General features: G+C 44.1%; 3 protein-coding genes and 1 long non-coding RNA gene across 6 annotated transcripts; 2 read left to right on the top strand and 2 right to left on the bottom strand.

The window, feature by feature from the left end:
* The first annotated feature begins 11,458 nt into the window (after positions 1–11,458).
* Positions 11,459–41,149, top strand: alpi.2 (alkaline phosphatase, intestinal, tandem duplicate 2). 2 transcript variants are annotated; one of them, XR_010453019.1, is made up of 13 exons: positions 11,459–11,598; positions 16,570–16,686; positions 23,596–23,711; positions 24,193–24,367; positions 28,374–28,546; positions 32,680–32,805; positions 33,076–33,145; positions 34,662–34,796; positions 35,428–35,619; positions 39,525–39,641; positions 40,139–40,440; positions 40,503–40,543; positions 40,581–41,149. XR_010453019.1 is itself a non-coding variant. In XM_064952606.1 (12 exons), exons 1-11 carry the CDS (start codon positions 11,526–11,528, stop codon positions 40,426–40,428), a joined length of 1,584 nt encoding a protein of 527 aa, XP_064808678.1. In that variant the 5' UTR covers positions 11,459–11,525; the 3' UTR covers positions 40,429–40,440; positions 40,581–41,149. The 2 variants fall into 2 exon arrangements, 1 of the variants encoding a protein (XP_064808678.1); XM_064952606.1 differs by lacking the exon at positions 40,503–40,543.
* Positions 41,150–44,251: 3,102 nt separating this feature from the next.
* ankle1 (ankyrin repeat and LEM domain containing 1) lies at positions 44,252–59,698 on the top strand. The gene is given in 10 exon segments (XM_064952605.1): positions 44,252–46,281; positions 46,672–46,824; positions 47,144–47,249; positions 48,398–48,521; positions 48,759–51,329; positions 55,474–55,648; positions 55,843–56,005; positions 56,493–56,535; positions 56,538–56,624; positions 57,901–59,698. Coding segments are annotated over 10 exon segments (3,663 nt in total). The 5' UTR covers positions 44,252–46,213; the 3' UTR covers positions 58,074–59,698.
* Positions 59,699–65,769: 6,071 nt separating this feature from the next.
* On the bottom strand, positions 65,770–66,558 carry LOC135525076 (uncharacterized). The gene has a single exon (XM_064952833.1). It carries the CDS (start codon positions 66,556–66,558, stop codon positions 65,770–65,772), a length of 789 nt encoding a protein of 262 aa, XP_064808905.1.
* A 231-nt stretch (positions 66,559–66,789) lies between these two features.
* LOC135525351 (uncharacterized) lies at positions 66,790–111,025 on the bottom strand. Of its 2 annotated transcripts, none has more exons than XR_010453127.1 (4): positions 110,856–111,025; positions 92,519–92,651; positions 70,971–71,033; positions 66,790–67,072 (listed from the first exon to the last, which is right to left on the bottom strand). It is a non-coding gene; the product is annotated as an uncharacterized LOC135525351 (long non-coding RNA). The 2 variants fall into 2 exon arrangements; XR_010453128.1 differs by having other exon boundaries at positions 70,971–71,030.
* Between the last annotated feature and the right edge of the window lie 6,740 nt (positions 111,026–117,765).

The raw sequence follows: 117,765 nt of genomic DNA, 5'->3' as shown, positions 1-117,765 counted from the left end.
AAAGCCAACAACATCTCTTCTGTTTTAACATCGATACTGCTTGGCAAACTCAGTTAAGCATGATGTATCTAGGAAGTGTTTTGAGTTGGGGCTGCATGCCTGTATGCCTTTGAGCGGACCTGTATCGACAGTCAAGAATCGCTGGTCAAGCTCACAAACCATCCTGTCCAAGCAAGGGAGCAACAACTCTGTTTTCAATGTTTGGGAACATGACAATTCTGTGCATAAACCCAAGGAGGTCTCCACCACAAAATCTCCCATTTTCCTTTGTTTGCACTTGCTGCATCGACCTCCTGGAATATTATGAATTTCACAGAGTGCTTTGGTTCTGTGGCGAATGCATGTCACATACAGCTTGTTTGCCAGGTCTACTGTCTCGTTCTGGAGGAACTTGTGTGGTCCCTCAGTTACAGAAAGAAGAGACTGAAACATCAGTAGTAAATACACAGTGGAGAACTGATGAAGCTTTGCTCTCAGACAAACAGCCATGGGGGAGACAATCAAACAATAGCAGTTAAAGTGTCCAGGACTGTACTTATTTTAGTTTACCTTTCTTTAACTAGGCAAGTCAGTTAAGAACAAATTCTTATTTTCAATGACGGCCTAGGAACAGTGGGTTAACTGCCTGTTCAGGGGCAGAACGACAGATTTGTACCTTGTCAGCTTGGGGGTTTGAACTTGCAACCTTTCGGTTACTAGTCCAATGCTCTGACCACTAGGCTACCCTGCCGCCCCAGCTGCTGGCATGCCCAACTCGCGTTTTAGAGCTGTACAAGTACAGCTGATGCTAATTCCAAGTTTGGACTGAGCTTCTTTGAACTTGTGGTGGTTAATGGATGGGATGTAGTGGAAAAAAGGAATACACGTTCTCCAAGAAACTGAAAAACTCAGCAGCCGCCCTGCAAGTTTGACACAACACCAAATGAAGCTCATAGCAATGTACATATATTGCCTCCGGATGCAGCACTCTGAAATGTGCTTGTACACCTCCTTTGGATCCACTCATGACAGCTGCACCATCATGGGTCTGTGCAATGCACTTTAGGCCTGCTACCCCTCTCATTTGGAGTTGCTGTTGCAACTCATCTGCTATCGATTTGGCATCAAATGACTTGATTTCTGCTAGCGCTAGTAAACGCTCCTTAACTGTCCTGTCTGTCACATATCTAACACACAGAGCCATCTGTTCAGACTGCCCATCTCTGGTCTCATGCTCCATAATGGTATACATTCCAGATTTTGACATCTCAGAGACCATGGTGTCCATAGTCTTTTGAGCACAGCATTCGATCGTGTCATTCTGAGATTCTGAAGAGACATACATCGCATTTGATGGAGTATTGTACCTTTACAGGAAAGGATCAAACTCCTTCAAAAGCTCCATACATTCAAGAAAGTTCCCTCTATTTGTGCTTTCACTAGATTCATCATTGGCACGGAAAGAGAGTCCCTGTCTTCCTAACATTGAGGTGACCGCAACAATTCTCCTCAGATACTCCCTTCTCTCTGCAATATCACTAGCATGGGCAGATGTTCAAATCTGAGCAATGTTCCCATGAGTGCTCGTTGCCTGGTAGCTTTCCAATGCCACAACACTGTCTCTGTGTGTTTGTGCTATTTCATGTTTACCGAAGATAAACAAAGCTTTTTTCCAATTTTTGCAGCCATTACTGACAAAAGAATCAAATTGAATGTTTTTGCTAAAAACTCTAGATGGAAAGCAGAAAGCTGTGTTTTTGTGGACAGAGGACTATACACAATTGTATTTCTCAAACCCCTTTTCTGAGTATCAAAACGTTTGTGTTGGTAGCTATCCAGCTTCACTTGTCTGGGCCCAGTGTCTTTGTCAATTAAATCGCTCTCACTTCTGGAAGGAGTTGCTGCAGCGGCTTGACTACTTTCTTTCTCTGGATCTGTTTGTTGTCCCTCTCTCTCTGGATCTGTTTGTTCTCCCTCTCTCTCTGGATCTGTTTGTTCTCCTCTCTCTCTCTCTGGATCTGTTTGTTCTCCCTCCTCTCTGTTTGTTCTCCCTCTCTCTGGATCTGTTTGTTCTCCCTCTCTCTCTGGATCTGTTTGTTCTCCCTCTCTGTTTGTTCTCTCTCTCTGGATCTGTTTGTTCTCCCTCTCTCTGGATCTGTTTGTTCTCCCTCTCTCTCTGGATCTGTTTGTTCTCCTCTCTCTCTGGATCTGTTTGTTCTCCCTCTCTCTCTGGATCTGTTTGTTGTCCCTCTCTCTCTGGATCTGTTTGTTGTCCCTCTCTCTCTGGATCTGTTTGTTCTCCCTCTCTCTCTGGATCTGTTTGTTCTCCCTCTCTCTCTGGATCTGTTTGTTCTCCCTCTCTCTGGATCTGTTTGTTCTCCCTCTCTCTCTGGATCTGTTTGTTCTCCCTCTCTCTGGATCTGTTTGTTCTCCCTCTCTCTGGATCTGTTTGTTCTCCCTCTCTCTCTGGATCTGTTTGTTCTCCTCTCTCTCTGGATCTGTTTGTTCTCCCTCTCTCTCTGGATCTGTTTGTTCTCCCTCTCTCTGGATCTGTTTGTTCTCCCTCTGGATCTGTTTGTTCTCTGGATCTGTTTGTTCTCCCTCTCTCTCTGGATCTGTTTGTTCTCCCTCTCTCTGGATCTGTTTGTTCTCTCTCTGGATCTGTTGTCCCTCTCTCTCTGGATCTGTTTGTTCTCCCTCTCTCTCTGGATCTGTTTGTTCTCCCTCTCTCTGGATCTGTTTGTTCTCCCTCTCTCTGGATCTGTTTGTTCTCCCTCTCTCTGGATCTGTTTGTTCTCCCTCTCTCTCTGGATCTGTTTGTTCTGGATCTGTTTGTTCTCCCTCTCTCTCTGGATCTGTTTGTTCTCCCTCTCTCTCTGGATCTGTTTGTTCTCCCTCTCTCTCTGGATCTGTTTGTTCTCCCTCTCTCTCTGGATCTGTTTGTTGTCCCTCTCTCTCTGGATTGGTTTGTTCTCCCTCTCTCTCTGGATCTGTTTGTTCTCCCTCTCTCTCTGTTTGTTGTCCCTCTCTCTGGATCTGTTTGTTCTCCCTCTCTCTGGATCTGTTTGTTCTCCCTCTCTCTCTGGATCTGTTTGTTCTCCCTCTCTCTCTGGATCTGTTTGTTCTCCCTCTCTCTCTGGATCTGTTTGTTCTCTCTCTCTCTCTCTCTCTGGATCTGTTTGTTCTCTCTCTCTCTCTGGATCTGTTTGTTCTCTCTCTCTCTCTCTGGATCTGTTTGTTGTCCCTCTCTCTGGATCTGTTTGTTCTCCCTCTCTCTGGATCTGTTTGTTCTCCCTCTCTCTCTCTCTCTGGATCGGTTTGTTCTCTCTCTCTCTGGATCTGTTTGTTCTCTCTCTCTCTCTCTGGATCTGTTTGTTCCTCCTCTCTCTCTGGATCTGTTTGTTCTCCCTCTCTCTCTCTGGATCTGTTTGTTGTCCCTCTCTCTCTGGATCTGTTTGTTACTGTCCCTCTCTCTCTGGATCGGTTTGTTCTCCCTCTCTCTGGATCTGTTTGTTCTCCCTCTCTCTCTGGATCTGTTTGTTCTCCTCTCTCTGGATCTGTTTGTTCTCCCTCTCTCTGGATCTGTTTGTTTCCCTCTCTCTGGATCTGTTTGTTCTCCCTCTCTCTCTGGTCTGTTTGTTCTCCCTCTCTCTCTGGATCTGTTTGTTCTCCCTCTCTCTCTGGATCTGTTTGTTCCCCTCTCTCTCTGGATCTGTTTGTTCTCCCTCTCTCTCTGGATCTGTTTGTTCTCCCTCTCTCTCTGGATCTGTTTGTTCTCCCTCTCTCTCTGGATCTGTTTGTTCTCCCTCTCTCTGGATCTGTTTGTTCTCCTCTCTCTGGATCTGTTTGTTCTCCCTCTCTCTCTGGATCTGTTTGTTCTCCCTCTCTCTCTGGATCTGTTTGTTCTCCTCTCTGGATCTGTTTGTTCTCCTGGATCTGTTTGTTCTCCCTCTCTCTCTGGATCTGTTTGTTCTCTCCTGTCTCTCTGGATCTGTTTGTTGTCCCTCTCTCTGGATCTGTTTGTTCTCCCTCTCTCTCTGGATCTGTTTGTTCTCCCTCTCTCTCTCTCTCTGGATCTGTTTGTTCTCCCTCTCTCTCTGGATCTGTTTGTTCTCCTCTCTCTCTGGATCTGTTTGTTCCTCTCTCTCTGGATCTGTTTGTTCTCCCTCTCTCTCTGGATCTGTTTGTTCTCCCTCTCTCTCTGGATCTGTTTGTTCTCCCTCTCTCTCTGGATCTGTTTGTTCTCCCTCTCTCTCTGGATCTCTCTCTCTGGATCTCCCTCTCTCTCTCTGTTTTGTTCTCCCTCTCTCTGGATCTGTTTGTTCTCCCTCTCTCTCTGGATCTGTTTGTTCTCCCTCTCTCTCTGATCTGTTTGTTCTCCTCTCTCTGGATCTGTTTGTTCTCCCTCTCTCTCTGGATCTGTTTGTTCTCCCTCTCTCTGGATCTGGATCTGTTTGTTCTCCCTCTCTCTGGATCTGTTTTGTTCTCCCTCTCTCTCTGGATCTGTTTGTTCTCCCTCTCTCTGGATCTTGTTCTCCCTCTCTCTGATCTGTTTGTTCTCCCTCTCTCTGGATCTGTTTGTTCTGGATTTTGTTCTCCCTCTCTCTGGATCTTTGTTCTCCCTCTCTCTCTGTTTTGTTCTCCTCTCTCTCTGGATCTGTTTGTTCTCCCTCTCTCTCTGGATCTGTTTGTTCTCCTCTCTCTGGATCTTTGTTCTCCTCTCTCTCTGGATCTGTTTGTTCTCCTCTCTCTCTGGATCTGTTTGTTCTCCCTCTCTCTCTGGATCTGTTTGTTCTCCCTCTCTCTCTGGATCTGTTTGTTCTCCCTCTGGATCTCTCTGGATCTGTTTGTTCTCCCTCTCTCTCTGGGATCTGTTTGTTCTCCTCTCTGGATCTGTTTGTTCTGGATCTGTTTGTTCTCCCTCTCTCTGGATCTCTCTCTCTGGATCGGATCTGTTTGTTCTCCCTCTCTCTCTGGATCTGTTTGTTCTCCTCTCTCTTTGTTCTCTGGATCTGTTTGTTCTCCTCTCTGGATCTTTGTTCTCCCTCTCTCTGGATCTGTTTGTTCTCCCTCTCTCTCTGGATCTGTTTGTTCTCCTGGATCTGTTTGTTCTCTCTCTGGATCTGTTTGTTCTCCCTCTTCTCTGGATCCTCCTCTCTCTGGATCTGTTTGTTCTCCCTCTCTCTCTGGATCTGTTTGTTCTCCCTCTCTCTCTGGATCGGTTTGTTCTCCCTCTCTCTCTGGATCGGTTTGTTCTCCCTCTCTCTCTGGATCGGTTTGTTCTCCCTCTCTCTCTGGATCGGTTTGTTCTCCCTCTCTGGATCGGTTTGTTCTCCCTCTCTCTGGATCGGTTTGTTCTCCCTCTCTCTCTGGATCGGTTTGTTCTCCTTCTCTCTCTCTGGATCGGTTTGTTCTCCCTCTCTAACGGGAACCCTTAGTTCTCCCTCTCTCTCTGGATCGGTTTGTTCTCCCTCTCTCTCTGGATCGGTTTGTTCTCCCTCTCTCTCTGGATCGGTTTGTTCTCCTCTCTCTCTGGATCGGTTTGTTCTCCCTCTCTCTCTGGATCGGTTTGTTCTCCTCTCTCTCTGGATCGGTTTGTTCTCCCTCTCTCTCTGGATCGGTTTGTTCTCCCTCTCTCTCTGGATCTGTTTCCCTCTCTCTGGATTCTCCCTCTCTCTCTGGATCTGTTTGTTCTCCCTCTCTCTCTGGATCTGTTTGTTCTCCCTCTCTCTCTGGATCGGTTTGTTCTCCCTCTCTCTCTGTTCTCTCTGATCGGTTTGTTCTCCCTCTCTCTCTGATCGGTTTGTTCTCCTGGATCTCTCTCTCTGGATCTGTTTGTTCTCCCTCTCTGTTTGTTCTCTGGATCGGTTTGTTCTCCCTCTCTCTCTGGATCGGTTTGTTCTCCCTCTCTCTCTGGATCTGTTTGTTCTCCCTCTCTCTCTGGATCGGTTTGTTCTCCTCTCTCTGGATCTTTGTTCTCTGGATCGGTTTGTTCTCCCTCTCTCTCTGGATCGGTTTGTTCTCCCTCTCTCTCTGGATCTGTTTGTTCTCCTCTCTCTCTGGATCTGTTTGTTCTCCCTCTCTCTCTGGATCTGTTTGTTCTCCCTCTCTCTCTGGATCGGTTTGTTCTCCTTCTCTCTCTCTGGATCTCTCTGGGATCGGTTTGTTCTCCCTCTCTCTGGATCGGTTTGTTCTCCCTCTCTCTCTGGATCGGTTTGTTCTCCCTCTCTCTGGATCTGTTTGTTCTCCCTCTCTCTCTGGATCGGTTTGTTCTCCCTCGGTTTGTTCTCCTTCTCTGGATCGGTTTGTTCTCCCTCTCTGGATCGGTTTGTTCTCCCTCTCTCTCTGGATCGGTTTGTTCTCCTCTCTCTCTGGATCGGTTTGGATCGGTTTGTTCTCCCTCTCTCTCTGGATCGGTTTGTTCTCCCTCTCTCTCTGGATCGGTTTGTTCTCCCTCTCGCTCTGGATCGGTTTGTTCTCCCTCCCTCTCTGGATCGGTTTGTTCTCCCTCTCTGGATCGGTTTGTTCTCCCTCTCGCTCTGGATCGGTTTGTTCTCCCTCCCTCTCTGGATTCTCCCTCTCTGGATCGGATTGTTCTCCCTCTCTCTCTGGATCTGTTTCTTGTCCCTCTTTCTCTGGGCATGCTTGTCCTCTTTCACTTATACAGCTCACATGTTGATCTCCGCCTTGCACAGAAACCTCTCTTTCTGCATGACCCTTTAAGATATCATGAACATAATTTATTTATGCCTAACAAAGGTAAGCACTTATGCTGTACAAATTTAACTGAAAGCTTAAACATCTACATGCTTTTTTTCTAATCACTAACCCTCAGACATGCTCCCTCAGCCCTGACAGCCTCCAGCTTCTTTCCCGCATTCTTGTCTGCTGTGTTTTGACATGTATTGTTATTAAACTCACATAGACAATAACTCAAGGCTTAATAGGTGATTAATCAGTTTAAGTTTTAATTTGTTTGTTTGAACTGGTAAAATCTTCATTTCTCACCGGATTGGCCTTCGTCAGAGCTGTTGGCACTGCCTCTCTTGAAGAATGTCCGTATATCCATTTAACGTTAGTCGTTAGCTCGCCTACAGTAGAAAACTGAGGATAATTCAATGACATCGTGATCCACACTATGTCACCTTGTCTACACATGACCTTATAATTGTTTTACAATGGCCTACTGAATGAGTATGAAAAGATATGTGCATGATGTTACGTCATCTGTCTCATTTATAGCCTGGCACAGATGGCAAAACTACATTAAATACACCGTTAACTAGATATCATCGCCACATAACTTATGTCGCGTTCAAAAGACACCGTTACCGTTAGCTAGCTCGTAACGTCTGTTACACTGTAAGTTACAGGCAGCCTCACTTAAACACATATTGGTTAACAAAGCTTTGATTATGACCAAAGTCTACAATAGTGAATACTCTCTCTCTCTCTGTTCTAACTTACCACAAATTCACATCGTAGCCTATCTGCATGAATCCATCCTGTCAGAGCCTTTTCCTCAGTTTCCTGTTAGCTAGCTGTCTCATGCCACAGCAGTAACGTTAACCAAAATGTTAGATACAAGTAGACCTAACTGTCACTAACGTGTCCAGCAGCCTCCCCCAGGTCCGAGTGCCTGCCCGGTAAGCAGTTTAAGATGCGATGGAACGGTTGACAAAAAAAAAAGAAATCACAGAGAGAATATATTGGCTGATATATTGATTTATTTAGGGGGGAGGGCTAACGACGTCCCTGGGTACCAGAAATAACATGTAGTGTCGTTTTGTTAGATAAAATCCTTCTTTATATCCCAAAAAGTCTTTGGTTGGCGCCATTGATTTTAGTAATCGACTTGTTCAACTTGCAAAGAAAGGAATCTGAAAAATCTACCCTTAAACTTTGTTTCAACAAGTCAAAATATGTTTCTAATTTTTTCCTCAGATACCCTTAAATGTAATCAAACTGTAATATTTCTTACGGAAAGAGGTAATAGGAAAGTTGTGTCTTGCCTTCTTGGTCGTGCGCAAACACGGATTTCCAAGACTGTGTCCCTGTACTAAAACTGTTATTTCTTACTAGTTTTTCAAGTTACAAGCCTGAACCCTTGAACATAGACTACTGACACCGAGTAGAAGCCGTAGAAATTGGGAGCTTGAATTGAGTATGCCCTTATACTGGCCATTGGAAGAGCATGGTCTCTCAAAAAAACTACATTTCCGGGTGGTTTTTCATTGGATTTTCTCCTACCATATCTATTATGTTATACTTGCCTACATTATTGTAACATTTATACGAACTCCCAAGTGTTTTCTTTCCAATGGTACCAATTATATGCATATCCTGGCTTCAGGGCCTGAGTAACAGGCAGTTTACTTTGGGCACGTCATTCAGACAGGAAGTGGAGAACAAAGGAGCCTTTTGAAGTTAAGCCTAGTCCGGACTAAAAAGCATGTTCAATATGCTTCTTAGACAAGTGCTTAATACGTGTCTGGGGAATGGAAAATACAGCATTCTAATTTCATCAGTCTTTTTACCCTGTTATTGCTTAGATCCCTTGGCTTGGCCAATGGTCAAAGGAAGTCAAAGGTTGTTCTGTTGTTGTTCTGAGAACATTTAGGATGAAATGCTCCCACTGAACTGTATTATGGACACAGTTTAGAAGTAAACAGGAAGTTAACTGCCATTTAGCAAAGGTTTAAATGGTGTATTTTGACCTTTTTGTTACCAGATCAATTGTCTTCCTCAGATTGTACCTCATATTAGCATTATAATCTTGTTTTTGTTGTTGATTTTGAAAATGAATGTTTTGTTTTTGTATGAAGACGTTGTATTTTTATACATTTGTAGAAATTTGTTTTGAATATCTCCAAAAATAAAAACTCAATTTGTTGATTTGCTCTCCTTCCTCCTTGAATCCAATTCACCATACAATGGAAAGGTCAGTTATACTACTGTACCAAGGTATGTATGATATATGAAACCTTCAAAAATGCTTTCTGAAATTAACTTTAATAAAATATTCTCACGTTTGTTTCACTCAGCCAGGGCTGATATATTTGGCCAATTTCCACAACTTATTTCCTTCTGTGTTTCATTAACCACTTTCCTTAAGTTTTCAAAGTACCTGAGTGAGTTGACTGTGTTTCCGTTCCACTCTACGAATAGTTTTGCCACACAAACTGTTGCGATATATGACAGACTTGCCCAATCTGTTTTTCACGGATGCACTGTAGACAACAGTTTGCTGATGAAGTGGACACAGGACAGGTTATATGATCAAATGATTAACTTTAACTTTCGGGGCGGCAGGTAGCCTAGTGGTTAGAGCGTTGGACCAGTAACTGAAAGGTTGCTGGTTTGAGCTGACAAGGTAAACAATCTGTTGTTCTGCTCCTGAACAAGGTAGTTGTTCAGGGTAAGAACTTTTCCCGGGTAGGCTATTATTGTAAATAAGAATTTGTTCTTAACTGACTTGCCTAGTTGAATTTTAAAAATTAAGAGTAAGATCATTTTAATTTGTAAATTGGCAGCTAAGCACACTGGCGTAGCACACTCCCCTGGATATAGATAGGGTTACGTAGTGGATCTATAGAGGGTTACGTAGTGGATATATATAGGGTGGTGTAGAGAATATATATAGGGTTATGTAGTGGATATATATATATATATATATATACACACACACACACACACACACACAGTGGGGCAAAAAAGTATTTAGTCAGCCACCAATTGTGCAAGTTCTCCCACTTAAAGAGATGAGAGGCCTGTAATTTTCATCATAGGTACACTTTAACTATGACAGACAAAATGAAATAAATTCCAGAAAATCACATTGTAGGATTTCTAATGAATTTATTTGCAAATTATGGTGGAAAATAAGTATTTGGTCACCTACAAAAAAGCAAGATTTCTGGCTCTCACAGACCTGTAACTTCTTATTTAAGAGGCTCCTCTGTCCTCCACTCGTTACCTGTATTAATGGCACCTGTTTGAACTTGTTATCAGTATAAAAGACACCTGTCCACAACCTCAAACAGTCACACTCCAAACTCCACTATGGCCAAGACCAAAGATCTGTCAAAGGACACCAGAAACAAAATTGTAGACCTGCACCAGGCTGGGAAGACTGTATCTGCAATAGGTAAGCAGCTTGGTTTGAAGAAATCAACTGTGGGAGCAATTATTTGGAAATGGAAGACATACAAGACCACTGATAATCTCCCTCGATCTGGGGCTCCACGCAAGATCTCACCCCGTGGGGTCAAAATGATCACAAGAACGGTGAGCAAAATCCTAAAACCACACGGGGGACCTAGTGAATGACCTGCAGAGAGCTGGGATCAAAGTAACAAAGCCTACCATCAGTAACACACTATGCCGCCAGTTGGTGACTGACCAATTACTTTTTTCCCCCACTAACTGGAAACGGCAGATTTTTTTATGTAATGTCTACAAAGGTGTATAGAGGCCCATTATCAGCAACCATCACTCCTGTGTTCCAATGGCGCGTTGTGTTAGCTAATCCAAGTCTATAATTTTAAAAGGCAAATTGATCATTAGAAAACCTGTTTGCAATTATGTTAGTTGTTTAAAGAAGCAATAAAACTGGCCTTCTTTAGACTAGTTGAGTATCTGGAGCATCAGCATTGGTGGGTTTGATTAGAGGCTCAAAATGGACAGAAACAAATGAATTTCTTCTGAAACTCATCAGTCTATTCTTGTTCTGAGAAATGAAGGCTATTTCATGCGAATAATTGCCAAGAAACTGAAGATCTCGTACAACACTGTGTGCTACTCCCTTCACAGAACACTGCAAACTGGCCCTAATCAGAATAGAAAGAGGAGTGGGAGGCCCCAGGGCATAACTGAGAAAGAGGACAAGTACATTAGAGTGTCTAGTTTTGAGAAACAGATGCCTCACAAGTCCTCAACTGGCAGCTTCATTAAATAGTACCCACAAAACACCAGTCTCAACGTCAACAGTCAAGATTCGACTCCGGGATGCTGGCCTTCTAGGCAGAGTTCCTCTGTCCAATGTCTGTGTTCTTTCGCCCATCTTAATCTTTTCTTTTTATTGGCCAGTTTGATATATGGCTTTTCCTTTGCAACTCTGCATGTGTGTGTGTGTGTGTGTGAGTGTATATGTGTGTGTGAGTGTATATGTGTGTGTGTGTGTGTGAGTGTATATGTGTGTGTGTGTGTGTGTGAGTGTATATGTGTGTGTGTGTGTGTGTGAGTGTATATGTGTGTGTGTGAGTGTATATGTGTGTGTGTGTGTGTGTGTGAGTGTATATGTGTGTGTGTGTGTGTATATGTGTGTGTGTGTGTGTGTGTGTGTGTGTGTGTGTGTATGTGTGTGTGTGTGTGTGTGTGTGTGTGTGAGTGTATATGTGTGTGTGTCCTCTCACATGTCGAGGATTACACATTTGCCCTTTGAACCCACCACATTCAGGTCATAAATGGGACCACTAACACTAGCTTCAACCTTCCTAACTTTGTTCAGATGTCCTAATGTCATTACAAAGCACATAGTACACATCATGGCGAGTCAACATACCCTCATTGGATTAATCCTATTTCTATCGGTGGATTGGACTTCATCTGTCATTCCAGGTAAACAACTGTTTTATTTGAAATATATGTATATGTTTACCAATTAAGCATTTATTTATTACGTTTATTTATTATCTGAAATGAATTTGTTATCGACGACTATTCATACATGTTGAACAATAATGAATTGAAAATATTTTTAACAAGAGAAACATAACAAAGATAATGGACAGACTTTTCTTTTTTTATTATTTTAGTAATGTATTTTTGTGTGACACAAAGTGTGACAAAATATGATAGGGACTAACGTAAATAAATGTAATGCAATATGACATGTATCACACATCACATGTGCAGTTGAAGTCAAAAGTTTACATACTCTTTAGCCAAATACATTTAAACTCAGTTTTTCACAATTCTTGACATTTAATCCAAGTAGAATATACTTGTTTAAGGTCAGTTAGGATCACCACTTTATTTTAAGGAGGTGAAATGTCAGAATAATAGTAGAGATAATGATTTATTTCAGTTTTTATTTCTTTCATCACATTCCCAGTGGGTCAGAAGTTTACATGCTACCAAATACTAATTGAGTGTATTGCCTTTCAATTGTTTAACTTGGGTCAAACGTTTTGGGTAGCCTTCCACAAGTTCCCCACAATAAGTTGGGTGAATTTTGGCCCATTCCTCCTGACAGAGATGGCGTAACTGAATCAGGTTTGTAGGCCTCCATGCTCACACACGCTTCTTCAGTTCCTCCCACACATTTTCTATGGGATTGAGGTCAGGGTTTTGTAATGGCCACTCCAATAACTTGATTTTGTTGTCCCTAAGCCATTTTGCCACAACCTTGAAAATATGCTTGGGGTCATTGTTCATTTGGAAGACCCATTTTCTACCAAGCTTTAACTTCCTGACCGATGCCATGATATGTTGCTTCAATATACCCACATAATTTTCCTCCTCATGATGCCATCTATTTTGTGAAGTGCACCAGACCCTCCTGCAGCAAAGCACCACCACAACATGATGCTACCACCTCTGTGCTTCACGGTTTAGATGGTGTTCTTCGACTTGCAAGACAAATGTCCTCCAAACATAATGATGGTCATCATGGCCAAACAATTCTATTTTTGTTTCATCAGACCAGAGGACATTTCTCCAAAAAGTTTGATATTTGTCACCATGTGCAGGTGCAAACCATAGTGTGGCTTTTTTATGGCGGTTTTGGAGCAGTGGCTTCTTCCTTGCTGAGTGGCCTTTCAGGTTATGTCGATATAGGACTCATTTCAATGTGGATATACAGTGCCTTGCGAAAGTATTCGGCCCCCTTGAACTTTGCGACCTTTTGCCACATTTCAGGCTTCAAACATAAAGATATAAAACTGTATTTTTTTGTGAAGAATCAGCAACAAGTGGGACACAATCATGAAGTGGAACGACATTCATTGGATATTTCAAACTTTTTTAACAAATCAAAAACTGAAAAATTGGGCGTGCAAAATTATTCAGCCTCTTTACTTTCAGAACAGCAAACTCTCTCCAGAAGTTCAGTGAGGATCTCTGAATGATCCAATGTTGACCTAAATGACTAATGATGATAAATACAATCCACCTGTGTGTAATCAAGTCTCTGTATAAATGCACCTGCACTGTGATAGTCTCAGAGGTCCGTTAAAAGCGCAGAGAGCATCATGAAGAACAAGGAACACACCAGGCAGGTCCGAGATACTGTTGTGGAGAAGTTTAAAGCCGGATTTGGATACAAAAAGATTTCCCAAGCTTTAAACATCCCAAGGAGCACTGTGCAAGCGATAATATTGAAATGGAAGGAGTATCAGACCACTGCAAATCTACCAAGACCTGGCCGTCCCTCTAAACTTTCAGCTCATACAAGGAGAAGACTGATCAGAGATGCAGCCAAGAGGCCCATGATCACTCTGGATGAACTGCAGAGATCTACAGCTGAGGTGGGAGACTCTGTCCATAGGACAACAATCAGTCGTATATTGCACAAATCTGGCCTTTATGGAAGAGTGGCAAGAAGAAAGCCATTTCTTAAAGATATCCATAAAAAGTGTTGTTTAAAGTTTGCCACAAGCCACCTGGGAGACACACCAAACATGTGGAAGAAGGTGCTCTCGTCAGAGGAATCCAAAATTGAACTTTTTGGCAACAATGCAAAACGTTATGTTTGGCGTAAAAGCAACACAGCTCATCAGCCTGAACACACCTTCTCCACTGTCAAACATGGTGGTGGCAGCATCATGGTTTGGGCCTGCTTTTCTTCAGCAGGGACAGGGAAGATGGTTAAAATTGATGGGAAGATGGATGGAGCCAAATAGAGGACCATTCTGGAAGAAAACCTGATGGAGTCTGCAAAAGACCTGAGACTGGGACGGAGATTTGTCTTCCAACAAGACAATGATCCAAAACATAAAGCAAAATCTACAATGGAATGGTTCAAAAATAAACATATCCAGGTGTTAGAATGGCCAAGTCAAAGTCCAGACATGAATCCAATCGTGAATCTGTGGAAAGAACTGAAAACTGCTGTTCACAAATGCTCTCCATACAAACTAAAGTTTGTAAACAAGAAATTTGTGGAGTGTTTGAAAAACTAGTTTTACTGACTCCAACCTAAGTTTATGTAAACTTCCGACTTCAACTGTAACTATTTAAGAGAGATATGTCATCTCGCAGTTTTGCCGAAGTACAGTGCATATAGTATGACAGTACTTCTTTGAAGAGCGCAAAACATTTCTACTCTTTCTGTATTAATTGTATGTTAAAGTGGTGTCTGAATTAGCAATTATATTATATTATAATAATTATATGGAGAGATGCTTTAATGCAAAGCAGCAGAAAGGCTAGTGAGAGGTAGCCTACCGTTAAGGGAGGCGAGCCGGAAACCGGTGGGTTGCTGGTTTCAAATCCTAGATGCCATTGCCTGCTGTTGTGACCTTGAGCAAGGCACTTAACCCCCCACAACAATAGCCTGCCGCACCTCTCCAAAAACCTGTTTATCTATGTACCCGTCAAAAGTTGACATACCTACTCACCCACTCAGGGTTTTTCTTTATTTTTACTATTTTCTACATTGTAGAATAATAGTGAAGACATCAACACTATGAAATAACACATATGGAATCATTTAGTAACCAAAAAGGTGTTAAACAAATAAAAATATGTTTTATATTTGAGATGCTTCAAATAGCCACCCTTTGTCTTGATGACAGCTTTGAAGACTCTTGGCATTCTCTCAACCATCTTCACCTCCAATGCTTTTCAAACAGTCTTGAAGGAGTTCCCACATATGCTGAGCACTTGTTGGCTGCTTTTCCTTCACTCTGCGATCTGGGTTGAAGTCGGGTGATTGTGGAGGCCAGATCATCTGATGCAGCACTCCATCACTCTCCTTTGTGATCGAATAGCCCTTATACAGCTGGGAGGTGAGTTAGGTCATTGTCCTGTTGAAAAACAAATGATATCCCCACTAAGCGCAAACCAGATGGGATGGTATATCACTGCAGAATGCTGTGGTAGCCATGCTGGTTAAGTGTTCCTTGAATTCTCAATAAATCGCTGACAAATGTCAGCACCAAAGCACGCCCACACCATCACACCTCCTCCACCATGCTTCACGGTGGGAACCAGACATGTGGATATCAACTCTGCCTCTCACAAAGACACGGCAGTTGGAATCAAAAATCTAAAAATTGGATTCATCAGACAAAAAGGACAGATTTCCACCTGTCTAATGTCCATTGCTCGTGTTTCTTGGCCCAAGCAAGTCTCTTCTTCTTATTGGTGTCCTTTAGTAGTGGTTTCTTTACAGCAATTTGACCATGAAAGCCTGATTCACGCAGTCCCTCTGAACAGTTAATGTTGAGATGTGTCTGTTACTTAAACTCTGTAAAGTATTTATTTGGGCTGCAATTTCTGAGGCTGTTAACTTTAATGAACTTATCCTCTGCAGCAGAGGTCAACTCTGGATCTTCCTTTCCTGTGGCGGTCCTCATGACAGCCAGTTTCATCATAGCACTTGATGGTTTTTGCTACCGCACTTGAAGAAACTTTCAAAGTTCTTGAAATTGACTGACCTTCACGTCTTAATGTAATTATTGACTGTCGTTTCTCTTTTCTTATTTGAGCTGTCATTGCCATAGTATGGACTTGGTCATTTAACAAATAGAGCTATCTTCTGTATACCACCCCCACCTTGTCACAACACAACTGATTGGCTCAACGCATTAAGCTAAGAGATTCCACAAATTAACATTTACGAAGACACACCTGTTAATTGAAATGCATCCTTGTGAAGCTGGTTGAGAGAATGCCAAGAATGTGCAAAGCTGTCATCAAGGCAAACGTTGGTAATTCTTTGAAGAATCTCAAATGTTAAATATATTTAGATTTTTATTTTTATTTTTGGTTACTACATGATTCCAGATTTGCTATTTCATAGTTTTGATGTCTTCACTATTATTCTACAATGTAGAAAATAGAAAAAAAATGTAAAAACCCTGGAATGATTCGGTGTGTCCAAACTTTTGACTGGTAGTGTACCTGGATCACCTATTGAGATGTTCCTTTTGTTAAGGAAATCAGGTGTTCAATTAGATGAAAAATGAGACTGGAGTTGGACTTTAAAAGGAACTCTTGGCACAGGTGAAGGCCCCTCTAGAAAAGGTGTATCTGACACCCAGACTGATCCCCTGCTCCAACGTGTCCTTCATCAGAGGCCTCAACCACTTTTGTTATTTCATAGTTTTGATGTCTTCACTAATATATGTAGGTGTCTTTTTGGAGGGGTTGGGTTAAAGTAAACCTTTTGGTTGGACCTTGTAGGCAAATTGACCAATAAAGTGATCTTAAACACCAATTAATATCTGACCTAAGCAGGAATCACAACCATTGTAAACCTCCAACCCTGATATTTCTAGAACCAAAGTCTCGGAGCTATTGGAACTACGTGGACTATATCATGAATAAAAACAAATGTAACAAAATGTTGATGCTCTTCCTTAGAGAATGAGAAGCATCCCAGCTACTGGAACAACAAGGGGAAGCAGGCCCTCCACAAAGCTCTGGATATGAAGCCAAACATCCGTCGGGCTAAGAACTCTATTCTGTTCCTGGGAGATGGTGAGTGAGATGGGACTAAGTGTTGGCATGATTTCCCACTATGGACAGGATGAAGGGAGGGGGGGACATGTCCCCCCCCACACTTAAAAATGTGTCTATTTATGTGGTTTAATGGCAAAACATTCAGACAAACCCGTTATGTTTTCCCACCCCATATGCAATCAGTGACCCTTGGGGCCAGGGATGGGTTATTGAATGGGCAAAATGCTTGGAGGGGAATACGCGTCGCTGAATGCTGTATGCATGTGTCAAAACACAGGTTCTACCGATACCAGGCCACCACAGACAGTTTTAAAAGGCAATTTGCTTGTAAGCCTTGGGAAGGTTACAAACATTCAAAAACACAAGACAACTCAGTCCCAAGATGAAGTTCAAGCTGCTGGTGAGGTGAACAGTATAGCCGCCACTACCAGTAGGTTGTTCATCCAGCAAGGGTCAGGGGGGAGAACAGAGCAGAGGGAGAACAGAGCAGGGGTCAGGGGGAAAAGAGCAGAGTAGGGGTCAGGGGGAAGAACAGAGCAGAGGTCAAACACAGCAGGGTGTCAGGGGGAAGACCAGCGCAGGGGTCGGGGGGGGAAAAGACCAGCGCGGGGTCGGGGGGGGGAAAAGACCAGAGCGGGGGTCGGGGGGGGGGAAAACCAGAGCGGGGGTCGGGGGGAAAAGACCAGAGCGGGGGTCGGGGGGGGGGGGAAAGACCAGAGCGGGGGTCGGGGGGGGAAAGACCAGAGCGGGGGGTCGGGGGGGGAAAGACCAGAGCGGGGGTCGGGGGGGGAAAGACCAGAGCGGGGGTCGGGGGGGGGAAAGACCAGAGCGGGGGTCGGGGGGGGAAAGACCAGAGCGGGGGTCGGGGGGAAAGACCAGAGCGGGGGTCGGGGGGGGGAAAGACCAGAGCGGGGGTCGGGGGGAAAGACCAGAGCGGGGGTCGGGGGGAAAGACCAGAGCGGGGGTCGGGGGGAAAGACCAGAGCGGGGGTCGGGGGGAAAGACCAGAGCGGGGGTCAGGGGGGAAAGACCAGAGCGGGGGTCAGGGGGGAAAGACCAGAGCGGGGGTCAGGGGGGGGAAAGACCAGAGCGGGGGTCGGGGGGAAAGACCAGAGCGGGGGTCGGGGGGAAAGACCAGAGCGGGGGTCGGGGGGAAAGACCAGAGCGGGGGTCGGGGGGAAAGACCAGAGCGGGGGTCGGGGGGAAAGACCAGAGCAGGGGTCGGGGGGAAAGACCAGAGCAGGGGTCGGGGGGAAAGACCAGAGCAGGGGTCGGGGGGGCGGACCAGAGTAGGGGTCGGGGTGAAAGAACAGAGTAGGGGTCAGGGTGAAAGAACAGAGTAGGGGTCAGGGGGAAAGAACAGAGTAGGGGTCAGGGGGAAAGAACAGAGTAGGGGTCAGGGGGAAAGAACAGAGCAAGGGGTCTGGCTGGAGAAACACTGAGTCAGTCCAGGAAATGTACCATCCCTTATCTGGTCCATAGGAGGCGTTGCGCATTGTAGCACTCATTGTTCGGCAGCAGCATGGCTCGGTTGCAGTTGTTGGACTCTGTCCTCCAGGCAGCAGCATGGCTCAGTTGCAGATATTTAGTGATATTACCTATGAGCTACGAGGCTTTTTATAGACATGTTTTGTCATTTAGCAGATGCTCTTATCGTCAGAGACTTACAGGAGAATTAAGGTTAAGTGCTGTATGCTTGGCTGTTAGTCACCAGGCCTACCTGCCACCAACTATCAATATAATACAGGGGTGTCAAAATCATTACATGCAGATTTTTGGTTTTTCTTTTAATAAAGACCTAGACAACCATGTGAGGGAGACCTTAATACATCTATCCAGGGTGGAGTTAAAACCCGTAGACACTTGACACATGATATAATAAGGCACGAGGGGGTGTGGTATATGGCCAATATACCATGGCCAAGGGCTGTTCTCAGAGCAGTAAAAATACATGGTTTTGTCATGCCCGTGGTATACAGTCTGATATAACACAACTGTCAGCCAATCAGCATTCAGGGCTGGAACCACCCAGTTTATAATGCATTGTGAAGCACTCATTAAAACATATATTACAAGCAGGATGAGGATGGAAAGGATGCTATTCTCTCTGTGTACAAACAATAGACTGAAACGATTCAAGTGTAAAACATAGTCAGAATTTATAATGACCCTTTATTATAAATAAACAATTTAACAAAATATATCAGCTTTCAACTCGTTAAAAAAACTGACTTAACGCAGTTGGTTGGATTGAGAGTTCAGCTATTTCATGATGGTGATCTTATCAGTAATATTGTTGGATAACTTTACATCACCTGCTCATGAATGGCATGTTCATGACATATAGGGCAGATGAGCAACAGGTATGATCAAGAAGGCCAGCAGCCTTACCTTTATTTAACCAGGTAGGCCAGTTGAGAACAAGTTCTCAACTATTAATTCTAGTCAGTCTATCATTTAAAAAAAAAATGTTTTATGATATCCAATTTGATATCCTGTCTTTCATTTGATGAATCTAAGGAGTAGCTGGCTGGCACATATGAATAATTTAGCAGACAATCTACAGAGTAGGGATTAGAGCAATTTAGAGAAGCGAGTGCATACTGTACTGGTCGCCTGGTGGGATCCAAACCCACGACCCAGGCGATGAAAGTACCATGCTCTACCAAGTGAGCCACACACACACACAACCTCGCATTTGGCCTCACTTGAACAATGTTCACTTTAAGGTGATGGAGATATCCAATAGCAGAATAGCATCCCATTTCACCAGACATGCTCAATCAAGTGCCGGTAAAGTATTTGATAGAAAACTAACCCAGATCTGAAAACCAATAGATTCCCATTTGGTATCCATGTAGTTTCAATCAAAGTAATGAAAAAACCTATAGCTCTCTCTCTCAAATCACAAGGTTGATATTTTATCAAGTTAAACTCATTGAAAAGATAATTAATTTAGGGTTGGGACAGGCTTCACCAGCATGCTAGCTGTTCCTTGAATCCATAACTTCATTTGACTCTGAATAAGTAGAATAAGGGCTTAGTTACCAACATTTCACACTATCCCTTTAACAGATAACAGGCAGCATGAAACCACAATATATTGGATTCAGCACCTACATCACCCACGTTCAATCTTACAGCTAATATTCTGTAGCCACCTGTTACGAATCCTTTTTGGCCCGACAGTCTAGGGGGGGGGGGATGGTAATGAGACCCATAACATAACTCATGCAAATCAAAAGTGACAAAGTAAAAGTGTGAACTAAATAACCAGGACAACTGAAATCTACCGTCAAACTTAAGGTTTATTTGAAGACACACGGTAATGGGGGGGCTGAGCTGGACCCAAGGAAGGGAACAATAAGTATTCAAAAACACCCCTAAACTAGACTAGCCTACTTTAACAACAGCTAACTATCTAACCAAAAATACAGTGGGTGGTCCGCCCAGTTCTAACTAGTGTATTTAACAAAGTCTACCTACGGGTAGTGTATGCCCATGGGCGACTTGTCTTGGTTTCCCCTTTTCCCACCAGCAATCAAACACCACAACCAAAACAATACTCACAGGTGATGACAAAGTGCTATGGAGGTGCTCAAACAAAAGAGAAGTTAATACACAAAGAGAAAGTGAACCACAGAAACCTACAGACATGGCATTTACAGAGAGATTGAGCTGAAAAGCAAACAACTGACAGGGTTTTTAAACCAAGGGAAAGGAACTGTGATTGGGTAGGAAAACAGGAGGAGGCGTGTCTTCTGATTGGTGACTGATTGATGACTGATTGGGGAGTGATGATTTTCACCTGTGAGGGGAGAAGGAGAGCAAACACAGGATACATACACACACACACACAGGATACCTGTATCCGTAACATCACCCATCAATTTTAGAGTTGATAATCTGTTGTCACACATCAATGTTAGAGCTGATAATCTGTAGTCACACATCAATGTTAGAGCTGGTAATCTGTAGTCACACATCAATGTTAGAGCTGATAATCTGTTGTCACCCATCAATGTTAGAGATGATAATCTGTAGTCACACATTAATTTTAGAGTTGATCATCTGTAGTCACACATCAATTTTAGAGTTGATAATCTGTAGTCACCCATCAATGTTAGAGCTGATAATCTGTAGTCACACATCAATGTTAGAGCTGATAATCTGTAGTCACCCATCAATTTTAGAGTTGATAATCTGTAGTCACACATCAATGTTAGAGCTGATAATCTGTTGTCACCCATCAATTTTAGAGTTGATAATCTGTAGTCACACATCAATGTTAGAGCTGATAATCTGTAGTCACCCATCAATTTTAGAGTTGATAATCTGTAGTCAAACATCAATGTTAGAGCTGATAATCTGTAGTCACACATCAATGTTAGAGCTGATAATCTGTAGTCACACATCAATGTTAGAGTTGATAATCTGTAGTCACACATCAATGTTAGAGCTGATAATCTGTAGTCACACATCAATGTTAGAGTTGATAATCTGTAGTCACACATCAATGTTAGAGCTGATAATCTGTAGTCACACATCAATGTTAGAGCTGATAATCTGTAGTCACACATCAATGTTAGAGCTGATAATCTGTAGTCACACATCAATGTTAGAGTTGATAATCTGTAGTCACCCATCAATTTTAGAGCTGATAATCTGTAGTCACACATCAATGTTAGAGCTGATAATCTGTAGTCACACATCAATGTTAGAGCTGATAATCTGTAGTCACCCATCCATTTTAGAGATGATAATCTGTTGTCACCAATCAATTTTAGAGTTGATAATCTGTAGCTCAATGAACCATGCAATCATTATCAGGTCTTGCGGCAAGGCAGTGGTTGGACTGAAAGTTGTAAATTGTATTAGTCATACACGACCAGTCTAAAGTTTTAGAACACCTACTCATTCCAGGGTTTTTCTTTATTTTGACCTTTTTATACATTGTAGAAAAATAGTGAAGACATCAAAACTATGAAATAACACATATGGAATCATATAGTAACCCAAAAGGTGTTAAACAAGTAAAAATATATTTTATATTCGAGATGCTTCAAATAGCCACCCTTTGTCTTGATGACAGCTTTGCACACTCTTAGCATTCTCTCAACTAGCTTCACCTGCAATGCTTTTCAAACAGTCTTGAAGGACTTCCCACATATGCTGAGCACTTGTTGGCTGCTTTTCCTTCACTCTGCGGTCTGACTCATCCCAAACCATCTCAATTTAGTTAAAGTCGGGGGATTGTGGAGGCCAGGTCTCCTGTGACAGCCTGGGCAGCACCATTGAGGTGCTGATTTCTCCATTCTAAAATTATAAATTTCTTCTTCTACCTCTTTAAGTGTATTGGCAGTTCATAAATAATGTGATAAGATGCGTAGTAGGTATAAAGCCAATGTTGGTGATTTACTGTCACCTGGAGTTATGGAATGTTTGTTGCTCAGGAGTTTAATTAATTCCTTGGCTACACCTGTTGACTAAGTACCAGTACCCCTTGTTTCTAGCCTTGTTATTGTTATTTTATAGTGTTACTTTTTTATTTAAAACATTTACATTGTAAGTATTTTCTTAACTCTATTTCTTGAACTGCATTGTTGGTTAAGGGCTTGTAAGTAAACATTTCACGGTAAGGTCTACCTAAACCTGTTGTATACAGCATTTCACAGCATTTCACAGTAAGGTATTCAGTACATTTGATTTATCTTCCACCCAGCACAAGGCATGTTTTATTGAACCTTGATTTAAAAAGTGAAGTCAGTTTAAGAACAAATTATTATTTACAATGACGGCCTACCGGGGAACAGTGCCTTGTTCAGGGGCAGAACTACAGATTTTTTTCCTTGTCAGCTCAGGGGAATCAATCAGAAACCTTTTGGTTACTGGCCAAAAGCTCTAACCACTAGACTACCTGCTGCCCCAGGAGAAGCTGTAAAAACGTTATCTGTCAATTCAGGAGAAGTTGTCAAAAGGTTGTGTGTCTTTCAGGAGAAGCTGTAAAAAAATGTTATCTGTCAATTCAGGAGAAGTTGTCAAAAGGTTGTGTGTCTTTCAGGAGAAGCTGTAAAAACGTTATCTGTCAATTCAGGAGAAGTTGTCAAAAGGTTGTGTGTCTTTCAGGAGAAGCTGTAAAAACGTTATCTGTCAATTCAGGAGAAGTTGTCAAAAGGTTGTGTGTCTTTCAGGAGAAGCTGTAAAAAAATGTTATCTGTCAATTCAGGAGAAGTTGTCAAAAGGTTGTGTGTCTTTCAGGAGAAGCTGTAAAAAAATGTTATCTGTCAATTCAGGAGAAGTTGTCAAAAGGTTGTGTGTCTTTCAGGAGAAGCTGTAAAAACGTTATCTGTCAATTCAGGAGAAGTTGTCAAAAGGTTGTGTGTCTTTCAGGAGAAGCTGTAAAAACGTTATCTGTCAATTCAGGAGAAGTTGTCAAAAGGTTGTGTGTCTTTCAGGAGAAGCTGTAAAAATGTTATCTGTCAATTCAGGAGAAGTTGTCAAAAGGTTGTGTGTCTTTCAGGAGAAGCTGTAAAAATGTTATCTGTCAATTCAGGAGAAGTTGTCAAAAGGTTGTGTGTCTTTCAGGAGAAGCTGTAAAAATGTTATCTGTCAATTCAGGAGAAGTTGTCAAACGGTTGTGTGTCTTTCAGGAGAAGCTGTAAAAACGTTATCTGTCAATTCAGGAGAAGTTGTCAAAAGGTTGTGTGTCTTTCAGGAGAAGCTGTAAAAAAATGTTATCTGTCAATTCAGGAGAAGTTGTCAAAAGGTTGTGTGTCTTTCAGGAGAAGCTGTAAAAAAATGTTATCTGTCAATTCAGGAGAAGTTGTCAAAAGGTTGTGTGTCTTTCAGGAGAAGCTGTAAAAAAATGTTATCTGTCAATTCAGGAGAAGTTGTCAAAAGGTTGTGTGCTCCGCCAATGTCCATGCAGGTATGGGCATCCCCACAGTGACTGCAGCGAGGATCCTCAAAGGACAGATGAATGGAGGGAACGGAGAGGAGTTTAGTCTGGCAATGGACACCTTCCCACACTTAGCCCTGTCTAAGGTCTGTCCAATCTCCTCTCATGAAGACAATATCATTTGAACCTCATCAATGTTTTCATTTTGATGTCAGATATTTCAAATATGTATTATGCTCACTACTTTGAACAGGCCTACTGCTGTAAAGATGTGAAGTTAACCCACCTTATGACTTCAGGATACTAGTAATATCATTATACTACCATTATACTGATAGTGTTTATACCAGGGGATGGTACCATTCTACTGTAAAAGAATCCATTCAGGGAAATACATTTTTTTTTAAAAGTAGTTATATATTTATCCAATTAATTTAATGTAGAACTGAACTCAACCCTGGTATAACGTAGACATGTAAATTAAGATGTTTCACTGGTTTACAACAAATCTATCTGTGTGTGTGTGTGTGTGTGTGTGTGTGTGTGTGTGTGTGTGTGTGTGTGTGTGTGTGTGTGTGTGTGTGTGTGTGTGTGTGTGTGTGTGTGTGTGTGTATTTGACCCTTCAGACGTACAACGTGGACCAGCAGATGCCTGACAGTGCCGGCACAGCCACTGCCTACCTGTGTGGTGTGAAGGCCAACTATGGAACCCTGGGTCTCAGTGCCTCAGCTCTGCGCTACAACTGCAACAGCACCTTCGGAAACGAGGTGGAATCTGTCCTTCACCGCGCCAAGATGGCGGGTAGGGGGTTTAAATAGGGTCCTTGTCTGAAGGGTCTACAGCAGGCTTATCCTAACTCAGTCCTGAGGCCCCCCCCTGGGTGCACATTTAGTTTTTTGCCCTAGCACTACACACAGGGTTGGGAAGTTTATTTTCTAAATGTAATCCATTACAGTTACTAGTTACTTGTCCACAATTGTAATCAGTAACATACTTTTTGGATTACCCCAAACGCGTAATAACGTAATCTGATTACGTTCAGTTACTTTTTGTTACAGGAATTAAATTGCTCTATGTTTTAATACCCAATTAAAATTAAACACTCTGTCAATTCATAAGGATTTGTATGACCCTTATTCTATAATAATGGACAGAGCCCAGTCTTAAAGTCAATCAGCAGAGTTTATTCACGAGAGTACTGAACACGATACAGGTTACCACAGGTTATAAACTGAAAATGGCGTCATTAGTTCCAGTACCAACCCGTCTCTTCTCCCACCCTGGTACAAAGGCAGTATCTCAAGCCTTCCCACATCGTCTCCCTACCAATTTAATATAATTTATGGTCGAGCCAAGGTCTTCTTGTGTAGATAAGCATTCTAGCCAGTCTGAAGATATAGTTCATTGATTTCTACCAAGGAACAGACAGTCATTGTTCTAATTCTTGATTATATTTACACACATTATATTCAGTACTAGGATTAACCTCTCTGGCCCACCCGGGACGCAACCGCACCCCCTGCCAACAATAAATGCAAATGCGCTACGCCAAATGCTAATAGGACTCGTTAAAACTCAAACGTTCATTAAAACTCACATGCAGGGTACTCAATTCAAGCTATACTCGTTGTGAATCTAGCCAACGAGTCAGATTTGTAAAATGCTTTTCGGCGAAAGCATGAGAAGCTATTTTCTGATAGCAGGCAACACCCCGAAATACCAGAAGGGGACGTAAACAAAGGAATTAGCGTAGCCGGCGCTACACAAAACGCAGAAATAAAATATAAAACATTCATTACCTTTGACGAGATTCTTTGTTGGCACTCCTATATGTCCCATAAACATCACAATTCGGTCTTTTTTTACCGATTAAATCGGTCATTGTATACCCAAAATGTCCATTTATGAAGACCGTCAGATCCAGGAAAAACAGTTTTTAAACGCAATGTTATTTTTTAAATTAAAAAAGTTGCCTATAAACTTTGACAAAACACTTCAAACGACTTCTGTAATCCAACTTTAGGCATTACTAAACGTTAATAAACGATCAAATTGATCACGGAGCGATCTGTATTCAATAGGCACAAGTTTGGAAAACGTAGCCAACTTTACCGGTTCCATTTTTCACAGCTGTGGACCTGACAACTGGATGTGGCTATTACTCAGATGACCAAGGATTTAGTTTAATCGAAATCACAACACTGGCGACATCGTGTGGAAGCTATAGGAACTGTAATCTCACCCTTAAGTATTTTTCCTTCCAATGGACAATTCATGGACTGGCGGATTGATTTTTTCTCCGTCGATTTAGTGACCAGGTTTTCTGGCAATTTTGACCACGGAACTCGTTCTGTGATAGTCACAGACACCATTGAACCAGTTCTAGAAACTTCAGAGTGTTTTCTATGCACACATACTAATCATATGCATATACTATATTCCTGGCATGAGTAGCAGGACGTTGAAATGTTGCGCGATTTTTAACAGAATGTTGAAAAAAGTAGCCCGATCTCTAAGAGGTTTTAAGAAAGAAAATTCATACATATACAGTAACATAATAGTATTCTGATTAGTACATATACAGTACCATAATAGTATTCTGATTAGTACATATACAGTACCATAATAGTATTCTGATTAGTCAGTCCTGATTGAAATGTATACATAATTAGTCATTATTGATAAAAAATTCCCTTAACACTTTTACATTACTTTCCCCTTAAGAGGCATTAGAAGAAGACAAAAAAATGTATGTTACCAATTGAATGACATCTATTGCAGGTCAATGTTAAAGTTTACTCAAATTTTACTTAATGGGTTGGTTATGTAGGCTTCTTCTAACCCATCACTTTCTACTACGTACATATAATAATACGATTACATCAGCAAACAATGGATTTAGTCTATCAAAGGTGTGCGAGTTTGAGCACGTGTCCATTAGGCCTTTGGATATTTATTTTTTATCATCATGAATTAGATTGAGCAATAAAAGCCCCACTTTTATTCCATAGGCTGGGATCCACACTATGCAGCTGTTGTTCCATAGGCTGGGATCTACACTATGCAGCTGTTTTTCCATAGGCTGGGATCCACACTATGCAGCTGTTATTCTATAGGCTGGGATCCACACTATGCAGCTGTTATTCTATAGGCTGGGATCCTCACTCACTATGCAGCTGTTATTCTATAGGCTGGGATCTACACTATGCAGCTGTTATTCCATAGGCTGGGATCTACACTATGCAGCTGTTGTTCCATAGGCTGGGATCTACACTATGCAGCTGTTATTCCATAGGCTGGGATCTACACTATGCAGCTGTTGTTCCATAGGCTGGGATCTACACTATGCAGCTGTTATTCCATAGGCTGGGATCTGCACTATGCAGCTGTTGTTCCATAGGCTGGGATCTGCACTATGCAGCTGTTATTCCATAGGCTGGGATCTACACTATGCAGCTGTTGTTCCATAGGCTGGGATCTACACTATGCAGCTGTTGTTCCATAGGCTGGGATCTACACTATGCAGCTGTTATTCTATAGGCTGGGATCTGCACTATGCAGCTGTTGCAAAAGCGCATTTTTCACTGACTGTCCACTGGTTTCAAAAACAATGATTGATAGGCATCTTTAAACTTCTTGAATTCCACCATTATTGGGTTCAAATACACATTTAGATTTGTGAACAGCCATCCACACCAACCACAATCCGCAAGGTGCAAATACCTAAATGAGAGAGCAACAGTGTTATTCACATCAATGCTCTATGTCAATATAACAGTGGGTTAACTGCCTGTTCAGGGGCAGAACGACAGATTTGTAACTTGTCAGCTCGGGGGTTTGAACTTAAACTGGAGATTGTATTTCAGTGTTCAATTTGATTAAACATTATGGACACTTACCACGCTGCGCATTGGTCCTCCGATCCTTCTCGCTACTCCTCCTCAGAAGAGGAGTACGAGAATCCTTACAGAAACACCCACCTCCAATGGACCAAGCAGCGCTTTGGTCCGATCCTTGCGACTCCTCGTCAGAAGAAGAGGACTAGCGTTACATCTACGGGATCGTTGCCCCCTACGGGAGCTAACGTGTGCGAATGTGATTAGGATACACGTTTCTTATATGGGCAGAAAACTTAAATTATTGTTTATCTAACTGCACTGTCCAATTTAAAGTAGCGGTGAAATAATACCATGCTATTGTTTGAGGAGAGTGCACAGTTATGAACTTGAAAATGTATCAATAAACCAGTTAGGCACATTTGTGCAGACTTGAGAAAACATTTTGAACAGATATACAATGGTTCATTGGATCAGTCTAAAACTTTGCACATTGCTCCCATCTAGAGGCCAAAATCTAAATTGCGCCTAAACTGCAATATTACATTATGGGCTTTCTCTTGCATTTCAATGATGATATAAAAAACTAAAAACGTTTATCTTTTACCAGATCTAATGTGTTATATGACATTAATTTCCAATTTCCACAAACTTCAAAGTGATTCCTTTCAAATGGTATCAATAATATGCATATCCTTGCTTCAGGTCCTGAGCTACAGGCAGTTAGATTTGGGTCTGTCATTTTAGATGATTTTTTTTTTTAAAGGGTCCGATATCACATTTGGTATTTTCAGAGTTAGAGTAGTTAGCTCGATATTGAGATGGTTTAGAGACCATAGAAAAACATCAGGAGGTTAGAAAATATAAATGAGTGTTTCTTATTGAACAAGTTGTACTTTCCCTCAGTTTCACTCAGTTTCTCTCCCGTAGGTGCCTTATGAACATGAGCCTGTGGTTTTGATGCGTTTCAGGGAAGTCGGTGGGCATCGTCTCCACCGCCCGTGTGCAGCATGCCTCTCCTGGAGCCGCCTACTCCCACACAGCCAACCGAGGCTGGTATGCCGACTCTGACATGAACATCGCAGACATCACAGCAGGATGCCGTGACATCGCCTACCAGCTGGTCCACAACACTGACATCAATGTAAGACCCCAGAGGTGGTCATCTTAGATAATAGACAAGATGGCTGACTTTCAAGGATATTGAGCACCATAATGGGTATTATCTTATTTGAATGAAACATTTTTGAATGTGTATTGTTTACATCGCAAGACATATCAGTTGAGTCAGTTAACTCATCCATCAAGATAATTCAAAAATAGCATACAACATTACATTTAAAAAAGTAATTCCACACTTTCCAAGCTTTTTTGGAATGTAGCATTTTGAAACATTAAGTTAGCCTGCTCCCAAAACGTTTTCCTCGTGGAACCAGCCCAGTCGCTGCATCCCCCATTCTATTATGGTGGAACCAGCCCAGTCGCTGCATCCCCCATTCTATTATGGTGGAACCAGCCCAGTTGCTGCATCCCCCATTCTGTTATGGTGGAACCAGCCCAGTCGCTGCATCCCCCATTCTGTTATGGTGGAACCAGCCCAGTCGCTGCATCCCCCATTCTGTTATGGTGGAACCAGCCCAGTCGCTGCATCCCCCTATTATGGTGGAACCAGCCCAGTCGTTCCCCCATGGTGGAACATCAGTTATGAACCAGCCCAGTCGCTGCATCCCCCATTCTATTATGGTGGAACCAGCCCAGTCGCTGCATCCCCCATTCTTATGGTGGAACCAGCCCAGTCGCTATCCACCATTCTGTTATGGTGGAACCAGCCCAGTCGCTGCATCCCCCCATTCTATTATGGTGGAACCAGCCCAGTCGCTGCATCCCCCATTCTATTATGGTGGAACCAGCCCAGTCGCTGCATCCCCCATTCTATTATGGTGGAACCAGCCCAGTCGCTGCATCCCCCATTCTGTTATGGTGGAACCAGCCCAGTCGCTGCATCCCCCATTCTGTTATGGTGGAACCAGCCCAGTCGCTGCATCCCCCATTCTATTATGGTGGAACCAGCCCATCCCCCATTCTATTATGGTGGAACCAGCCCAGCTGCATCCCCCATTCTATTATGGTGGAACCAGCCCAGTCGCTGCATCCCCCATTCTATTATGGTGGAACCCCAGTCGCTGCATCCCCCATTCTATTATGGTGGAACCAGCCCAGTCGCTGCATCCCCCATTCTATTATGGTGGAACCAGCCCAGTCGCTGCATCCCCCATTCTATTATGGTGGAACCAGCCCGCTGCAGTGGAACCAGCCCAGCTGCATCCCCATTCTGTTATGGTGGAACCAGCCCAGTCGCTGCATCCCCCATTCTGCATCCCCCATTCTATGGTGGAACCAGCCCAGTCGCTGCATCCCCCATTCTATTATGGTGGAACCAGCCCAGTCGCTGCATCCCCCATTCTATTATGGTGGAACCAGCCCAGTCGCTGCATCCCCCATTCTATTATGGTGGAACCAGCCCAGTCGCTGCATCCTCCATTCTATTATGGTGGAACCAGCCCAGTCGCTGGATCCCCCATTCTATTATGGTGGAACCCGCCCAGTCGCTGGATCCCCCATTCTATTATGGTGGAACCCGCCCAGTCGCTGCATCCCCCATTCTATTATGGTGGAACCAGCCCAGTCGCTGCATCCCCCATTCTGTTATGGTGGAACCAGCCCAGTCGCTGCATCCCCCATTCTGTTATGGTGGAACCAGCCCAGTCGCTGCATCCCCCATTCTGTTATGGTGGAACCAGCCCAGTCGCTGCATCCCCCATTCTATTATGGTGGAACCAGCCCAGTCGCTGCATCCCCCATTCTATTATGGTGGAACCAGCCCAGTCGCTGCATCCCCCATTCTATTATGGTGGAACCAGCCCAGTCGCTGCATCCCCCATTCTATTATGGTGGAACCAGCCCAGTCGCTGCATCCCCCATTCTATTATGGTGGAACCAGCCCAGTCGCTGCATCCCCCATTCTATTATGGTGGAACCAGCCCAGTCGCTGCATCCCCCATTCTATTATGGTGGAACCAGCCCAGTCGCTGCATCCCCCATTCTATTATGGTGGAACCAGCCCAGTCGCTGCATCCCCCATTCTATTATGGTGGAACCAGCCCAGTCGCTGCATCCCCCATTCTATTATGGTGGAACCAGCCCAGTCGCTGCATCCCCCATTCTATTATGGTGGAACCAGCCCAGTCGCTGCATCCCCCATTCTATTATGGTGGAACCAGCCCAGTCGCTGCATCCCCCATTCTATTTCACTTTACTTATCAGTCTGGGCTTATGCCGCATTCACGTGCAAGTCGGAACTATTAAAGTCAAATTAATTATAAACACTGAGAGGATTGAATAATTGGGGTTCCCGGTGGGAGGAGATTTGTTTTTCTCCGGTGGGAGGAGTTTGGGGTTACACCGGTGGAAGGATTCTGCAGTGCCCCTGTGGGAGGATTCTGGTGTTTCCCCAGTGGGAGGAGTTTGGGTTTACCCCGGTGGAAGGATTCTGTGGTGCCCCGGTGGGAGGAGTTTGTGGTTACCCAGTTGGGAGGATTCTGCGATGCCCCGGTGAGAGGAGTTTGGTGTTTCCCTGATGGGAGGAGTTTGGGGTTGCCCTGATGGGAGGAGTTTGGGGTTGCCCTGATGGGAGGAGTTTGGAGTTGCCCTGGTGGGAGGAGTTTGGTGTTGCCCTAATGGGAGGAGTTTGGTGTTGCCCTAATGGAAGGAGTTTGGGGTTGCCCTGATGGGAGGAGTTTGGTGTTGCCCTGATGGGAGGAGTTTGGTGTTGCCCTGGTGGGAGGAGTTTGGTGTTGCCCTGATGGGAGGAGTTTGGTGTTGCCCTGGTGGGAGGAGTTTGGTGTTGTCCTGATGGGAGCAGTTTGGTGTTGCCCTGATGGGAGGAGTTTGGGGTTGCCCGTGTGGGAGCAGTTTGGTGTTGCCCTGATGGGAGGAGTTTGGGGTTGCCCTGGTGGAAGGAGTTTGGTGTTGCCCTGGTGGAAGGAGTTTGGTGTTGCCCTGATGGGAGGAGATTGGTGTTGCCCTGATGGGAGGAGTTTGGTGTTGCCCTGGTGGAAGGAGTTTGGTGTTGCCCTAATGGAAGGAGTTTGGGGTTGCCCTGATGGGAGGAGTTTGGTGTTGCCCTAATGGGAGGAGTTTGGTGTTGCCCTAATGGGAGGAGTTTGGTGTTGCCCTAATGGAAGGAGTTTGGGGTTGCCCTGATGGGAGGAGTTTGGTGTTGCCCTGATGGGAGGAGTTTGGTGTTGCCCTGGTGGGAGGAGTTTGGTGTTGCCCTGATGGGAGGAGTTTGGTGTTGCCCTGGCGGGAGGAGTTTGGTGTTGTCCTGATGGGAGCAGTTTGGTGTTGCCCTGATGGGAGGAGTTTGGGGTTGCCCTGGTGGGAGGAGTTTGGTGTTGCCCTGATGGGAGGAGTTTGGGGTTGCCCTGGTGGAAGGAGTTTGGTGTTGCCCTAATGGGAGGAGTTTGGGGTTGCCCTGATGGAAGAAGTTTGGTGTTGCCCTGATGGGAGGAGTTTGGTGTTGTCCTGATGGGAGGAGTTTGGTGTTGCCCTGATGGGAGGAGTTTGGTGTTGCCCTGATGGGAGGAGTTTGGTGTTGCCCTGATGGGAGGAGTTTGGTGTTGCCCTGGTGGAAGGAGTTTGCACCGGAATTCATTTTGGAACTAGGCTGCCTCCCGGGTGTGAGCCAGGTGCCCTGCTCTGGCCATAGGATAAACACATGGAGTAATGAGTAGGATTCTGTGTTCACATGCTAAAGAGATGGCTTTGGATAAACAAGCTTTATCTGCCTTCGTTTAACTTCCCAGTAACAACTAGTTTGAAAATTCAAACGTTTGTTTTATGGAAAATAGATTTCTTAATGATGCATCATGCTGCCTTGTTGACAACATGACCAAGCGACGTGGTTTTACTGGTCCATTCGAACAGGGTGCTCCTCCCTCACCACTTTGGTCTGTTCACGTCACGGGCCATAGACCGGTGCACCACGTTTCATCTTTATCAAAGTCCCTCACTGTGTGTTGAATTAAGCATTCCACTGATTGGTTGAAAGTAACCCAATTGCTGACATGTTGATTGTCAGTGAAGTTAAATAGAATGGTTAGCGAGCAAACTGCTTCCACCAGGCTACCAAAATGTATCCCACAGCATGAACATTGATCCATACATGGAAACCAACCAGCATCTACTGTCCATTAACCTCCATGTGTCCTGTGACAGGTCATTCTTGGTGGAGGACGAAAATATATGTTTTCCAAGGAAACACCGGACCCAGAGTATCCATCACACAAAGGAGTCCGTAACGACAAGTTTGACCTCACCGCAGTGTGGCTCAATAACAAACAGGTAAAACATGGCTGCAGACACTAAACCTTCACCATAATTGTATCAATGACTCATTCACAGCATTGTGGTAATGCTGGACTGAAGATGTTATACCAGCTTAGACAACCTTGGCAATTTGTGACCCTTGTGTTATTGGTATCTGTAGGCTGAACAAAAAGTCTGAATCTGGACAATAAGTTACATTGAGATCAGACAACTTCCACTTTCCTGCTTCTTCACCATTTCTCAACCCTTTGTCTATAAACCCTTACCCGTACCTCTGCTTTATAGAATGCAAAGTATGTGTGGAACAAAGATGAATTTGACAAAGTGAATCCGGAAAAAACAGACTACCTGATGGGTAAGAATATACGTACATCTTGCTCTGCTAGAAAGGAACACTTGAGCTTTTAGAACTCAATAATTATTATTTGAAATATATATATTTATAATATATCTTTTTTTAAATTTAGGTGGTAGATCAGCTTATATTAGATTGTAGCTTCCATCAATGTCTGCATCACTTTGCAAAAATATACATTTGAAGTCGGAAGTTTACATACACCTTAGCCAAATACATTGATACTCAGTTTTTCACAATTCCTGACATTTAATCCAAGTAAAAATTCCCTATGTTAGGTCAGTTAGGATCACCACTTTATTTTAAGAATGTGAAATGTCCGAATAATAGTAGAGAATGTTTATTTCAGATTTAATTTCTTTCATCATATTCCCAGTGGGTCAGAAGTTTACTCAATTAGTATTTGGTAGCATTGCATTTCAATTGTTTAACTTGGATCAAATGTTTTAGGTAGCCTTCCACAAGCTTCCCACAAAAAGTTGGGTGAATTTTGGCCCTTTCAAATCAATTCCAGAACAATAGCAAAGGACCTTGTGAAGTTGTCGGAGGAAACAGGTACAAAAGTATATATTTCCAGAGTAAAATAAGTCCTATATCGACATAACCTGAAAGGCCGCTCAGCAAGGAAGAAGCCACTGCTCCAAAACCGCCATAAAAAGTCAGACTACGGTTTGCAACTGCAGATGGAGACAAAGATCGTACTTCTTGGAGAAATGTCCTCTGGTTGGATGAAAGAAAAATAGAACTGTTTGGCTGTAAAGCCGAAGAACACCATCCCAATCGTGAAGCATGGAGGTGGCAGCATCATGTTGTGGTGGTGCTTTGCTGCAGGAAAGACTGGTGCACTTCACAAAATAGATGGCATCATGTGGAAAGAAAATTATGTGGATATATTGAAGCAACATTTCAAGACATCAGTCAGGAAGTTAAAGCTTGGTCGCAAATAGGTCTTCCAAATGGACAATGACCTCAAGGCTACTTCCAAAGTTGTGGCAAAATGGCTTAAGCACAACAAAATCAAGGTATTGGAGTGGCCATCAAAAAGCCTCAATCCCATAGAAAATTTCCGGGAAGAACTGAAAACCCATGTGCGAGCAAGGAAGCCTACAAACCTGATTCAGTTACACCAGCTCTGTCAGAAGGAAGGCTACCCAAAACGTTTGACCTAAGTTAAACAATTTAAAGGCAATGCTACCAAATACTAATTGAGTGTATGTAAACTTCTGACCCACTGGGAATGTGATATTATTCTGACATTTCACATTCTTAAAATAAATTGGTGATCCTAACTGACCATAGACAGGGACTTTTTACTGGGATTAAATGTCAGGAATTGTGAAAAAATGTGTTTAAATGTATTTGGCTACGGTATATGTAAACTTCCGACTTCAACTGTTAAGACGTTTTATAGTCAATATTACTGAATGCTTCTTTTCTGCATTCTATTCACCCACATCTTGTAACAGTGGATTGGCCATTTTACCTGGGGATTTCTCTCTGTGTTTTTCTAATCCAGGTCTGTTTGAGCCAAGTGACTGCCGCTATGAGCTAGAGCGTGACCATACCTTGGACCCTTCCCTCACTGAAATGGTGGACAAAGCCATCAAGATCCTCCGCAGGAACCCCAAAGGATACTACCTCTTTGTGGAAGATGAGTATTAATACCTTGGGTAACAGCATCCCACAAATGATGTCCTGTGTAAGAGAACCTAGGCCGGGATAATCAAATCAGGAGGACGAGAGCTTTTCAGTGTAAACTAATGCAGTTGACAGTAGTTGGGGAGTGTATTGTATGGGAGTAATTGTGGAGTAATTGTGGAGTAATTGTGGACGAAATCATGCCTATATAGGGTACTTAACAAAAGCCCTATGAATCAATGACCGTCAAGTATGTCATTCCATTTTAGTTCTTACATTTTGTTGACAATTGGTACATGGTGTTCCTTCTTACAGTGACATCATCTCTCCAAAATGGAGTACAGTTTTGACAGTGACATCATCTCTCCAAAATGGAGTATGGGTTAGACAGTGACATCATCTCTCCAAAATGGAGTGCAGTTTTGACAGTGACATCATCTCTCCTAGATGGAGTACAGTTTTGACAGTGACATCATCTCTCCTAGATGGAGTACAGTTTTGACAGTGACATCATCTCTCCTAGATGGAGTACATTTTAACAGCCTATTACATCTATTTAAAGCTTCTGCGAGTGAGACTAATAAATATAGTTCATAAAGATCAGTTTGTATTGACAATTGCTGGGGGGGGGGTTTTCACTTCAAGGGGGAGAATTGATCACGGTCACCATGGCAGCGGGGCCAAATTTGCCCTGACGGAGGCGGTGGAGTTTGACAATGCCATCGAGCGGGCGGCAGAACTGACCAGTGAGCTGGACACTCTGTCTGTGGTCACTGCTGACCACTCCCACGTCTTCTCCTTTGGAGGGCACTCCAACAGAGGGAACCCGGTCTTAGGTAGGCTACATGGAGACTTTTATCTCCCTCACCAACTTCAAACATCTGCTATCTGAGCAGCTAACCGATCGCTGCAGCTGTACATAGTCTTATCAGTAAATAGCCCACCCAATTATACCTACCTCATCTCCATAATGTTTTTATTTATTTACTTTCTGCTCTTTTGCACATCAATATCTCTACCTGTACATGACCATCTGATCATTTATCACTCCCGTGTTAATCTGCAAAGTTGTAATTATTCGCTTACCTCCTCATGCCTTTTGCACACAATGTATATAGACTCCCCTTTTTTTCTACTGTGTTATTGACTTGTTTATTGTTTACTCCATGTGTAACTCTGTGTTGACTGTTCACACTGCTATGCTTTATCTTGGCCAGGTCGCAGTTGCAAATGAGAACTTGTTCTCAACTAGCCTACCTGGTTAAATAAAGGTGAAATAAAAAATGAATAAAATAAAAAACATCATGAAGTCCATAGTTAGGCCTAGCGTTACAAAGCTACCGGTAACTTGCCAAAGAAAACATATTAAACATCAATGGTATTCACTAAGTTGATGGTTTATATTTAGGACATTGTTTTACAGCCTTGTCATAATTTATTTTATTTTAAAAAGGTCTTATTTGATTTATTTGTCATTGGAAAGTATTCAAACCCCTTGACGTTTTTCCACATTTTGTTACATTAGACACATTTTTTAAATTGATTAATTGAAAAAATGTCCTCAGAAATCTCCACACAATACCCTATAATGACAAAAAGAAAACAAGTTTTAAAGAAATGTTTGCAAATGTATTAAAAAATTTAAAAAATTCAACTTTATTGACATAAATATTCAGACCCTTTGCTATGAGACTCGAAAATTGAGCTCAGCTGCATCCTGTTTCCATTGATCATCCTTGAGATGTTTCTACAACTTGATTGGAGTCCCCCTGTGGTAAATGAAATTGATTGGACATGATTTGGAAAGGCACACACGCCTATATCGGGTCCCATAGTTGACAGCGCATGTCAGAGCAAAAACCAAGCCATGAGGTCGACGGAATTGTCCGATCTAGGAAAGCAAAAACAAAATGTCTGCAGCCTTGAAGGTCCTCAAGAACACAGTTGAACACAGTTTGGAACCACCAAGGCCCTTCCTAGAGCTGGCCGCCTGGCCAAACTGAGCAATCGGGGGAGAAGGGCTTTGGTCAAGGAGATGACCAAGAACCCGATGGTCACTGACAGAGCTCAAAAGTTCCTCTGTGGAGATGGGAGAACCTTACAGATGGACACCAATTTCTGCAGCACTCCACCAATCAGGCCTTTATGGTAGAGTGGCCAGACGGAAGCCTTCAGTAACAGGCACATGACATCCCACTTGGAGTTTACCAAAGGCACCTACAGACTCTCAGGCCATGAGAAACAAGATTCTTTGGTCTGATGAAACCAAGATTGAACTCTTTGGCCTGAATGCTAAGCGTCACGTCTGAACGAAACCTGGCACCATGCCTACAGTGAAGCATGGCGGTGGCAGCATCATGCTGTGCCTAGAGTGTGCAAAGCTTATCCAAGGCAAAGGGTGGCTACTTTGAAGAATTTCAAATATAAAAAATATGTTTATTTGTTTAAAACTTTTTTTTTTGGTTACTACATGATTCCAAATGTGTAATTTCATAGTTTTGATGTCTTCACTATTATTCTACAATGTAGAACATTGTCCAAATAAATAAAAACCCTGGAATTAGGTGTGTCCAAAACTTTGACTGGTACTGTATATAAATGTAATATTATTATTATTGTTATATTTAATTTTTTTTTTACATTTGCCAAAATTTCTAAACTCATTTTTGCTTTGTCATCATGGGGTTTTGTGTGTAGATTGACGAAGGGGAAAAATTAATTTAATACATTTTCAAATAATTCTGTAATGTAACAAAATGTGGAAAAAGTCAAAGGGCCTGAATACTTTCTGAATACACTGTACATTACATGTGATGAGGCCACGCGGGGGCTCCCGAGGGGCACAGCGGTCAAAGGCACTGCATCTCAGGGCTAGAGGCGCCACTACTACAGACACATTTTGGTCATCTGAATAAAGGTTCATCTAAAATCAAGTTGAAATAAACATGAAAACGGGGTGGAACTTAAATTATTTTCCAATCGTTTCGGTCTGGACAGAGCCGACCCCCCCCCCCCCCCCTTCATACTGCAAAATAAAGTTCTGAACCGGTTCGAACCCCCCCAATATAGTCTACAAAACATTAGGAAAACCTGCTTTTTACATGACATAGACTGATCAGGTGAAAGCTATGATCCCTTATTGACGTCACTTGTTAAATCCACTTCAATCAGTGAAGATGAAGGGGAGGAGACAGTTTATTAATTAAAATAAGGATTTTCAAGCCTTGAGACAATTGAGACATGGATTGTGTGCCATTCATAGGGGTAATGTGCTAAACAAAAGATTTAAGTGCCTTTGAATGGGTTGTGGTAGTAGGTGTCAGGCACACCGGTTTGAGTGTGAAAAGAACTACAACGCTGCTGGGTTTCACTGTTTCCTACGTGTATCAAGAATGGTCCACCACCCAAAGGACATCCAGCCAACTTGACACAACTGTGGGAAGCATAGGAGTCAACACGGGCCAGCATCCCTGTGGAACGCTTTCGACATCTTGCCCTGGTCGAGTCCATGCCCTGATGAATTGAAGCTGTTCTGAGGGCAACTCAATATTAGGAAGGTGTCCTTAATGTTTTGTACACTCAGTGGATAGTTCCTTTCTGTTCCGTTTTAAACCTCTTGAAATGAACTTATTTTAAATTACTTCACCAAACAGTGCTGATAGAGCAGCTTGTTATGGAAAGTGCAAGCTATAGTTGTTTACATGTGTGATGGACAGACAGGTGGCGAGAGATGCGATTGAAATTTTGCTGGTCAGAAGAGAGGGAGAGGCTTGAAGCGCTGGGCATCTTGTTATGACATGCATTATCTGAATTAGAAGAGTGTGTGGCTTCTATGGAGGAACTTTGAATGTCTTTGAACTTCCTAGAGTTTTCTTAACGTTGGACCAGAGCGAGCTAGATAACAAGCTTGTGTGTCCAGAGTGGCACAAGAATAAAAACACGTCTTACCTTTTTGTGGCTAATAAATCCAATGTGAAACGTAATAACTATAGCATAATGTAATCCAAAATATTTCCCTGATTTCTGAATCACGCTTGTAACGTCAGTATGCTACAGTTACAGTACCTAGGCTTCAGAGGGGGAGGGGCTACAGTAACCTAGGCTTCAGAAGGGGAGGGGCTACAGTAACCTAGGCTTCAGAGGGGGTAGCAGGTAGCCTACACAATTACACACACTGGCAAAGATTTTCAGCTGGAAGGCAGACACTGGAATAAGTTTCTGAGTGACAGCGTAAGTGGTTTGCATAGGCGCTTTGTTGTGTTTTTTTTTGTGTGTGGGGCTGGAAAGAAATGTCTAGAAAGTCAAATAAATGTATCAACCGGTTCCCATTACCTTTTAAAATAACAGTTATTTTCTGGAACAGTAGAGATCACTTTCGTTCCAGGTTCTGATTTCGCTCTTTTACTGTTTTCGGTTTTGTTCCCTGAACCGGTTCCAACCCCTGCTTGAAAGCTCCTAAGATGTTGGTAGTTTACAGGTAAACTTAGAAAGTTTCCAGTAATATACGCACTCTTTGCATCCCTAGGTAGAACACATCATACATGGTCCATCAAATATGGCCATAAAACGCAGTGTATAGATCAGGCCCGCTATTTCATTTTGCTTTAATGGTATTTTTGGGGGGCTAAACATAGGGGTTTATATAATTATGTGGTCAAGGGGGCTGTTATGTGTATTTGAGCAAGCTTAGCGTTAGACTGACAAAATCTAATGGCATGCTGGTATGCGTTGTGTCTTGAAGGTCTGTCCCGTAACCTGGCTGATGATAAAAAGAGCTTCACCACCACACTCTATGGAAACGGACCAGGATACAAGTTAGTCAATGGGTCTCGTCCAGATGTCAACACGACGGAAGCAGGTACATTTTGCTTTAAAGCGATGCATCATATTGAGGAACTCTAAATTTGACAGAATGTGTAGAGGAAAATGACAGCAAAATAAGAAAATATTGTCTAATCAAATGGAAAAATGGTGTTGGCAAAATAATTAGGGGCAGGGCAGTACATGAAGGAAGTAATTTGCATTAAAAAAAAGTCAACTTTTGAAAAAAAAATCTTATACTTTCAGTTTATTGAGAAGTTATTTAAAATATAATTAAAATGTTAGTTTATTTCCTGAATTGACAGTCTTCAGTTCAAATTGACCCCAACCCTGATATCAGTTATTGAAGATTAAAATAGTTTCAATGCGTTTATCATGCAGATAATAGTAGGAAATGAACATCAACATGAAAGCCAATGATTGTATATGTTTATTAATTATCCTCCCCTCTTTTCAAAACTCCTTAAAAGACCTACAGTTTCCAAATTGCCTACAGTTTCCTAACTTTGGCTCTCCTTCTCACCTCCCCTTCAGATCACAAAGATTACAAGCAGCAGTCAGCCGTACCTCTGGACTCTGAGACCCACGGCTCAGAGGACGTGGCCATCTTTGCCAAGGGCCCCATGGCCCACCTCTTTCACGGGGTCCAGGAGCAGAGCTACATCGCCCATGTCATGGCCTACGCAGCCTGCATTGAGCCCTACACAGACTGCTTCATCCCAGACCTAGAACCAGAGCCTGGCCACACAGGAGCCACCAACCCCAGCCTCATAGTGCTGCTGATGGGCCTCATACCTGCCCTCCTCTCCCTCTTCTCCCTCTGATGGGCCTCATACCTGCCCTCCTCTCCCTCTTCGCTGTCTGAAGGGCCTCTGATGCTGTCTGAAGGGCCTCATACCTGCCCTCCTCTCCCTCTTCGCTGTCTGATGGGCCTCATACCTGCACCCTCCTCTTCTCCCTCTGATGGGCCTCATACCTGCCCTCCTCTCCCTCTTCGCTGTCTGATGGGCCTCATACCTGCCCTCCTCTCCCTCTTCTCCCTCTGATGGGCCTCATACCTGCCCTCCTCTCCCTCTTCTCCCTCTGATGGGCCTCATACCTGCCCTCCTCTCCCTCTTCGCTGTCTGATGGGCCTCATACCTGCCCTCTTCTCCCTCTGATGGGCCTCATACCTGCCCTCCTCTCCCTCTGATGGGCCTCATACCTGCCCTCCTCTCCCTCTGATGGGCCTCATACCTGCCCTCTTCTCCCTCTGATGGGCCTCATACCTGCCCTCTTCTCCCTCTGATGGGCCTCATACCTGCCCTCCTCTCCCTCTTCGCTGTCTGATGGGCCTCATACCTGCCCTCCTCTCCCTCTTCGCTGTCTGATGGGCCTCATACCTGCCCTCCTCTCCCTCTTCGCTGTCTGATGGGCCTCATACCTGCCCTCCTCTCCCTCTTCGCTGTCTGATGGGCCTCATACCTGCCCTCCTCTCCCTCTTCACTGTCTGATGGGCCTCATACCTGCACTCTTCTCCCTCTGGGCCTCATACCTGCCCTCCTCTCCATTATATCTGTCTGATTTTGGAAACATGTAGAGACCCAGCTATGTTTAATCTACTGAGATTTATCCGATATTCCACCACACAGACATTTTACATTTGAGTCATTTAGCAGATTTTCTTACAGGAGTGAGTACATCCATCTTTGTACTGGTCCCCCCCACGGGGAAATCGAACCCACAACCCTGGCGTTGCAAGCATCACGCTCTACCAACTGACTTACACGGGACCAATAGCAACACTCGGATAGCTCTTCTGTCCTGCAATATTGATATACCTTATATGTTGGCATTGCTAATGTTCAATCAAGATACTGATAATCATGTTCAACTCATGTTTGTTTGTTATTAAGGTATGGATAGTAATGTTTGTTATTTAGGAAATGGAAAGGGTATGGATAGTAATGTTTGTTATTTAGGAAATGGAAAGGGTATGGATAGTAATGTTTGTTATTTAGGAAATGGAAAGGGTTATGGATAGTAATGTTTGTTATTTAGGAAATGGAAAGGGTTATGGATAGTAATGTTTGTTATTTAGGAAATGGAAAGGGTTATGGATTAATGTTTGTTATTTAGGGAAATGGAAGTAATGTTTGTTATTTAGGAAATGGAAAGGGGTATGGATAGTAATGTTTGTTATTTAGGAAATGGAAAGGGGTATGGATAGTAATGTTTGTTATTTAGGAAAGGGGTATGGATAGTAATGTTTGTTATTTAGGAAAGGGGTATGGATAGTAATGTTTGTTATTTAGGAAATGGAAAGGGGTATGGATAGTAATGTTTGTTATTTAGGAAATGGAAAGGGTTGTGGATAGTAATGTTTGTTATTTAGGAAATGGAAAGGGTTATGGATAGTAATGTTTGTTATTTAGGAAATGGAAAGGGTTATGGATAGTAATGTTTGTTATTTAGGAAATGGAAAGGGTTGTGGATAGTAATGTTTGTTATTTAGGAAATGGAAAGGGTTGTTTAATGTTTGTTATTTAGGAAATGGAAAGGGTTATGGATAGTAATGTTTGTTATTTAGGAAATGGAAAGGGGTATGGATAGTAATGTTTGTTATTTAGGAAATGGAAAGGGTTGTGGATAGTAATGTTTGTTATTTAGGAAATGGAAAGGGTTGTGGATAGTAATGTTTGTTATTTAGGAAATGGAAAGGGGTATGGATAGTAATGGCGTTGTGTAAACTGAGCTGATCTACAGTATAATCTCCAATGACACTCCATAAAAACTTATCCAAATGTACTTGCGATTAGTCTAATTCATTTCAAATACAATGACATTTTTTTGGTAGGAAACAATTATTCTTGAAGAAATTAATGCTTGTTAACCACTTTATTGTCATAGTTAGTAACATGACTATTGTAAGGAAAAGATAAACGGCTATGGCCTCAGTCAGTAAATCTACTATGAAACGCAATACTGTGGACAACAAATGAGGTCCTGTTATTAACTTAACATTTTGGAATATAGAATGACATTTGTTAAATACATGTAGCTGGGTATTTCTTTCGAGTAAATTATGTGCTGATTGATTATTCAAAAAGTATGGTATGAAACAATCTTTCCCAAACTCAGTCCTAGAGAACCCAAGTAAAAAAAAAATGCCCTAACGCTACACAGCTGATTCAAATAACCAACTAATCATCAAGCTTTGATAATTTGAAGCATCTGTGTAGTGTAAGGACAAAAAACAAAAAACCTTTTGGTGTCCCGGGGATCGAGTTTGGAAAATGCTGCGATGAAGGAAAGGAACTGTAAAAAACACAACTATTGAAATGTAGCCATAGATTTCAGAATGTTTTACATAAAGTGGCCTGTACTCTGGTTTCATATCCTTCCCTAATCGATATCTAGTTAAATAAATATTGACTGATCTATAGCTAGTTAAATAAATATTGACTGATCTATAGCTAGCTTAAATAAATATTGACTGATCTATAGCTAGTTAAATAAATGTTGACTGATCTATAGCTAGCTAAATAAATATTGACTGATCTATATCTAGTTAAATAAATATTGACTGATCTATAGCTAGTTAAATAAATGTTGACTGATCTATAGCTAGCTAAATAAATATTGACTGATCTATATCTAGTTAAATAAATATTGATCTATAGCTATCTATAGCTAAATAAATATTGACTGATCTATAGCTAGCTAGTTAAATAAATGTTGACTGATCTATAGCTAGATCTATAGCTAGTTAAATAAATATTGACTAAATAAATAAATATTGACTGATCTATAGCTAGTTAAATAAATATTGACTGATCTATAGCTAGCTAAATAAATATTGACTGATCTATAGCTAGTTAAATAAATATTGACTGATCTATAGCTAGTTAAATAAATGATTGACTGATGATCTATAGCTAGTAAATAAATAAATACTGATCTATAGCTAGTTAAATAAATATTGACTGATCTATAGCTAGTTAAATAAATATTGACTGATCTATAGCTAGTTAAATAAATATTGACTGATCTATAGCTAGTTAAATAAATATTGACTGATCTATAGCTAGTTAAATAAATATTGACTGATCTATAGCTAGTTAAATAAATATTGACTGATCTATAGCTAGTTAAATAAATATTGACTGATCTATAGCTAGTTAAATAAATATTGACTGATCTATAGCTAGTTAAATAAATATTGACTGATCTATAGCTAGCTAAATAAATATTGACTGATCTATAGCTAGTTAAATAAATATTGACTGATCTATAGCTAGTTAAATAAATATTGACTGATCTATAGCTAGTTAAATAAATATTGACTGATCTATAGCTAGTTAAATAAATATTGACTGATCTATAGCTAGTTAAATAAATATTGACTGATCTATAGCTAGCTAAATAAATATTGACTGATCTATAGCTAGTTAAATAAATATTGCTAAATAAATATTGACTGATCTATAGCTAGCTAAATAAATATTGACTGATCTATAGCTAGCTAAATAAATATTGACTGATCTATAGCTAGCTAAATAAATATTGACTGATCTATAGCTAGCTAAATAAATATTGACTGATCTATATCTAGTTAACTAGATACATGGTGAAATAATATTTAAGAATAACTCATAACTAACGAAACAAGGAAATGATTCCTCTTTACTTCATTGAGATAAACCCCATAACCGAAAGGTTGCAAGATCGAATCCCAGAGCCGACAAGGTAAAAATCTGTTGTTCTGCCCCTGAACAAGGCAGTTAACCCACTGGTCTTAGGCCGTCATTGAAAATAAGTATTTGTTCTTAACTGACTTACCTAGTTAACTAAAGGTAAAATAAAAAATAAATGCCACCAAGTTTTGAAGGTAAAGTCTAATTGGTCCGAATGCTGACAGATTTTTTCTTTTGGAAAATTTTTATTGGTACAATTCCTTTAAAAACAGCTCATACATTTTTTACATCATTTATACACATAAAAACGGCAACAAAGCATAAAACACAGCATTTGAAAGTTACATTTAAATTTGTTAAAAAATACATGTTGTTAAAACCAATGAAAACAACTATGAATAAAAGTACTTTCCTTGTAAATACATCAAATCTGTAAAAGCCATTTAAAATGTGTACTAATGATCTAACAAAGGTAAAACATTTTTAAGACATGAAAACATGTTAAAAAGCCACTTTGTTAAAAGGCTGTCTTCAGTCCCTTGTACAGGAGCGGGGTGAGTCTTTATCAAGTTCACCTCATCCTGCTCTTCTGAATGGATCATCGTCCCGTCCTTCGGGGCCCAGAGGGGATCTCCCCTAGGCGCATCACTCTAGGCGCTGCAGCGTTGTCAGGCCGTGGCCGCCGGGACCTAGGGTGTTGTGGGGGACCCTTCGCTTGGGGTCGAGGCCCCCTTTCTTCCGTACCACCCCAGGGCTTCCGTGGCTACCATGGCCACTGCCTGGGGGGTGGTCTCTACGTTTTTCGCTACCAGCAGGTTACGGGAGGACCACAGTGCTTCCTTCAGGCACGTGAGGATGGACCAGAGCTTGGTGAAGGTCTTCGATGGAATGGGCCTTCGGCCCACCCGAATGCTGACAGATACTAGATTAAACCAATCAGTATTATCTGTAGGTGGGATATTGGACTTCTGCGCAAAATAGGCTGATGCAGGGTCATAGTGGATTGGGAAGTGGGTTCGTGTTAGTGGGGGAAAACCCAGATGGGGTGTGAGGAATGTGTTGAGGTACAGATTGTGAAGCATGTCCTGTTATATTGCAGGCGGTATACTGAGGATAGGAGGACATTTTTCTGTGAGATGGCTGAGTTGGGTGTCACCACATTTTTGCTTGTAACAATTTTGCCCTCAAATGACAGGCATAACTAAATAGCAAGGAAATTGTTGTGGTTTCACATTTTCACAAAATGCATGAAGACATGGCTGTAGGTCCATCAGATTTGTAAACATGGTCCCTAGCTGTGTATTGCCGCTTTCCATGTTGTCTGTTGTCTGTAGCTTGTGAGGTGTGGAAACACTTTGTTTGCTTTTATGAATTTTGTCTTGATGCTTTTTGTCCTATGTTGCTGTCTGTATGCTATGTCTTGCTTGTCCAATGTTGCTCTGCGTGTGCTTGCTGCTCAATGATTGTCTATATTGTAATTGTTTTTAATAACCTGCCCAGGGACTGCGGTTGAAAATTAGCTGGCTAAAACCGGCACTTTTACTGAAACGTTGATTAATGTGCACTGTCCCTGTAAAAAATAAACTCAAACCGGCCTGCAACTAGGATTGTGAGGCTATTAGATATTTAAATGTGTAATTCGCACTGCGACCTGAGAAAGGCAGCGATACGCAATACTGCATCTCGTCTGCCGGAAACGGACAGGCGGGGTTTATGAACTTGGAGGGAACTTCAACACAACAACCCAAGAAAGGAAATCGAAGATGAAATGTGTATTTATCAAAATCGCAAAACATAAATAAATAAACGAAACCGATCAATCTCAATTAAATTGCATCCGGCGTGCACGAGAACTTGGGTTGCATGCTTTTAGTTCGGTAGCTAAAGTAAAAGCTTTGATGACCAGACGAAATATTGCAGAAGTACGCGAGTCATGCAGCATCGAAGCAAGACCAGTCTGGCAACACAGCTGTGCAAAGCTGTGAATGACGGAGAACCAAGGTAATGTGCTGTATCTCTTTACCTGACTAGCTAACGTTACTACCAAGGAGTATCCATCTGTGCTACTGTAACGTTACTAGTCAGTAGCTTCATAATTTACAGCTATGGAAAGCATGTATCATTAGAGTAATGAGAAGGGCCAGAGATACTCGGCTGACGTTACCGCAGATGCAAGGGGATCATAATGTGCTACTGTACAGAAGGTAACGGAACTATTTATAGTTAGCTAGATAACAACGGGGCTAGTTAACTATTTACTTCTATGGTATGTAACTTTAACCTTGTTGTCTGTAAGGTTTATACACATTTTAATACATTTACATACGTGCAATTTTAACACTACGTCTGACAAAATAATAACATGACTCTTTTCTGAACATTTATTTTTAGAACCGTGCAGATTCTTCTTGCACAAGGAGCAAATCCCAATCTTGTCGGAAGTAAAGGTGTTGCTGCTGTGCATTTGGCAGTTGGCAAAGAGACTGAGAAAAGTATACGCTGCCTAAAGTTAATTCTACAACATGGGGCAGACCCCAACATCAGGTACTGTAGACCGAAATTCAACTAAATAGGCTCTCCTGTAAAAAAAATGTTATCTACTGTTTTCCAATGTGCAGATCATGTTGCTTGCCATTATGTTGTATAGCTAGACATTCCGTACATCTTGCGACATGGCTATAATATGAATCAAATCAAATTTTAGTGGTCACATATTTAGCAGATGTTATTGCGGGTGTAGTGAAGTGCTTGTGAGCTAGAATCTGAGCTGATATGCCTGTCGGCTCCATTACATTGTTATAACATGTCATAAACATGCAGGCAGCAAAGCTTTGCATCAAATTAGCTTCTTTTTTCCATCCAGGTCTTCGGATGGTTTGACACCCCTGCACGTAGCAGCGTTATGGGGTTGCTATCAGAATCTCAAACTGCTGTTAAAGAATGGAGGGAACGCAAACTTAAAGGATCAGGTGGGAGAGATTACATTTGGGTCTGATTTCGCTCAGCTTATTTGCACTTATCTTTAAAATGTAGGTATCAGTTACGTTACTGTAGAGTTACGTTACTGTAGGACTTGGAATAGTCACAATGCTGCAAGAAAGCAGGAGGAGCAAAGGAGGGTTACATTTACATATTAACTATGTTATTATGTACAGTGTTCTGTAAAACAACATGAATCAATTGTCTCTCTGTCTCCCTCTCTCTGTCTCTGTCTCTCTCTCTGTTTCTGTCTCTGTCTCTCTCTGTCTCTGTCTCTCTCTCTCCCTGTCTCTGTCTCTCTCTCTCCCTGTCTCTGTCTCTCTCCCTGTCTCTGTCTCTCTCTCTCCCTGTCTCTGTCTCTCTCTCTCCCTCTCTCTGTCTCTCTCTCTGTCTCTCTCTCTCTCTCTCTGTCTCTCTCTGTCTCTCTCTGTCTCTCTGTCTCTCTCTCTGTCTCTCTCTCTCTGTCTCTCTGTCTCTCTCTGTCTGTCTCTCTCTGTCTCTCTCTCTCCCTCTCTCTCTCTGTCTCTCTCTGTCTCTCTCTGTCTCTCTCTGTCTCTGTGTCTCTGTCTCCCTCTCTCTGTCTCCCTCTCTCTCTGTCTCTGTCTCCCTCTCTCTGTCTCTGTCTCCCTCTCTCTCTGTCTCTCTCTGTCTCTGTCTCTCTCTCTCTGTCTCTCTCTCCCTCTCCCTCTCTCTGTCTCTCTCTCTCACCTACTTTGAGTTGTTCTGGTGTGGTGGTCATTATTACAGGGCAATACCACGGTAACATAGTGAGATTTTTCACTTTAAAATGTATGTTAAAATATTGCAAAGTTAAACAAACCATAAAACTCTACTTTTACCAATTTCAACTATATTTGTTTTGTTAAAACACATCTACTTAAAGAACAGTGCAGATGCAAAGTTGGTAACAGAATAACAGTTTGTGCCGTCATTCTGTTACCAAACTTTGCATCATCAAAATAATTATACAAATCTGATTCTCACTATGTTACCAGGAAATTAAACACTGGACAATATCTACTTTTTTTCCCCCCTCCAGATTTTGAAACAATCAACACTTTTTCCTTCTTCATAACCCCATTTACAGTATGGCAATCATTCTCACCTACTCCTTATGTTGTCTCATTGCTCTCGTCAGGAAGGGAACAAACCAGGTGATCTGGCACAACAACAGGACAACCGCAGATGTGCCCACCTCCTTCAGGAGTACCAGTCTCAGTCCTTGGACACAGAGGAGGAAGATCTGCCTCAATTCCAATACTGTAAGACATTTTGTCTGGACCGTTTGTGATGCTTCACATCGCAAACTCTGTGACACGTCACTGTGTGGCTCGGTTGGTAAGAGCAAGGCGCTAGTGACGCCAGGGCCGTGGGTTATATTCCCTTGGGTCACAGACTGACTGTTGTAAGATGTTTTGTGAGGTGTGGAAATGGAGGGAGGGAGGGAGGGTGGATTTCGAAGAGTCTTAATTACTTTGTCCTTTTCAATTTTCCTGCAGCTGTTTACAATGGCCAAGGTGACGCGTCAAGCTACACTGACTCCGAAGACTGCAGTGTTATCTCTCACAGCATGTCCTTGCTGAGTGACTTCGGGGAGGGCCCACTGAGTAGCACACGTCAGACCTCGTTCTTTGAACTGTCTGCTATTAGCAACAGGCACAGTTGGAGAAGAAGATCCCATTCATGGGCTTCTGATTATAAATCTAACCCTGAGGTGCGCCACACCAACGAGTGGGACACGGACTCTGACTGGGAGCCTCCATCAATGTTATCCAGCACTCGTATGTCCGTCGCAGGTCCTAGAGCCGCACTTCCTGTACTTCGGGAGGAAGTACCACTCGCTGACTGCAGTGCGCTGCATCGGTCTGTAAACAGGAACAAACTCTCTCCTCCTCCGTTGGACCTTCTCCCTCCTTGCTTTTCACGACGCAAGAGTGTGAGCTTCAGAGAGGAAGTGGGCGAATACTTCCCTGTTTTTAGTTCAGAATCTCCGAGGCGGGAGCCAGGGGGTCAGGGTATTGCCTACACTAAAGACTATACTCTCGACTTCTCGGAATACTCAGAGTTCCTGGATCCAGAGCGCATGGCCACCGTCCTACATCACCAGGGGATCGACGTCACGTCCCCTGAACATGTGTTTGTATTCTCCAAGGACAATAATGAGTGCACTGAGATCGACATGGAAAAAACATTTGTTGGACACTTCCCATTTGAGGAAGAGAACGGAGAAGTCGTTGAGAACCAGGTAGAAGAAGTGGAGGTCCATGAACAAGCATTATGTGGCTCTGCTAGCAGCAGCAGTAGCAGCGGAGCTAGTAGGTACAGCAGCTGTGATAGTGACCACTACATTACGACCCTGGAGGCGTCCCCCAGGCGGGTCTCACCCTCTGACAAGGAGCATAAAGTGAAAAGCAGAGGTGTCAAAGGCGACCAACACACACAAAATCCTATGAACACTAACAATGTAGATACTGATGAAACTCCCAACAGCTCAGAGAGGTCAAAACCAGCCATGGTAGAACTACCAGCCATGGTAGATAACCTTACATTGACTGACAAAATATCTCCAACCAAAGGTCCAGGTTGTGAAAAAATATTTCCAGAAGCTGTCTTAGCGGGTAATGTTAAAGAGTTGTCAACAAGACTGACTGAATGCACTCCCAGACCTGGTTCTACTCCAGCGTTGGAGGAGGACCTGCCTCTGACCCCAAGTCCCTTTGTCACTGGTAGGACGCACTCGCGGCTGAGTCGCTGCTCGGTAATTAGCGGCAAGACCCCCGAAAGCCTCCTCTCCACCTCCTCACTGTTTGAGCAGACCTTGCCTACGCCGACACGCACACGCCGCCAAAACATCAAGTCGCAAGACAGCGACGTCTTTTACCACACGCCATGCGGTCGTAGTCGCACCCCAGTCTTTTCTGGGAACAGGACAGGTAGTACTTCTGGGGACTCATTAGTCATCTACGAGAGCCAAGAGCCTCAATCGAGCACTCTCAGAGCCGACAGAGGTCAAGGGTCATATGTCAGTGCCAGCCAAGCGGACACCCTCATCGTCGCCAAGGACGACAGAGGTCAGGGTTCTTGTGTTAGTGCCAGCCAAGCGGACACCCTCATCATCGCCAAGGACGACAGAGGTCAGGGTTCTTGTGTTAGTGCCAGCCAAGCGGACACCCTCATCATCGCCGATGTCGACAGAGGTCAGAGTTCTTGTGTTAGTTCCAGCCAAGCGGACACCCTCATCTCTAAAACCATGGCTGACACAGTCATCGTAACTCCAAGTTCAGCTGACAAATTATCTTTACCTGATAATTACTTTGTAAAAAATCCTCACAAAGAGTCTTTACCCACTTATCTGAGAAAAGACGTTCTTGAAAGTGGTGAATTTCTAACCGACGATTTGTCCAGCTCCAGTGATGCAGTGACCAAGGAGGGGACAGTTGGTAGCTTTGGGCCAAGAGGGGAGGAATCCTGGACCACAGAGGAGGCCGACTCAAGCTCATCTTTGTCAAGTTCCCAGACTCCATCTTCATCCAGCTCCAGTTACTTCTCTCCAAATAGAGATCAGCCCCCTTCGACCCCAGGCACTACCCCGCGCTACAGCATGAGTCGACTCTCCCGCTTCCACAAGCCCCAGCGGCTGGCCAGCCTCTCCTACACCCCAGGCGGACGTCCTGTGATACCAGACCAGGAGGAACCGGTAGAGTACCTCTACACGGACACGGAGCAGGGTCACGAACTGATCGAGACCCACGTCCCACCTGCGGCCAACACCTCGCTCAGCTCCAGCATGAGCACGTCCAGCAGCGAGGACACAGTGCTGTACGACTGGCGCTCCCTGCAGGGTGGTGGAGGAACGGTGGCCAAAGGGAAGGAGAACCAGGAGCCCGTGGTGGCTCAGGACTGGTCAGAGACCAAATGCCTGACGGACAAGGAGCTGAGACGCAGGCTTGTGGAGATGGGAGAGAGTCCGGGACCCATAAGTCATCGTACCCGGCCGGTGTACATGCAGAGGCTAAGGCGGCTGTTGCTGGAGCCGGACACTCAACAACAACTGCCGGACCAACCACAAGGTAATGCTCCTTTCAGTTGTGTTAACTCTCAATCCAATTTCATGATGACGTCATTAAGGTTAGATCAGAGATGTAAAGGAGGGGGTTAACACTGTTGATTATGCAAATAACATTTTATTGGTCACATGTAGACGAACCCGAACGAGTGTGTTCGCACACTCCCTTAAAAGACCTTCACTTGAAAAACAAGAAGAAAATGGCAATAGTACTGTTTGTCCATTTTGAGACACCGTAGCCAGTATACACTTCCTCAAAATAATCACAATTAAGATAACTCGAGTCATTCATTTTAACATTTTTGTTGAGGAGATCTTAGTCTCGCAATTTTACATCTGACAAAAGATGTTTGGTTTCAGTATTTCTCAAGTGAAAAAAATTTGCAGATTCCTCCTTCATTGAATAACAACAACAATCTCTACTGTTGACCAAACGCTGATGAAGGGGCTCTAGACTTCAGCTACTGAATTTGGCGCACCACAAGAAAAAAATATTTGTGTACACGAACCACCGGAAAAAACAAACTTGCCGAAGACCACGAACAGTTTCTGATGGGACGCCTTAACAGTGACATGCTTCACAACAATGCAGAGAGAGATCGAATAGAAAAGTAATAACGCGTAATAATAAATACACAATGAGTAACGATAACATGGTTATATACACAGAGTACCAGGTAATAACATGGTTATATACACAGAGTACCAGGTAATAACATGGCTATATACACAGAGTACCAGGTAATACCATGGTTATATACACAGAGTACCAGGTAATACCATGGTTATATACACAGAGTACCAGGTAATAACATGGTTATATACACAGAGTACCAGGTAATAACATGGCTATATACACAGAGTACCAGGTAATAACATGGTTATATACACAGAGTACCAGGTAATAACATGGTTATATACACAGTGTACCAGGTAATAACATGGCTATATACACAGAGTACCAGGTAATAACATGGTTATATACACAGAGTACCAGGTAATAACATGGCTATATACACAGAGTACCAGGTAATAACATGGCTATATACACAGAGTACCAGGTAATACCATGGTTATATACACAGAGTACCAGGTAATAACATGGTTATATACACAGAGTACCAGGTAATAACATGGTTATATACACAGAGTACCAGGTAATACCATGGCTATATACACAGAGTACCAGGTAATAACATGGCTATATACACAGAGTACCAGGTAATAACATGGTTATATACAGGGAGTACCAGGTAATAACATGGCTATATACACAGAGTCCCAGGTAATAACATGGCTATATACACAGAGTAGCAGGTAATACCATGGCTATATACACAGAGTAGCAGGTAATACCATGGTTATATACACAGAGTACCAGGTAATAACATGGTTATATACAGGGAGTACTAGGTAATACCATGGTTATATACACAGAGTCCCAGGTAATAACATGGCTATATACACAGAGTAGCAGGTAATACCATGGTTATATACACAGAGTCCCAGGTAATAACATGGTTATATACACAGAGTAGCAGGTAATACCATGGTTATATACACAGAGTCCCAGGTAATAACATGGCTATATACACAGAGTAGCAGGTAATACCATGGCTATATACACAGAGTAGCAGGTAATACCATGGTTATATACACAGAGTCCCAGGTAATAACATGGTTATATACACAGAGTAGCAGGTAATACCATGGTTATATACACAGAGTACCAGGTAATAACATGGCTATATACAGGGAGTCCCAGGTAATAACATGGCTATATACACAGAGTACCAGTACTGAGTCCATGTGCAGGGGTACGAGGTAATTGAGGTAGATGCACTATATTTACAAACGTATGTGGACACCCCTTCAAATTAGTGGATTTGGCTATCTAAGCCATACCTGTTGCTGACAGGTGTACAAAATCAAGCACACAGCCATGCAATCTTGATAGACAAACATTGGCAGTGGAATGGCCAGTACTGAAAAGCTCAGTGACTTTCAACGTGGCACCGTCATAAAATGCCACCTTTCCAACAAGTCAGTTTGTCAAATTTCTGCCCTGCAAAAGCTGCCCCCGGTCAACTGTAAATGCTGTTATTGTGAAGTGGAAATGTCTAGGAGCAACAACGGCTCAGCTGCGAAGTGGTAGGACACAAGCTCACAGGGATCGCCGAGTGCTGAAACGTGTAACAATCGCCCTTACTCGGGTTGCAAAACTCACTACCGAGTTCCAAACTGCCTCTGGAAGCAAAGTCAGCACAATAACCGTTGGGAGCTTCATGAAATAGTCTTCCATGGCCTGGCAGCCATTCAAGCCTAAGATCCCCAAGCACCATGCCAAGCGTCGCCTGGAGTGGTGTAAAGCTCACCTCCATTGGACTCAGGGGCAGTGGAAAGGTGTTCTCTGGAGTGATCAATCATGCTTCACCATCTGGCTGTCCAACAGACTAAACTGGGTTTGGTGGTTGCCAGGAGAATGCTACCTGCCCCAATGTAAAGTTTGGTGGAGGAGGAATAATGGTCTGGGGCTGTTTTTCATGGTTCGGACCCCTTTAGTTCCAGTGAAGGGAAATCTTAACGCTACAGCATACAATGACATTCTAGACGATTCTGTGCTTCCAACTCAGTGGCAACAGTTTGGGAAGGCCCTTTCCTGTTTCATCATGACAATGCCCCCGTGCACAAAGAGAGATCCATACAGAAATGGTTTGTTGAGATCGGTGTGGAAGAACTTCACTGGCCCACACAGAGCCCTGACCTCAACTCCATTTGAACACCTTTGGGATGAATTGGAACGCCAACTGCAAGCCAGCCAAATCGTCCCAAAATCAGTGCCCAACCTCAGTAATACTCTTGTGGCTGAATGGAAGCAAGTCCCCTCAGCAATGTTCAACATCTAGTGGAAAGCCTTCCCAGAAGAGTGGAGGCTGTTATAGCAGCAATGTTCCAACATCTAGTGGAAAGCCTTCCCAGAAGAGTGGAGGCTGTTATAGCAGCAATGTTCCCAGATGAGTGGAGGCTGTTATAGCAGCAATGTTCCAACATCTAGTGGAAAGCCTTCCCAGAAGAGTGGAGGCTGTTACAGCAGCAATGTTCCATCATCTAGTGGAAAGCCTTCCCAGAAGAGTGGAGGCTGTTATAGCAGCAATGTTCCAACATCTAGTGGAAAGCCTTCCCAGAAGAGTGGAGGCTGTTACAGCAGCAATGTTCCATCATCTAGTGGAAAGCCTTCCCAGAAGAGTGGAGGCTGTTATAGCAGCAATGTTCCAACGTCTAGTGGAAAGCCTTCCCAGAAGAGTGGAGGCTGTTATAGCAGCAATGTTCCCAGAAGAGTGGAGGCTGTTATAGCAGCAATGTTCCCAGAAGAGTGGAGGCTGTTATAGCAGCAATGTTCCCAGAAGAGTGGAGGCTGTTATAGCAGCAATGTTCCAACATCTAGTGGAAAGCCTTCCCAGAAGAGTGGAGGCTGTTATAGCAGCAATGTTCCAACATCTAGGCTGTTAAGCCTTCCCAGAAGAGTGGAGGCTGTTATAGCAGCAATGTTCCAACATCTGTTAGTGGAAAGCCTTCCCAGAAGAGTGGAGGCTGTTATAGCAGCAATGTTCCCAGAAGAGTGGAGGCTGTTATAGCAGCAATGTTCCCAGAAGAGTGGAGGCTGTTATAGCAGCAATGTTCCCAGAAGAGTGGAGGCTGTTATAGCAGCAATGTTCCAACATCTAGTGGAAAGCCTTGGACCCACTCTATATTAATGCCCATGATTTTGGAATGAGATGTTTGACAAGCAGGTGTCCACATCCTTTTAGTGATGTAGTGTGTATTCTGTAGGTAGGGATAACGTGACTAGTCCATAATAAACAGTAACAGCAGCTTATGTGCTGTGTCAAAAAAAGTTAGTGGTGCAATGCAGATAGTCCAGGTAGCTATTTGGTTAACTATTTATCTTCTGGATTGAGGCAGGAAGATGTTAAGGGTCCTGTTGATTCCAGACTTGGTGCAAGTTAGTTGTTAGCTTAAAGTGGTTGGTTCGCTCACACCCAGTCAGGTGTTGTGTTTACCCACCTTTTGACAGATTATCCAATGAACTAGTAGTAAATGCTACTCTTTTCTGCTGTGGTGACTGACTGAGTTATGTGTGTTTTTAGGTCCTGCGCAGGGACACAGTCCAGAGCTGTGTGTGGCCCTGCGGACGTTGGTGCTGCCCGACTGCCAGGACGACGAGCTGGCACTGTGCCAGCAGTTTGACCAACCAGACCAGAACAGGAAGTGGCGGGAGGGCGTCATCAAGTCCAGCTTCAACTATCTGCTACTGGACCCCAGGTCAGTTGTAATCGTTTGGCTTTTCCAATGCCTAAATTAATCCTTCCTTGCATCCTCTCACCAGGCGAATCACCCTGGACCTTCTCCTCCAATGGAATGAAACTCATTGCAAATAGGCAAATTTGATATTGAGCTTGCGTCATTTTTAAACAACATTATCTATGTTCCTCTTCCGGCACCTTTTCCTGCATCAGAGTAACAAAGAACCTACCGTATCGGAGTCATTCCATGAGCCCTCTGGATTGTTTTCAGACTTTCATCAGCGCTATATTCTACGTGGGCAAGGGCAAGCGCTCCCGACCCTACAGCCATCTGTACGAGGCTCTCGACTACCACCGAGGAGACAAGACTTCTAAGGTTGGAGTCATTTTCTTTAACTACATTTGAACCGTTCGTATCCGTTTTGTTGTTTTTCTCTCGTTTCCTGGTTTATGTAGTTTCCTCCTGTTGGTTGGTTGTATTGTAAAAGACAGTATTGGTTGCAGTGGGGGAATTGGGGAATTTGTCTTGACAAACAACAATGACTAACCAAAGTTCAAATGTAATATAAATGACCCTGAAGTGTAAAGTCATGTGAAATGGGATGTGGTCCACATCAATGGGGCGGCAGCCTAGTGGTTAGAGTGTTGGACTATTAACCAGAAGGTTGCAAGTTCAAACCCCTGACAAGGTACAAATCTGTTGTTCTGCCCCTGAACAGGCAGTTAACCCACTGTTCCTAGGCCGTCATTGAAAATAAAAATGTGTTCTTAACTGACTTGCCTAGTAAAATAAAGGTAAAAATAAAAAAATATATATGTTAACGTCCATATCGTTCCTCCTATTTTTTGGGGGGGGGGTACAGAAACTATGCTCCAAGGTGCAGCACATCCTCCAGGTTTGGAAGGCCGAGCAGGGGTGATCTCTCTGCACTGCTTCCAGAACGTCATCCCCGTGGAGGCCTACACTCGTGAGGCCGTCATGGTGGACGCCATTGGTGAGTGACCTTTCTTGTATTTGGGGTCCATCTCAGTAGTCTAAAGTGACTAATCCTTTTTTTCTTTTCTTTCTTACTCGTCTGAAAATACAGGCTACAAAACAAGTCGATATTTTGAGGATTCCTTTCAGTCATTTCCTTTCACTGGTGTAGTTCGGTCAGTGAAGATGGAGAAAGGGAGGCGAGGAGAGGAAAACATCTTATGTAGCCTGGTTGTACTTCTATGTTCTATGGGTCCCGAGTGGCGCAGCAGTCTAAGTTACTGCATCTCAGTGCTAGAGGCGTCACTACAGACCCTGGTTCCATTCCAGGGCTGTATCACAGCGGTCTAAGGCACTGCATCTCAGTGCTAGAGGTGTCACTACAGACGCTGGTTCGATTCCAGGCTGTATCACAGCGGTCTAAGGCACTGCATCTCAGTGCTAGAGGTGTCACTACAGACCCTGGTTCCATTCCAGGGCTGTATCACAGCGGTCTAAGGCACTGCATCTCAGTGCTAGAGGTGTCACTACAGACCCTGGTTCGATTCCAGGCTGTATCACAGCAGTCTAAGGCACTGCATCTCAGTGCTAGAGGCGTCACTACAGACCCTGGTTCGATTCCAGGCTGTATCACAGCGGTCTAAGGCACTGCATCTCAGTGCTAGAGGTGTCACTACAGACCCTGGTTCGATTCCAGGGCTGTATCACAGCGGTCTAAGGCACTGCATCTCAGTGCTAGAGGTGTCACTACAGACGCTGGTTCGATTCCAGGCTGTATCACCAGGGCTGTATCACAGACCCTGGTTCGATTCCAGGGCTGTATCACAGCGGTCTAAGGCACTGCATCTCAGTACTACAGACCCTGGTTCCATTCCAGGCTGTATCACAGCAGTCTAAGACACTGCATCTCAGTACTACAGACCCTGGTTCCATTCCAGGCTGTATCACAGCGTTGTCTGAGTTTGGTGGGTGTAGGCCGTCATTGTTAATAAGAACTTGTTCTTAACTGACTTGCCTTGTTAAATAAAGGTTACATTTAAAAAAATACATAATGTTACGATGGATATCTTGAGATTTGATCTGCATCCTGAACTACATAACACTTTTAAGTGTTTAGGTCTATTTTTTTCCCTAATTTCTTTCTAATGTATCATTTTAAGTCTCATTTAAAGTTTTTTTCTTTTTTGTCCTACAAATTCTTAAAATGTTTTTTTGTCTTGCCTATATACGAAACTAAAATGAATGCAACGAAATAAGATAAAACAGTTTCAACAAAAGAAACCTTCCCATTGCAGGCTTGAAGATGCTGACCAACCAGAAGCGAGGGGACTACTACGGGGTGGTGTCCACGTGGCAGTTGAAGAGGAAGAGGGAGCTGGGGGTGCACCTGCTCTACAGGGCCATGCAGATCTTCCTGGCTGAGGGAGAGAGGCAGCTCAGACCTCCTGATATCAGGGGGGGACAGTAGTGCCCCCCAGTGGGTAGAGTTTGGTACTGCACCAACAGAAAATGAACGTGTTTATTGAACAAGGTGTTGACTAGTTTACTCCATTCAGACGAAACTTGGGCTTAAAGGTCCATTGCAGCTGTTTTTTATCTCAATATCAAATCATTTCTGAGTAATAATTAAGTACCTTTATTATGATTTGTTTTCAATTAAAATGGTTAAAAAGGAACAAAAATAACTTCTGAGACAAAGAGCAATTTCTCAAGCAAGAATTTTGATGGGACTGTCTAGGAGTGGTCTGAGTGGGGAGAGGAACATTGAAAATGGACAATTTTACAGCCTGTTGATGTTACCGGGCAGGTCAAAACTCCATCCCACCAAAACAGGCTGACAGTTCAGACGGTCGTTTCAAACAGCTCTTACACTAAAAAGGCATTATCATAATTTTCACAATATTATTTCAAGCTCATAGTGTGGGAAGTTAATAAAACACAGGGAAACCACATTTTTGACTGTACTGGGCCTTTTAAAGTGTAAATGTTTTACTCATTGATGTAGAAGAGATTGGCTTGTTGGAACACGGGACCAAGATATAGGTTATTTTTCTATACATTTTTTGTGTCCATGTCATACCTAGGCTAAACCAGATTCACCTTGGAGCTCTAATGGTTGCCATTTCACCTTTCTGTCCGTTCTCCAATCACCTCCTTTCTGTTCTCCAATCACCTCGCCTTCTTCTCAACCTCATTGGAAGAGAAGTACCAAGGTCCCGCCTGTCAGACCTTCTTCTCAACCTCATTGGAAGAGAAGTACCAAGGTCCCGCCTCTCAGACTTTCTTCTCAACCTTATTGGAAGAGAAGTTCCAAGGTCCCGCCTGTCAGACCTTCTTCTCAACCTCATTGGAAGAGAAGTACCAAGGTCCCGCCTGTTGGACCTTCTTCTCAACCTCATTGGAAGAGAAGTTCCAAGGTCCCGCCTGTCAGACCTTCTTCTCAATCTCATTGGAAGAGAAGTTCCAAGGTCCCGCCTGTCAGACCTTCTTCTCCAATACGTTTTTAGAAGGAGCCGAAGAGAAAGGTGATGAATTGAGAAAGAGAGAATGATATTGAAAGCTTGTTCACCTACCTTAGCATCAGTTAAATATGTACGTCCATTAAATATGATGCAAATACATGTATTTCTTTAGCAGAAAAACCATTAGGCTTGTATTATTAGTAGTATGATCATTATGTATGTATTTGTAGATAAAGTCTACCACCAGAATGAAAGCACTAAAGGAAAAATAATCGTGTCACAACCAATGTATGTCTATGGTCAAAACACTGGGTGGAAGGAAAAACACATTTACACATGTTTCGAGGATTTTGTTATTTACCTCGGTCAAATCAATTACAGATCAACTTGATTGAACTATTCCCCCTTTTAACAAGTGATATGATAAATGCATAGTTACAATGAAGTTTCCAAACAAATACCAATATCATTAGCTATATGCCTATGCTGGTTGTGCTATGTCCAACTGGCAAAAGTTTCGAATCATCTCATCCACAGAATCTTTCAACTGTCTATGGACTATTTCATCAATGTAGCATTATTTTTCTTTGTTGTATGTTAGGATGTTCTTATAAAAACAAAAATACCCGAAGTAATTGACTGTTTGTCACCTTTCATTTCAGTTTACCCTGACATTTCACTATAACAGCCCCTTTCATTTCAGTTTACCCTGACATTTCACTATAACAGCCCCTTTCATTTCAGTTTACCCTGACATTTCACTATAACAGCCCCTTTCATTTCAGTTTACCCTGACATTTCACTATAATAGCCCCTTTCATTTCAGTTTACCCTGACATTTCACTATAACAGCCCTTTCATTTCAGTTTACCCTGACATTTCACTATAACAGCCCTTTCATTTCAGTTTACCCTGACATTTCACTATAACAGCCCTTTCATTTCAGTTTACCCTGACATTTCACTATAACAGCCCCTTTCATTTCAGTTTACCCTGACATTTCACTATAACAGCCCCTTTCATTTCAGTTTACCCTGACATTTCACTATAATAGCCCCTTTCATTTCAGTTTACCCTGACATTTCACTATAACAGCCCCTTTCATTTCAGTTTACCCTGACATTTCACTATAACAGCCCCTTTCATTTCAGTTTACCCTGACATTTCACTATAACATCACCTTTCATTTCAGTTTACCCTGACATTTCACTATAACAGCCCCTTTCATTTCAGTTTACCCTGACATTTCACTATAACAGCCCCTTTCATTAAGTGATTAAGTGATTTTTATTTAAATAATTTCTAAATTGTAGAAAATTATATATATATTGTAGTTTTTTATGTTTATAATTTCACCTTTTATTTAACTAGGCAAGTCAGTTAAGAACAAATTCTTATCTACAACGACAGCCAACTCAGGCCAAACCTAGACGACGCTGGGCCAATTGTGCGCCGCCCTATGGGACTCCCAATCACGGCCGGATGTGATACAGCCTGGATTCGAACCAGGAACTGTAGTGATGCCTCTTGCGCTGAGAAGAAGTGCCTTAGACTGCTGCGCCACTCAGAAGCTAAATGAAGGACATGCTCGCTCTGCTGTATGAGTCTCTTCGACCAGCTGGAGTTTGATTTCAATGGGAGGTGATTGGACCTGAAGATGTATGTAATGACTCGACGTGGAGATGCACTGTATTTTATATGGATACATGTATTGTAATGAACACAAACATTTCATAATATAGCAGTGAACTTCAAATGGGTACACGTTTACCATACTGTACTCAGTGGTCTGAATGTCCTGCAATGATGGTGTCTATCACCACGTCAGAGTTCCCTCTAGTGGTCTATCACCACGTCAGAGTTCCCTCTAGTGGTCTGATGGTGTCTATCACCACGTCAGAGTTCCCTCTAGTGGTCTGATGGTGTCTATCACCACGTCAGAGTTCCCTCTAGTGGTCTATCACCACGTCAGAGTTTCCTGTAGTGGTCTGATGGTGTCTCAACACATCAGAGTTCCCTCTAGTGGTCTATCACCACGTCAGAGTTCCCTCTAGTGGTCTGATGGTGTCTCACCACGTCAGAGTTCCCTCTAGTGGTCTATCACCACGTCAGAGTTTCCTGTAGTGGTCTGATGGTGTCTCACCACGTCAGAGTTCCCTCTAGTGGTCTGATGGTGTCTATCACCACGTCAGAGTTCCCTCTAGTGGTCTATCACCACATCAGAGTTCCCTGTAGTGGTCTGATGGTGTCTCACCACGTCAGAGTTCCCTCTAGTGGTCTATCACCACGTCAGAGTTCCCTGTAGTGGTCTGATGGTGTCTCACCACGTCAGAGTTCCCTGTAGTGGTCTGATGGTGTCTCACCACGTCAGAGTTCCCTGTAGTGGTCTGATGGTGTCTTATCACCACGTCAGAGTTCCCTGTAGTGGTCTGATGGTGTCTCACCACGTCAGAGTTCCCTGTAGTGGTCTGATGGTGTCTTATCACCACGTCAGAGTTCCCTGTAGTGGTCTGATGGTGTCTTATCACCACGTCAGAGTTCCCTGTAGTGGTCTGATGGTGTCTCTCCACGTCAGAGTTCCCTCTCGTGGTCTTCTGATGGTGTCTGTTCCCTCATAGAGTTATCGATTTTACTATTGTGCTTTGGATGGAAACACTCCCAAACTTGTCATTGGCAAAACCTTGTGTTCCCCATGTATTGTTTGAGTTATAAAACAGTGGAATTATTGGATCAATTGATCTTTATTTTAATGAGCAAAAAAATACATACAAAATTATATTATATACTAAACACAATTACTCAGAGAAAGAGATTTTGTAATATATTAAAAAAAAAACATTCTCCCCTTGTGAGGATAACAGCACTGAGCCTTTTTCTAAAATGTTTGATGACATTGGAGAACACATTGGGATGCTATCGTAGACCAGTCCTCCGTACAGAATCTTACCACTTCCTTGATATCCTTCGTCTGCACTTCTGGACTGTCGTCTTCAAAATCAAACCACATGTCCTGAGAATGAGATGGACAAGCATATCTTTGTGGATGTTGATGTGTGTGTGTGGTTATTATCTTGCACGAAGATTCAAATGCAACCAGTTTTTTTTTTTTTTTTTGACTAAAAACGTCTTGGTCCTTGTTAAAGTTCATAATGCTGTTGACCTTAACAAGGCCCCCAAGACCAGTGGAAGCCAAGTAGCCCCATTACATCAAAGAACCACCACCACATTTCACAGTAGGCATGGGGTTATTGTATTGTTCTTTCAAAGGCCAAACCCACATGACCACAGCACTGGTGTGCCAAGGCCGTTTAGCCAACTCCAGGCAGTGATATGGTCAGGTGCTGGGAGTATTGAAAACAAGGGATCCGATCATTTTGACCCCTATCTTTCAGGGAGCTTTTTTTATTTATTATGAGCAATTGTATTAGTATGAAATAATAGAATTGTTTGAGCATTCCCATATAGCTCAGTATTTTAATTATTTTAGTCTTTTTTTTGTAAAAAAAAATATTTTTATCAAGGGATCCTATAATTCCAGACCCACAGTATCTGAAGTTGGACTACATTTACATAAGTAACAGCATAATGGGTCACCAATTCTTCATGATATTATTCAAGTGTTATTTTCTGGCGGCAGGGTAGCCTAGTGGTTAGAGCGTTGGACTAGTAACCGGAAGGTTGCAAGTTCGAATCCCCGAGCTGACAAGGTACAATTCTGTCGTTCTGCCCCTGAACAGGCAGTTAACCCACTGTTCCTAGGCCGTCATTGAAAATAAGAATTTGTTCTTAACGGACTTGCCTAGTAAAATAAAGGTAAAATTAAAAAATTAAATAAAAAGGACTAGATAAATGTAAAATTAGTTTATGAGAACAAAATGTAAAAATGAATTAAAAGTAATCAAATTCCAACTAGTTGAAGGTCTTGTGTTTAATATGAGCAGCTATTATCCTGGTTATGAGGTACAGTATCATGCCCTTTATGGATTCACAGAACTTCTCTCTCTACATTTATTATAGAATGCCTACTAAATACCTCTCAAATCTCTACAGGCTGGGATGCTGTGATGCACTGTTTCTCCAAGATGATTAGTGGGGCTATATCCTTCAGGACATAACAAATCTAATCAAAATGTATTTGTCACATGCGCCGAATACAGCAAGGTGAAATGCTTACTTTTACAAGCCCTTTAACCAACGATGCAGTTTAAAAATAATACCTAAAAAATAAATAGAAAAAAGTAAGATAAGAAAATCAAATAATTAAAGAGCAGCAGTGAATAACATTAGCGGGGCTATATACAGGGTATTACGGTACAGAGTCAATGTGGAGGCTATATACAGGGTATTACGGTACAGAGTCAATGTGGAGGCTATATACAGGGTGTAACGGTACAGAGTCAATGTGGAGGCTATATACAGGGTATTACGGTACAGAGTCAATGTGGAGGCTATATACAGGGTGTAACGGTACAGAGTCAATGTGGAGGCTATATACTATATACAGGGTATTACGGTACAGAGTCAATGTGGAGGCTATATACAGGGTATTACGGTACAGAGTCAATGTGGAGGCTATATACAGGGTATTACGGTACAGAGTCAATGTGGAGACTATATACAGGGTATTACGGTACAGAGTCAATGTGGAGGCTATATACAGGGTATTACGGTACAGAGTCAATGTGGAGGCTATATACAGGGTATTACGGTACAGAGTCAATGTGGAGACTATATACAGGGTGTTACGGTACAGAGTCAATGTGGAGGCTATATACAGGGGGTACTGGTACAGAGTCAATGTGGAGGTTATATACAGGGGTACCAATGTGGAGTACAGAGTCAATGTGGAGGCTATATACAGGGGGAGGCTATATACCGGTACAGAGTCAATGTGGAGACTATATGGAGGGGGTACCGGTACAGAGTCAATGTGGAGGCTATATACAGGGGGGTACCGGTACAGAGTCAATGTGGAGACTATATACAGGGGAACCGGTACAGAGTCAATGTGGAGGCTATATACAGGGGGTACCGGTACAGAGTCAATGTGGAGGCTATATACAGGGGGTACCGGTACAGAGTCAATGTGGAGGCTATATACAGGGGGGTACCGGTACAGAGTCAATGTGGAGGCTATATACAGGGGGTACCGGTACAGAGTCAATGTGGAGGCTATATACAGGGGGTACCGGTACAGAGTCAATGTGGAGGCTATATACAGGGGTACCGGTACAGAGTCAATGTGGAGGCTATATACAGGGGGTACCGGTACAGAGTCAATGTGGAGGCTATATACAGGGGGTACCGGTACAGAGTCAATGTGGAGGCTATATACAGGGGGTACCGGTACAGAGTCAATGTGGAGGCTATATACAGGGGGTACCGGTACAGAGTCAATGTGTTGAGGTAGTTATGTACATGCAGGTAGGGTTATTAAAGTGGCTATGCATAGATAATAACAGAGAGTAGTGGCAGCATTGGGTGGGGGGGTGTAAATAGTTTGGGTAGCCATGTGATTAGCTGTTGAGGAGTCTTATGGCTTGGGGGTAGAAGCGGTTTAGAAGCCTCTTGGACCTAGATTTGGCGCTCCGGTACAGCTTGCCATGCGGTAGCAGAGAGAACAGTCTATGACTAGGGTGGCTGGAGTCTGACGATTTTTAGGGCCTTCCTCTGACACCGCCTGGTATAGAGGTCCTGGGTGGCAGGAAGCTTGGCCCCGGTGATGTACTGGGCCCTCCACACTACCCTCTGTAGTGCCTTGCGGTCAGAGGCCGAGCAGTTGCCATATGAGGCAGTGATGCAACCCGTCAGGATGCTCTCAATAGTGCAGCTGTAAAATCTTTTGAGGATCTGAGGGACCCATGCCAAATCTTTTCAGTCTCCCGAGGGGGAATATGTAATGATGGTGTTGGAGTTGTGTCTGGTCGCGCAGTCATCCTGTCCTCCATCTGTCAAACTCGACCAATTTAGTGTTATACTCTAATAATCTTACAGTAGGTTGCCTTTGTGCTAAATTTGACAGTCGCCCGACACTGTAAAAGAGTGATGGGTTAAAACGTGTTCATTCCCGTCTCTAATCCTTGGTAATGACAGTCTGTAGTTTATTTGTATTTAAGGCTCTATTCAATCTGTGTTGCTGAAGCGTTTAGAGATTCCGCGATAGAAATGTAAAATGTCAGCTGAATGCAGTCTAGTAAGGCCTTTTTAAAATGTTAAATCACACTGTAACGGTGAACCATAGCGGCACGGATGGAATAGAGACCTTAGATTTGTATCTCAATGACAAAAATATAGGCTGTGTTGTTAGAGGGACCTATAACATCTGCCTTTTTACATCCGTGTTGACCGTCAGCCGAAAAACGAAACCCACACAGAATCATACGAAATATACATTTTATTCTCTCCCTCTCCCATAGTCACATAAGTCTCCACGAGCATGATCAAGATGAGATATGACGCAATATCTACTTACATTCTCCATACAATACTGTACACACACACACACACACACACATACATACATACATACATACCAGAATCAGCATATCAGAACGAGATCTCCGCTGATGGTCGATTGCTGTGAAAATCTGGGACACAGTTGCATTCATTGTTCAGCGAGTTTTTCCACATAGTTAAACCCACCGACAGCAATGAATGTTGATTGTGACCTTTGTTGTGGTTTGGGGCCCAGAGGCTTTTCTTTCAGCAGAGCTGTTCTGAAGGAAGGATACAAGATGGGGGCTGGGGTGGGTGGAGTGGAGGGGGCTGGGTTGGGTGAAGGGGGCTGGGTGTGGTAGTGGTGGGGTGTGGTAGTGGTGGGGCGTGGGTGGAGGGGGCGGGGTGTGGTAGTGGAGGGGTGTGGGTGGAGGGGGCGGGGTGTGGTGTGGAGGGGTGTGGTAGTGGTGGGGCGGGGTGGGTAGTGGTGGGGCGTGGTAGTGGTGGGGGGCGGGGGTGGAGGGGTGTGGTAGTGGAGGGGCGTGGTAGTGGTGGGGCGTGGTAGTGGTGGGGCGGGGTGTGGTAGTGGTGGGGCGGGGCGTGGTAGTGGTGGGGGCGTGGGTGGAGGGGGCGTGGTAGTGGTGGGGTGTGGGTGGAGGGGTGTGGTAGTGGTGGGGCGGGGCGTGGTAGTGGTGGGGTGTGGGTGGAGGGGGCGTGGTAGTGGTGGGGTGTGGGTGGAGGGGTGTGGTAGTGGTGGGGCGGGGCGTGGTTGTGGTGGGGCGTGGGTGGAGGGGGCGTGGTAGTGGTGGGGTGTGGGTGGAGGGGTGTGGTAGTGGTGGGGCGGGGCGTGGTAGTGGTGGGGTGTGGGTGGAGGGGGCGTGGTAGTGGTGGGGTGTGGGTGGAGGGGGCGTGGTAGTGGTGGGGCGGGGCGTGGTAGTGGTGGGGTGTGGGTGGAGGGTGCGTGGTAGTGGTGGGGTGTGGGTGGAGGGGGCGGGGTGTGGTGGGGCGTGGGTGGAGGGGTGGGTGTGGTAGTGGTGGGGAGGCAGATGGGACCATAGTGGTTATAATGAGTTAGTAGCCATGCGCGTCGATCATCAAGCGAAAAGGGCTGGCCACAGGGTACAATCAACGGTCGATGGTCTTTGTCAATTTAGCTCAAAACTCACCGACAGCGTTGAATGTTCACCGGGGCGAACGGGGGCTGATAGTGAACAAGGTTGACAGTCTGACGCTTGGAGATTCAGAGAGATGAGCACAGTGGGCGACTGGGCTTATCATTTCCTCTCTCTCTCTCTCTCTCTGAGAGCAAGAAGGACACTACAAAGACACAGCCATTATCCCTCATATCTCAAGTCCCTTTTCAGACAGCTCTCTCTACAGGGTTATCAGAGGATGGCTATTTAATGTTTCACAGAAGACATTAAATTCCTTTTTTGTTGTTGTTCCATTCTACTTCAATGACTGAAACCCGTTTCATAATTGCGCCCCGTGTTGAAGAAGTGTGTAGAGAGACGAAAGGCTTGGAAATGAATGCAGCCCGTCTCTTCTTGCCCCTGGTCTTGTCCTCTGGCTGACAACGAGAGGGAGAAAGGCAAGAATTAACAATTCAAACAAAAAAAACATCTCTTCCATTTGGATAATAAACCTGAATTTCAAATCAAAGGCCCATTATCAATTTTGTTTCAGACTGTTTAAATGTCTTGATGTAATTTAATATAATACATTCATAATATTCTTATTTTGCTCAGAGTTTAAACATCAGTTCAGCTCTTTACTTGTCTGACTGATATAACACAGTATAAAAACTGTACACTGGGCAGGAAAACATGTTTATTTTCTCTCTCGGTAGCGGTTGGGGCTTTAGTCATATTTTAGTCATCTCTAAAGTCCTGACTCATTTAAGAGTTTTGGTAAACAGCACACTGTGGGAATGCTAGGGGTGGTATCACAGTGGCCTATCCGCGTATGCGTTGCTTACCTCAACTAGCTTCAGTGGGTGGAGGTGCCCCTAACCGTAACCCAGAGGGCTCATCTCAGAGCTCAGGATGAGACAGTGTCGAACTCGCAACCTGCTCGGGTTAATTGATAATTGATAGCATCTGGAGACTATGGTGTGGGGCCGCAGGAAAATGAGGGGTAAATGATTATTATTTTTTCCCTTTATAATAAAGTATATAGTGGCACACAGTAGAGAGCAGGGATGTTTTAGTATTTTCACACACCTTTTCCACAGGGTCTGGAAAAACCCGGTTAAAAAAAATGGCCTTTTTATAAACACATTTCATGACAGAACACAACAGAACCATTTGAAATACCACAAAAGGCTACTCTGACAAACAGATCAATAAAAACGACCAGATATTGAATGCAAACAAATAGCCCAGGCCAATTACACACACACACACAATTGTGTGTGTGTGTGTATATATATAATTACACAGACACGCACACAACGTCCGGGTTAGGGTTTGGCCATGGTAGGCCGTCATATATATCCTTGTGTACATATTCTTTATCCCCTTACACTGTGTATAAGACAGTAGATTAGGAATTGTTAGTCAGATTACTTGTTGGTTATTACTGCATTGTCGGAACTAGAAGCACAAGCATTTCGCTACACTCGCATTAACATCTGCTAACCATGTGTATGTGACAAATAAAATTTGATTGATTTGATTTGATTTTGTAAATAAGAATTTGTTCTTAACTGACTTGCCTAGTTAAATAAAAGGTTAAATAAAAAAATAGAAAATATTGCCTTTGAACGGGGTATGGTGGTAGTTGCCAGGCGCACCGGTTAGTGTGTTAAGAACTGCAACGGTGTTGGGTTTTTCACACTCAACAGTTTCCCGCGTGTATCAAGAATGGTCCACCACCCAAAGGACATCCAGCCAACTTGACAACTGTGGGAAGCATAGGAGTCCATGCCCCAATTAATTGAGACTGTTCTGAGGGCAAAAGGGGGTGCAACTCAATATTAGGAAGGTTTTCTTAATGTTTTGTACACTCAGTGTATATAGTGACCCGTCTTGATTAGCTACTATCTTTTGTGTATTCCCTCTTTGCTAAATAAACAACACGCTCCTAACCGGGCCTTTAACGGCTTGCTCCAGAGATATGACCAAATGTGCAGTCAGTCCATGCTCGAGAGGCCACATCAAACTCCCTGACCCCTGGCCCCTTAGTAAAGCCATTGGACTGACATCGTGTGAATTGACAGAAGTGGCAGTGTACTGTAAGGTCTTCTACTGGTCAGAGGACAAGATGACAGAGACTTGTTAAGCCAGGAGTCAGAGAGAACCAGGGAGGGGGCCCCTGAGCTGACATCCAAGCCCATATCAGAGTGACCGGGCTGGGCATCACAAGTGGACATGTTAGTGTGGCTGGTGGAAGAGGGGGAAGTTGACAGTACATGGGAATGGAAGAGGGGGAAGTTGACAGTACATGGGAATGGAGGATGGGGTTGGTAGGCTTTCCCTTAATGGCGTCGGCAGCTCTGACATTTAACCACTTCATGGTTGTAAGTCAGATGATGGGTGGGATGGAGACTGCTGTGTCAGATGTGTCTATAGTCATAAAGCATGTGACTGCAGCTAAATCATTGACTGTGCATTACAGCGTGGAACATTAGGTTTATATGAAGCAATCCTAGTGACTAAAAAAAAAACTAGAAAAATACTGTAACTACGATATCATTTATTTTTTGTATAATAAGGAAAAAAGGACAGTGAACAACATATTAACTAAAGTGTAAACACATATTCAGACCCTTCCCTCTGAAAAGAAACAAACTCCTGAATGACAAATCGCCTCGCGCGATCGAATGACTGGAAAAATAAGAAAAAGGGAGGTGTCGGCATTGCTATCGTAGCAGCGTGAACTATTTTACTGCTCAGAGATCTGCTTTCAACCACAGGGAAGGGTGGTATTACACAAAACTAGCTCAGCGACGACACGGGAACCCTTTGTGACACCGGTTAGGGAGAATCAGGCAACACTTTACAGGACACCAGGCAACTGGGTCATGTTCATTAGGGAAACAGGTTCAAACACTCTGCAATCAAAAAGGGTCATGTTCATTAGGGAAACAGGTTCAAAAACTGGTTTCCCCACAAGGCAGCATGCTACTGGGTCATGTTCATTAGGGAAACAGGTTAAAACACTATGCAATCAAAAAGGGTCATGTTCATTAGGGAAACAGGTTAAAACACTCTGCAATCAAAAAGGGTCATGTTCATTAGGGAAACAGGTTCAAACACTCTGCAATCAAAAAGGGTCATGTTCATTAGAGTAACAGGTTAAAACTGGTTTCCCCACAAGGCAGCATGCTACTGGGTCATGTTCATTAGGGAAACAGGTTAAAAAACTCTGCAATCAAAAAGGGTCATGTTCATTAGAGTAACAGGTTAAAACACTGCAATCAAAAAGGGTCATGTTCATTAGAGTAACAGGTTAAAACACTGCAATCAAAAAAAAAAAAAAAATCTAAATTGGACAAGTCCAGGTAGTCCCTCCCAGTTGCAGTCTGGATTAGTTCTGTCGTATTACAGATGCTATCAGGGTAAAGTAGTTCTGTTGTATTACAGGGCGCTATCAGGGTAAAGTAGTTCTGTCGTATTACAGGGCGCTATCAGGGTAAAGTAGTTCTGTTGTATTACAGATGCCATCAGGGTAAAGTAGTTCTGTCGTATTACAGGGCGCTATCAGGGTAAAGTAGTTCTGTTGTATTACAGATGCTATCAGGGTAAAGTAGTTCTGTTGTATTACAGGGCGCTATCAGGGTAAAGTAGTTCTGTTGTATTACAGATGCTATCAGGGTAAAGTAGTTCTGTTGTATTACAGGGCGCTATCAGGGTAAAGTAGTTCTGTCGTATTACAGATGCTATCAGGGTAAAGTAGTTCTGTCGGGTAAAGGGCGCTATCAGGGTAAAGTAGTTCTGTCGTATTACAGATGCTATCAGGGTAAAGTAGTTCTGTTGTATTACAGGGCGCTATCAGGGTAAAGTAGTTCTGTCGTATTACAGGGCGCTATCAGGGTAAAGTAGTTCTGTCGTATTACAGGGCGCTATCAGGGTAAAGTAGTTCTGTTGTATTACAGATGCTATCAGGGTAAAGTAGTTCTGTCGTATTACAGATGCTATCAGGGTAAAGTAGTTCTGTTGTATTACAGGGCGCTATCAGGGTAAAGTAGTTCTGTCGTATTACAGGGCGCTATCAGGGTAAAGTAGTTCTGTCGTATTACAGATGCTATCAGGGTAAAGTAGTTCTGTTGTATTACAGATGCTATCAGGGTAAAGTAGTTCTGTCGTATTACAGGGCGCTATCAGGGTAAAGTAGTTCTGTTGTATTACAGATGCTATCAGGGTAAAGTAGTTCTGTCGTATTACAGATGCTATCAGGGTAAAGTAGTTCTGTCGTATTACAGGGCGCTATCAGGGTAAAGTAGTACCTGCCCCCCCCCTTCTCACCTCCAGGAGCGCGTATGTCTACTGGCCCCACAGCTGAAAGGTCTTGAGTTCTTCTGTGATCTGCTGTCACACACACAGGCAAGAAATAAATATTAATGCACCGTTACTATTTTGACATTTGAAAAATACTACAAGATATTTAAAGAATAGTTACAACAGCACAAGTACAAAAAAAAAAAGCCACACACACACACACACACACAGTCTCTTTCACGTTGAAACACACCGTCCCTGTGACAGGATGTGTGAGATGCGGTTGATTACAGTCATTGTGGGTGTGTGTGTGTGTGGGATGCTGCGGCAGGAAGGTTGTTATGGAGTGGGGAGGACAGGCCGCGACACCCCTATCGACACCCAGCACTGACCAAAAAAAAAAAAACAAAACTCAGACCAAACCAAAATGGCAGCATTTTCCCAGCATCAAGGTCTAGTGTGAACATCAAAATGGCAGCGTTTTCCCAGCATCAAGGCCTCGTGTGAACAACACACAGAAAGCCATCGTCCATTTGAGCTTTGTGCTGGTAACACACGCACAGGGCTGAGCTGGGGAATGGGGCAGAGCCATTCAGTCTCACAGTATTAGCTGAGAAGAGGAGGTGACAGAGACCTTTATTATTGATGCCATGTGTTTCACAGAGTGCCTAAGTGCCTTCGTGGCTACACATTCAATCCATTCATTTAAATCTATACATTAAAGCCAATAGGCCCTAGACATCTAGTATAATGTACAATAAAACACTCCTTATTAGAGATCTATTGACATAACCCATTCACTCCTTAGTAGAGATCTATTGACATAACCCATTCACTCCTTAGTAGAGATCTATTGACATAACCCATTCACTCTTTGAAAAAATCCACTCCATAATCAGACAACCTTTCTGAAGTTCCACACCAGTTTGTATAAACCCCGTGGTTTCCGGTCTTTTTAAAACACATCGTGCTTTTCTCCAAAGACTAGGCACACTAAAGCCTTGTGTGACGTGGGCTGAGTAGACGTTGAAGCCAGTCAGAGTCACCACAGGTGATAAAACCGTGTCCAGCCAGCTAGGCCACGTCTCCACCTCCGGTCAGCCCACTGACACTGATGGCAGTGAGACAGATCTGGGTTACGCTCAATGCAACTAAAAAAATAATAATTTTTTTTTAAATGTTTTGCAACTGGAAATGAAAACGTGGGTTTCTTATTGAACCAGGTCCAGGGAATACAGAGAGAAGAGAGAGAGCGACAGAGAGAGAGAGCGACAGAGAGCGAGACATTGAAATACAGAGAGAAAAGAGCGAGCGACAGAGAGAGAGAGCGAGCGACAGAGAGAGCGAGCGAGCGACAGAGAGAGCGAGCGAGCGACAGAGAGAGCGAGCGACAGAGAGAGCGAGCGACAGAGAGAGAGATAAATTAAGAGAAAGTGAACAAGGAGAGAAGGAGAGTAAGAGTGAATAGTAACCTGCAATATCGTTATCATTCATCCCCCTCAGTTATCGTCCGCCCTCCCTCTCATCATTCATCCCCCTCAGTTATCGTCCGCCCTCCCTCATCATTCATCCCTCAGTTATCGTCCGCCCTCCCTCTCATCATTCATCCCCCTCAGTTATCGTCCGCCCTCCCTCTCATCATTCATCCCCCTCAGTTATCGTCCGCCCTCCCTCATCATTCATCCCCCTCAGTTATCGTCCGCCCTCCCTCATCATTCATCCCCCTCAGTTATCGTCCGCCCTCCCATCATTCATCCCCCTCAGTTATCGTCCCCCCTCCCTCCCTCTCATCATTCATCCCCCTCAGTTATCGTCCGCCCTCCCTCTCATCATTCACCCCCCTCAGTTATCGTCCGCCCTCCCTCTCATCATTCATCCCCCTCAGTTATCGTCCGCCCTTCCTGTTATCATTCATCCCCCTCAGTTATCGTCCGCCCTCCCTCTCATCATTCATCCCCCTCAGTTATCGTCCGCCCTCCCTCTCATCATTCATCCCTCAGTTATCGTCCGCCCTCCCTCTCATCATTCATCCCCCTCAGTTATCGTCCGCCCTCCCTCTCATCATTCATCCCCCTCAGTTATCGTCCGCCCTTCCTGTTATCATTCATCCCCCTCAGTTATCGTCCGCCCTTCCTGTTATCATTCATCCCCCTCAGTTATCGTCCGCCCTTCCTGTTATCAATCATCCCCCTCAGAGGGAGAGAGAAAGACCGATGGGTTTCCATGGTAACCTGGGATGGCATCACTCCAGTGTTTGTGCAGTGGGGATGTTTCATTGTGGGAAAATATAACTAGTGAGAGAGAGGTGAGTGAGAGTGTGTGTCTGAGTGAGTGAGGTGAGTGAGTTGAGTGAGTTGAGTGAGTTGAGTGAGTTGTGAGTTGTGAGTGAGGTGAGTGAGTGAGTGTGTCTGAGTGAGTGAGGTGAGTGAGTGTGAGTGTGTGTCTGAGTGAGTGAGGTGAGTGAGTTGAGTGAGGGTGGTCTGTGTGAGTGAGTGAGTGAGTGAGTGAGTGAGTGAGTGAGTTGAGTGAGGGTGTGTGTCTGAGTGAGTGGTGTGAGTGAGTGAGAGTGTGTATCTGAGTGAGTGAGGTCAGTGTGAGTGAGGTGAGTGAGAGTATGTGTGAGTGAGTGAGGTGAGTGAGTGAGGTGAGTGAGGTATAAAAGGTGACACGGGTCTCAGGGTTTCATTTGGGTGTCTGACAGAGTGGATACACAGGCCAGTGTGAGGAATAGACACAGTTCTCACTGCATAGGAGTGGACACACAGGCCAGTGTGAGGAATAGACACAGTTCTCACTGCATAGGAGTGGACACACAGGCCAGTGTGAGGAATAGACATAGTTCTCACTGCATAGGAGTGGATACACAGGCCACTGTGAGGAATAGACACATAGTTCTCACTGCATAGGAGTTGTATTCACTAACAACAGTCATGTTTAACAAACACATGCATAAGTCCAGTACAGGCAGATTGTATGTTCTAGTTATTGTATGTACTATGTAGTAGTAGTTTGGATACTCTCATCATCATTACATATCCAGTCATTACTACACATTATTGTACAGTCCGTCTGGTTATTACCACTGAGGCGGTGTGTGTGTCTGAGTGAGTGTGTCTGACTGAGTGTCTGGTTATTATCAGGTAAGTGGTGTGCTGACTGTCTGGTTATTACCACGGGCGTGTACTGACTGTCTGGTTATTACCAGTGAGGTGAGTGTGACTGACTGTCTGGTTATTACCAGGTGAGTGTACTGACTGTCTGGTTATTACCACGGGAGTGTACTGACTGTCTGGTTATTACCAGTGAGGTGAGTGACTGTCTGGTTATTACACGGGTCGGGTGTCATTGACTGTCTGGTTATTACCACAGGCCAGTGTACTGAATGTCTGGTTATTACTGCATAGGGTGGTGTACTGTCTGTCTGGTTATTACCAGTTGTCACTGTCTGTCTGGTTATTACCAGGCCAGTGTGACTGACTGTCTGGTTATTACTGCATAGGGTGGATGTGCTGTCTGTCTGGTTATTACCACGGTGTGCTGACTGTCTGGTTATTACCACAGGCGGTGTGCTGACTGTCTGGTTATTACCATAGGGCGGTGTACTGACTGTCTGGTTATTACCACACGGTGTGCTGACTGTCTGGTTATTACCAGGCCAGTGGCGGTGTGCTGACTGTCTGGTTATTACCACGGGCGGTGTGACTGACTGTCTGGTTATTACCACGGGCGGTGTACTGTCTGTCTGGTTATTACCACGGGCGTTCTGACTGTCTGGTTATTACTAACACGGGCGGTGTACTGTCTGTCTGGTTATTACCAGGGCGGTGTGCTGACTGTCTGGTTATTACCACGGGCGGTGTGCTGACTGTCTGGTTATTACCACGGGCGGTGTGCTGACTGTCTGGTTATTACCACGGGCGGTGTACTGACTGTCTGGTTATTACCACGGGCGGTGTGCAGTCTGTCTGGTTATTACCACGGGCGGTGTACAGTCTGTCTGGTTATTACCACGGGCGGTGTACTGTCTGTCTGGTTATTACCACGGGCGGTGTACTGACTGTCTGGTTATTACCACGGGCGGTGTACTGTCTGTCTGGTTATTACCACGGGCGGTGTACTGACTGTCTGGTTATTACCACGGGCGGTGTGCTGACTGTCTGGTTATTACCACGGGCGGTGTACTGACTGTCTGGTTATTACCACGGGCGGTGTGCTGACTGTCTGGTTATTACCACGGGCGGTGTGCTGACTGTCTGGTTATTACCACGGGCTGTGTACAGGATGTTTGTCCACAGGGTTATTGACCAGTCACACACACACACACACACAGATACACACAGATACACACACACACACACACAGATACACACACACAGATACACACACACACACACAGACAGATACACACACACACACACACAGACAGATACACACACACACACACAGACAGATACACACACACACACAGACAGATACACACACACACACACAGACAGATACACACACAGATACACCACGGGCTGATACACACTGTCACACTGATACACACACACACACACACACAGACAGATACACACTGTCTGACAGATACACACCACGGGCAGACAGATACACACAGACAGATACACACACACACAGACAGATACACACTGCTGGTTATTACCACAGACAGATACACACTGTCTGATTACACACCACACACAGATACACTGACTGTCACACACACACAGATACACACACACACACACACACAGATACTGGTTATTACACACACAGACAGATACACACACTGTCTGACAGATACACACCACACACACAGACAGATGTTTGTCCACAGGGTTACACACCAGATACACACACACACACACACAGACACACACACACACAGATACACACACACACAGACACACACAGATACACACAGACACACACAGATACACACACACACACACAGATACACACACACACACACAGATACACACACACACACAGATACACACACACACACAGACAGATACACACAGACAGATACACACACGCACACACTGATACACACACACTGATACACACACACTGATACACACACGCACACACTGATACACACACACACACACACACACACAAAACATCAAACCCGAGGTCACACCTTTGTTTGTGGATATGACTCCACTCACACCCTCATTGATACGCATCTCATGGATGATCTACAGTTTTTCCGGTGCATTACTCTCAACCTAACTTGACTGTCAGGTTTTCTGCTGCACCCTTTTATATCGCTTTTTTTTTTAATATCGGAATTTTATCAGCTCTATTCATTACATTTCTATACTTGCTTAAAGGAAAAATCCTTTTGGTATTTGTCCACTGTCGATACAGTCCCACAATGTGTTGCATGTCAGCAGTAAAGATATCAGGAAACAAAGTTTTATGTTGTTGCAATATACTGAAAACTTTACTGCTGAATGGCAAAACATGTTGGGACTGTATGAACACTGGACTAATGTAAAATAATATGGTTATTACTAATATTAATATATATATTAGTTTGAGTGAATATTTCCTTTAATAGACCCTAGTTGCAGCTGGGAGCATTCTGTCCAATGGTGTGAGATGTCCACGTGGCTCAACTGACCACGACTGTGGCCTCTGACATTTCCCCCTGGTTAAAATACAGATGTGCTTTACAACGAAGGACAAATAGACTATATGCCATATGGCACCCTATTAGCAACAGTGCACATTGGACACTGGTCATAAGTAGTGCACTACGTAGGGAATAGGGTGCCAAGTGGGATGTATTACAGAGTATAGTTCTATCTAATTGGTGTTACCCTAGATTAATGTGTTGATACTTTATTCCACCTAGGAAGGAAGGAAGGAAGGAAGGAAGGAAGGAAGGAAGGAAGGAAGGAACGACAGACACCTCTGGTTTGGTGATTATCAGTCTAGGAAGGAAGGAAGGAAGGAAGGAAGGAAGGGGCGACAGACACCTCTGGTTAGGTGATTATCAGTCTAGGAAGGAAGGAAGGAAGGAAGGGGCGACAGACCTCTGGTTAGGTGATTATCAGTCTAGGAAGGAAGGAAGGAAGGAAGGGGCGACAGACCTCTGGTTAGGTGATTATCAGTCTAGGAAGGAAGGAAGGAAGGAAGGGGCGACAGACACCTCTGGTTAGGTGATTATCAGTCTAGGAAGGAAGGAAGGGGGGACAGACACCTCTGGTTAGGTGATTATCAGTCTACGAAGGAAGGAAGGAAGGAAGGAAGGAAGGAAGGAAGGAACGACAGACACCTCTGGTTAGGTGATTATCAGTGAAGGAAGGAAGGAAGGAAGGAACGACAGACACCTCTGGTTAGGTGATTATCAGTCTAGGAAGGAAGGAAGGAAGGAAGGAAGGGGCGACAGACACCTCTGGTTAGGTGATTATCAGTCTAGGAAGGAAGGAAGGAAGGGGCGACAGACCTCTGGTTAGGTGATTATCAGTCTAGGAAGGAAGGAAGGAAGGGGCGACAGACCTCTGGTTAGGTGATTATCAGTCTAGGAAGGAAGGAAGGAAGGAAGGAAGGAAGGAAGGAAGGGGCGACAGACACCTCTGGTTAGGTGATTATCAGTCTAGGAAGGAAGGAAGGAAGGAAGGGGCGACAGACCTCTGGTTAGGTGATTATCAGTCTAGGAAGGAAGGAAGGGGCGACAGACACCTCTGGTTAGGTGATTATCAGTCTAGGAAGGAAGGAAGGAAGGGGCGACAGACCTCTGGTTAGGTGATTATCAGTCTAGGAAGGAAGGAAGGAAGGAAGGGGCGACAGACCTCTGGTTAGGTGATTATCAGTCTAGGAAGGAAGGAAGAAAGGAAGGGGGGACAGACACCTCTGGTTAGGTGATTATCAGTCTAGGAAGGAAGGAAGAAAGGAAGGGGGGACAGACACCTCTGGTTAGGTGATTATCAGTCTAGGAAGGAAGGAAGAAAGGAAGGGGGACAGACACCTCTGGTTAGGTGATTATCAGTCTAGGAAGGAAGGAAGGAAGGAAGGGAGGAAGGAAGGAAGGAAGGAAGGAAGGAAGGAAGGGGCGACAGACCTCTGGTTAGGTGATTATCAGTCTAGGAAGGAAGGAAGGAAGGAAGGGGGGACAGACACCTCTGGTTAGGTGATTATCAGTCTAGGAAGGAAGGAAGAAAGGAAGGAAGGGGCGACAGACCTCTGGTTAGGTGATTATCAGTCTAGGAAGGAAGGAAGGAAGGAAGGGGGGGAAGGAAGGAAGGGGCAGACACCTCTGGTTAGGTGATTATCAGTCTAGGAAGGAAGGAAGGAAGGAAGGGGCGACAGACACCTCTGGTTAGGTGATTATCAGTCTAGGAAGGAAGGAAGAAAGGAAGGGGGGACAGACACCTCTGGTTAGGTGATTATCAGTCTAGGAAGGAAGGAAGGAAGGAAGGGGCGACAGACCTCTGGTTAGGTGATTATCAGTCTAGGAAGGAAGGAAGGAACGACAGACACCTCTGGTTAGGTGATTATCAGTGAAGGAAGGAAGGAAGGAAGGGTCGACAGACACCTCTGGTTAGGTGATTATCAGTCTAGGAAGGAAGGAAGGAAGGAAGGGGCGACAGACACCTCTGGTTAGGTGATTATCAGTCTAGGAAGGAAGGAAGGAAGGAAGGAAGGGACAGACACCTCTGGTTAGGTGATTATCAGTCTAGGAAGGAAGGAAGGAAGGAAGGGGCGACAGACACCTCTGGTTAGGTGATTATCAGTCTAGGAAGGAAGGAAGGAAGGAAGGAAGGAAGGAAGGGGTGACAGACACCTCTGGTTAGGTGATTATCAGTCTAGGAAGGAAGGAAGGAAGGAAGGGGCGACAGACACCTCTGGTTAGGTGATTATCAGTCTAGGAAGGAAGGAAGGGGCGACAGACCTCTGGTTAGGTGATTATCAGTCTAGGAAGGAAGGAAGGGGCGACAGACCTCTGGTTAGGTGATTATCAGTCTAGGAAGAAAGGAGAACAGACACTTTTTTCTTTATACTGGTAATATACTATCTGAACAATGTATTCCCTACTGTAGACCATATATAGACTGAAGAACTCTAGAATAACTTTTCTAATCAATTTTTGATAAAACATAACCTCCCAAAATTTGGAATATTACAATACGTGCTGAAATACAGCACCTGAACTACTTAAATGGTTTTGCATTCACAGAGAAAGAACTGTGATTGACCCTGAGTGTGAGAAATTGCCTCGATTGTTCATACCTCACTTTGATGTTAAATATGACTGGGATGTTGGCAGTGCTGCTATAGCTGAGATGAGAGCAGGAGGGAAAAATGAGTTATTCTCGTGACTTTAAAAATGAGTCATTTATTCTCTCTCTCCCTCCCGTTCCCTCTCACCCACCCCCGTTCCCTCCCGTTCCCACCCTCTCCCTCCCTCCCGTTCCCACCCTCTCGTTCCCTCTCACCCTCCCGTTCCCTCTCACCCTCCCGTTCCCTCTCACCCTCCCGTTCCCACCCTCTCCCTCCCGTTCCCTCTCACCCTCCCGTTCCCCCTCTCCCACCCGTTCCTCCTGTTCCCTCTGCCTCCCTCCTGTTCCCACCCTCTCGTTCCCCCTCACCCTCCCGTTCCCTCTCACCCACCCTCCCGTTCCCTCCCGTTCCCACCCTCTCCCTCCCTCCCTCCCGTTCCCACCCTCCCGTTCCCTCTCACCCTCCCGTTCCCTCTCACCCTCCCGTTCCCTCTCACCCTCCCGTTCCCACCCTCTCCCTCTCACCCTCCCGTTCCCCCTCTCCCACCCGTTCCTCCTGTTCCCTCTGCCTCCCTCCTGTTCCCACCCTCTCGTTCCCCCTCACCCTCCCGTTCCCTCTCACCCACCCTCCAGTTCCCACCCTCCCTCCCGTTCCCACCCTCTCCCTCCCTCCCTCCCGTTCCCACCCTCTCCCTCCCGTTCCCTCTCACCCTCCCGTTCCCTCTCACCCTCCCGTTCCCCCTCTCCCTCCCTCCTGTTCCCACCCTCTCCCTCCCTCCCACCCTCTCGTTCCCTCCCTCCCTTCCGTTCCCTCCCTCCCTCCCGTTCCCTCTCACCCACCCTCCCGTTCCCACCCTCTCCCTCCCTCCCGTTCCCACCCTCTCCCTCGTTCCCACCCTCTCGTTCCCTCTCACCCACCCTCCCGTTCCCTCTCACCCACCCTCCCGTTCCCACTCTCCCTCGTTCCCTCTCACCCTCCCGTTCCCTCTCTCCCTCCCTCCCGTTCCCTCTCACCCTCTCTCCCATTCCCCCTCTCCCGTTCCCACCCTCTCGTTCCCTCTCACCCTCCCGTTCCCTCTCACCCACCCTCCCGTTCCCTCTCACCCACCCTCCCGTTCCCACCCCCTCCCTCCCGTTCCCTCCCTCCCGTTCCCTCCCTCCCGTTCCCTCTCTCCCTCCCTCCCGTTCCCTCTCTCCCTCCCGTTCCCTCTCTCCCATTCCCCCTCTCCCGTTCCCACCCTCTCCCTCCCGTTCCCACCCTCCCGTTCCCCCTCTCCCTCCCTCCCGTTCCCACCCTCCCGTTCCCCGGCACTCTCCCTCCCTCCTGTTCCCACCCTCCCTCCCTCCCGTTCCCCCTCTCCCTCCCGTTCCCACCCTCCCGTTCCCCGGCACTCTCCCTCCCTCTCTCCCTCCCGTTCCCCCTCTCCCTCCCTCCCGGTCCCACCCTCCCGTTCCCCGGCACTCTCCCTCCCTCTCTCCCTCCCGTTCCCCGGCACTCTCCCTCCCTCCCGTCTCTCCCTCCCGTTCCCGGCCCCATCTCCCTCCCGTTCCCCGGCCCCATCTCCCTCCCGTTCCCCGGCCCCATCTCCCTCCCGTTCCCCGGCCCCATCTCCCTCCCGTTCCCCGGCCCTCTCTATCCTTCTCTAACTCCAAGCATCAATGAGCAGACAGACGGGCTTGCTGAAACCAGGGAGGACATTCTTCATGAGGACAGACACGGCACAGAGACTCGCCAATATATTCCCTCATTAGCAAGTACATGTGCTGCACACTTCAGTAAAAACCATGGGGACCACCCATGTAGTCATGCCCTCTCTAACAACCACACACAATAAAGAGAGCAGCTCTCTGGTGACTAAATAGTGAAAGAGCTGTTTATTTGGCTCCCTGATTTGAATACTGCTACTTCTGCTTTTTGCACTCCAGACAACAATTATCTGCTGATAAGTTACAAAATCAATCTCCGAAGAGGGTAAATCCTCACTGCAGAAACAATCAATAGCGGGAAGAACAAGTCGTTCTGGTCCACGGCTCATTTTTGCAGTGTGTTAAAAGAAAACATTTTTTTTGCAGGTAAATCAAATCCTTTGACCAGGTAGAAATGTACTTGAATGCGCATTTCACATTCTGACAATGGCACCCTACTTTTAGGGTTTTCCATTGGAGATCAAAAATCATGGTCCAAGTCGAATTTTAAGCATTTTCAAAGAGTCATTTGGAAGCCAAATGAACGGCTCCCAAACGGAAACCAATCCTCACTCCTCACTCAGCCGTATCCCACTGGGCACAGACGTCAATTTAACGCCTATTACATGTTGGTTCAGCGTAATTTCATTGTAATGACATGGAAACAACGTCGAGTCAACCAGTGTATGCCCAGTGGGATACGTCTTTATGTCTTCATGTGAAGTCATATCTATAGCTAGTAATTTATTAACGTTGTAAGCTAGACGTTCTGATCTGTTGAATCAGCCTCAGTGCTTTAAAAAAAGTGTTTTTGATGCTAGTGGTTGTATTAATTTGAGCTCTATCACATCCCAGAACTGTCCAGCCTTTTATTTGGAATATTTATGTAATGCACAGAAGGACAAGTTGACCAATAGAACAGGTCAATTTTTGTATTATAGATTGACATAGGCTAGTGCTTTTGCTGTTCCTTAGGCCTACTCATCTTGTTGGCTGACGAAAAATAGGCGGTTCTACTAATATCAATATGCTTCTCGGAATTCAATAAGAGGGACGCACAGTTGTGTCCTCAATGTCTCGGTCTTCACTTGTAGCCTACTTCTTAACTGTGATAAGGACCCGATCACATGATGATGATGGGCATTGGCTAATAAGAATTGAGATATCTGAGAGGCCCATGTGACTGAGAGGTGGTTCGGCGCATGGCAGCCTGGAGAAGGAAATTATAAATCAGCCCAAGGGTACAACGGCCACTTATGCTGCAACAGGCATGATTTTTTTTAGGGAACATTACAGCCACACAAGGGGGGTGCTACCGGGATATTCGAGACCTGGTGAGAATATTATCAAGTACTTGTCAGATTGTGAATGAGAGACTGATGAAGTGTGTGCAGCCGGTTAAACAAAGTAGAGCTCAGGCCTTTCAGGTGACGTTTTTCAAATCATCATTCATCTCATCATGCAGCCTTACATTCTATTAAACATCTGAACATATAGACCAACATTTGTATCACTAAAGTCATAAGGAACTATAAATGAAGCAGATATGAGGACCTGGTTCTTTGTTAACCCCTCAACACAGAATACCTGCATGTGCGAACTCCCTTGGAAATCGTTTGGAGAAAATATCCTTTCTAAAGATTGCCACAGAATTCTAAGCAGATCTTGTCTGCTAAATTAACTATTGTCGGCCACAGCCATTAGGCATAGCCAGACCAGGGCCTAACATAAGGACAACTCAGAGGATGTTATTCTGTAATACACTACATGTTCTTCGTGTCATGTTTCTTTAGAGACCCGTCTAAAATAAATAAGCCACTGATGTTCCAAAGGTCTGCATCAGTGGCTTGTAGGCTATGCAGGAAACTAAAATGGGTTTGTTAATTAACGGTCAATTACCGTGTGAGAGACTGGCAGTTATTTGCTTGACAATCACCGGCTGACAACATTGCATGACCGCCACAGCCCTAGTTATGCATACTTATGGATGTTATCATTATCGTGGCTTTATTTACACTGACTATTCATTTAAGTTGCACTGTATTAAAATGGCTCCTAAACAACAAGTAAACGTTACCCATCGACAACAACATTGAACTCCAGCTGCGGTTATGCTCTCAGTCTACAGAGATAGTCGGGAAAACACACTGACACACTCAAATCCTTTTGACTTCAAAGACACGAGTAAAAAAAGAAATAAAGCTCTATATCAAGCCATGCGCAGACAGACAGAGGAAGACCCGGAGATGAACCGAGAGAAAGAAGTGAACAGAGACGTTGTACTGAAGGAGTGTCGACAAAAAGAATCATGGGCTGTTGTGAATACACTGCTGCAGTGCCTTTCAGAGGCCTGTAATTTTAAGATGGTAATATTCAGAGTCGAGGGGTAGGCAGGACCCGTAACAATGCCCCTCTGCCAGATCCAAAACCCTATGATCCTCTGGCTGCCACGCTCCTGAATGTTTTTGTTTGGAAACAAATAGTTTAGATGCTTCCACTAAAGCACAGTGACATCCCCATGCACCAGACAGTGCCCGAAAAGCCACTAAACAAAAGAACACAAAAGAACACTTTGGAAAAAAACTGTTCTTTGGATGTCCCGGTATGAGGACCTTTTCTTTGGTTCCAGACACAGTAGAACCCTTTGGAACAAATAAGCAATACCCTACAGGGACAACCAAATAACCTTTATGGTGAAGACAAGAAGAGTAGAAAATAAGGAAGCCAAGAGAGCGAGAGGTACCCCTCCCTCCTTGGTTATGAAATGTGCAAAAACAAAACTGTGTTGGAGGTTAGCGGCCATTTATTCCAGGCCGTGTGGCTAATAACCCTTAACTGATGCTAGCAGTTGTAGGGCCGCGGGACAAGAGAAGATAAGTAACCTGGTATATTACGGTTGGTTGGAGGGAGCTGAGCTTCTTAGCCTAACGAGTGTCAACGGGCAAGTCAGCATGAGTCATCTAATTAGGACTGGGTCGTATTCATTAGGGCCACATCCTTTAGGACTGGGTCGTATTCATTAGGGCCACATCCTTTAGGACTGGGTCGTATTTATTAGGGCCACATCCTTTAGGACTGGGTCGTGTTCATTAGGGCCACATCCTTTAGGACTGGGTCGTATTCATTAGGGCCACATCCTTTAGGACTGGGGCGTGTTCATTAGGGCCACATCCTTTAGGACTGGGGCGTGTTCATTAGGGCCACATCCTTTAGGACTGGGGCGTGTTCATTAGGGCCACATCCTTTAGGACTGGGGCGTGTTCATTAGGGCCACATCCTTTAGGACTGGGGCGTGTTCATTAGGGCCCACGGTAGCAGTTCAGGTGGTCCCTTCCTTTTTCAGTCCACTTTCCTCTGTTCGGTGCCTAATGAATACGACCCAGGCAGTCATATAGCATCCCTTCTTCAGAGCTACTTATCCTCGTACACAGAGGGGGAGACTGAGGAGAGACAACCATTTTATCTTCAGTGAACTGGCGCTGATGGGAACACAGCAGGGGTACACTACGCCTTCCTCTCAACTTATTTGATTCGACCGTCTCTGTCACAACCACTAATTACGGATGCGGGAGTAGGTATGTGTGTGTGTGTGTGCGGCACTTGCTTGTGTGTGTGTGTGTGTGTGTGCGGCACCTGCTTGTGTGTGTGTGTGTGTGTGTGTGTGTGTGTGTGTGGGGGGGGGTTATGCCTCCAAGGGCAGCCTAATGCTACCTTTTATCGACACCCAGCAGTGACTATGAGCCTTTGTCTCCGGTCTCAGGAATGATTGAGAATTTAAGGCTTTGTTTACCTAACCAGCTGATACACTAACACTAGATCTCTCAACTAAGGTTAACTCTTGAAACTCTAGGGGCGCTATATCATTTTTGGATAAAATGACGTGCCCGTTTTATGCGCAATATTTTGTCACAAAAAGATGCTCGACTATGCATATAATTGGTAGCTTTGGAAAGAAAACACTCTGACGTTTCCAGAACTGCAAAGATATTTTCTGTGCGTGCCCTAGAACGTGAGCTACAGGCAAAACCAAGATGAAACGGCATCCAGGAAATGAGCAGGATTTTTGAGGCTCCGTTTTCCATTGTCTCCTTACATGGCTGTGAATGCGAGAGGAATGAGTCTGCCCTTTCTGTTGTTTCCACAAGGTGTCTGCAGCATTGTGACGTATTTGTAGGCATATCATTGGAAGATTGACCATAAGAGACCACATTTACCAGGTGTCCGCCCGGTGTCCTGCGCCGAAATTGGTGCGCAAACCTCAGCTGCAAGTATTTTTCCATGGAATTCAGAGAAGAAAGCAGGCTTCCATGAACGATATATCAATGAAGAGATATGTGAAAAAACACCTTGAGGATTGATTCCAAACAACGTTTCGATGTTTCGGTCGATATTATGGAGTTAATTCGGAAAAAGTTTGACGTTGTTGGTGACTGAATTTTCGGTTCGTTTCGGTAGCCAAATGTGATGTACAAAACGGAGCGATTTCTCCTACACAAAGATGCTTTCAGTAAAAACTGAACATTTGCTATGTAACTGAGAATCTCCTCATTGAAAACATCCAAAGCTCTTCAAAGGTAAATGATTTTATTTATTTGGTTATCTGGTTTTTGTGAAAATGTTGCGTGCTAAATGCTACTCAAAATGCTAAGCTAGCTTAGCATACTCTTACACAAATTAGTGAATAGCGATGGTTCAAAAGCATATTTTGAAAATCTGAGATGACAGTGTTGTTAAGAAAAGGCTAAGCTTTAGAGCAGGCGCATTATTTTCATTTTATTTGTGATTTTCAGAAATCGGTAACGTTACATTATGCTAATGAGCTTGAGGCTATAACTGTATACAGGTTTTTTTCATAGCCAAACGTGAACAAAACGGAGCAATTTGTCCTACACAAATAATATTTTTTCTAACTGAGAGTCTCCTCATTGAAAACATCTGAAGTTCTTCAAAGGTAAATGATTTTATTTGAATTATTTTCTTGTTTTTGTGAAAATGTTGCTGGCTGAATTCTATGCTTATAGCTATGTTAGCAATCAATACTCTTACACAAATGCTTGTTTAGCTATGGTTGAAAAGCATATTTTGAAAATCTGAGATGACAGTGTTGTTAACAAAAGTCTAAGCTTGAGAGCAAATATATTTATTTCATTTCATTTGCAATTTTCATGAATAGTTAACGTTGCGTTATGCTAATGAGCTTGAGGCTATAAATAGAATCCCGGATCCGGGATTGCGCGACGCAACAGGTTAAGTCCCAATTATCTCTCCTCCTCTCCTGAAGTGTGGTCTTGTTCACTACTTCCAACACATTTTAAAATCATTGGATTTTGGTGCAAGCGGGGAGTTTTCATATACCTGAAAGGAGACATTGGGACATTTAGGGGGGGAGGGACAGACAGTTGAATCAAATATCCAAACAGATGTTTGTATCCAACTACTTGACTTGAGTATTTTGACAATAAAAAAGCTTTGTCTGAATTACATTTGAATGATCCTTGTGACATTGTTATCTACAAGGATATACCATGACATTTTAAATGCTTAAATTTAAAAACAAAACTTTTGATTGTAGTTTTTAATCACCGTGCGTTGAACTACTGCTGCATCTAGCGCTGCAGTCAGTTTATCATCTTCCCACCTTTAAATATTACATGCACATACCTAACAGAGTTTCCACAAGACCCGACAATTATCAATGCAAAACACTCACTTTATTTGTAATCAGAATCAGTTCTATCATGGGTGAAAATCTGACTTTGCTTTTCACTGGTAGTCAAAACTACAGGTGAAAAGCAGTCCGTCCCCTCCGTTGACCTCCGTTGACCTCTGCCACGTGCATTTGCGCCATAAAAAACGTTGACTATCCGGGTATCCGGAAAATGTCATGATGTTATTCGAATAGTCAAACAATTTCAAAATAGCCATCCTTAATTGGGACGTACCCCTTTCAACCGAGAGGCTGAGCTAGCATCCAGAGTAAAAGTTGTAGCCTAAGCTTTGAAAGCTGAGGAAGTTACTGAGTAAAAAAGAAAATAGGGAGAGTTGCTTTGCCTCTGTCAAAAATATAGAAAAGGGTCTGAAAAAGGTGCTCATTGAAAATAAGGTTTGAAATAGACTTTTATATAAAAATGTTTGTAGCAGTTTGGAAATGGAAATGATCTCTTTCAATGATAATAATCATGATTGCTCTCAATCTACAGTCCATTAAAGAGAGGTCCCCTCGTTAAATCACTCACACTGCAATTAGAGAAGGACCAGGAAACGCACAACTTTACGACCTTATATAAAACGTTAGACCAAACACACATCTCTCTCTCTCTCTCCAGAACAAGACTGCATGTGATCAAGACTATATTGGAGGGTCTAGATGTGGGTGATGGATGTCTGTCTGTCTGCCTGCCTGCCTGTCGGTCTTTAGCAAATGGAAAAAGGCTAACTTTAGGCTAGAGGCTCAAATAGGCTAGAGGCTACAATTCTTGGTAGTTCCTGGTAGGTCTGCAATCCTAAAATGACACAGAAAGAGCTGAAATGCACTGTGCTCCCAGTTTGAGCCCTCATTCACGGAGACGCCACACTCGAGAGGAAACCACTAGGCCTCAATGAATAAAGACCCAGGGTAGTGTTCATTAGGGCACAGATAACGTTTTAAAACGTCTTGCAACAGATAACAAAAATGTGCGTTTCTTATTCACCAGACAGCCTTGCATCACAGGGAGCCATAACAGTAGTCAGGTGACATCCTGGCTTTAAAACCACACTCCTATTCATTAGACACTAAACAAAAGAAAAACTTACTGAAACAGAAGGCAACACCTCAACTTGCTTGTTTTGTATTTTCTGTTGCAAAACATTTTGCTACGTTTTGTCCTAATGAATAGGACCCAGGGGGAGGTAAAGCAAAGTGGGGTTATTTGCTTGGAAGCCCTTTACAGGAGGTTTCCTGGTAAAGAAACAAGGAGGTACCCTCTATATCCCCTTAATCTCTTTCATCACCTCCTGCCTTTAAAATGGGAAAACATGAAGCCTTTGTTGGAGGGCCCAGTAGGATGGAAGAGCAGTCACAGAGTAGTCAAGGGCCTGGGAACCACGGTGGGCCCAGTAGGACAGGGTCTGGCGGTAGCAACTGGATGCCAACAGCTTGCAGAAAGGGGGGGGGTGAACTGTGCAAGGGCTCTTGGAGAATGAGGAGAGAGAGAACACCGATGTAGGTGTGCGTAAGGAGGACTTGCGTTTATTTCCGAGAAGTCGGCTACAGCAACTAAGTTACCACAACAGCTAGTTTGAAGCTACAGTGTCAAATCTTTTCTACCTCCTTACCACCCGGTTTTGAATTGTACCACAGAAGAGAGAAAGAGGGAAGAGAAGAAGAGAGGGAAGAAATGACAGCTTTCTGGCATTCCGCATCCTCTTTATATCTCGGCCTGGAATCTTAGAGCCCCGGTCTGACCACGCTACAGACAAGCATTTGATTTACTGTAGCTTTTAGCCTGGGTGAGGGAAAGACAGAGTGCTCCGAGGTTAAGTGGCAGAGACGTGGGAACCCTACAACACAATCCAGTAGTTGTCTTTCTCTTTGTGTTCTGTCCTTTTGCTCTGACCCGTTCACACATATGTTGTTTGGAACATACAACCTTTATTTAGACAGGGAGTCAATGCTGAGGCCAAGGTGTCTTTATTTAGACAGGGAGTCAATGCTGAGGCCAAGGTGTCTTCATTTAGACAGGGAGTCAATGCTGAGGCCAAGGTGTCTTTATTTAGACAGGGAGTCAATGCTGAGGCCAAGGTGTCTTTATTTAGACAGGGAGTCGATGCTGAGGCCAAGGTGTCTTTATTTAGACAGGGAGTCAATGCTGAGACCAAGGTGTCTTTATTTAGACAGGGAGTCAATGCTGAGGCCAAGGTGTCTTTATTTAGACAGGGAGTCAATGCTGATACCGAAAAATACACAATAAAATGCACATTCAAATATATGTTATACACAACAATACACAAAAAGCTAAACACAATCATAAAAAACAGACACATTCTTCTGTACAAAAGGTCCCAAACAACCGTCTGAAGTTACCTAGAGGCACCAAGTCATCCCATTTTAAAGTGCATTGTAGATCATTCCACACATAAGGTGCAAGGAAATTAAAGGCGGATTTATCTAACTCTCGCCAAAGGAGTCTCCCGCCTTGTGTGGTAGGAAGGGCTTCTCGTGTGGTAGGGGGTTGTAGTTTAAAAGCCCAGAGTAAATCTCTCCTTCGTGTGTTAAGAGTTGCTTCACATTAGTAGCTTTTTGCTTGACACCAGCTATCAAATTGGGCTCATATTTTTGGTAACGCCATGAAAATGTCTCAGGCCTTTTAAAATACTTATTTGAATCCTAAGAGCAACCAATAGACCATCTTATCTATCCTCCCATGCTATGGTCGTTGTATAGCTAACAAGACTTATTCTGTATTCAAGTATTCGGTCGATTGAACCAAGTTGACTTGGATGTGAAGCAAATACTATTTTCTGAAATACCAGGTGGGCAGGATTTTCACTTTTGTGCAATCTGGAAAACTGTCAAATCCCTCTAGGGTCCTACTTCCTCCTCTCTGCCACAACATATGAATTCAGACACAGGCCACATTACGGAAGAAAAACATGCCTTCACTGTTGCATTTAAAAAGCATGTTATATCATCTTTCTTTGAGAAAGAACTTCTAAGCCTATTCACAAGGATATTGGGCTGGATGCTGATAGGGGAAAGTTGCTGAATGATCAAATAAATGATTGTCAAAGCTTTTCATTTAGGCTATTTACAGAAGGAAGAAGTCCTGAATGCTTTTTAAATGTATTTTTATTTAACTAGGCAAGTCAGTTAAAGAACAAATTCTTATTTACAATGACGGCCTACCCCGGCCAAACCCACCCCTAACCGGGACGACACTGGGCCAATTGTGCGCTCCCCTATGGGACTTCCCGATCATGGCCGGTTGTGATACAGTTCGGGATCGAACCCAGGTCTGTAGTGACGCCTCTAGCACTGAGATGCAGTGGGTTAGGCTGCAATAGACCACAATAAAAACCACAGGGGCCGACCAATTGGATCCTGGTCTGCTTAAGTGTCCAGAGCCCATCATTATTGGCTCAATAACACACATTTCTTATTTAACATTGTTTTCAGGAAATATGAAATATGCCAAAAGTAAGGAAATCATCTCTAGTGCTGCCACTCCATAAAGACGGGAAAAGTAGTGATCTCAATAAATATCACCCCATTCCAAGGCTTCCTTGTCTATTATTCTAGAATCATTGGTAAATGTACAACTTTGCGAAAACATTTATCTGAGTAATGTATTTTGAATATAAATCAATCGGGTTTAGTCCTGGACAACAACCGCTACAGTCATTGTTTAGTCCTGGACAACAACCGCTACAGTCATTGTTTAGTCCTGGACAACAACCACTACAGTCAGGGTTTAGTCCTGGACAACAACCACTACAGTCAGGGTTTAGCCCTGGACAACAACCACTACAGTCAGGGTTTAGCCCTGGACAACAACCACTACAGTCAGGGTCTAGTCCTGGACAACAACTGCTACGGTCAGGGTTTAGTCCTGGACATAGTACTATTACAACAACCACTTCAGTTGTTAATGAACTTGTCAATGTTTTAGACACTAAAATTAAATGTCCTGCTTTGTTTGTGGACTTGTCAAAAGCTTTTGATACAGTTGATGATGCTATTGTATTGAATAAGTTGTCCTCGATAGGTCAGAGCTCTGATGCCTGTTGATGGTTTCATGATTAGCTTAGTGACAGAACTCAGACCATCATGATTGATGGTGTTACGTCTGGAAGTACATAAAGGTTTACCGCAGGGGGCAATACTACGACCTGTTCTTTTCACTCATTTATATAATTGCTATTGGTCAATCTGTTGAAAATAAAACATTTATATGCGGATGATACTATTATGTACTCAATTGCCCCGACTGCTGACCTGGCTGTGTCAAAACTACAGTCTGATTTTGCAGCTGTACAGGATGCCCTTACTAATTTAAAACTGGTATTTAATAAACGGCGAAACTAAATATATGTTGTTTTTAAGTTCTGGTAAGATTGTCTCAGAAGGATGACATCATTACTCATCAGATGGTAAATCAAAACGAGTCCCTGCATACAAATACCTTGGTATTTAGATTGACAATGATTTAGCGTTTAAAGAACACACAACTGAGCTTGTTAACCTGTTGAGTGTAGGGGGCAGTATTTTGATGTTTGGATGAAAAATGTACCCAAATGAAACTGCCTATTTCTCAGGCCCAGAATCTAGAATATGCATATAAGTATCAGATTAGGATAGAAAACACTCTAAGGTTTCCAAAACTGCCAAAATTGTGTCTGTGAGTACAAGAGAACTGATATTGCAGGCAAAAACCTGAGGAAAATCCAACCAGGAAGTGCCTAAGAGAAACAAATCTCCCTGTTCCATTGCATGCCTTCCCTCCATTTAAAGGGATATCAACCAGATTCCTTTCCCTATGGCTTCCACATGGTGTGAACAGTCTGTAGACATAGTTGCAGGCTTTTATTCTGAAAAATGAACGAGAACTATCACTCGCATCAGTGGATGGCTGGGTGCCAGCAGAGTTTTGCATGTGTAACAGCTTGGAGCATACATTTTCTCTCTCTCTCCTATTGAAAAAGCTACGTTCCGGTTGAAATATTATTGATTATTGTAAAAACAACCCAAGGATTGATTATAAAAAACGTTTGACATGTTTCTACAAATTTTATGGATACTATTTGGAATTTGTGTCTGCCCGTCATGACCTGCACGAGCCTGTGGATTTCTGAACAAAACGCGTCAACGAAATGGAGGTGTTTGGATATAAAATAATCTTTATCGAACAAAAGGAAAAATGGTATTGTGCAACTGGGAGTCTCGTGAGTGCACACATCCGAAGATCAAAGGTAAGCGATTAATTTTATTGCTTTTCTGACTTTCGTGACCAATCTACTTTGTTGCTAGCTGTTTGTAATGTTTTGTCTGCTGAGCGAGATGTCCTAACAAATGCTTGGATAGCTTTTGCTGTAAAGCTTTTTTGAAATCTGACACGCCAGGTGGATTAACAACAAGCTAAGTTGTGCTTTGCTATATTGCACTTGTGATTTCATGAAAATTAAATATTTTTAGTAATTTAATTTGACGCTCTGCAATTCAGCGAATGTTGACGAAAATGATCCCGCTAATGGGATGGTTGCGCCAAGAATATTTTTTTTCTTCTTTTTTTTACATAAAGAGATCTTGTCTCTCTGGTTCACCAGGAAGCAGATTATGCAGTCAAACCATCTACCTGTTCTTGATTATGGAGATACTATTTATCAAAGTGCAGCTGCCTCTATTCTTAAACCCTTAGATGTTGTTTTTCATAGAGCCCTTTGTTTAATGACAAAATACAGTTGTATTTCTCATCACTGTAATTCTTTACCAAAAACGTTGTCTGGGCCTCTTTAAAGTCACGTAGATCACATCATTACACCCTTTTTTGTTTACAAACCCCTGCTCCACAAAATTGACTTACCTAACATCACTGTTAAGATTTTTAAATGACAAGTCCCTCTCCGTACTACACCTTCCCTACCACACAAGGCTCCGTTTGACCTCAGGGCTCTTACCTCTATCACTCTTTCATGTCACAGCAGTTATCCCTCCCTCCCTCTGGTTCTGCTCTGGGGCTTCTTCCATTCCTTCGGGCCACTTCTCTTCATCCTCTCCTTCTCTCCATTTTCCTGTCCGCTTTCTGATAGCCTATGAAATGTAATAGGACAGAGGGAAACCAATAAAGAAATGGTTCCAGCATATGGAGTCATCCTCATTGTCATAAGGCTGAGGGCGGGGAACAGGCTGAGGGCGGGGAACAGGCTGAGGGCGGGGAACAGGCTGAGGGCGGGGAACAGGCTGAGGGCGGGGAACAGGCTGAGGGCGGGGAACAGGCTGAGGGCGGGGAACAGGCTGAGGGGGCGGGGAACAGGCTGAGGGCGGGGAACAGGCTGAGAACAGGCTGAGGGCGGGGAACAGGCTGAGGGCGGGCTGAGGGCGGGGAACAGGCTGAGGGCGGGGAACAGGCTGAGGGCGGGGAACAGGCTGAGGGCGGGGAACAGGCTGAGGGCGGGGAACAGGCTGAGGGCGGGGAACAGGCTGAGGGCGGGGAACAGGCTGAGGGCGGGGAACAGGCTGAGGGCGGGGAACAGGCTGAGGGCGGGCTGAGGGCGGGGAACAGGCTGAGGGCGGGCTGAGGGCGGGGAACAGGCTGAGGGCGGGCTGAGGGCGGGAACAGGCTGAGGGCGGGCTGAGGGCGGGGAACAGGCTGAGGGCGGGCGGGGAACAGGCTGAGGGCGGGGAACAGGCTGAGGGCGGGGAACAGGCTGAGGGCGGGCTGAGGGCGGGGAACAGGCTGAGGGCGGGGAACAGGCTGAGGGCGGGGGCAGGCTGAGGGCGGGCTGAGGGCGGGGAACAGGCTGAGGGCGGGCTGAGGGCGGGGAACAGGCTGAGGGCGGGCTGAGGGCGGGGAACAGGCTGAGGGCGGGGAACAGGCTGAGGGCGGGGAACAGGCTGAGGGCGGGCTGAGGGCGGGGAACAGGCTGAGGCGGGCTGAGGGCGGGGAACAGGCTGAGGGCGGGGAACAGGCTGAGGGCGGGGAACAGGCTGAGGGCGGGCTAAAGGCGGGGAACAGGCTGAGGGCGGGGAACAGGCTGAGGGCAGGGAACATTCCATTAAAAACTACATTTGTCGAGAGAGTTGTGCCCAGGTTGTTGAATCCCAATCATTACATTAGTATTTCGATAATCTTTCAAAATGGTTACAACAAAAATATAAAATATTAGGGGGGGGGGAATCCTGGGAAATAATACCAGGGTAGATGAGAGCAGCTATTTCTAATGCAGGGGCAAGATGGTGTCCAAAAGCTTCAATGCATTCAGTAGTTAAAAAAGGTGAGCGAAGCCAGAATAATGGACTGTGTTTGGGCCGAACAGCAGCAGCATACTGCAGGGAGATAACTTGTGTGGAGAGGGAGGGGGTCAGCTAGAGGGGAATCCACTGCTGTTATAAGTGTACTCATGAAATTGCTAACAGCTGTGCTCCTATTCAGCTAGTTAGAACCCCCCCCCCCTTTTTTTTTTGATCATACAGCCGCACAGATAGAGGGTTAAGCAAATATTACACAAAGAACAGTAAAACACAGACCTACTCGCACCTCGCTTCAGGAAACATGGGCAAGAGAACCCTACTCTGTGTGTGTGTGTGGGTGTGTCAGTGAACTCACTGCTTGTGCTCTTTGTCTGTCTCAATATAACCCCTCTTAATATTTTATTCTCTATTCTCTGCACCCTCCCTCCCTCCTCTCCAGCACCGCCTGCCTCCGCCGACCCTCCCCAAAAAACCTTGGGGAGGCAATGACAGTGCTCCTTTGTTCGCCCTCCTCTCTCCCCCGTCGCTCTTTCACTCCCTCTGTGCCCACGTCGGTTGTGAGGGGAGGCATGCCTGGACAGGCGCAGGGAGGGAGTGAGAGCCAAGAGAAGGGTGAGAAGGGGAAGGTCTCTCTCTCTCATTCCTCCACCTTTCTGTCAACTCGGCACTACCAGAGTGTGCTTGGGAGAGGGGGTCAGCAGTAAGGTTTGACCTCTGAACTAACCACTACAGGAGGTCAGCCACACCCCATAGCTGAGGCATTTATAAAGGACTTTATATCAGAACATAAACAAAAGTACAAACTAAAACACCGGGGAGAGACAAAACAGTTTGACTTAAGAGGCTCTGTGGCTTCACAAGAACAACGAGAAAAGGTTTTATTTCTGCGTTCGTTTGGAAATAAAACAACATTCCAGACTACAGTAATAACGTGCCATGGTATTGCTCAGGCCTTGGGTAATGTGTTTTTTTCTTCTTTTTTTTGGAGGGGGGGGGGGGTTACACCTCCTTTAAAACAAAGAAACATGCAGTCTGTTCATTATGGTCAGGGAGACAGTTTTCTGAGCTGCTCCTTCAGCAAACCCATTCCCAAATAGCGGGCATAGAAACAGAATGACTAGAATGGACATTCTGTAATTATATTTCTATGCTTGATGTTGCCTGCAGTACTGTAGGTGCCTGGTGGTAATCAGGGAGCCTCCCTGCTAAGAACAGCTCATTTTCCCCAACCCATACTTTAAAAAGACGCCTAGCCTCCCAGGCAATCGGATCATTAACCTCAGCTAATCTACAAACATTACGTTTAGAAAAAAACGTCTTCCCAGACTTAAGCTCTGTGCACAGCCAAAGCGCCTTGCTTATTCATTTGGAGGGTGCAAGACTGACTGTGTGAGTGAGATGGAGTGTACACATGAGCGTGTGTGTGTGTGTGTGTGTGTGTGTGTGTGAGCGAGACTGTGCATTTTTATCTACATGCGTGATGTCTACAAAAAAAAAAAAACAAAAATGAAAAACTGAGCAGCCTTGATGGTGTCTGTTGTCTCTCCTGCCAAGCTAAGCCCCTGCTATTGATCTCCATCAATAGGACCGATGAAGACACCCGTCGTGCCATGAGGGAAAACGCTAGTCTGTGTTTGAGACGGGCTGTCAATCCCCAAGGGTAGAGGGGGGCAGATATGGAAAGAGTTCCCTAAATGTGCAAAGATAATCTGAACGTCACCCCACTGATTCTATATATATATATATATATATATATATATATACACACACACACACACACACACACACACACACACACACACACACACACACACACAAAGATGCCCACATATATATATATAAATAAAAACCTAGCTTATATATCTCAAATGTGGAGATAGAAATGCACTGGCTCTAAAAGCAGGGATTCAGTATCTGAGATGGTTTCTTATTCATTTGGGGACGAAACTGATTCTGGATGTGATCAATACAAATGAGAAAATGCTAATTCACCCTGAGTGCAATAAACATGGTTCTAACCTATTGTACAGTTCTGAAAGCCTATCCCTCATCTTCCTCCAATGTAACCAACATGAACCCCGCAATAAAAATGAACACATTTGTGGTTATGGATTTTTCCTTCTCTCTTTTAAAATGTGAATCCAGAGAAATTCATTAATAACTAAATATACAGTACTTCAATGCTTGTACGACCTGCTAGATGAAGGCAATATGGTGGAAGCTGCACTGCTGATGTCTATAGACTCTTCACATCTTAGAAGAGTAAACAGTTAGGGTAGGGAAGGGCTTGGCAGCAAATTGAGACTGCTCGGTTATGTCTTGCTCTTTATAGGCCCACGCCACATCTCTGACAGAGATGAGTGATCAAGACTCCAGCCAAAGTGTACACAGGTGATTGGGAGGCGTCCCACGTGAACATCTGCGAATCAAACTGTCAATCTCAGAACAGGGAGGTTGTGTGTGAAGGCGGAGTAGCTTCGGGTTCTCCTGACTTAACTGCCACGTTGGTCCGAGAACCAAGAAGCGTCCGGAAGCGATTCTGAGACTGTCATATTTACTCTCTGTGGTTAGGAGGACTGCCTTTGGGGAGTTTAACCAAACATAATGTGAGATGTCAGCTTGAAAATATGACTTGTGTTTCCCTTCGAATAATTTGAAACTTTCTCAAAAAAACCATGACAACCTCAGTAATATATAGACACAATATGTAATTTATAACATTATATATGTTTCTTGCATTTGGTTAAGCACTATCATTCAGTCCAGAGGACTACGAAGTGTTTAAAAAAAACTGCTCTCTCAAAGTGGCCATCTCAATTTCATTTCCAGTTAAATGTTTTTTTTCTTATTTTCTTCTACAACTGATGTCACTACCACAGGAAGATTTTGTCATTTCAACCAAATAGTGTGTGTCACTTCCTGGTATTCCAACGTCCAGATGAAATCGACGCAACAGCTCAGATACCAATTCTACAACAATAACCTTTTAAAACGTTATCCACCCGGTGGAAGTTGGGAACTTTTAATTGTTTAAAATGCTTTATAATATCATCGGAGACATGTATCAATGTACACATAGTTGGTGATGTCTTGTAATAGAATGTCACTTTCTTTCAAACTCGAGGCTTCTCTATTCCTCTACTTAACGTGAGCCAATAGCAGCAGGATCCTCCTCATCCTAACCATCATATTTACCAAAGAGATCGTCAATAAACGTTTAAGAGGTGAGAATAAACTACCCAACATAGACCCTTGAGTGTTTCCAGTTTTTCTTTTTCAAAAGGTTAATAGACGTGTCAATTCCCTAGCCGAGATACCCTGACTGCACCCCCACTCGACGCTCCTAATCAGCTTCCGCACCCCTTCAGAGACCCCCCCAGCCAACTCCAGACAGAGGGGCATTTATGAGTGGGATACTAACCAAATGAACGTCCTCCTGGGAGCTATAGTTTAATTGTCCGTCCTCTCCTCTCTAAATTGAACAAGCTGCCGTACTCACACAAGAGGCAATGCGGATCTCTCTACCGTAAAAGACAGGCAAATTTCCATTATACTGCGTCGCCAAGTACTATACAGCTGTGTAGAATGGACCCCAAGGAGGTATCATCCCATCATACCGTCTGCAATTAAAGGGAGGGAGACCCTGTAAGGTGAGATGCCCAGATGAACGTTTCTCATCACGAGTCTGTCGGAAGTCCCACTGAGGATCCCCACTTCATTATGCTTAATGGCTCCTCTTATTGGCTGATTAAATAACTCTTCTGTGACCACAGTATCCCGTTCAAAATGGTAAGGTTTTGACGGAGGGTGGTGTGAAGTGAAAATGTGTTGGATTTCAGGTGATAAAACAATGGCTCAAAGAGGTGTAATATAGAACATCTTCCCCCATGGGTGTGATATTCAGTCGTGGTCAAAAGTTTTGAGAATGACACAAATATTAATTTCCACAAAGTTTGCTGCTCCAGTGTCTTTAGATATTTTTGTCAGATGTTACTATGGAATACTGAAGTATAATTACAAGCATTTCATAAGTGTCAAAGGATTTTATTGACAATTACATGAAGTTGATGCAAAGAGTCAATATTTCAAGACCTCAAGACCCCTTTCAAGACCTCAGCAATCAGCCCTGGCATGCTGTCAATTAACATCTGGGCCACATTCTGACTGATGAGTTTCCTGGCCATGGACCCAAAATATCGATGTTTTGTTCCCCGAGCCACTTAGTTATCACTTTTGCCTTATGGTGCTCCATCATGCTGCAAAAGGCATTGTCCGTCACCAAACTGTTCCTGGATGGTTGGGATAAGTTGCTCTAGGAGGATGTGTTGGTACCATTCTTTATTCATGGCTGTGTTCTTAGGAAAACTTGTGAGTGAGCCCACTCCCTTGGCTGAGAAGCAACCCTGCACATGAATGGTCTCAGGATGCTTTACTGTTGGCATGACACAGGACTGATGGTAGCACTCACCTTGTCTCTCCTGACAAGCTTTTTTCCCGATGCACCAAACAACTGGAAAGGGGATTCAGAGAAAACTACTTTTTCCCCAGTCCTCAGCAGTCAAATCCCTGTACCTTTTGCAGAATGTCCCTGATGTTTTTCCTGGAGAGAAGTGGCTTCTTTGCTGCCCTTTTTGACACTAGGCCATCCTCTAAAAGTCTTCGCCTCACTGTGCGTGCAGATGCACACACACCTGCCTGCTGCCATTCCTGAGCAAGCTCTGTACTGGTGGTGCCCCGATCCCACAGCTGAATCAACTTTAGGAGACGGTCCTGGTGCTTGCTGGACTTTCTTGAGCTCCCTGAAGCCTTCTTCACAACAATTGAACCGCTCTCCTTGAAGTTCTTGATGATCCGAAGAAATGGTTGATTTAGGTGCAATTTTACTGGCAGCAATATCCTTGCCTGTAAAGCCCTTTTTGTGCAAAGCAATGATGACGGCACGTGTTTTCTTGTAACCGTGTTTGACAGAGGAAGAACAATGATTCCAAGCACCACTCTCCTTTCGAAGCTTCTAGTCTGTTATTCTAACTCAATAAGCATGACAGAGGGATCTCCAGCCTTGTCCTCTTCAACACTCACACCCGTGTTAATGAGAGAATCACTGACATGATGTCAGCTGGTCCTTTTGTGGCAGGGTTGAAATGCAGTGGAAATGTTTTGTGTGATTCAGTTCATTTGCATGGCAATGAGGGACTTTCCAATTAATTGCAATTCATCTGATCACTCTTCATAACATTCTGGAGTATATGCAAATTGCCATCATACAAACTGAGGCAGCAGACGTTGTGAAAATTAATATTTGTGTCATTCTTAAAACTTTTGGCCACGACTGTAGAATGTATTTCACCATTTTGTGATGGACAACAGCAAGTGTGGAGCTCACCACTCTTCCGGACTCTTCTCTTGTCCTCACCATTCCACGCTTCTCCCACATTCCTTCTTTCCTTTCTTCTGTGTGTGGTAGTGTTGTCTTTCAAAAACCCTGCTGGGTTTCTTAGAACAAGGCAGGGAGAAGTTGAACATGGTTCCAGTTTAGGTATCACCCAGCACTACATTAATGGCACAAGTGACGAAATCGTGTCTCTTTTTTGCTGCAGGAGATCAAGTCAGCTGTCAATTCCATCTTTCAAGGTTGAATTTGAACAACTACAGTAATGGTTTCATCTTTATCATTTAAAGGCAATACATGCTCAAATTTGAAGAAAATAAGCTTTAGCTGACAGACCGGCGACGTCTGTAGAATTTACAGTCGTTTGAAAAGAGAGAGGAGGCTTACCCACCATTTAAAGCATGTTCCTTGGTGGCTGTTCAGCTTCGATAGAACAACCCGACAGGACAAATACCGGTCTCATAGGAAATTGTGCAAATAATTTTCTTTCATCTCGGATCCTAGCGGCATTGTTCCATTCCCCCCACTCCCCCCGCTGGGTGCTAATCTGAGACAAACACTCGAAGACTCTGACACCTTGTCAAATCCCAAACTATATAACCACAGACAGGAGAAGGGAGAGGGGAAAATCTAACCAGAGACGGGAGAAGGGAAAAATCTAACCAGAGACGGGAGAAGGGAAAAATCTAACCAGAGACGGGGGGAAAATCTAACCAGAGACGGGGAAAATCTAACCAGAGACGGGGAAAATCTAACCAGAGACGGGGAAAATCTAACCAGAGACGGGGAAAATCTAACCAGAGACGGGGAAAATCTAACCAGAGACGGGGAAAATCTAACCAGAGACGGGGAAAATCTAACCAGAGACGGGAGACGGGGAAAATCTAACCAGAGACGGGGAAAATCTAACCAGAGACGGGGAAAATCTAACCAGAGACGGGAGAAGGGAAAAATCTAACCAGAGACGGGGAAAATCTAACCAGAGACGGGAGACGGGGAAAATCTAACCAGAGACGGGGAAAATCTAACCAGAGACGGGAAAATCTAACCAGAGACGGGGAAAATCTAACCAGAGACGGGAAAATCTAACCAGAGACGGGAAAATCTAACCAGAGACGGGGAAAATCTAACCAGAGACGGGGAAAATCTAACCAGAGACGGGGAAAATCTAACCAGAGACGGGAAAAATCTAACCAGAGGCGGAGAAGGGAAAATCTAACCAGAGACGGGAAAATCTAACCAGAGACGGGAAAATCTAACCAGAGACGGGGAAAATCTAACCAGAGACGGGAAAATCTAACCAGAGACGGGAAAATCTAACCAGAGACGGGAAAATCTAACCAGAGACGGGGAAAATCTAACCAGAGACGGGAAAATCTAACCAGAGACGGGTAAATCTAACCAGAGACGGGAGACGGGTAAATCTAACCAGAGACGGGGAGGAGACGGAAAGGGAAAATCTAACCAGACGGGTAAATCTAACCAGAGACGGGAGAAGGGAAAAATCTAACCAGAGACGGGAGACGGGGAAAATCTAACCAGAGACGGGGAAAATCTAACCAGAGACGGGGAAAATCTAACCAGAGACGGGAGACGGGGAAAATCTAACCAGAGACGGGAAAATCTAACCAGAGGGGAAAATCTAACCAGAGACGGGAAAAATCTAACCAGAGACGGGAAAAATCTAACCAGAGGCAGAGGGAAAATCTAACCAGAGACGGGAAAATCTAACCAGAGACGGGAAAATCTAACCAGAGGAGAAGGGAAAATCTAACCAGAGACGGGAAAATCTAACCAGAGACGGGAAAATCTAACCAGAGACGGGAAAAATCTAACCAGAGACGGGAGACGGGGAAAATCTAACCAGAGACGGGAAAATCTAACCAGAGACGGGGAAAATCTAACCAGAGACGGGAAAATCTAACCAGAGACGGGGAAAATCTAACCAGAGACGGGGAAAATCTAACCAGAGACGGGGAAAATCTAACCAGAGACGGGAAAATCTAACCAGAGACGGGGAAAATCTAACCAGAGACGGGGAAAATCTAACCAGAGACGGGAAAATCTAACCAGAGACGGGGAAAATCTAACCAGAGACGGGAAAATCTAACCAGAGACGGGAGACGGGTAAATCTAACCAGAGACGGGAGAAGGGAAAATCTAACCAGAGACGGGAGAAGGGAAAATCTAACCAGAGACGGGAGAAGGGAAAATCTAACCAGAGACGGGAGAAGGGAAAATCTAACCAGAGACGGGAGAAGGGAAAATCTAACCAGAGACGGGGAAAATCTAACCAGAGACGGGAGAAGGGAAAATCTAACCAGAGACGGGAGAAGGGAAAATCTAACCAGAGACGGGAGAAGGGAAAATCTAACCAGAGACGGGAGAAGGGAAAATCTAACCAGAGACGGGAGAAGGGAAAATCTAACCAGAGACGGGAGAAGGGAAAATCTAACCAGAGACGGGAGAAGGGAAAATCTAACCAGAGACGGGAGAATCTAACCAGAGATGGGAGAAGGGAGAGGGGAAAATCTAACCAGAGACGGGAGAAGGGAGAGGGGAAAATCTAACCAGAGACAGGAGAAGGGAGAGGGGAAAATCTAACCAGAGACGGGAAAAATCTAGCCAGAGACGGGAGACGGGGAAAATCTAACCAGAGACGGGAAAATCTAACCAGAGACGGGAAAATCTAACCAGAGACGGGGAAAATCTAACCAGAGACGGGAAAATCTAACCAGAGACGGGGAAAATCTAACCAGAGACGGGAAAAATCTAACCAGAGACGGGAGACGGGGAAAATCTAACCAGAGACGGGAAAATCTAACCAGAGACTGGGAAAATCTAACCAGAGACGGGAAAATCTAACCAGAGACGGGTAAAATCTAACCAGAGACGGGGAAAATCTAACCAGAGACGGGGAAAATCTAACCAGAGACGGGTAAATCTAACCAGAGACGGGAAAATCTAACCAGAGACGGGAGACGGGAAAATCTAACCAGAGACGGGAGAAGGGAAAATCTAACCAGAGACGGGAGAAGGGAAAATCTAACCAGAGACGGGAGAAGGGAAAATCTAACCAGAGACGGGAGACGGGTAAATCTAACCAGAGACGGGAGAAGGGAAAATCTAACCAGAGACGGGAGAAGGGAAAATCTAACCAGAGACGGGAGAAGGGAAAATCTAACCAGAGACGGGAGAAGGGAAAATCTAACCAGAGACGGGAGAAGGGAAAATCTAACCAGAGACGGGAGAAGGGAAAATCTAACCAGAGACGGGAGAAGGGAAAATCTAACCAGAGATGGGAGAAGGGAGAGGGGAAAATCTAACCAGAGACGGGAGAAGGGAGAGGGGAAAATCTAACCAGAGACGGGAGAAGGGAGAGGGGAAAATCTAACCAGAGATGGGAGAAGGGATAACTAACCAGAGACAGGATGCACGCAGTGGGGCTTTATTCTGTAGGCCTATCAGCATTTGGTTTGCCAGTCTCCAAGATCCAATCTTCTAATACTCAGTGCCGGTCGGAAGGATATCTGTCAGATAGTGCTGCCCCAAGGCCTCGGCTGCGTAATCGGATTCCAGCAGTTGGGGAGTAATACTGGCCATGCCAACAGCCCTCTGCTCCACGCTCCCCTTACTGACCACCGCCAGGCTTCACCTCATCTTTTTCCACACACTGGGAATGGCGGGAATTATCAGTGTGTAACATGAGCTCCAAGATGAGGGAGGACAGACGAGTGGACTGAACGCTGATCCCTTCTCTCACTGTGATAAATGTCATCGACCGGCTCGGTTTCAGATAGCTCAAGGATAAGCAGACCCCTCCCTTTGGAAAGGCAGACCCCTCCCTTTGGAAAGGTTTTGCTGTAAGTGGTGCCTTCACCAAGATCAATGGCACATGCCGTTGACTGGCCAGTTCAATCCCAGCAACAATGGTGAAAAATCTCTGCACATTTTTGTGACCGCAATAGAACGACAACCACAAGACGGTTGGTTTATAAAATTCATTTATCAAAAAAACTTCCCCTTAATGAGGCCAAAAGTCTGATTGATCTCCATGAGAAATCAGTCTGTGTAGAAATGATCCTCCTTGTCAACTCCCACATCTATATGAAATAGGGCAGAGCATCGGTCTTGCCGCTCCATCCAGATGGCAGGAGAACAGATGTAATTTAGTTTATTAACCTAACAGCACTTAACCACTGGGCCATGTACTCTAGATGGTTCAACTCCATCAGAGAATGTTTTTATTTTAAAGAAAGCACCTTAATAGCATCAGGAAACGTTAACTACTGTCACGTGTGCTCCCTCTCCGGCCTCTAGGTCACCAGGCTGCTCGTTTAGGGAGCACACCTGTTACCAGCATTACGCGCATAATGACACTGACCTGGACTCCATCACCTCCTTGATTACCGGCCCTTTATATGTCCTTCCCTTTGGTTTCTTACCCAGTCGTCATTGTTGCTGTTTCATGTCGCTACACTACTGCTACTCTCTGTTTATCATATATGCATACTTTAACCATATCTACATGTACATACCTCAATCAGCATGACTAACTGGTGTCTGCATGCAGCCTCGCTACTGCATGCAGCCTCGCTACTGCATGCAGCCTCGCTACTGCATGCAGCCTCTCTGCTGCATGTAGCCTCTCTGCTGCATGTAGCCTCTCTGCTGCATGTAGCCTCTCTGCTGCATGCAGCCTCTCTGCTGCATGCAGCCTCTCTGCTGCATGCAGCCTCTCTGCTGCATGTAGCCTCTCTGCTGCATGTAGCCTCTCTGCTGCATGTAGCCTCTCTGCTGCATGTAGCCTCTCTGCTGCATGTAGCCTCTCTGCTGCATGTAGCCTCGCTACTGTTTTCACTGTCTTTTTTATTTCTTTACTTACCTATTGTTCCCCTAATACTTTTTTTGCACTATTGGTTTAGAGCCTGTAAGTAAGCATTTCACTGTAAGGTGAACAACACCTGCTGTATTCGGAGCACGTGACAAATAAACTTTGATTTGATGTCGGTATTTGTTGTTTTGTTCATTTATTGAATATATTCACTCCCTGAAATTGCTTCCTGACTCTCAGCGTACATCGTTACAACTACGGCCAGGGGCTCATTTGCTCTGGCGTTATCAAACGGTGGAATAATTATGACAAGCCTCTGATTTTATGATCTTGTGATTATTACACCATGTCATACCATCTGAGTTTTTCTTCATTATTTGAATATAGGGGCCTATGGAGTGGGGTTTAGGCAACCCACTGAAAGAAGAGAATGCGGGAGAAATCACCACCCCCTTCCTGCTTAGAACCCTCTCCCCAAGCCAATACAATGACCTTCCTGCTTAGAACCCTCACCCCGAGCCAATACAATGACCTTCCTGCTTAGAACCCTCACCCAGAGCCAATACAATGACCTTCCTGCTTAGAACCCTCACGCAGAGCCAAAACAATGACCTTCCTGCTTAGAACCCTCACCCGAGCCAATACAATGACAGACCTTGTTTAGAACCCTCACCTCGAGCCAATGCAATGACCTTCCTGCTTAGAACCCTCACCCCGAGCCAATACAATGACCTTCCTGCTTAGAACCCTCACCCAGAGCCAATACAATGACCTTCCTGCTTAGAACCCTCACGCAGAGCCAAAACAATGACCTTCCTGCTTAGAACCCTCACCCGAGCCAATACAATGACAGACCTTGTTTAGAACCCTCACCTCGAGCCAATGCAATGACCTTCCTGCTTAGAACCCTCACCCCGAGCCAATACAATGACCTTCCTGCTTAGAACCCTCACCCCGAGCCAATACAATGACCTTCCTGCTTAGAACCCTCACCCCGAGCCAATACAATGACACTAAGACCTTCCTGTTTAGAACCCTCACCCCGAGCCAATACTATGATACTAAGACCTTCATGCTTAGAACCCTCACCCGAGCCAATACAATGACAGACCTCCCTGTTTAGAACCCCCACCACGAGCCAAAACATTGACCTTCCTGTTTTGAAACCTCACCTTGAGCCAAAACAATGACCTTCCTGCTTAGAACCCTCACCCGAGCCAATACAATGACACTAAGACCTTCCTGTTTAGAACCCTCACCCAGAGCCAATACAATGACACTAAGATCTTCCTGTTTTGAAACCTCACCTCGAGCCAAAACAATGACCTTCCTGCTTAGAACCCCCACCACGAGCCAAAACAATGATACAAAGAGGAGAAAAGACATGTGAAAAGGATCTGTGTGTTCACACAGCGTTTCCCCCAGGTTCTCCAGTGTGTGTGAGCTCAGGCGGAGAGAGGGCTTGCACCTGGAGCAGGGAGGAGCACGCAAGGTCAGGGTCTCCTCACGGGGTTAAAACGGGACTTGCTCGCTCTCCTGAGGAGGCCAGACAATCCCTGCGGTGGCGTGGCACAATATGGGCCCTTTTTTCCCCTCGCGTTCTTCTCTTTCTTTTGGAGAAACGCAGTAATCCATAACAAACGCAACAACCGGCAGCTCAATTATCCTCACCTTAGAACATTTTCTAAAACAATTAGCCTCTTCATGGCCGCAGACTTTTCCCAGGAAAGTGCACATCGGTAATTGAACGAATCCTCCATTTACAGTCAGTGACCCCAGGTCTCCGAGAAGGTCTCAGGGGGAGTCGAGATATGCCCCAAAAATATTTTTCCAATTCACACATAAATAAACACACTTGTACATTTGTGAATTAGGACAAATAGAAGCACCCATCTAATTATTGTTTTATTACTCCATTCCTGACCGTGACATCAGTCAATCATATGTAAATCTGACATCAAAAATCTTGCTTTGTGATTGGCCTTAGCAGCATGGCTGTTATATTATCATGCAATAAAGATAATTTATTTCAGTACAGATTTATAGACTGGATACAAAATACATAAAAACGTTTCATATAATTCTCAATAACCATTGGCAAACAGTGATTCGCATAAGCAAATATTACTACTATTTTACGACCTACCCCTAATGCAATGTGGTTTTGTGTTAAGATGAATACGGAATGAAAAGGGAAGGTGCAACACAAAATCCAGTGCAACATCAATTTCCAAAAGAAACAAAAAAGCCCTAGTCATTACAATTTAGCTAAATTCAACCAAGATAATTCAAATTTACTGAACATCTAAACTAATAGGGCAAAAATGAGATGCATAGTGTGTAACCTGTACAGTGTGTTGTGAAACAGAAATGTGTTTTTTTTTTGTATATCCCACTCCCCTGAGACACCCTCGAAGAGTGGGGTCACGGCCAGGGATCAGCCATTATCAACAGCGACCCTGGAACAATTAGGGTTAAGTGTCTTGCTCAAGGGCAGATCGACAGATGTATTATTATTTTCATCTAGTCGGCTCGGGATTCAAACTCTCTTTTGGTTACTGGCCCAACGCTAGGCTATCTGCAGCCCTATCTTATAGAGCAAATCAATGTTCTTAAAAAAAACAATTGGGAGAGGAAGAGGCTGGCTTGCTTTTTGACTCAGAAAGTGATCAAATCAAATGTTTTATTTGTCACGTGTGCTGAATACAACAGGTATTTACCTTACAGTGAAATACTTACAAGTCCTTTTCTTAAAACTGCATTGTTGGTTAAGTAAAAAAATAGATGAGGAAAAAAATTGAAAAAAAAAAAGTTACAAATAATTAAAGAGCAGCAGTAAAATAACAGTAGTGATGCTATATACAGGGGGTACTGGTACAGAGTCAATGTGGAGGCTATATACAGGGGGTACTGGTACAGAGTCAATGTGGAGGCTATATACAGGGGGTACCGGTACAGAGTCAATGTGGAGGCTATATACAGGGGGTACCGGTACAGAGTCAATGTGGAGGCTATATACAGGGGGTACCGGTACAGAGTCAATGTGGAGGCTATATACAGGGGGTACCGGTACAGAGTCAATGTGGAGGCTATATACAGGGGGTTACGGTACAGAGTCAATGTGGAGGCTATATACAGGGGGTACTGGTACAGAGCGAATGTGGAGGCTATATACAGGGGGTACTGGTACAGAGTCAATGTGGAGGCTATATACAGGGGTACTGGTACAGAGTGAATGTGGAGGCTATATACAGGGGGTTACGGTACAGAGTCAATGTGGAGGCTATATACAGGGGGTACTGGTACAGAGTCAATGTGGAGGCTATATACAGGGGGTTACGGTACAGAGTCAATGTGGAGGCTATATACAGGGGGTACTGGTACAGAGTCAATGTGGAGGCTATATACAGGGGGTACCGGTACAGAGTCAATGTGCGCGGGCACTGGTTATTCCAGATAATATTGATAGAGTTAAAGTGACTATGCATTGATAATAAACAGAGTATCAGCAGTGTAAAAAAGGGGGGGGGGGGCAAATGCAAATAGTCTGGGTCGTCCGGATCTTGACTTAGAAAAGGTTGGTGACCACTGTTATAGGGGCTAGGGTTCTATTTGGGATTTAGCGGAGGCCAGATCTAGGAGTGTCCTTAATGCCTCAGCCGAGGACAGATCTAGGAGTGTCCTTAAAATGCCATGACACTCAAAGTAGGCCTTAGAAAAACAGATTGTTTTCATTTCCAGCTGCCCTCATATTTTCCATAGCCTATCACACATGTTCCTTACCTTGTAGGCTTGGGGAATATTCTTTCAATAGAGAGATCCATTTCCAGTTCATTATACATACTATTAAAACATATTCAAAAGGTTTGAATATGGAATTTAAAAGCTTGGTTGCAAGAAAGTAATATCAATCATAAGTCTTCATTTGATCAAAGTAAGATTTGTATCTTGTTTCAAAAATAGAATACACAGTGATCACCCATTCCATGGCGTGGAATGCTGAAGGTCTTTTTACTTCACCTGAGTGTAGAATGAGCATTTTGTCACACGCAGACCACTCAAATCAGCCATTTTGTGAGTGTCACACACAGACCACTCAAATCAGCCATTTTGTGAGTGTCACACACAGACCACTCAAATCAGCCATTTTGTGAGTGTCACACACAGACCACTCAAATCAGCCATTTTGTGAGTGTCACACACAGACCACTCAAATCAGCCATTTTGTGAGTGTCATACGCAGACCACTCAAATCAGCCATTTTGTGAGTGTCACACGCAGACCACTCAAATCAGCCATTTTGTGAGTGTCACACACAGACCACTCAAATCAGCCATTTTGTGAGTGTCACACGCAGACCACTCAAACCAGCCATTTTGTGAGTGTCACACACAGACCACTCAAACCAGCCATTTTGTGAGTGTCATACACAGACCACTCATATCAGCCATTTTGTGAGTGTCACACACAGACCACTCAAATCAGCCATTTTGTGAGTGTCACACGCAGACCACTCATATCAGCCATTTTGTGAGTGTCACACACAGACCACTCATATCAGCCATTTTGTGAGTGTCACACACAGACCACTCAAATCAGCCATTTTGTGAGTGTCACACACAGACCACTCAAATCAGCCATTTTGTGAGTGTCACACACAGACCACTCAAACCAGCCATTTTGTGAGTGTCACACACAGACCACTCAAATCAGCCATTTTGTGAGTGTCATACACAGACCACTCAAATCAGCCATTTTCCATAAAGCTAGCCTATCATTCAGCATTCCTCAGACGACAGATCAACGAAGGCATTCCAAGACTTGTGACCACAAGAGGGATTTTTGTTTTTCTCCTATAACAGATATAGGCTTGTCGTTATGAGATTAAAGCAAGCTAAATTGAATTTGTGGGAAAAAGTCCATATTTTAGGCTTCACAAAAGCTCCTTTCATCCAAAGACAATTTTTCCATTGAAAGGTTTTCATGAACTCGCAAGTCCTAATGAGAGCTTAGTAAGTCAGCCTTTTGTTTACTCATTAGAACCCTCCATGCCCTAGCGTTCAGCCCCAGGTGATAGACATTCTCTTATAGCAGTGAGTGTGGCCAAATCGTTTAGAACGTGACACCGTCTTCAAAGGCCTGAGTATAACCGCCAATGTAGTACTGAAACAGGAACAGGTTCCAATTAAAACAACATGATCCATTTACGCATGCAAGAGCATGAGGTGCAAAGGTAAATAATGCCTTTATGCCGTGGAATGAGACAGAATGTGCAGGCTAATGATCCAAGTCAGTAAAAAAAAAAAGCTTTCAAAAAAGAATCTGCCATACTGTGTGTGAATAAGCCCTCAACTCAGTTTGCATAAAAAAAAAAAACCTAGGTGCTGTTTAACTATGTTTCACAGCCTTGCTAAAATAGTATGGTAGAAAACATATACACACACTCTCTCAACATTAACAGTGTTGTATTTCATGTTCCCTTACTCCTCTCTCTTTCTCTATGTGTGTATGTGTGTGTGTGTATCCCCTGCCATATACAACGACAACGGAACTGGCCACCCGCAAGCATAGCGTGCTGGCTCCTTGATTGTGGATGGAGGAAGGAGGCAGACAGGCAAACAGACAGACAGGCAGGCAAACAGGGAAACAGACAAGCAAAAAGATAGGCAGGCAAACAGGGGCAGCAGTAGGGGGGGGGGGGCATATAAAACAACTGGCTGTTCTCCAGACTGACTGGAACATTATCTTTCAGGTGTCTCGAGGCGGCAGTTGGCGGCAGTTGGGTGAGGTGTACATAACAGAAGAAACAGACAAAGAAGAAGGAGCCTACCAGCTGCAAGCAGGGGAGGGAAACAATGAGGTTATAAACATTTGATTAGGCATCTTCCACTGGAGTGACTTTCTGTGTTGGGTTGTTTTTCTCTCATTCACCCCCTTTCTTTTCCCCCGGGAATGGGACAAATACATTTTATAGATCTAGTTAAAACCATCTGAAGCCTTTCAAAACATCCAATTTCCTGTTCTTTTCTAAGATCCTTAAATTTCTCAATTTTTTATTGAGACTCAATATATATATATATTTTCTCCCTTCTGTGTTGAAATCAATCATAGGGTTAACATAACCTCATATAGCCTGTCTTTTCAATTTGATTGGAATGTGATCCCTCTCAAGCAAAGGCACGTTTGGTAGTGAGACAGAGAGAACACTCTTGTAGGCTAGCCAATACTGCCGACTTCAGTCTTCTTATAACTGAGCTTAAATATATCAACATTTAAGGGTAGCAGAATATTTGGCATGGAAATGGAGAATGAAATTGGAGAATGATACACCCTTTCTCTCATCCCTGTTGCTGAGCTTTTCCCCTCAGGTGCTCCATGTCCTCTTGTTGGAAACTTGGGTAAATTGCCCTCACTCAGCCATGTCGACCGGTTGGACAGCCCTGTACGGTCTTTTAGGGTCAGCGTGTTTGGCGGGCCTTTATTCAAGCTGTCATGCCCTAACATATATCCTGTCAAAAACAGAGCACTTAGGCTACCTTTTACGGACTGTTTATAACCAAAACCACGGGGGAGGTAGGGTACGCCCATAGGCGTGAACCTCAAAGTATACGGATGAATTATACAAGTTTATAAATAAAATACATGTATTTTAGAAATGACTGAATGGTTCTCTCAACGTGCAAACACAGGACGTGGGGTGCAAGGTGTGAAGAGCAAAAAACAGAAATGGCTCAACTTTTTTAAACAAGACATGCAATGAGTCACCATTGATAGGCGCGCATCATCAAAAATAAATCTGTGAAATAATAAAAACACTTACGTACGGTTCAGTGTAGAAGATGATGACTGAAGATGACTCATAGTATCGTACGGCTCAAGAATTTCCGCTGCCAACAGTCAGTCCATTCGAAAATGTGTCTGGTCCCTTGAAAACTTGTCTTCATACCTAATAATTGTTGCGCTGTCGTTGACGTCCTGCCGCGCCGGACTCGGTTCTTCAGTGACGCTAGAATCCCGCGATTGAACGCTGTGTGGAGAGACGCGAGAGGAATCTGTCATGTGAGCTATGAGGAGTCGCTCCATTGGCTAGTAGGAAAGCATACATTGATAAGGTTGGTCTTTGTTCCATTGGACTAGCACGGGAACGGACGGAGAGAGGCGCCTCCTAAACGAGGGTGATCTGTGTGAAAGAATGTGTGTGCGGTGAGCGGTGTCCACAATTTCCAGCAAAAAAACGAACAGTAACAAATTGGTGAAGTCATTTTTGTTTTGTGGTCAAGAATAACAAATATGAGTCTAATAACAAATACAAGTATAATAACAAAGTATAATACTCACAATTTAAATAAGTCTAGAGAAAGCTATATACAAGACAGTGTTATAAAAATTAGAGACAACATTGATAAAGATTAGCAATAATGACTCTTTAAAATAAATTATTCAAATTCTGAGCAATATTGTATGCTCCCAAAAAATGGGAAATTATATTTTTTTCATACTAGTACAATTTCTCAAATAAATATATTTTGATTAACAAGTAATATTTGTTTTTCTCAAAAAGGTAGGGGTCAAAATTGTTTTATTTTATTATACTAATATGTTTCGAAATGCTTCCACATTAATGTGGATGCTACCATGATTATGGATAATCCCGAATTAATTGTGAATAATGATAGGCCTATATCTTGAGTGAATTGCTAATAATAGTGAGTGAGAAAGTTACAGAGTGAAAAAGTTCATACCTCTAAGACATGCTAACCTCTCACCATTACCAATAACAAGGGAGGTTAGCATGTCTTGGGGGTATATTCTTTGACACTCTGAAACTTTCTCACTCATCATTATTAGCAATTCACTCAAGCTTTTAGGCCTCTCTGTAATCATGATAGCATCCAGATGAATGTAGAGGTGCCTAGAAACATTCTATTCTTATTTACAATAAAAATGACTTTAAAATTACACAATACATTATTTACCATTCATTTTTATTGGGCACAAAATAATCTGAAACACAACCAAAAATTAACTGCAAATGCATCCAACAAGTTTTCAGAGTCACAATAAGTTTGTAGAGTCACAATAGCAATAATTAGTGCTAGGAATATGGGACAAAATACTACACTTTTGACTACTTTATTTATACAAATCTTTAGGGGTGTCAATAATTTTATTGACTACCCTTTTGAGATAAAAAGTAATACATGTTGAACAAAATGTCTTTCTCTGAGCAATGTTATTAGTATGAAATAATATAATTTCCACCATTCTTTGAGCAGACAATATAGCTTTGTATTTGAATTATTTATTTTATACAGTCATTATTTCTCATCTTTATCCAAGGCGTTGATAATTTCGGACCCCACTGTAGATGAAATATGCCTACGCATTGTAGAATTTTTTCACAGAAGTTGATTATTTGTTAATCTGGGGCGGCAGGGTAGCCTAGTGGTTAGAGCGTTGGACTCATAACCAAAAGGTTGCGAGTTCAAACCCCCGAGCTGACAAGGTACAAATCTGTCGTTCTGCCCCTGAACAGGCAGTTAACCCACAGTTCCCAGAATTTGTTCTTAACTGACTTGCCTGGTTAAATAAAGGTAAAATAAAAAAACATGCAAATATTATTTGATTTTATGCAATATTGTTTAAACTATAGGTTACAGGTGAACAGGTTTGTTTACAAGAGGCTGAATTGTTTGTATGCTTACTATGTTACGGCATGGGGGTGTGCTGAAGGATTATGGCACCTGTATTTCATAGATACTTTAATGGGTTAACTTCCATACATGTCAGAATAGACACAGGTTATAGCTCCACTGTAAACAGATCATCAGAATCTACAATATATTCATGACTAAATGTGGTATACAGTGGCCTTCAGAAAGTATTCATACCCCTTGACTTATTACACCTGTTGTTGTGTTACAGCCTGAATTCAAAATGGATTCAACTGTCTAATTGGTTCTTGATCATTGCAAGACAACCATTTGTAGGTGTTGCCATAGATTTTCAGGTAGATTTAAGTCCAAACTGTAACTCGGCCACATAGGAAAATTAACTCTCTTCTTGGTAAGGCACTCCAGTATGGATTTCACCTTGTATTTTAAGGTTATTGTCCAACTGAAAGCTGAATTTGTCTCCCAGTGTTTGGTGGAAAAAAAGACTGAACCAGGTTTTTCTCGAGGATTATGCCTGTGCTTAATAAGCTGCATTCCGTTTATTTTTTTTATCCTGAAAAACTCCCCAGTCCTTAATGATTACAAATATACAGATAACATGATGCAGCCACCAGTGCTCCCGAGTGGCGCAGCAGTCTAAGGCACTGCATCACAGTGATAGAGGCTTCACTACAGACCTTGGTTCGATTACTGGCTGTATCACAACCTGCTGTGATTGGGAGACCCATAAGGCTACGCACAATTGGCTCAGTGTTGTACAGGTTAGGGTTTGGCAAGGGTAGGCCATCATTATAAATAAGCATTTCTTCTTAACTGACTTTCCTAGGTTTAAAAAAATAAATAAAAAAGTATGCTTGAAAATATGGAGAGTGGTAGTCATTAATGTGTTGTATTGGATTTGCCCCAAACATAACACTTTGTATTCAAGACAAAAAGTGAATTGCTTTGCCACATTTTTTCACTCTTTCAATTAAGGTTTACTATTGTGGAATAACTACAATGTTGTTGATCCATCCTCAGTTTTCTCCTATCACAGCCATTCAACTCTGCGACTGTTTTGAAGTCACCATTGTATTGGTACACCATCCAAAGTGTTCCAATGTTCCAGAGTTCCAGAGTTCCAGAGTTCCTCTGTCCAGTGTCTGTGTTTTTTTTTTTTTTGCCAATCTTAATCTTTTATTTTTATTGGCCAGTCTGAGATATGGCTTTTTCTTTGCAACTCTGCCTAGACGGCCAGCATCCCGGAGTCGCCTCTTCACTGTTGACGTTGATACTGGTGTTTTGCGGGTACTGTTTAATGAAGCTGCCAGTTGAATACTTGTGAGGTGTCTGTTTCTCCAACTAGACAATCTAATGTATTTGTCCTCTTGCTCCGTTGTGCACCGGCTCATATACAGGTCATGCGGGCTGTAACACAACAACACGTGGGAAAAAGTCAAGGGGTGTGAATACTTTCTGAATGTCGTTCTGCCCCTGAACAGGCAGTTAACCCACTGTTCCCAGGCCGTCATTGAAAATAAGAATTTGTTCTTAACTGACTTGCCTAGTTAAATAAAGGTAAAATAAAAATTTAAAAATAAAACTGCACTGTACCTTGTTCTGAATGTGGTCATATATGAACCACTGCCACACATTAATACAGTCATGTATTATTAAACAGAGAGAAGTAGAGAAAGTATTACATGCAAGAGATAAAGCGGGCATCCCAAATGGCACCCTGTTCCCTATATAGTGCACTACCTTTGACCAGAGCCCTATGGAAAGTGCACTATATAGGGAATAGGGTGCGATTTGGTACATCACTTTACTCAATCACTGTACTCAAGCTGTGGTCTGTTTTCTGTTCACCGATAGAATACACTGTACCAAGATACTGGTCTGTTTTCTGATGCTGTACCAAGATACTGGTCTGTTATCTGATGCTGTACCACAATACTGGTCTGTTTTCTGATGCTGTACCACAATACTGGTCTGTTATCTGATGCTGTACCACAATACTGGTCTGTTATCTGATGCTGTACCACAATACTGGTCTGTTATCTGATGCTGTACCACAATACTGGTCTGTTATCTGATGCTGTACCACAATACTGGTCTGTTATCTGATGCTGTACCACAATACTGGTCTGTTATCTGATGCTGTACCACAATACTGGTCTGTTATCTGATGCTGTACCACAATACTGGTCTGTTATCTGATGCTGTACCAAGATACTGGTCTGTTATCTGATGCTGTACCACAATACTGGTCTGTTATCTGATGCTGTACCACAATACTGGTCTGTTATCTGATGCTGTACCACAATACTGGTCTGTTTTCTGATGCTGTACCACAATACTGGTCTGTTTTCTGATGCTGTACCACAATACTGGTCTGTTATCTGACGCTGTACCACAATACTGGTCTGTTTTCTGATGCTGTACCACAATACTGGTCTGTTATCTGATGCTGTACCACGATACTGGTCTGTTATCTGATGCTGTACCACAATACTGGTCTGTTATCTGATCTACAGATGGTGCAGCACAATACTGTATTGATTTATGCTATCCTGTTTTTCTTTGTTGGAATTTAGATTTTGAGGAGGATTCAAAATCCTATGGTTTGATATCCACTTAAGACAACACATCCGACATCTATAGGTTATCTCTCTGTCTCTATCCCTCCCTCCCTCTCTGTCTCTATCCCTCCATCCCTCTCTCTCTGTCTCTATCCCTCCCTCCCTCTCTGTCTCTATCCCTCCATCCCTCTCTCTCTCTGTCTCTATCCCTCCCTCCCTCTCTGTCTCTATCCCTCCATCCCTCTCTCTCTGTCTCTATCCCTCCCTCCCTCTCTGTCTCTATCCCTCCATCCCTCTCTCTCTCTGTCTCTATCCCTCCCTCCCTCTCTGTCTCTATCCCTCCCTTCCTCCCTCTCTCTCTGTCTCTATCCCTCCCTCCATCCATTGCTCTCTCTCTGTCTCTATCCCTCCCTCCATCCATCTCTCTCTCTCTGTCTCTATCCCTCCCTCCATCCATCCCTCCCTCTCTGTCTCTATCCCTCCCTCTCTCTCTCTCTCTCTCCCTCTCTCTCTCTCTGTCCATCCATCTATCTATTCATCACCCCTCCCTCCCTCTCTGTCTCTATCCCTCCATCCCTCCCTCTCTCTGTCTCTATCCAACCATCTCTCTCTCTCTCTCTCTCTCTCTCTCTCTCTCTCTCTCTCTCTCTCTCTCTCTCTCTCTCTCTCTCTCTCTCTCTGCAGAGAGTGGAGGCAGCAGAACTCAAGGTATGGGGGAAATAGAGCAAGGGTAATACAGACACACATCTTCCACTACTTGAACGCAGCATTATATCAATATTCGGCAAAGCTTTCTCTTGTTCTTGCGTTCACTTGACTGCTGCCATGATGCATCTTGGGAGTTGTGTAGTCACTGCCATGATGCATCACAGGGTTTGTGTAGTCACTGCCATGATGCATCATGGGGGTTGTGTAGTAACTGCCATGATGCATCATGGGGGTTGTGTAGTCACTGCCATGATGCATCATGGGGGTTGTGTAGTCACTGCCGTGATGCATCATGGGGTTGTGTAGTCACTGTCAAGATGCATCATGGGGGTTGTGTAGTCACTGCCGTGATGCATCATGGGGTTTGTGTAGTCACTGCCATGATGCATCATGGGGGTTGTGTAGTCACTGCCATGATGCATCATGGTGTTGTCCGGCCTCTGATTGGGATAGCTACGAGGCTCCTCTCATTGGGATAGCTCTGAGACTCCTCTCATTGGGATAGCTACGAGGCTCCTCTGGTTGGGATAGCTACGAGGCTCTGATTGGGATAGCTACGAGGCTCCTCTCATTGGGATAGCTACGAGGCTCCTCTGGTTGGGATAGCTCTGAGACTCCTCTCATTGGGATAGCTCTGAGACTGATTGGGATAGCTACGATGCTCCTCTGATTGGGATAGCTCCGAGGCTCCTCTGATTGGGATAGCTACAAGGCTCCTCTGATTGGGCTAGCTACAAGGCTCCTCTGATTGGGCTAGCTACAAGGCTCCTCTGATTGGGATAGCACTGAGGCTCCTCTGATTGGGATAGCACCGAGGCTCCTCTGATTGGGATAGCTCCGAGGCTCCTCTGATTAGGATAGCTCCGGGGCTCCTCTGATTGGGATAGCACCGAGGCTCCTCTGATTGGGATAGCTCCGGGGCTCCTCTGATTGGGATAGCTACAAGGCTCCTCTGATTAGGATAGCTCCGGGGCTCCTCTGATTGGGATAGCTCCGAGGCTCCTCTGATTAGGATAGCTCCGGGGCTCCTCTGATTGGGATAGCTCCTAGGCTCCTCTGATTAGGATAGCTCCGGGGCTCCTCTGATTGGGATAGCTACAAGGCTCCTCTGAATGGGATAGCTACAAGGCTCCTCTGAATGGGATAGCACTGAGGCTCCTCTGATTAGGATAGCTCCGGGGCTCCTCTGATTGGGATAGCTACGAGGCTCCTCTCATTGGGATAGCTCTGAGACTCTGATTGGGATAGCTCCGAGGCTCCTCTGATTGGGATAGCTACAAGGCTCCTCTGATTGGGATAGCTACAAGGCTCCTCTGAATGGGATAGCACCGAGGCTCCTCTGGTTGGGATAGCTCCGAGGCTCCTCTGATTGGGATAGCTACAAGGCTCCTCTGATTGGGATAGCTCCGAGGCTCCTCTGATTGGGATAGCTCCGAGGCTCCTCTGATTGGGATAGCACTGAGGCTCCTCTGATTGGGATAGCTACGAGGCTCCACTGATTGGGATAGCACTGAGGCTCCTCTGATTGGGATAGCTCCGAGGCTCCTCTGATTGGGATAGCTACAAGGCTCCTCTGATTGGGATAGCTACAAGGCTCCTCTGATTGGCATAGCTCCGAGACTCCTTTGATTGTCATAGCTCCGAGACCCTTCTGATTGGGATAGCATCATGGGGTTGTCTAGTCACTGTCAGGATGCATCATGGGGGTTGTGTAGTCACTGCTGTGATGCATCATGGGGTTTGTGTAGCCACTGCCATGATGCATCATGGGGGTTGTGTAATCACT

Source organism: Oncorhynchus masou, chromosome 31, assembly GCF_036934945.1.
Source record: "Oncorhynchus masou masou isolate Uvic2021 chromosome 31, UVic_Omas_1.1, whole genome shotgun sequence".
In the NCBI taxonomy this organism is placed as follows: Eukaryota; Metazoa; Chordata; class Actinopteri; order Salmoniformes; family Salmonidae; genus Oncorhynchus; species Oncorhynchus masou.
This window is presented reverse-complemented; position numbering and strand designations above follow the sequence as displayed.

Bases quoted from the DNA above. Each gene is read 5' to 3' on its own strand.
- LOC135525076 (XM_064952833.1), bottom strand. From the start codon at position 66,558: ATGGTCCCATCTGCCTCCCCACCACTACCACACCCACCCCTCCACCCA.
- alpi.2 (XM_064952606.1), top strand. From the start codon at position 11,526: ATGGCGAGTCAACATACCCTCATTGGATTAATCCTATTTCTATCGGTG. The intron at 11,599-16,569 runs GTAAACAACTGT...GCTCTTCCTTAG, and splicing joins GACTTCATCTGTCATTCCAG to AGAATGAGAAGCATCCCAGC. The intron at 16,687-23,595 runs GTGAGTGAGATG...ATGTCCATGCAG, and splicing joins TATTCTGTTCCTGGGAGATG to GTATGGGCATCCCCACAGTG.